The sequence below is a fragment of the Haliotis cracherodii genome, unplaced genomic scaffold (genome assembly GCF_022045235.1).
Source record: "Haliotis cracherodii isolate W230 unplaced genomic scaffold, xgHalCrac1.p SCAF_17, whole genome shotgun sequence".
Taxonomy (NCBI): Eukaryota; Metazoa; Mollusca; class Gastropoda; order Lepetellida; family Haliotidae; genus Haliotis; species Haliotis cracherodii.
The window spans coordinates 4,486,607-4,618,957 of NW_027266272.1; the positions used below are offsets into that span (position 1 = coordinate 4,486,607).

The 132,351-nt window shown below is 41.3% G+C and overlaps 2 protein-coding genes across 6 annotated transcripts in view; both read right to left on the reverse strand.

The window, feature by feature from the left end:
* The window catches only part of LOC139465124 (uncharacterized), a 25,225-nt gene extending 744 nt beyond the window's left edge, over positions 1-24,481 (reverse strand). The window contains exons 1-4 of the mRNA XM_071246812.1: positions 24,415-24,481; positions 22,889-22,957; positions 3,307-3,429; positions 1-1,177 (exon numbers count right to left, since the gene is read on the reverse strand). The exon at positions 1-1,177 is cut by the window's left edge and continues 99 nt beyond it. Of these exons, the coding sequence (XP_071102913.1) occupies positions 1-1,177; positions 3,307-3,429; positions 22,889-22,957; positions 24,415-24,481 (1,436 nt within the window). The remainder of the gene's footprint in view (positions 1,178-3,306; positions 3,430-22,888; positions 22,958-24,414) is intronic.
* Positions 24,482-39,486: 15,005 nt separating this feature from the next.
* On the reverse strand, positions 39,487-102,346 carry LOC139464847 (ATP-dependent translocase ABCB1-like). 5 transcript variants are annotated; one of them, XM_071246382.1, is made up of 31 exons: positions 101,983-102,346; positions 95,842-95,938; positions 90,266-90,316; positions 78,992-79,116; positions 77,418-77,641; positions 76,981-77,099; positions 76,398-76,569; positions 74,694-74,865; positions 73,875-73,999; positions 73,049-73,226; positions 72,363-72,476; positions 71,829-71,939; positions 70,668-70,793; positions 69,800-70,003; positions 68,312-68,482; positions 67,214-67,375; positions 66,292-66,303; positions 62,194-62,218; positions 60,942-60,956; positions 60,470-60,618; positions 59,619-59,774; positions 58,760-58,861; positions 56,549-56,626; positions 55,558-55,641; positions 54,159-54,362; positions 52,920-53,161; positions 52,599-52,758; positions 52,195-52,392; positions 50,490-50,696; positions 45,440-45,586; positions 39,487-45,104 (listed from the first exon to the last, which is right to left on the reverse strand). In XM_071246382.1, exons 2-31 carry the CDS (start codon positions 95,903-95,905, stop codon positions 44,904-44,906), a joined length of 4,098 nt encoding a protein of 1,365 aa, XP_071102483.1. In that variant the 5' UTR covers positions 95,906-95,938; positions 101,983-102,346; the 3' UTR covers positions 39,487-44,903. The 5 variants fall into 5 exon arrangements, with proteins under 5 accessions (XP_071102483.1, XP_071102487.1, XP_071102484.1 ...); XM_071246386.1 differs by lacking the exon at positions 90,266-90,316; XM_071246383.1 differs by lacking the exon at positions 66,292-66,303.
* Between the last annotated feature and the right edge of the window lie 30,005 nt (positions 102,347-132,351).

The following is a 132,351-nucleotide window of genomic DNA, read 5'->3' on the forward strand; positions in this document are numbered from 1 at the left end:
TGCGAGAATGGTACTTGGTATTGGCTCATAGACTGCGATACTATCGGTACGTCGGATGAAGCCATTGGTACTGACTGGGGGTTCATTTGAATTTTTGAAGGTGGAGTTCCTGTATTGATGTCAAGAGTCGGGTATGAATAGAAATAAGGTGAGTTATTTGGTGGCTGGGTGTATTCGGGGGAGAGGGGCATGTTTGGCACTTGCTCAGCACCAGGAATAGGGTTAGGCGGAGCAACTAAAACTTCACCTGTGTTCGGATTAGGACCGTAATTAACTGGAAATTGTTGCTGGGGATCAGAGTTCCAAAGGACATGTTCCTGCGTAGGAACAGACACAGGGTAACCCATGGCATCAGTTGGAACAAGACCTTGATCGCCTCTCATTGGAGGGCCCTGTTGATAGAACTGCCCTGTAGGGTCGTTTACCTGATGAGGTGGTTGTGTTAGTGGTTGATCCAGGAAGGCTGGTCTCTGAGGGCCAAGAGCTTCGATCCACGATTGTTGATTTTGAGACGTTGGAAAATCGGTAATCTGGTTTGTAAATGAAGGAACTTGATTTGGAAATGCCATAGGAGCATTGGACTCCGGCAGTGGTGGTGATTGCGGATTGGGAGCTTGATTTGAAGGTGGTGGTAGACTTCTTGGAACATTCGGTGGAACAGGGGATCTGTCCAAAAACACTGGGCGCTGAGGTCCATAGGGATCCTCCCACATCATCTGTAGGTTTTGGTCAATTCTTTGATTTACTGGAGTTGGTTCTTGTGCTTCTATTGGGGGAGCATCAGTTGGATCCGCATCTACTGGCATTGGCGTTGTTGTAGATGGTTGAGGATTGCGTTGGCTGGGGTTTTGCTGTGGATTGTATTCGCTGGGGTTGGACCTTGGGTTGTATTGGCTGGGGTTTTGCTGTGAGCCGTAATGAATGGGAGTTGGCTGTGGGTTGTAGTGGATTTCTGGAGGTTGCGGTGCGTAGATTTCTGGAGATTGCGGTGCGTAGATTTCTGGAGGTTGCGGAGCGTGGAATCCTGGAGACTGCGGTGCGTAGATTTCTGGAGGTTGCGGATGTTGCTGAGGTTTTGCAGGTGTTGGTGCCAGGTACATATCTGGATTCGTGTATCCAATCGACGTCAGGAAATTTCTAAATGCATACGTGTTCGTAAATGGAGTGCTGCTGTCATCTGAAAATAAACAATTAATGTGGGATGAATAGTGCACATCAGTGAATGAGGCGCCTGTAAATAAGCATGTTGGATTCAGGAAGTCTGTGACTGTAAGCGTGAGCAGTCAACCTCAGTCAACAAATATCATATTCAATTAATGCTATCCCGCCACACAAATTGCAAATATATGTCCAACATTAAAGATATACCTATGTGAATAAATGTATTAACTGTCGGGCCAAAGAAAGTATACACTTACAAATTGTATCTGACAGGCTGAAAACAGTCCCCGAAACACTGCAAATGTGATGTCCAATCCACAACTATGATCCACGTTCATTACCATCGAATACAAGGAACCATTTCTTGTTTGTTTCATTGTAGCCGCCATCAAACATAGGTATATACTTCCTTTTGCCCAGCAGTTTAATAAAATAACAGGAAACGAGAAGACAGTAGGAATCATTCCTTAAATCATAATAAATTATAAAGATCGATATTGATGAAAAAAATACATCTGCAAACTTACATGCACACCCTTTCCTGTCGGGAGTTTGTTTGAATCCATAGTTACATTTACACTCATACGATCCGTCGTAGTTTACGCACCAACCATCAGGACACATCGTATTGAACCTGCATTCATCGTAATCTGTAAAGGAAAGGTTCGTTTGTTTGTTTATTTGTTGCCTAAGGCCACACCCAACAATATTCCAGCTATATGACGGCGGTGTGTAACAAATCGAGTCTGGACCAGACAATCTAGTGATTGACACCATGGGCATCGGCCCACGCAATAGCGACACGATGACATGCATCAACTAAGTCAGCGAGCCTGACCACTCGATCCCGTTAGTCGCCTCTTATGACAAGTATAGTCGCCTTTTAGGGCAAGCATGGGTTGCTGAAGACCTATTCTACCCCGGATCTTCACGGGTGAAAAGGAAAGTTAAATGTATTTGCCTATGATGCATGTGTGTTGCGACAGGTGCAACCGGAAGAGCAGGATACGCTAACCTTTTCGTGGTCACCTTGTCTCATATCTGTAATATATATAATTACAGTTTTTTTATGCTTTTATTTTAATGAGAACTGCCTTTTAAATATAAGTTATATAAGTTGTTGTCCATCAGACCATGAATGTTTCATTCGTCTTAGGAGACGCAGTTCGCTGTACAGAGTTGCGTCCCTTATGTGTGCCAGTATCCTATGACCGTAGGTCATTGTTCTCTAACATTAAGCTGACATGCCGCGATATAACTGATATACTTTTCAAAGAGACATCCAACCCACTTCCTTATAAAGGACATTGCATAGGCGTGCCAGGAACACATGATTATTTGTTTGAATCCCAGTTCGCCTTGATTATGTTTTCATGTTTGTCCACATGTACCCGTGCTTGTGGGTTTCACCAAAATGACAAACGGCCAAAATCTGCTTCGGGTTTTCCTCCCACATAAAACTTACACACCGTGATATAACTGAAATATTGTTCAAAGCGGGTTTAAATTCAACTCGCTCACTCATGCGTATATGTCTCTGCAACACAACAGACCAACAGTCCATCGACGATTCAGATATCTTCATTTACAATTCGTCGAGGCAGCCTAATCCCTGAATAAAATACTCGTGATGTTGACTTCGGAGCACATAGGGTAGTCCAGGGTCCAACTGCACAAAGCGATTTTAGCAACGACTCTGATAGTGTAACATAGACTACCGATAGTCGTGGTTCTAAGATCGCTTAGAGCAAAGTGGGCTCTGAACCCCATTTCACAAAGCGATATGAGCCACGGCTATCGTAACTGCCATATTCTCACATAAACTTACGATACTCGTTGTTCGAAAATCGCTTTGAGCAAGTATGCTATGAGCCCCGTTTCACAAAGTGATCTTTGCTACGGCGATCATGTTCTAACATAGACTTACGACAGTCGTAGCGCTAAGATTGCTTTGGGCAAGTGAGCGTTTGACAAAGAGATCGTAGCGCTACGACTACACGAAGTCCCATACTTTACATAAGTATGTGCAGGTGACTATCACGCGTTAGTCGGTGGGTCTGTTTCACGCCCCAGGTAAGATTTTTCGGATGCTTATTACCAAACATCAAATAAAGGCTTAAAAACAGGGAATTTGAAGTAACTCACCGACGCATACAGATTGATTGCCATAGAGATTCTGATAGCCGACGTCACACTCGCACACGTAGCCTGTGTACCCCCACTTGCAGTTACCGTTGGCGCATGTCCCGGATGTACATTGACTCGACGCTGAAAACAACATAAAACAGTGCACATGTAGGTGTGTTTTCAGTCTGAACAGAACTTCATCGGAGCAAAAGCAGTGAGTGATATTAAGAGCATCCTGAAGCCATCGGGGTGCCGTGACATGTATCAACCAAGTCAGCGATCCTGACCACCCGATTCACTATCAACACAAAACGTCAACGCCAGGGAGTAACCAGTCTCGAATATCTGATGAAACAGATTCCATTGGTCGTAAAATGCAGTGAAACTTATGTGAATGGATCACTGGAAATCGGTGATGGCACCAGGTGTTGGCGAAAATAGTAAGCATGTCTTTCACTAGGAAACCCCCAAGTTATAGTCTGGAAGGTAATTTAAGGTACCGACGTTTACTACAATATCTGAAAAACTATCGGACCTACTCCAGTCAAAGTTGGTATGAGATTATTAAACAGTCATACATAACTGGATATTACATTTAAAGACAATCGGTGCATGAATAAAAAATCTGTCTATTTAGCTATCACTATATTTCATCAACAACCAGACCTGTTCCTCACGGGTGGAACGAGCATTCATTGAAACAGCCATCTGCATAATGCTGCCGCTGCGTAACAGGGCCATATGACACAGTTGAACCAATCAACTCAACTCGAAAGGGTGCACGGAAATCACGCACGCACGAATACGGTGTTAGCGTTAGGCGTCTCAACGTGCGTGATTCCCGTGCACCCGATAGTTTTTCAGATATTGTAGGTAACGCCGGTACCTTAAATTAAGTTCCAGACTTTTTATATGCAGGACGTACACGAGTACCACACTGAAATTAAAGAGCATTGGCATTGTTCTGACAGCCCAAGAATTAGGATTCGAACCCACGATCAGCGGATCCGTCCACCTAATTCTGAACAGCAAGTTGTCATTCTTAAACTTTAAAATTGGTCTTGTACCAATACATGTGCATATAATTCATTGTGCGTGAACATGGACTGGTTCTTTTCGAGCCGATAGGTAACGTTCTACTACTAGTATGAATAATAACAAAAGCGTCAAAACCCTTTGCAAAATCATAATATATATGGTTGAAAGCAGATTCTTCCATTGTACGATTCCGAATATATCATAAACATGTGTTCATAAATGACTATAAAATAGTGTTCGCGTATGTGGGCGTCTCCTGCATCACCGGTGGCACCCGTCACAAACACATGAAACAAATGAAACGTCAAGGCCAGAGAATAACCAGTCTCGATTATCCGCCGACACAGATTCCATTGGGCGTAAAGGCTAATTAGCGATGAAAATTATAGGACTAGGACCCGTTCCACAAAGCGATCTTAGCGCTACGATTGTCGTAAGTCAGGGTTAAAGAATGGGTGCTACGATCGACTTAGCGCTAAGATCACTTTGTGGAACGGGGTCCTGGATCACTGAAAATAATGGATGACACCAGATGTTCCCGAAAATGGAAAGCATGTCCTGCCCTACCGGTAGTACATGCCACTCACACAATTTGCATACAAATGTAAGTGTCTGTTTGTTCGTTTGTTTGTTTGTTTGTTTCCTGACCCCGCACTGCAGCACTACTGCCATACGACGGTAGTCTGTAAACAACCCGGACAGGGATACGACAGCGCATTTCTTGATAACATGCTTGCCTCTTCTGGGGACCGGGGAACGTTCACATAGTTATAACCTTCATGAAAACATTGATGCTATCAGTGAGTGAGTGAGTGAGTGAGTTGGGTTTAACGCCGCTTTTAACAGTATTACAGTTATATCATGGCGGGTCAGCTTAACGTAGGAGGAAAGCCCGAAGTGATGCAGGTCTCAGACGTTTACCACTTCGGTGAAACCCACGAGCACGGTGATGGTGCTGACAAACCTAGAAACATAATCGGGGCAAACCGGGATTCGAGCCCACAATCATGGGTTTCTGGCGTGACCAAGGGAAGCAGCACAGCGAATTGCAGCGCCTTAGACGACTGGGCCACCCGTGCCCACTGTTATCAAGTAACTGGCGTTAATCTGTTTCGGCGGATAAACTCGGGCGTTGGCTTTTTGTATTTATATTGACATGAAAACGTTCTGTGTGTGCTCTTATTGATCTTCATCTGTAGACAGTTGATAATAACCCCGTACGTGAGGTAATACAGTGAGACCTCGTTACCCGGAAGGTCCCGTACAGACTTTAATCATCCGGACGAATAAAATGTCGTATTAGCGAATCTAGGGCCGCTTCCTTGGTCTAGTGGATAGAGCATCTGCCCCGAGAGCGGAAGGTCGATGATTTGATCCCAAGCTGCGATACATCAAAAGACGGTAACAGATGGTACTTGTTGTTACCCTGCCCGGTGCTCGGCAAGGACTGGTCGGCTCGGGGTCAGTATAATGTGCCTGAGGTGGCTAAGCATGTTAAAACTGTGGCATGGTATCTCAGTGGGCTAGCACTATAAAAACAGCATTTGCCCGGACTAGTGCGAACAGCCAAACACACACACACACACACACTCACACGTGCAATGTGTGTGCAGTAATCCTGAAAGCGACGTTAAACCCCATTTCACCTCACCTCGACATTCCAAACAAGATCGATCGGAAAGACAAGTGTCCGGATAAACGAGGTTTGCACGAACGAGGTTCCATTATATTTTATTCGAGTAAAATTTATATTTTAAATTTCATACAGACATAGTGCTTCAATAAGAAATAATAATACGTAGGTCTTACCTTGAGCTATCAATACTCCAAAAATTAAGCCAATTGTCCAGCCAGCGTTTCTCCTGGCCATTGTCGTGACAACACCAACCCAGCAACTAGCGTCAACTGATGTTCTGCGTTATATTTACCCAGAACTCTAACCTCTGATTAATCTTATTTGACTTCCTTGACGCAGTGGAGAAAGTGACCCCTACCCACAAGTTCAGATGACCCTATTATTAATTAGACAGTCTCTGCAGGCTGAGCATGGGCGACAGGACAATGTAAGGTAGAATGCTGGTGATACATTGCCAGAAACAAGTTGCATAACCCAAGACCTATTGACGTGGATCTGTCACTCAAGCAGTCATACATCGTGTCCGAATACTCGTACCTCTGCATTCCTATGATATTCCTGTATGGTCAGGTATTAAACAGCTTGTTGAATGGAAGGATATAGTTTTGAAGACGTCATAAACGTCAATGTGGAATTTGTCACAATGAGAGCAAAGAAATATAATAAAGTCAGGATACAAGAACTTTGTATGTTGGTATGAATTAGATTTTTTTGGCGATAGGGGCACGGGTGGCCCAGTCGTCTAAGGCGCCGCAATTCACTCTACAGAGTTGCGTCCCTTGGGCACGCCAGAAACCTATGATTGTGGGCTCACTTCATCACTTGGGGCTTTCCTCCCACATTAAGCTGACACGCCGTGATATAACTGTAATACTGTTAAAAGTGGCGTTAAGCCCAACTCACTCACTCATTTGGCGATACTAACAACAAACGACATCAGCTTGCATCACAAGTACCAAATTGTCCTACTCCCGATTGTACTCTGTGCTTTAGTTTGTTTGTTCGTTGTTTAACGCCGCACTCAGCAATATTCCAGCTATATGACGGCGGTCTGTAACAAATCGAGTCTGAACCAGACAATCCCGTGATTGACATCATGAGCATCGATCCACGCAATTGGGACACGATGACATTCATCAAACAAGTCTGCCATCTTGACCACCCGATCCTGTTAGTCGCCTCTTACGACAAGCATAGTCGCCTTTTAGGGCAATCATGGGTTGCTGAAGACCTATTCTACCCCGGATCTTCACGGGCCTCTCGGTGCTTTAGATTAAGTACCTCCCATACAGTTGACTGATATGGACATTGGGAGAGTACCCGGGCTTTCTGCCAGGGATACAGCATTTCTGACACGCTGGATAATGGTCATGATGATAATAATAATTTGATATTTTAAGAGCGCGGAATCAACCCACTGATGCATACACACAGCGCTACATTAAAGATATAATAAAAGAATAAGATGAAAATAGTTCGATTGTGCTTTCATTTGCCCTTTTGCCTTTATCATTGCCTTATTAGAAACATGTAAATGTATAAAAACAAAGAACGAAAGCGAGCTGATAACTCTCAAAATAATAATGGGTCCCGTGAAGATCCGGGGTAGAATAGGTCCTCAACTCTCCATGCTTGCCGAAACAGGCGACTAACGGCATCGGGTGGCCAGGCTCGCTGACTTGGTTGAAGCATGTCATCGTATCCCACTTAGTTGACATTTGCTCATGAAGTTATGATCAGTCACTGGATTGTCTGGTCCAGACTCGATTTATTTACCGACCGCCGTAATATAGCTGTGCAGCGTTAAACAACAAACAAAGAAAAATGAATGATCGAATTATATTGTCCATGGCCTCCTGATGCTAAATTAATTTATCTTTTTTAGAAACATATTTTAAACAAATTTATTTGTATACTTATCTCGACCTACCAATGCTAATTAATTAACACCATATGCGTTAACAATAAATTCTGTTTGTTTGTTGTTTAACGATCTACTGAACAGTTGAATTTGGACCAAACAATCCAGTGATTGACATCATGAACATCGGCCCTCGTAATTAGGATACAATAAGTGCTGGAAAACCTTCCGGTATTCCAGGGTAAACTGAACCAACTCGAAAAACGCGTAGGCGATGCACAGAAGATTGACAAACATGTTTGGTTTGTTGCAGGTAGAGAAAGGTGCACGCATGTTGTGCACGTGCAGGTCATGACGATGAAATCGACTACGCTCCCATGGAAACACGTGTCGCTCATAATACGACTAAGAGGTCGGTGTGACAAGAACTACCTGAATTCGTCCAGACGCACATGTCCTTCGTACTTCTTGTCGCGGACCACCCCTCACCCCTTTCTTAACAGTGGTACGCGCCAGTGGGCGGACCTCATACATAGTCATACAGGGTTAGTTGCCAGGTCGGAAGGCAACTGCTTCACCAGTCGGAACATGATCAGGGCAAACTGGGTTTACAACCCACGATGATAGGTTTCAGATACGCACGCATACAATCATATAATTAGTGATGTATTTCTGATCAGTGGTCCGTCAATACGACGGGAAACATCAAGATTGATCGATTCTTCTACGTGACGAATGAACTTGTTGACCCCGAGGCCACACGACCACATCTCGAGACAAGGGTTAATCTACCATGACATTTGGGAATCCTGCAATGTGATTGGTCGGTATCAAATCTACGTAAGTCCATGATTTTGGTGATGACATCCTCTTGAAAGAAAAAAGTGAAAGCTCTACATTTTTATCGAACTCGACCGGTAGGCACTTTAGCAGGGATATATATCAAGTTGTGAAAATCGTTTAAATACCTATTCTTTGTCTGGTACTCTAATTTAATGATGGACCGCCTCCGTGGTCTTGTGGAAGAGCGACCTCCCGGGGTTCGATCCCCGGCCGCGTCATACCAAAACAGATGGTACCACTTGTTCCCCTGCCTGGCGCTCGGCATAAGGGGCTAAAACAAGGACTGGTCGGCTCGGAGTCAGTATACTATGTCTGAGTGGGGTATTCGTGTTAAACTGCGGCATAGCATCTCAGTGGGCTAGCTAGCACTATAAAATCGGCATTAGACGGACTTGTACAAGCAGCCACACACAACACACACACACGAGTGCCTGCACGTCGCTATTCAAATGCAATAATCTTGGACGCGACGTTAAACCACATAATACCTCACCAAATTTGATTACGTCGTATGTCAATCTTACAGTTATTGATTACTCATTACATACACACAAAATCTCAGCTCTATACAGGAAAGTAACTGCAATGTGTCCATGTAGGTTTACACCGCATCTGTGAGTGAGTGAGTTGGGTTTAACGCCGCTTTTAACAGTATTCCAGTAATATCGCGGCGTGTCAGCTTAATGTGGGAGGAAAGCAGGTCTCAGACGTTTACCACTTCGGTGAAACCCACGAGCACGGATATGATGCTGACAAACCTAGAAACATAATCGGAGCGAAGCGGGATTCGAACCCACGATCACAGGTTTCTGGCCAGCCCAAGGGAGGCAACTCTGCACAGCGAAACGCGACGCCTCAGACGACTGGGCCACCCTCGCCCCTCGCACGCCCCACACATCTGTGATCTAGTGGATAGAGCATCTTCCCGACGATGTATTCAGAAAACGACGACGTGCAATCCAGACCTGATTACTCATCATTTCCAAATAAACTGTCGACTCGTACCCTGCCCAGCCAATTTTTTCAATCTCCAACGCCTACTTATATTTCTACTGGTCCATACTTAAGTGTTACAGAAAGCAAGAAAGTATAAAATATATATTTTATCGAAGTGTTCAGCGGTGTAAGCGAAAAATACACAGACAGCTTATCACATCACAATAAAATAGTATACATATGCATCGTCAGGCCAACTTGGGCCTATTGACACAAAGGACCGTTTTACGATGAAATATACTAGAAGCACTCTTTAGTGCTAAAATACCCAGGACATAATGTGTTACCTGTAACATCATATACATTACATATTCATCTATCTGTAACCATGATTCGTTGCTCCGGAACTAGGTTAATCGGGAAAAGTTCACAGGAAACAAAATCGTCCAGATTAAAGGGGTTTCGCTATTAAAGAGGTGCGGTCAAGATTGTTGCATTTATATAGCGACGTGCATGCGTGCATGTGTGTGTGTGCGTGAGTGCGGCGTGCTTCAGTGCGTGCGTGCGTGCGTGTGAGTGGAGGTGATATGGGGTTTACCGTCACGTTCCAGATTATTGTGAGCTGACTGAGATACCACGCCGCAGTTTAACATGAATACCCCAACCAGACAAATTATACTGACTCCGAGCCAACCAATCCTTGTTTTAGCCACGTAATGCTGAGTGCCAGGCAGGATAACAACAAGTACCACTATTACAAAAGTGAGTGAGTGAGTTGGGTTTAACGCCGCTTTTAACAATATTCCAGTTATATCACGGCGTGTCAGCTTAATGTGGGAGGAAAGCCCGAAGTGATGCAGGTCTCAGACGTTTACCACTTCGGTGAAACCCACGAGCACGGGTATGGTGCTGACAAACCTAGAAACATAATCGGGGCGAACCGGGATTCGAACCCACAATCATAGGTTTCTGGCGTGCCCAAGGGACGCAACTCTGCACAGCGAATCGCGGCGCGTTAGACGACTGGGCCACCCGTGCCCCCACTATTACAAAAGGACATACCTGCGTGCCAATAATTCCAAAACAGGAGAGGTTTTTTTAAGCCGAAGAGTCCAAGCCCGGATATACGGAACTGCAATGTACCTAATAACAAAACATATGAATAATGACGAGGGACGACCTCTAATGGACAGACGGACATAATAAATATTAGTAGTCCAGCTGTCGCCGTTGATCAGGTCAGATTATATTAACAAGACATACAGGCCCGACTTATGTTGTTATTTATGTAACTGCGATATATTACCACAGGGGTCAACTGGCGCTACAATGACCAGCCTGTGTTACAAGCCACGTAACAACTCGCTCCGTCGCCGAGACAGTGACACATGTCGCGCGGCAATGTCAGAAGAGCCCGGATTGAGAGACAGGTACAGGTAGACAGGTCCCCTGCCTCTGTTGCGCACGCTCTGTGCAGCCACCCAAACAGAGGCGAAACAAAAGGGCGTACCCAGTTAGTTAGTTATTCAGTCTCAAGGCTTTGACGATCTAGACCAAATATTCTACACAGATAGTTTAGTTAATAAGTTGTTTCTTTATTAAATAAGAGTGAAAGATAGACCTTGACTCCCTGATTTAGTAGATTGTAAATTTTACTGCAAACATTGCAAATTATCCTAGTTTAGTAGGTAAAGCAGATGTCAATTTTTAAAAGAGTCCATCTATCCAGTAAATTCCTACAATATTTTAAGTTGTCATCAACGTACTTCTATCGCATGGCGTATCAACGTAGCCCGACGGCGAGAATCGTTGCTCATAATATCAATCTCTTGGTTGCAGGATTATTTACAGACCGCCGTCATATAGCTGGAATATAGTGTGGCCTTAAACAACAACAAACAACACACACTGGCTTCAGTCGTATCGGAATTAGTTGAATATATGTGTAATGTCTCGCACAATGTTTAAAGGGACACCTGCGAGTTTCGAAGTTGTGACGAGTCACTACTATTGCACGTGCGAAATTAGGCATCCGTCCAACACGTGCAAATAATGGCGAAGCCGGTTATGCCGAAAGTCTTTGATTTGACATATTCTAAACAATTTGAAATATTATTTTTTTAGTTTATATTTATTGTTTTTGTTATGTAATATGGATACCCTCCTCGAGTAGACACATACGCGCGCAGACTTGATTAGGTATGTTGATATGAATGGTCGGTAAGGGTTACCTTCAAGAGCTACTTTGTACATCTCATTTGATCTACATGAGTTTTGTAATTACAACCGACTCGCCCCTTTATAAAAACCAATAACTAAACTCCCATCAGGACTAGTTTGTTTGTAAGCTTGTTTGTTGTTGCGCGCCGCTGTCAGCAATATCCCAGAGTTATACCCCACTTCTGGGCACGTTGCCATGGTTACCTATGTTAAAAGTATATGTACCAGGATTCGATACATCCAATAAATGCAGTACCGCGGACAAGTTTAAAAGCCGCGTCCAGGAATATTGAAAACAAAGACGTAAGTCTTGCAGGGATGGAACGTTTGGATGTAAAAAAAAGTCATTGAGATTAACTCTACCGACGGTAGTCTGTGCCCGTACCAAGGAAAGAGAGGGTGTAAACTATACTAAACAAAAAAAGTTAGGGATCACAAATATTTAAGGATATATTTTGTGTAGTGAAGACTTAGAACACAATTTCATAAAAATATCTCCAAAAATAGTAATGATCTCTTACTTCTTTTTGTGTAGTATAAATCGAACCATTGAATTAAATTACAAATGAAAACAACAAATTCAAGATATTTTGAAGAAAATATCGTGTGTTAGGCCACAAATTCCATTTCAGAAAGGAATGATCAAAACTCAATTATGATTTTTATCGCAAGCAAAAGGATATTTCTTGACAAGCGCAGTTTGCAATTTTTGTCATTACTGTAAGTATTATTCATTATCGCCGGAATGGCTTGTTTTCGCTTTACAAGTGTCAGCACACACGTAGCTGTTTTCGTTAATTAATCATCGCTATAGGTCGTGATTCTATTACAGTGGCGAGGGCTATAATATAGGATTTCCCCTCTACATGTAGCAGTGCGTCAACTGTCACCCGTGTCCAGGTAACGTGCCCTGAGGGCCGTATGTACAAATAGAAATATACTAAATCTCAAGTGCCCTGGGTAAGCTCTTCACTGTTGTATATATAATATTACCGGTTGGATTGACAAGCTAATCCGTATAACTAGTTTATACGATGTTGTCGTTCATTATGTGTCGCACTCGAGTTATCACGGAGATTTGTGCAGAGTTGTGGTAAATGTGGGGGGGGGGGGGGGGGGGGGGGGGGGGGGGGGGGGGGGGGGGGGGCGGGCGTGGGGGGTGCCCATAGATACACGCGTTATGTAATTGGTAATTCAATAAAATTAGTGAGCACTCACATATTGGCATCTTGTGATATACTGACAGAAAAAAATAAATGCGCTTCATATAGAGTTCAATAAAAATAATTTATTCTGAAATGAAATAATGCAATTTATATTCATGAAGATATCACCTCGACTTAAAGGTTGTGATTCACAATTTGCATGTGCATGTTAATGCACGGCGCACAATTTTGGATGTTTGCGTGTTTGTTGGGACGATACTGACAGGCGTGGTTCGTATATTGTGATAGCATCATGCTCGTGGGTTTCACCGAAGTGGTAAACGTCTGAGACCTGCGTCACTTCGGGCTTTCCTCCCACATTAAGGTGACACGCCGTGATATAACTGGAATAATGTTAAAGGCGGCGTTAAACCCAACTCACTCACTCACTTATTTTGTTAACGGCACACATGGATTGTTCACTAGTATCAGGTGCTCATGAATACACTTTTGTTTATCCGTAAATAACGCTTTCGCAATGCCACCACTTGCTGAATAAAATAACTTCTACGCGCCGTCGGTATGCTGCAAACAGGAATGGCGCAGAACGATGTTGCCAGACATCATAATGTTCATCGAAACACAATATTTTCTCTCTGGAAACGTTATCTGCAGTAGCGAAACACTCACGACATACCATGGGCAGGTCACGGTGACGTCACGTCAGCAAGGCAACCATATTCGGTTGGTGCATGTACGGCATCGATGCCAGGGTGGAGGCCAATTGGTAGCAGAACTGTACGCAATCGTTTAAGGGAGCATAACGTCCGGCACCGAAGCTCTCATGAAGAAATATTTTGCACATTTATTCCTGATAGAAAACTACACATTGCGATGTAAAAATTCCCTGATGTTTTCAATCATACCAAGGTTAAGACCAAATTTATACATTTTCGTGAACTTGCATAAATTACGCAATTGAAGGTGGCTTACGTTTTATGTTAGGAACCTTTTTAAATCGTTATATTTGTGCAAATTGATTTCAATAACCATATCTCCGATATCTTATTTTTAACTGAGTATAAATTCGATGTTTTTTTATTGGTAAACAACAGCCTGATGGTAAATTATGAAAAAGAAACTTAATTTCCGAGGTTGAAGAAATACGAACATTCGGGTTAATCTAACGTGTCACGTTGTAAATTTGCAGGAAACAATTAATGACTCATAATTATTCACCAATCCTAATTTCAAGTGTTTTGGTTGAATATTTACGATATACGAAAACACAAATACCGTGTCATGATGCTAGCAGACGTTCGAAAATCAAACATGGCGCGCTGCGCCCGACCACGTGATAACTTGGCGAAGGTTGACGATCTTTTCAATCGAAGAATGTTTCATTTGTCATTTGTTTAATATGACGAGAGAAAAACGAAAATAAAGACCGTGAATTCTGACAGCAACATTTCAGTAAGTGCAAAGGTCACCGGATGTGATGTCAGAGACAGGGGTAGTCTGCGGATAATCTTTCGTTAAAAAAACAATAACAGTCAATTTTGAAATATTTCGCCTGTCACATACGGAATAAACACAAATCACTACTAGTATCAGTAATCACCACTAATATGAAATAACAAAGTGATTTTCACGATATAAGTGGCGTATTTTTTAATCCGTTTGACTTTGCAAGCTCCTGTGCAAATGCACCATGCAAGTTTCTTGGTATCTTTTTTAACCTTTTGTTGAAATATAAGGTTGGTTGGTTTGTTGTTTAACAGCGCACTCAACAATATTCCAGCTAAATAATCGAGTCTGGACCAGACAATCCAGTGATCAATATCATGAGCATCGATCCACGCAATCCTTCAATGTTGCGTTGAATATAAACGAATATGATTCACTTATCTGCGATGTACACGCTAATGATTGTGTTTTCACTGTAATAATTGTGCCCCAGACAATACGTCTTTCGATATCGTCGATCGGAAATGGTCACGCTCCACAACAGGTGCGCGTAAATAGGCGTGACAAAACGTGTTTCAAAATAGCATGCCGAATATGATAGGATATATGTAAGTGCGTGATGTATATATCAATAAAATACATATTTTCAGTGTTAGTTTCTAATTAATTGTGGGATAGTATGATTTTACAGAACATTTTAAAATTTATTCCACCAACAGAGACCGCCATGACTGATATGATAGATTTGATGATAGATTTGTTAATGTTTAATTATTTACAGCTGTTCACAGATTCTAAAATATTAGGTTATATTTTTTTAGTAGCTATTTTCTCCACAATGATTATTTGTATGGACATTGAATATTGGTCAATGCATCAGCACAGAGTAACTGATCAAACTTCAATTATTATCTTTAGTTTAATCATTTTAATTCAACAATTATTATCTTTCACCTGAACATCAGTTATGTGAATAAGTATTTGATTTCATCATTTAAGTTAAGTATTCCATAAAAAATAAAGAAATAGATAAGATCCTTACTAACAATCATATACATACACAACTCATATAGACATTAATCTTGTGTATGAAGTGGTTTGTTTCCAAACAAAACAAATCTTAAATCTAATTGTTATATGAATCCAATACATTAATTTCTTATAACAGTACATGGGATTTTTGTTTGTTTAATCACAAGAACCAGTGTGACGCGACCTGAGTTTGGTTACGTAAACAAATGCTTGTTCTAAAATGTGAAAAGGAATTCCACGAAATTCAATGTGATTTTTGTAGGTAAAATTTCTAGAGAGTTTGTACCCAAACCGGTATTTGCTTTTGTACCCAGAATAATTTTGTATAACAGTTTTGTAGTTTCAAGGATACACATTACTTTTTCTATGAAAAGTTAATTTATTATCACTTTTCTGTCAAAACACTACAATTAACTTACGGTTTACCAATTTATTGGCCTCTTCTTCAGTGACAAGATTGTATTACTTTCTTACAATCAATCAATTGGAGTTGTGCCAATGTGGACTGACTTCATTCAAGGACAACGTACATTCAGGTTAGTCATATTGTGAAGTTGATGAAATGTTTCATCACAATGTTCAGCTAATTGTTTGCGATAAACATGCAAAAATAAATATAATCATACAGATTTAGTTTAGTTTTCATGGGTACAAAATCACCAAGTACTTTGGGTACAATTTTGTTTTGGGTACAAAATCACCTGCGAACAAACGAGTCAAATTTCTCATTCCATAGCATATATCATTAATATAAATCAAAAATACTATTGGACCAAGGAGTGACTGACCCCCGAGGGACGCCAGCGTGAAGGATTTGTTCACTGGAGAGACAACCGTTAACATTTACTTTTTGGCGTCTGTTTGTGAGATTGCTCTGGAACCATTTAAGCTGGTTATCACTAAAACCACGTTGTCTTAACTGTGTTATAAACCCTTATGCCACACTCGGTCAAATGCTTTAGAAATATCACAAGTGAGGTGGTGAGGTGAAATGGGGTTTAACGTCGCGTCAAAGATTATTGCACTTATATTGCGACGTGCATGCACGTGTGTGTGTTTGTGTGGCTGCTTGTACTAGTCCGGACTGATGCCGATTTATAGTGCTAGCACACTGAGATACCATACCGCAGTTTAACATGAATACCCCAGTCAGACACAGTATACTGACTCCGAGCCGACCAGTCCTTGTTTTAGGCGTTTATTGCCGAGCGCCAGACAGGGTAACAACAAGTACCATCTTTTAACGTCTTTTGGTATGACGCGGCCGGGGATCGAACCGCGGACCTTCCGCTCTCCGGACGGACGCTCTACCACTAGACCACGGAGGCGGTAGAAATGTCATAGAAAACCATGCAAAATTATTCATGCTGATCTCAAGACTTACACATTTGATGATATATCTCAGGTAGTTGAAAAGTAGTTGAGTGTCCTGGTACAAATCCAGATTGGTATTTACACAGCAGGTTATGATCTATAAGATGATTATACAACCTCTTGAAAACGATTCGCTCAAAAATCTTACTGATACATGATAGTAGTGATACAGGTCTATAATTGGAAGGTGAAGATTTAACCCCTTTCTTATATATAGGAATGGCATGTGCCCATTTCCACTGGTGACGGAATTCGTGCAGTTCAAGAAAAAGTGAACATTAAATACAATGGCGTGGCTATTGAATGGTCAATATGTTTCAATAAGCGATGGTTAATGTTATCTGGACCACTCGCCTTGTTTACTGGAAGTGACTTTAACAAATCAATTATTTCGTTATGTTCAACATGTAAATCATTGAGTTCAGCATCACAATTGTTATAAGTATCAGGTAACATATGGTTACAATTATCGATATGTGTGACTGAACTGAAATATATATTTAACGCTTCAGACTTTTCGGTATCTGAAAAAGCGGTTGGCATACTTGAAACATCAGTGGCCAAAGGCGGCATAGTTGTTATACAGAATCCTTTAGTTAACGTCTTTTAGTGCTACGTCTAACCATCGCACGTAGGCCACACATTCATCCAGTCGACGTGTACCTACTTTCATCCATTCTGAAGGGGAGTAAACGTTCTAAAAAACAATCCTTAATATTCTAAATTGTCCTTTCGTGCAATGACAGACCAAGAACAATATTATGTTGTATAATTATTATGGCATATCAATATGTTATATTGCTCTCCGCTAGACACAATCCCCACATAGAAGCCCATTCCTGGTGTCCCCTGCAGTGATATTGGGAAATATTGCTAAACGCGGCGTAAAATCATACTCACTCACTCCCACATGTCCAGTGTATACTTGCAAATGTTTTCAGCCAAAACCTGTTTTTCTATTTTAGAAGTCGTGTAAACCTCTTGTATTGCTAATGTTACACAGTTCGTATAGCATGGTACATATGGCCTATTGATAATAGTCTCTCATAAGGGGGGGCACGGGTGGCCCAGTCGTCTGAGGTGCCACGATTCGCTGTACAGAGTTGCGTCCCCTGGACACGCCAGAAACCTATGATTGTCAGTTCGAATCCCGGTTCACCCCGATTTTGTTTCTAGGTTAGTCAGCACCATACCCGTGCTCGTGGGTTTCACAGAAGTGGTAAACGTCTAAGACCTGCATCACTTCCGGCTTTCCTCCCACATTAAGCTGACACGCCGTGATATAACTGGAATAATGTTAAAAGCGGCGTTAAACCCAACTCACTCACTCACTCACTCTCATAAGGAATGGCTTATGTATTACAACATGATATGTTAAATGTACTATAGATACAAATGTATGCGTAAAGTGAGACTCTGGCCGTTGTCTGTCTGTCTGGTATTATAAATTGAGTTGTTGCACCAGCCCTCTTTCCGAGCGTGTCGCTGGCTCCTGCTGCAAGGTATAGGTTCTGTCCATGAATGTGTTGTGACAAAACATTGATGAGACGAGTGACCAAATATTATGCTTCGATAACATTTACACCACTTCATATATGGACCCGTGAAGATTCCGGGGTAGAATAGGTCTTCAGCAACCCATGCTTGCCGTAAAAGGTGACTATGCTTGTGGTAAAAGGCGACTAACGGGATCGGGTGGTCAGGCTCGCTGACTTGTTTGTTACATGTCATCGATCCCAATTGCGTGGATCGATGCTCATGATATCAATCACTGAATTGTCTGGACCAGACTCGATTATTTACAGACCGCCGTCATATAGCTGGAATATTGCTGAGTGCGGCGTTAAACAACAAACCAACCAACCAACTTCATATATGAAGGACAGCTACTATTTTGTGCTAGTGTATATTGTTATAGAAGTCCAATTTAAACAGTAATTGTAATCAGAGTACATTTAGAAAACCTTATCCATCATTAGTGTCACCTATTTTCGTTACATCACGATCTATCTGCAAATGTCCATTCACAATTTTCACATTAAAGCAAATAATAAGATTATAGTATCATAGATAGTTACCTGGAAATGAACTTCTATCGGATTCAACTTTGTGGGTCATGTTCACTGCTGATAGCTATGTTTATCTATCACTGAACGTTCGCGCGAGCAGCACTTGTCAGGCATGACCTGATTACCACTGTGTGTCACTACGCTATTTACATCCATGAATAATATACCTATTGTTATTATCATGCACTATCACTGTACAGGTTGATGCATTCCATGTTACCTTGTTATTATATTTGTTCACTGTTTAGATTCATGATGTATTTTCTGTGATAAGAATAATGTTTGTCAGGGACTATTTCTTGTATACACTCTTGCATCGTGGCTATTTTTAGACAGTAAGTTGACATTTGATCTAGATAAACAATGACCTAATACACTGGTTATTGAAGATTTTCCGATAACTTTCTTGCTCTAAAATGTTTCAAAGTATATTTCACTTTGGATATTAATGATAATTACACTTGATTGCAGTAAATAACTAATTTGATCAGTTTGACATTTCTGAGGTTACGGTGACCTGTCAATTATGTCTACGCTTGGCATAGTGACTGTTTATAACTTGGATGTCCGTTTTCACATCAAAGTCATAGATTCATGATAAAGTATTTTTCTGCAGTCTAATCTAGATTTGAAATATTCAGACACATAGAGGGCAGCATATACGTTCCCATATTTCTTGCATTTGTACCTGCAATATGACAGTCGTTCTGTATTATGACATTTCATTGCCGACAGTTCAAGGCAATATTGACTTTCTGTTTGTCCGTTTCTCTGTTAATATTTGCCAAGTATTTTAATGAATCGTGTTACTGTCCGAATTATTAAAGGACTTATAGGACAACACCAATACTTGGAATGAGGGCATATTTTGTCCTATAGGCCTATATTTGTCAATAGTCTTAGAGTACGTTTGACGTCTGTCAAACTGTCCTCCCAGTCGCTTGGTCTGAATCTATCCTTGTCCTAAATATCATTGTATCAGATATAAGCACAAATTCTGTTTGTTCAACATGTTCAATCTATTCGGACACTTTGTACATTATAAGGACAATACCAATTGATAAAAGAAACTGATTGTTTTGTAAATTTCACTTGTAACGGAGATGACCACCAACCAAGATGGCGGCCGCTGACGCTACGTTGGCGTAAAGATATTGTCCATTTAATTATAACAAATTGTCTCGATGTCCTGATTATTTCTACTGTGTCCTAATTGTATTCGGACAAATAGGACAAAACAAGGACATTTTGTAATCACTTACTTGTGTTGGAAATGACATTACCTATGCCATGCTTGGGATATGAAAGCCATCCAACTTGTGTTCTGATTGGCTAAGAAAACTCACATGACCTGTTAATGATGCCTATAAATACGATCACGGGTCAAGGTCTAGGACACTTCTACTTATCATTCACTACCACTAGGTACATATTTTGATACATTTTTAGGCCAAATTTAGAAGAAATCTCTTGACATTTTATTACTTAAAATAACATTTTCTCAAAACAATAAAGCTAATATAACTTAATATTATTACTTCTTTGGAGACTGAGCCCTGTTAGTAAAATCGTTTAGACTTAATAGTAGTTGGTCGAAACTGGGGGTATTTATTGGCATCATTTTTCATCACATTGTTAATAATTTATGTCCACATTGTTGACATTTAAAACCAAAATTAAACCTAAAGTTTGTAAACGCCATTACAAACTTGGACTGCTAAATTTCATCTTTGCTTGTGTTATTTGTGTTTTCACTAGCACCCTAAGGGTGTTACAATATTCAGTTCTCGCGAACTATTGTATAAATTTGATACATTGAAGATACAATCCTGGTTTAGCGTCACTTCCAAGATTTGAGTGAGTGAGTGCGCTCGTGTGTGGGTGCGCGCGCGTGTGTGTGCGTACACGTGTGTGTGCGTGCACGTGTGTGTATAGTATACTGACTCCGAGCTGACCAGCCCTTGTTTTATTCCAATAACCAGGCAGGGTAACAGCAAGTACAATCTTTTAACGTATTTTGGTATGGTGCGGCAAGGTAATTGTCCACCGACCTTCCGCTGTCCGGAACGCTCTATCCACAAGACCACGGAGGTTGTCTCCGGACAGTCGCACTATTCACTAGACCACGGAGGTTGTCTCCGGACAGACGCTCTATCCACTAGACCACGGAGGTTGTCTCCGGACAGACGCTCTAATCACTAGACCACGGAGGTTGTCTCCGGACAGACGCTCTATTCACTAGACCACGGAGGTTGTCTCCGGACAGACGCTCTATCCACAAGACCACGGAGGTTGTCTCCGGAAATGCGCTCTATCCACTAGACCACGGAGGTTGTCTCCGGAAATGCGCTCTATTCACTAGACCACGGAGGTTGTCTCCTGGCAGACGCTCTATCCACTAGACCACGGGAGTGGTCTCCGGGCAGACGCTCTATCCACCAGACCACGGAGTTTGTCTCCGGACAGACGCTCTATCCACTAGACCACAGAAGTGGTCTCCTGGCAGACGCTCTATTCACTAGACCACGGAGGCGGTCTCCGGGCAGACGCTCTGTCCACTAGACCACAGAAGTGGTCTCCTGGCAGACGCTCTATTCACTAGACCACGAAGGCGGTCTCCGGGCAGACGCTCAGAAAGGCGGTCCGAGGCGGCCCTCAAAAAGATGTAGTTTTGAGTTTCCTTTTTTTCTGTTGACGGCCGATCCCTCTGAAGCAGATCCCTCTGATCACCGAGATGGGAAACCCACAAAGTAATATAGATGGCCTCAAAAAAAGACTAATGTACGGATTCCGGGTAAGAGAGAGCATCAACAGACGCCGGGAAAACAAACACGTCACTTTCAGAAAAATATAAAAGCAACCGATTTCTTTGTTTTAAGGTATTGTATTATAAAGGCGAACAAAGGTAGGAACATGTTACAAAGAATTCGAAACTTCTTTCTTTCAAGCATCTGGCACATGTAGTTGTCTCGTATCTTCATCCGCATCTTGCTGTTCATCCGTACATTGACAGGAGGACTCGACAGGTGACCAGGTCCGTGATGGAGGGGGACTGTGATGGGGCCGGCCGGGGTGGTGCACCTGATGATGATAAAATATATATAATTATTTATTATATACTTTAAAATGAAAGACTGAGTTTCCAGAAGTTGAGAAAAGTTCACCGCAGTGAACATAACACCTTGACGGAACTATTGTCATACAAGAGTTAACCCCCCTTAAATTGTCTCCCTTTATTGTAAGTGCCAAGCCCGTACATAAACTGTTGACGTCCTGTTTACTTTTTTAGTTCCACAATGACAAGGTAAAATAAAGACAGATTGCCATTTATGGAGTTAATATCACTTCTTGTCATTTTGTTTTTTTCTCGAAAACGGTTCGTTATAAACTGTTAATTTCTCATTGAACTCGCCATTTTTGGTACTTGACCAGCGTGTATTCTTTCGCTTCCAACAGCGGTCTCCTAGTTTTCGAGGATGTTTTTTTGTTAAAGTTGATTTTGTTTTTAATCATATCGAAATGTATGACAAAGAATTTTCTTGACCCTAAATATGTTTTAGATTTTGCAAAAACGAAACTACTTTTTTCGTCGCAATTACAAGGAGCTCGAGTGTTGAACCGTTCATGTGTGTTAGGTAGGGAGTGTCTACGCCGCTCGTAACAATATCCCCTCATCCTATCCCGACCCTCCTCTCCCCCACCCCCTTCTATCCCCCTCCCCCTCCCTCCGTCACTCGAGGATAGAAACATGATATTTCACGCGACACATGAAATATCCTCTATCGGTTAATGTTTGTGTAACGTCACTCGGATATATAAATTGTTGGATAGAGAGAGGAGTGACGAAAGATGTGTGGGGGACGGATGTGTGGAGGCCGGGGGTGGGTTATTTAACAGAGACACGGGAGAGAGAGGATTAGAGAGAGACATTATTATAATTATCATAAGAAGAAGAAGAAGAAAGAACACAAGCACGTACCTCCAGGCCCATAGTAAGGCGTACCGTACGGGTCTCCATACACAGCGAGCAGGGCCTGGTCAGGAACCACTGCAACAACGATTCATACACAGTGTAATCTCGTTAATACAGCCGCCGTTAATCGCTGCATTCCGGACGATCATGCATGAAAGAACATAAGCCTACATCTGTGCTTCTGAATGTAAGGCGGTTTCGAGTGACCCAGTCGCCTAAGGTGCCGCAATTCGTTAGACAGAGTTACGTCCCTTAGGCGTTCCAGGAATCTATGCCTGTGGGTTCGAATCGCATAGTCGGCTTGATTATGTTACCAGGTTTGTCAGTCGCGTCAGGCACAGCTCGAATCGGAATCGAGTATTCAATTAAGAATTACCTTTTACGATCAACAAACATGTTTCAATCAGTATTGTTTGAAACAACCGCAGGTTTAAGCTGAAAATGAAATTTGTGTGCACACTGACCAAAAATATGATTAGTAATATTTGAATGATTAGTATAATAATAATTTAGCAGGGGTAAGTGTATTCGTCCTCACGACAGTCGTCACTTCTTTGTAAACATAACAGTCATTCGGGAGAGAGTTAAACTCCAAGCATGGTTGTGGTCATCTATCACTGTTTGGAGTTTTGACTGGTAGCACACATACCGGTTTTGACTGGAACGGGATATCGCTGTGAGGAGCTTGATACTGGCCCATGTTATGATGCGATAAACCTCCCCGATACTCTAAATATAGTATGAACTACTTTTACGGCCCATTCATCAATGCAATATCTGATTCATAAAAAAATCTTGTCAGACTTCCCAAATAAGTGCAAGGGTTTCCGACAGGTGTTTCTTCAGACATGCGTGCAAACATTCGGACTATATTATAAAAAGGGCGGTTAACTCAATTAGTGTCTTCATACGCGGTTTTTAAAATTAAGCAATGCACGTCTTAAACATTGATTATTTAAAGAATTACGGTATATGATAAGGAGATTAGTGCCATCGTATGTTTCCACATCATAAATATCGCACGTTAGGAATAAAACAGTGTGAATCCAATGACAAATACAAGTGAGTGAGTGAGTGAGTATTGTTTTACGCCACTTTTAGCAATATTCCAGCAATATCACGGCGGGGGGCAAATACAAGAAGCAAACAAACTTGCAAGGTCAGCCAACTGACCGCGTCAAGACCATCCTTTGAAGACCATTAACCCAATATAAGTATTCAATTAGATTCTTCTCTGATATGCGTGGGGCGGTGGGGTAGCCTAGTGGTTAAAGCATTCGCTCGCCACGCCGAAAACCCTGGTTCAATTCCCAACATGGGTACAATGTGTGAAGCCCATTTCTGGTGTCCCCCGCCGTGATATTGCTGGAATATTGCTAAAAGTGGTGTAAACCATACTCACTTGCTTAGACGGGTTATTATGATATTGAACATTCACCCACACCAAACAAATGTCACATTGTTCAAGACTAAGTTCATTATGTTAAATGCCAGACGACTAGAGCAATGGCAGTTTCTGTATTAAGTCTTACCTTGTTGGGCTTCTGAAAACAGGGCCCCGAAGCAGCCAAACACCAGGAATATCAGCGAGAAAGTCATGGCGAACGTGTAACCTTAACAGACGGAAGAAACTGTGGATAAATACAGAACATCTAGCACTATTTATACACTATCTCCAAGAATATATTGTCTATTTACAAAAGTATGGACCATTTATGATTCGTTGACCTTTGTTAGCTTTGTTGATGACATTGACCCTGAGTGGTCCTGCGCTCTTACAATGACCATCAATCACATCTATTGTTTTAACCTTGAACAGCCGTTTCATGCTAATGTCCTCTGAAAACTGGGAGGCTATATATAGTGTTTCTAGTCACAACGGGACAGGGCCATTTTACCCTGAGCATATATGTATTATATATATGTATAAGGTTGTTCTTGAACTTATTGTGAGTCGTATATTTTCTTACGGCTGTGAAAATACATTTCGTAGGTTCTCTGTATATTTTTATTTTCTTTTGATTTTTTGTGGTTATCATCTTTATTTTGGGGTGTTTCAATATTCACTTTTCTGTGGCTCGTGTTTGTCAGTTGTTTTCATCAATATTTAGGGTTTTCTTGCTGTTTCTAGTTTCATGCTTCAAACTTTAGACGGATAAGATAATGACACTTCTTAGCAAAATAGAAATGTCATATTTTTAATTTACCAACAGCTTTGAAATATTGGCATGTAAATTATCAAATATATTCAAATATCTTATTTAAACTTGCTTGTTTTTTACTTCTAACATGATCATGGGGAGTTAGGGTTTGGGATTTGTGGTTTGAGTGAGTGAGTGAGTGAGTAGGGATTTACATGTAGTATTTTTTATCCATACTGTAACACTATTTTGTCGGGCGGCCTAGGAAGTGTCGTTGGCTTAACACATTGTATACCCATGTGCTGAAACCTGTCCTCGGTTATCCAGGGCATTATAACGCTAGACTATGTCATACCGCATACATATTTATTTGTTTGTTTGTTTGTTTGTTTATTTGTTTGTTTGTTTGTTTATTTGTTTGTCACAAAGAGACTGGTATTATGGGCAATGTCCCTCTCCGTCGGGATACGATGACAAGAAGTCAACCCAGCCACTGAGTATGACCACCCGATCAATTTATTATTAGTTGTCTCTAAACTGGGGATATTTTCTAACCCAGAATCCCCCGTAGATGCATATATTAACCATAACAGAAGTGCAGTATGATAAAGACATTCTCAATACTAAACAACTTCGTGTAAAATTATTATACTTATTTAAAGATTACACATGGCATAACTTACTTTATGGTCGTTTATAAGGCCAGAAAACATATATTATTGCCTCTCTGCATTCTCGGTTCTTAAAAATCATATTACATATTTTTGAAAATTATAAACATATTTTTGGTGCGGGCTGATTAAAGTACAATTTAACATTAACAAAGTGCGCTGTATATAGTTAGTATATATACAAATATAAGGACAATGCTACCGTTGGGCTGCTCTATGATATATTGCTACCTTTGGACGACTTTACCATATATTACAAGCATACATAACCATACTGTTGTTTTACAGTTATACACTGTGTACTTCGACCATGATAGATCTTATCCTTATCCCGCGCACTTGTCAGTGTCAATGATTCGTGAGAAGGTGAATCGTCACATAACCATCTCCTACCGGGTACCGCTTCACGGCTGGGTGAGCAGAGGCATACTTCGAACAAAGTCAGAGGACACCACATGTGTTACATGTGATTGTGTGTGTCTGGCAGGTAAACCCAGTCGGAGTCATGCAGCCGAACATGGTCACATATAACGTCGTAACGTCGTAACGTCGTCAAGCTGAGTCCTTGGATGGGGGACCACGTTTCGGCAGCTTGGCTCCTGAGAGTTTCTTGGGCTTGCCCTACACTGAAGGACATGTAACACATGTGGCGTCTCCTTGGACCTTGTTCGAAATGTGCATCTGTTCACCCAGCAGTAAAATGGGTACCCGGTAGGCTGAGATGTTAGCCTTCTAGCGCATAACAGGCAGCTTTGGTTGTATACTCCCCAGGGAGCTGAGAATGATTCTTGAGTACACAATGACCTAGTGACCGAGGTAATAATAGCGCTTTGAGCAAGCCCCTGAGAAGTGTGGAAATGTTCTCAATATATATAGCCTGTTATTATTATTATATTTATCATTACTCTACGCGATCGACGTTGCTTAACTTCTGATTTGTGACCTGTGCTCTCTACACTATACTACGTTCCGTCACACGTTTCATGAGAACATCGACGCACATCACCCATAAAGAAACTCGCTGAATTTCAACATGTACATGATGTAGAGAAAGGTGACCGACGTGTGACCTTAGTGTAGTGTCATAGGTGAAATATACACGCACGCTGTCATACTAAGTGTCACGTTTCCCCTGTCAGCTGTGACGAATGCCTCGTTCCCAGGCCTGGCAGAGCTCGAGGCACAGAAAGCAAGCTGATTTTATGAATGCTTCTCATCCTTCATCACGCGCATCATATGTGATGTCATCCACGATGAGTTAGTTACAAGGAAATGTTTTTGTTTTTACAAAATCATGTAATAATTCTGAAAGTTCCAGAAATAAGGCGATAGTAAGGTGACGTTTGGTAAAAGTGATCGTTGGTGGTGAAATTAAGTGAAAGTAATGGTCGTGGTGACATTAGGTGAAAGTGATGGTGGTGGTGACATTAGGTGAAAGTAATGGTTGTGGTGACATTAGGTGAAAGTGATGGTGGTAGGTGACATTAGGTGAAAGTAATGGTGGTAGTGACATTAGGTGAAAGTAATGGTTGTGGTGACATTAGGTGAAAGTGATGGTGGTAGGTGACATTAGGTGAAAGTAATGGTGGTAGTGACATTAGGTGAAAGTAATGGTGGTAGGTGACATTAGGTGAAAGTGATGGTGGTAGGTGACATTAGGTGAAAGTGATGGTGGTAGTGACATTAGGTGAAAGTGATGGTGGTAGGTGACATTAGGTGAAAGTGATGGTGGTAGGTGACATTAGGTGAAAGTGATGGTGGTAGGTGACATTAGGTGAAAGTAATGGTTGTGGTGACATTAGGTGAAAGTGATGGTGGTAGGTGACATTAGGTGAAAGTAATGGTGGTAGTGACATTAGGTGAAAGTAATGGTGGTAGGTGACATTAGGTGAAAGTGATGGTGGTAGGTGACATTAGGTGAAAGTGATGGTGGTGGTGACATTAGGTGAAAGTGATGGTGGTAGTGACATTAGGTGAAAGTGATGGTGGTAGGTGACATTAGGTGAAAGGGATGGTGGTAGTGACATTAGGTGAAAGTGATGGTGGTGGTGAAATTAAGTGAAAGTAATGGTCGTGGTGACATTAGGTGAAAGTAATGGTGGTAGGTGACATTAGGTGAAAGTAATGGTCGTGGTGACATTAGGTGAAAGTAATGGTTGTGATGACATTAGGTGAAAGTAATGGTTGTGGTGACATTAGGTGAAAGTAATGGTCGTGATGACATTAGGTGAAAGTAATGGTTGTGGTGACATTAGGTGAAAGTAATGGTTGTGATGACATTAGGTGAAAGTAATGGTCGTGGTGACATTAGGTGAAAGTAATGGTTGTGATGATATTAGGTGAAAGTAATGGTTGTGATGACATTAGGTGAAAGTAATGGTCGTGATGATATTAGGTGAAAGTGATGGTTGTGATGATATTAGGTGAAAGTAATGGTCATAGTGACATTAGGTGAAAGTAATGGTCGTGATGACATTAGGTGAAAGTAATGGTTGTGGTGACATTAGGTGAAAGTAATGGTGGTGGTGACATTAGGTGAAAGTAATGGTTGTGATGACATTAGGTGAAAGTGATGGTTGTGATGACATTAGGTGAAAGTAATGGTCATAGTGACATTAGGTGAAAGTAATGGTCGTGGTGACATTAGGTGAAAGTAATGGTCGTGGTGACATTAGGTGAAAGTAATGGTCGTGATGACATTAGGTGAAAGTAATGGTCGTGGTGACAGGTGAAAGTGATGCTCGTGGTGACATTAGGTGAAAGTAATGGTTGTGGTGACATTAGGTGAAAGTAATGGTCGTGGTGACAGGTGAAAGTAATGGTCGTGGTGACATTAGGTGAAAGTAATGGTCGTGGTGACATTAGGTGAAAGTAATGGTTGTGGTGACATTAGGTGAAAGTAATGGTCGTGGTGACATTAGGTGAAAGTGATGGTCGTGATGACATTAGGTGAAAGTGATGGTCGTGATGACATTAGGTGAAAGTGATGGTCGTGGTGACATTAGGTGAAAGTGATGGTCGTGATGACATTAGGTGAAAGTGATGGTCGTGATGACATTAGGTGAAAGTAATGGTCGTGGTGACAGGTGAAAGTGATGCTCGTGGTGACATTAGGTGAAAGTAATGGTTGTGGTGACATTAGGTGAAAGTAATGGTCGTGGTGACAGGTGAAAGTAATGGTTGTGATGACATTAGGTGAAAGTAATGGTCGTGGTGACATTAGGTGAAAGTAATGGTGGTGGTGACAGGTGAAAGTAATGGTTGTGATGACATTAGGTGAAAGTGATGGTCGTGATGACATTAGGTGAAAGTAATGGTGGTGGTGACAGGTGAAAGTAATGGTTGTGATGACATTAGGTGAAAGTAATGGTCGTGGTGACATTAGGTGAAAGTAATGGTCGTGGTGACATTAGGTGAAAGTAATGGTCGTGGTGACATTAGGTGAAAGTAATGGTTGTGGTGACATTAGGTGAAAGTAATGGTTGTGATGACATTAGGTGAAAGTAATGGTTGTGGTGACAGGTGAAAGTAATGGTTGTGGTGACATTAGGTGAAAGTAATGGTCGTGGTGATATTAGGTGAAAGTAATGGTTGTGGTGACAGGTGAAAGTAATGTTCGTGGTGACATTAGGTGAAAGTAATGGCCGTGGTGACATTAGGTGAAAGTAATGGTCGTGGTAGGTGACATTAGGTGAAAGTAATGGTCCTGGTGACATTAGGTGAAAGTAATGGTTGTGATGACATTAGGTGAAAGTAATGGTCGTGGTGACATTAGGTGAAAGTAATGGTTGTGATGACATTAGGTGAAAGTAATGGTCGTGGTGACATTAGGTGAAAGTAATGGTTGTGATGACATTAAGTGAAAGTAATGGTTGTGATGATATTAGGTGAAAGTAATGGTTGTGATGACATTAGGTGAAAGTAATGGTCGTGATGATATTAGGTGAATGTGATGGTTGTGATGATATTAGGTGAAAGTAATGGTCATAGTGACATTAGGTGAAAGTAATGGTCGTGATGACATTAGGTGAAAGTAATGGTTGTGGTGACATTAGCTGAAAGTAATGGTTGTGGTGACATTAGGTGAAAGTAATGGTCGCGGTGACATTAGGTGAAAGTAATGGTCGTGGTGACATTAGGTGAAAGTAATGGTCGCGGTGACATTAGGTGAAAGTAATGGTTGTGATGACATTAGGTGAAAGTAATGGTTGTGGTGACATTAGGTGAAAGTAATGTTCGTGGTGACATTAGGTGAAAGTAATGGTTGTGGTGACATTAGGTGAAAGTAATGGTCGTGGTGACATTAGGTGAAAGTAATGGCCGTGGTGACATTAGGTGAAAGTAATGGTCGTGGTAGGTGACATTAGGTGAAAGTAATGGTCCTGGTGACATTAGGTGAAAGTAATGGTTGTGATGACATTAGGTGAAAGTAATGGTCGTGGTGACATTAGGTGAAAGTAATGGTTGTGATGACATTAGGTGAAAGTAATGGTCGTGGTGACATTAGGTGAAAGTAATGGTTGTGATGACATTAAGTGAAAGTAATGGTTGTGATGATATTAGGTGAAAGTAATGGTTGTGATGACATTAGGTGAAAGTAATGGTCGTGATGATATTAGGTGAATGTGATGGTTGTGATGATATTAGGTGAAAGTAATGGTCATAGTGACATTAGGTGAAAGTAATGGTCGTGATGACATTAGGTGAAAGTAATGGTTGTGGTGACATTAGCTGAAAGTAATGGTTGTGGTGACATTAGGTGAAAGTAATGGTCGCGGTGACATTAGGTGAAAGTAATGGTCGTGGTGACATTAGGTGAAAGTAATGGTCGCGGTGACATTAGGTGAAAGTAATGGTTGTGATGACATTAGGTGAAAGTAATGGTTGTGGTGACATTAGGTGAAAGTAATGTTCGTGGTGACATTAGGTGAAAGTAATGGTTGTGGTGACATTAGGTGAAAGTAATGGTCGTGGTGACATTAGGTGAAAGTGATGGTCGTGGTGACATTAGGTGAAAGTAATGGTCGTGGTGACATTAGGTGAAAGTAATGTTCGTGGTGACATTAGGTGAAAGTAATGGTCGTGGTGACATTAGGTGAAAGTAATGGTTGTGATGACATTAGGTGAAAGTAATGGTTGTGGTGACATTAGGTGAAAGTAATGTTCGTGGTGACATTAGGTGAAAGTAATGGTTGTGGTGACAGGTGAAAGTAATGGTCGTGGTGACATTAGGTGAAAGTGATGGTCGTGATGACATTAGGTTAAAGTAATGGTCGTGGTGACATTAGGTGAAAGTAATGGTCGTGATGACATTAGGTGAAAGTGATGGTGGTAGTGACATTAGGTGAAAGTAATGGTCGTGATGACATTAGGTGAAAGTAATGGTCGTGATGACATTAGGTGAAAGTAATGGTCGTGGTGACATTAGGTGAAAGTGATGGTCGTGGTGACATTAGGTGAAAGTGATGGTCGTGGTGACATTAGGTGAAAGTAATGGTGGTAGTGACATTAGGTGAAAGTAATGGTCGTGATGACATTAGGAGAAAGTAATGGTTGTGATGACATTAGGTGAAAGTGATGGTCGTGGTGACATTAGGTGAAAGTAGTGGTCGTGGTGACATTAGGTGAAAGTGATGGTCGTGGTGACATTAGGTGAAAGTAATGGTGGTGGTGACATTAGGTGAAAGTGATGGTGGTAGGTGACATTAGGTGACATTAGGTGAAAGTGATGGTCGTGGTGACATTAGGTGAAAGTGATGGTCGTGGTGACATTAGGTGAAAGTAATGGTCGTGATGACATTAGGTGAAAGTAATGGTCGTGGTGACATTAGGTGAAAGTGATGGTGGTAGGTGACATTAGGTGAAAGTGATGGTGGTAGGTGACATTAGGTGACATTAGGTGAAAGTGATGGTCGTGGTGACATTAGGTGAAAGTGATGGTCGTGGTGACATTAGGTGAAAGTAATGGTCGTGATGACATTAGGTGAAAGTAATGGTCGTGGTGACATTAGGTGAAAGTGATGGTCGTGGTGACATTAGGTGAAAGTGATGGTCGTGGTGACATTAGGTGAAAGTAATGGTCGTGATGACATTAGGTGAAAGTAATGGTCGTGATGACATTAGGTGAAAGTAATGGTTGTGGTGACAGGTGAAAGTAATGGTCGTGGTGACATTAGGTGAAAGTGATGGTCGTGGTGACATTAGGTGAAAGTAGTGGTCGTGGTGACATTAGGTGAAAGTAATGGTCGTGGTGACATTAGGTGAAAGTGATGGTCGTGGTGACATTAGGTGAAAGTAATGGTCGTGATGACATTAGGTGAAAGTAATGGTCGTGATGACATTAGGTGAAAGTGATGGTCGTGGTGACATTAGGTGAAAGTAATGGTCGTGATGACATTAGGTGAAAGTAATGGTCGTGGTGACATTAGGTGAAAGTAATGGTCGTGATGACATTAGGTGAAAGTAATGGTCGTGGTGACATTAGGTGAAAGTAATGGTCGTGATGACATTAGGTGAAAGTGATGGTCGTGGTGACATTAGGTGAAAGTAATGGTCGTGATGACATTAGGTGAAAGTAATGGTCGTGGTGACATTAGGTGAAAGTAATGGTCGTGATGACATTAGGTGAAACTGATGGTCGTGGTGACATTAGGTGAAAGTAATGGTCGTGATGACATTAGGTGAAAGTGATGGTTGTGGTGACATTAGGTGAAAGTGATGGTTGTGGTGACATTAGGTGAAAGTAGTGGTTGTGGTGACATTAGGTGAAAGTAATGGTGGTGGTGACATTAGGTGAAAGTAATGGTGGTGGTGACATTAGGTGAAAGTAATGGTTGTGATGACATTAGGTGAAAGTGATGGTCGTGGTGACATTAGGTGAAAGTGATGGTCGTGGTGACATTAGGTGAAAGTAGTGGTCGTGGTGACATTAGGTGAAAGTAATGGTCGTGGTGACATTAGGTGAAAGTAATGGTCGTGATGACATTAGGTGAAGGTAATGGTCGTAGTGACATTAGGTGAAAGTGATGGTTGTGATGACATTAGGTGAAAGTGATGGTCGTGATGACATTAGGTGAAGGTAATGGTCGTAGTGACATTAGGTGAAGGTAATGGTCGTAGTGACATTAGGTGAAAGTGATGGTTGTGATGACATTAGGTGAAAGTGATGGTCGTGGTGACATTAGGTGAAAGTAATGGTCGTGATGACATTAGGTGAAAGTGATGGTCGTGGTGACATTAGGTGAAAGTGATGGTCGTGGTGACATTAGGTGAAAGTAGTGGTCGTGATGACATTAGGTGAAAGTGATGGTCGTGGTGACATTAGGTGAAAGTGATGGTCGTGGTGACATTAGGTGAAAGTGATGGTCGTGGTGACATTAGGTGAAAGTGATGGTTGTGATGACATTAGGTGAAAGTAATGGTCGTGGTGACATTAGGTGAAAGTAGTGGTCGTGGTGACATTAGGTGAAAGTAGTGGTCGTGATGACATTAGGTGAAAGTGATGGTCGTGGTGACATTAGGTGAAAGTGATGGTCGTGGTGACATTAGGTGAAAGTAATGGTCGTGATGACATTAGGTGACATTAGGTGAAAGTGATGGTCGTGGTGACATTAGGTGAAAGTAATGGTGGTGGTGACATTAGGTGAAAGTGATGGTCGTGGTGACATTAGGTGAAAGTAATGGTGGTGGTGACATTAGGTGAAAGTGATGGTCGTGGTGACATTAGGTGAAAGTGATGGTCGTGGTGACATTAGGTGAAAGTAATGGTCGTGATGACATTAGGTGAAAGTGATGGTCGTGGTGACATTAGGTGAAAGTAGTGGTCGTGGTGACATTAGGTGAAAGTAGTGGTCGTGGTGACATTAGGTGAAAGTAGTGGTTGTGGTGACATTAGGTGAAAGTGATGGTCGTGGTGACATTAGGTGAAAGTGATGGTCGTGGTGACATTAGGTGAAAGTAATGGTCGTGATGACATTAGGTGAAAGTGATGGTCGTGGTGACATTAGGTGAAAGTAGTGGTCGTGGTGACATTAGGTGAAAGTGATGGTCGTGGTGACATTAGGTGAAAGTGATGGTGGTAGGTGACATTAGGTGACATTAGGTGAAAGTGATGGTCGTGGTGACATTAGGTGAAAGTGATGGTCGTGGTGACATTAGGTGAAAGTAATGGTCGTGATGACATTAGGTGAAAGTAATGGTCGTGGTGACATTAGGTGAAAGTGATGGTCGTGGTGACATTAGGTGAAAGTGATGGTCGTGGTGACATTAGGTGAAAGTAATGGTCGTGGTGACATTAGGTGAAAGTGATGGTGGTAGGTGACATTAGGTGACATTAGGTGAAAGTGATGGTCGTGGTGACATTAGGTGAAAGTGATGGTCGTGGTGACATTAGGTGAAAGTAATGGTCGTGATGACATTAGGTGAAAGTAATGGTCGTGGTGACATTAGGTGAAAGTGATGGTCGTGGTGACATTAGGTGAAAGTAATGGTCGTGATGACATTAGGTGAAAGTGATGGTCGTGGTGACATTAGGTGAAAGTAGTGGTCGTGGTGACATTAGGTGAAAGTAATGGTCGTGATGACATTAGGTGAAAGTGATGGTCGTGGTGACATTAGGTGAAAGTGATGGTCGTGGTGACATTAGGTGAAAGTAGTGGTCGTGATGACATTAGGTGAAAGTGATGGTCGTGGTGACATTAGGTGAAAGTGATGGTCGTGGTGACATTAGGTGAAAGTGATGGTCGTGGTGACATTAGGTGAAAGTAGTGGTCGTGATGACATTAGGTGAAAGTGATGGTCGTGGTGACATTAGGTGAAAGTGATGGTCGTGGTGACATTAGGTGAAAGTAATGGTCGTGATGACATTAGGTGACATTAGGTGAAAGTGATGGTCGTGGTGACATTAGGTGAAAGTAATGGTGGTGGTGACATTAGGTGAAAGTGATGGTCGTGGTGACATTAGGTGAAAGTAGTGGTCGTGGTGACATTAGGTGAAAGTAATGGTCGTGGTGACATTAGGTGAAAGTGATGGTCGTGGTGACATTAGGTGAAAGTAATGGTCGTGATGACATTAGGTGACATTAGGTGAAAGTGATGGTCGTGGTGACATTAGGTGAAAGTAATGGTCGTGGTGACATTAGGTGAAAGTAGTGGTCGTGGTGACATTAGGTGAAAGTAATGGTCGTGATGACATTAGGTGAAAGTGATGGTTGTGGTGACATTAGGTGAAAGTGATGGTCGTGGTGACATTAGGTGAAAGTGATGGTCGTGGTGACATTAGGTGAAAGTAATGGTGGTGGTGACATTAGGTGAAAGTAATGGTTGTGATGACATTAGGTGAAAGTAGTGGTCGTGGTGACATTAGGTGAAAGTAATGGTTGTGATGACATTAGGTGAAAGTAATGGTCGTGGTGACATTAGGTGAAAGTGATGGTCGTGATGACATTAGGTGAAAGTGATGGTCGTGGTGACATTAGGTGAAAGTGATGGTCATAGTGACATTAGGTGAAAGTGATGGTCGTGGTGACATTAGGTGAAAGTAATGGTCGTGGTGACATTAGGTGAAAGTAATGGTCGTGGTGACATTAGGTGAAAGTAGTGGTCGTGGTGACATTAGGTGAAAGTAGTGGTTGTGGTGACATTAGGTGAAAGTAATGGTCGTGATGACATTAGGTGAAAGTGATGGTCGTGGTGACATTAGGTGAAAGTGATGGTCGTGGTGACATTAGGTGAAAGTAATGGTCGTGATGACATTAGGTGAAAGTGATGGTCGTGGTGACATTAGGTGAAAGTGATGGTTGTGATGACATTAGGTGAAAGTAGTGGTCGTGGTGACATTAGGTGAAAGTAGTGGTTGTGGTGACATTAGGTGAAAGTAATGGTCGTGATGACATTAGGTGAAAGTGATGGTCGTGATGACATTAGGTGAAAGTGATGGTCGTGGTGACATTAGGTGAAAGTGATGGTCGTGGTGACATTAAGTGAAAGTAATGGTCGTGATGACATTAGGTGAAAGTAATGGTCGTGGTGACATTAGGTGAAAGTAATGGTCGTGGTGACATTAGGTGAAAGTAATGGTCGTGGTGACATTAGGTGAAAGTAATGGTTGTGATGACATTAGGTGAAAGTAATGGTCGTGATGACATTAGGTGAAAGTAATGGTCGTGGTGACAGGTGAAAGTGATGCTCGTGGTGACATTAGGTGAAAGTAATGGTTGTGGTGACATTAGGTGAAAGTAATGGTCGTGGTGACAGGTGAAAGTAATGGTTGTGATGACATTAGGTGAAAGTAATGGTCGTGGTGACATTAGGTGAAAGTAATGGTCGTGGTGATATTAGGTGAAAGTAATGGTCGTGGTGACATTAGGTGAAAGTAATGGTCGTGGTGACATTAGGTGAAAGTAATGGTCGTGGTGACATTAGGTGAAAGTGATGGTCGTGGTGACATTAGGTGAAAGTAATGGTCGTGATGACATTAGGTGACATTAGGTGAAAGTGATGGTCGTGGTGACATTAGGTGAAAGTAATGGTCGTGGTGACATTAGGTGAAAGTAGTGGTCGTGGTGACATTAGGTGAAAGTAATGGTCGTGATGACATTAGGTGAAAGTGATGGTTGTGGTGACATTAGGTGAAAGTGATGGTCGTGGTGACATTAGGTGAAAGTGATGGTCGTGGTGACATTAGGTGAAAGTAATGGTGGTGGTGACATTAGGTGAAAGTAATGGTTGTGGTGACATTAGGTGAAAGTAATGGTTGTGATGACATTAGGTGAAAGTAGTGGTCGTGGTGACATTAGGTGAAAGTAATGGTTGTGATGACATTAGGTGAAAGTAATGGTCGTGGTGACATTAGGTGAAAGTGATGGTCGTGATGACATTAGGTGAAAGTGATGGTCGTGGTGACATTAGGTGAAAGTGATGGTCATAGTGACATTAGGTGAAAGTGATGGTCGTGGTGACATTAGGTGAAAGTAATGGTCGTGGTGACATTAGGTGAAAGTAATGGTCGTGGTGACATTAGGTGAAAGTAGTGGTCGTGGTGACATTAGGTGAAAGTAGTGGTTGTGGTGACATTAGGTGAAAGTAATGGTCGTGATGACATTAGGTGAAAGTGATGGTCGTGGTGACATTAGGTGAAAGTGATGGTCGTGGTGACATTAGGTGAAAGTAATGGTCGTGATGACATTAGGTGAAAGTGATGGTCGTGGTGACATTAGGTGAAAGTGATGGTTGTGATGACATTAGGTGAAAGTAGTGGTCGTGGTGACATTAGGTGAAAGTAGTGGTTGTGGTGACATTAGGTGAAAGTAATGGTCGTGATGACATTAGGTGAAAGTGATGGTCGTGATGACATTAGGTGAAAGTGATGGTCGTGGTGACATTAGGTGAAAGTGATGGTCGTGGTGACATTAAGTGAAAGTAATGGTCGTGATGACATTAGGTGAAAGTAATGGTCGTGGTGACATTAGGTGAAAGTAATGGTCGTGGTGACATTAGGTGAAAGTAATGGTCGTGGTGACATTAGGTGAAAGTAATGGTTGTGATGACATTAGGTGAAAGTAATGGTCGTGATGACATTAGGTGAAAGTAATGGTCGTGGTGACAGGTGAAAGTGATGCTCGTGGTGACATTAGGTGAAAGTAATGGTTGTGGTGACATTAGGTGAAAGTAATGGTCGTGGTGACAGGTGAAAGTAATGGTTGTGATGACATTAGGTGAAAGTAATGGTTGTGGTGACAGGTGAAAGTAATGGTTGTGGTGACATTAGGTGAAAGTAATGGTCGTGATGACATTAGGTGACATTAGGTGAAAGTGATGGTCGTGGTGACATTAGGTGAAAGTAATGGTCGTGGTGACATTAGGTGAAAGTAATGTTCGTGGTGACATTAGGTGAAAGTAATGGTCGTGGTGACATTAGGTGAAAGTAATGGTTGTGATGACATTAGGTGAAAGTAATGGTTGTGGTGACATTAGGTGAAAGTAATGGTCGTGGTGACATTAGGTGAAAGTAATGGTTGTGGTGACAGGTGAAAGTAATGGTCGTGGTGACATTAGGTGAAAGTGATGGTCGTGATGACATTAGGTGAAAGTAATGGTCGTGGTGACATTAGGTGAAAGTAATGGTTGTGATGACATTAGGTGAAAGTAATGGTCGTGGTGACATTAGGTGAAAGTAATGGTTGTGATGACATTAGGTGAAAGTAATGGTTGTGGTGACATTAGGTGAAAGTAATGGTCGTGATGACATTAGGTGAAAGTGATGGTGGTAGTGACATTAGGTGAAAGTAATGGTCGTGATGACATTAGGTGAAAGTAATGGTCGTGATGACATTAGGTGAAAGTAATGGTCGTGATGACATTAGGTGAAGGTAATGGTCGTAGTGACATTAGGTGAAAGTAATGGTGGTGGTGACATTAGGTGAAAGTAATGGTGGTGGTGACAGGTGAAAGTAATGGTCGTGATGACATTAGGTGAAAGTAATGGTCGTGGTGACATTAGGTGAAAGTAATGGTCGTGATGACATTAGGTGAAAGTAATGGTTGTGGTGACAATAGGTGAAAGTAATGGTTGTGATGACATTAGGTGAAAGTAATGGTTGTGATGACATTAGGTGAAAGTAATGGCTGAGAAATGGTCACCAACACATTTAGAGTAAAGTTGAAAATAGTGAGTGCGTGCCAGCTGTTTGGTGTGTCAACAAGGTCAATTGGGGTCTGTGGTTGGCGTGCTGGAAACTATCGCTGGTCATCCTTGCCCTCAGTCCCGCACTGGTCATCTCTGCTGGGCTTTAAACAGGGAACACGAGTGACTCACAGCACCGGTTAAACAATAGTTTGTTGATCAACATCACAATCAGCAACATTCCAACATTCTGCAATTGACATGCATCATCTAAGTCAGTGAGCTTGACCACCCGATCCGTTAGTCACCTCTTACGAAAAGCGTGAATTGCTGAAGACCAATTCCACCTGGGATCGTCACAGGCCCCGCCGAGCTTGACCAACCGATCCATTTGGTCGCCTCATACGACCAGCAGAGGTTACTGGCGATCTATTATAACCGGCAATATCTATCTCTGTATAATTGCGACTTGATACTTGAGTCTGTCAGTGGATATTGATGTAAGTCACAGTCAGCACTATTCCTTTGTGAGCAACCATCCACGCTATTGGGTTTGATGACAGGCAATCAACCAAGTCGCCGAGCCTGTTGTCTGTTTTGTAACGCCACACAGCTATGAAACAGCAGTGGACATACAGATTACCCTACGAGTCCCAGTTAGATAGTTATATTGCGATTGTACATGGTTTTTTTAAACATATGTAAATGAGCGGTAAAGATACCATTCCGCAATTTAACATAAATATCCCACTCAGACACAGTATACTGATTCCGAGATGGCCAGTCCTTGTTTTAGCCCCTTATGACGAGCGCCAGGCGATAACATCAAGTACCATCTTTTAACGTCTTATGGTATGATGAGGCCAGGGATTGGCTCTCCGGGCGGATGCTCTGCCACCAGACCACAAGGGCGGTGTAATTGAGCAAGTTTTTCACCGAATTTATCCATATCACAGTGTACGTGTGTGTGGGTGTGCGTGCATCGGTGCACATGCCTGTTCGTACTCGTCTATACTTATACCAGTTTAAGAGTATTAGCCAACTCATTACATGGATACTCCAATTAAAGACGCATAATACTGACTTTGAACCAACCAGTCTTTGTTTAATCCCTTCATAGCCGACCACCAGGCAGGGTAACAACAAGTACCAATAACATATTGTGTTTTGGATTGGTTTTCATTTCACCCGACTGTATGACAGTTACCAAAAATATTCTTTTGTCAACTCTTTTACTTTCTTTCTAATTTCAATTGTCTGTTTTTTCAGTGTGACCTCATGGAAACAAAAACAAGAGATTGTTGAATATAGAGATCTAGTTTATTTTTTTATAAACAAATACCAATATAAGTAACTGACAAAACAACAACTATGATTTGTTTTTGTTATATCAACACTTCAAAATTCTTAAGGATCACTGTACAAAAATTACAAAAATATTACTTGATTAAAGATAAATAACCAGTTTTCACTGTGTGCATGTCTTCATTACAGGATTTAGGAACCCAATTTACCAAAACAGATACTGGGTAAGGCAAAAGGTGTTTTTAAATCACGCCAAACTAAACAGACAAACAGATGTGGCCATGGCCTCTGAATAATTACATAAACAGAGACAAAATATATATGAAACTCCATGTCACCTCATACATTCCTTCTGACTAAAGATATTCATGGTTTAAAACAAAACTTCACTGAAAAAGATATTTGTAATTGGTACAAGTTTCGGGCAATATTCTTGCATTAAAATACTGAAAACCTACAAATCTAAACACATTTAAAAAAATGCATTTCCAAGAGAACTCTGGGTTAACCTTACCTTCGTCTAAATTATTTAAAAGAAATGGTGGGTAATGCATGGAGCAATACATTCTGGCATGTTTAATGTTACATATATGTACTGGTATTCAATAAGATTTTCAATACAATTTCAGTGTTGGCTGCTAAATATGGTTAGTCACATAGACACCTCCTCAACGCCGAGTCTCAATAAAGTCCTCTAATTTCAAAGCTGCATTGTAAACGTCCCTGTATTGACATATTAGTAGTGAGCATGACAACATACCTGTTCCCCACAGACAGATCACTGGAGCTGAGATTCTTGTACTGGTTATCTCCCCTGAATACATTCAACACTTGTCTTGGTTCCCAGACAACAAAACTATTGCGTTGGACAGAAGAAACATTTGGGACACAGATTTACATCAAAATTTGAAGTTCAAATAAATACTGAAATTGTATGCCTGCTTACTATAAATCACCTCTCTACACTTACTACAAATGAGATTTTGTTTTGTTACTTGATTAACGCTGTACACAGCAATATTCCAGCTATATAACCGCGGTCTGTAAATAATCAAGTCTGGACCAGACAATCCAGTGATTGACATCATGAGCATCAATGCATGCAATTGGGATACGATGACATGCATCAACCAAGTCAGCGAGCTCGACCACCAAAATCCTGTTAGTCTCCTTTAAACATTCAAAATAAATCACTATCATGTACAATAGTTGACATCTAATTTGCATCCAAACATTTGATTATGAAATATTATGCGATTTCAATATGCATGCTGATTTGTTCACAATATTATTTGTTTGTTTGTTTGTTGTTTAATGCTGCACTCAGCAATATTCCAGCTATATGACAGCGGTCTGTAAATAATCGAGTCTAAGCCATACAATCCAGTGATTAACATCATGAGCGTCGATCCACGTAATTGGGATATGAACAAAAATAACAAATAAAATGTTTGTCAAGAACTTGTATCCTAAAAGAATATGTAAACTGAGCCCTGATCCCAGCAGGCAGATTTGGGGGGGGGGGGGGGGGGGGGAGCCAAAAAATATACTACTCATAGGAGTCAAAGAAAACCTGATTTTCTCATATGACTACGTAATCTGTCTGTGTTCTTAACTTCTTTTGAGCAGTATACATCTGAAGTCTCTAATGTAAATATTTTATCCAAAGTGGTCGACCGCACACTTCCCTCAACTTTTCTTTGGATAAATTTAATCTCGGCTACTTAATGAATTGGCATTGGTTGGTTGATTATTATGGAAAACTATTGTCAATACTTCCCAGGCTTCCACACACACCTTTATCCACATGTCTACTGCTACCTCCATGTCAGGGTCTACAATAGGCCTGGAAGATGGGCCAAAACCAATAATGCTTCTTTTGGCGAAAACATGCTTGGTGGGAAAAAAATGACTTTCCACATTTATGCAATTTAGAGTCAGCAGGTCCGTAAACCAAGGAGTAATAAAACAAATACCTCACGTGTACAGGACACGAGACCAGGTCAAATTACTTCTTGTCTTACAGTTTCTTGACAACAAGGGGTGGTCAGTTAGCCTAGTGGTTAATGCATTCGCTTGTCACACCGAAATCCTGGGTTCGTTTCCCCACATGGGTGCAGTGTGTGACGCCCATTTCTGGTGTTCCCCTCCGTGGTATTACTGGAATATTGCTTAAAGCGAATAAAACTCACTCACATATTCACTCACTCTTGACAATAAAACAAACTTTATAAGGGCTGATCGGCTAAAACACATTTTTCTCAATCAACCACACAATTTCAATATTACTATGTTTACCTTATCCTTGATACAGTAAAAACAAGAACACCCCCAAAACAACTGGTCTGGCCTCAATTAGTTATGTAACGTCACATTCTGCAATGTGTATTCAAAACTTCCTGTATTCTATTTTGATTCTCTGCACATCAACTTAAACTGCTCTGCAACAAAAACACAGCAACCCATTTTAAATGCATAAAACACGCAGATTCAATGAGGTATTAAGTAACTAATGCAAGAATCACATTCATTTTTCCCTTCAACTCATCCCAAATCTGTTTGCTTCAACTTGAAGGGTTTCAGTTCAATAAACTTTCTAGGAGATGGACTGATTGTCATGAGATATTGTTCAAATTTGCTTCAAATGTTACATGAATATTTCCTATTGCAATTTGTCTCCAGCAAAATCACTGACCTTGCAATATTATCCTCATCCAGGGATGCCACCATTACAAGAAAAATAAAATATATATAAAACAAGATGAGGTCCAAAGTTGTTGAACTTAAGATCACTTGGAAGTTAAGTTAAATAAAGCGTGTGAGAGAATCTGATGATAGAAGACGTTACGACAATGGTGATGCTGGCATGGACAAGGGACGCAACTCTGCACAGGGACTAGCAGTGTAATGAACCATATAAATTTAGATGTTTGTCACCTGCTTTCTGCCTTATCTAAAACAGCATGTGAAACCCATAAGCAAGGCAGTGCTGGCAATCTAAAGATACGATCAAGGCAAAACCGTTTTTAGTACTATCAGCAGATGTTGGTACCAAGGGACACAACTGTTCCCAAATTTGGCATTAGGCCACTGAGATGAAGCAGTTTGTGTGAAGAACAAATAATAGATTTATTGCATTGCCAGTAAGTTGATGGACCCATGCAAACTGTGTCCATACCAGAGAAGTAAATAAAAATATGCCTAAAAAATTATCTGTGCAGATTTGTCCAGTCAGGCATAAGTCCTTTTCTCATTCTGGACATGAAGAATTTGGGCAAGGTCACAAAGGAAACATAACCAGTTCAAAGGTCAGGGAAAAAACACATTTACTGTTAAAATATTAATATTTGTGAGATTTTCACAACAGCTTTTTATCTGGGAGGTTTCTGACTTATTTGCTAAAAGTATTTGAGATGGTTTGCTCCAAATGACACAATAAGGCAGGGGCAGGGTATTGGATGCTCAAAACTTCTGGCCCAATAACAAATTACTGTTCCCTAGATCAATGTGCAAAATAGCTGCCTGCCCGGTAGCCCGTGGCTAGCAAGGTATTCTGAAATATCCCTCGTCTGACTGGCAACTGCCCTCAAACACAGATGTCACACAATCATATACACCACTGCCATTTCTCCCTGAACGTATCCTAGAAAAACAACATCATTTGTCTCACTTCATACCACATTGGATTATCAGGATCAACTACAGATTGTGATCAACTACAGAATTGTGATCAACTTCAGAATTGTGATCAACTACAGAATTGTGATCATCTACAGAATTGTGATCAACTACAGAATTGTGATCAACTACAGAATTGTGATCAATTACAGAATTGTGATCAAACTACAGAATTGTGATCAACTACAGAATTGTGATCAATTATCACAACTGAAATAATGAAATCCTTAAATAGCGACAGAATGCGACACATGTCACAGGACAACTGTCTCAGGGAAACTGTCACGAATGAGTATCAATCTTGAGGACATCACATTTAACAAAGTAGTCCTGAACAAATCCGTGCCTTAAATTGGCAAAGAACGACTGGCAATTGAGTAAGTATGATAAATACACCTTTAAAAGCTAACCTAATTCTACAGACATGTTGCTATGTCTTGAGCCAAACAGCATGACCTGTGTCACGTCACAACAGCGGCGGGAATAACGAAGACCTCGCAGATTGGAATATGGACTATAACTTGTGGACCTACAAAACCGTGAGATTCAGCACATGGATATATACAATGATGCCATGTGATTTCACCCAATCATACAAATATACTTTCAGTCCAAATTAACACATTCCTTGTTAATAATTGAATAATGTGAGTACTTGTATATCCTTGATATGTGATTGTCTGACCAATGGTCAAGTTGTATATTACAATTAACATTTCACCCTTTCAGTCCAGTAACACCTGTAGTCTCAGACAACAAGCCATTTGCCGAACCAGGCTGGAATTTCTTGGCTCAATCGTAGCGCCACCAGTGGCTATTACGAGTGATATCACTTGCATTTGCTTCAAACAAAATGGCGGCGCCCAATCAAGACGATTTGATCGATAATCAAGATCTTTATTGTAATAAAACAGAAGTGCATCAAATCACTTGAGCACCTTGACTTAAAACATGAAAAGATTTGGAAAATATGAGTCGACACCCAGTTGACGGTGCACATGCTCTGCAAATCTTGCAATCAAACAAATTCGGCACGGCAGTTTATGAACCAGATGTCAATATCGTTATGAGATTTGGATTGGAGTATGCATAGACTCGTTTAAACCAGTCAAAATATAACTCCATAATTCCAGCCTCGTTCGGCAAGGGTGGAAACTGAACTTTTAAAGTGAGTAAACCCTCTTGCCATGGTATAATGGTCTCCTGTAACACATTGAAAACAATAATGACAAACTTGGGGCTAGTGGTCCACGGACAGTGTAGAATATGCTAAATTCTAACAGGTATTACACAGCAATTGCAAAAAGTCGTTAATCAATGCACTGACAACATCTTCTTAAAGCTGCAATGCTATTTCAAAATTGGGAAAAAATATATCCTCACTTTACTATTGGAGGAGAGATAACAAAACAACAGCTTGACAAATGCAGTCACAGAATCAACGTGGCAAAGGCTGGCCTCACACTCACTCTGAAACACACTGAGCGCCATCAACAAAGGCAGTTACCTCCCTTGCTGAGGAGACGGCACCACTGATAGCTTTGTTCAAGTGTCACTGACGCTTAAAGTACATATGCATCATGAAAGCTTTGGTTCCATATGGTCTACTTCTGTTTTATCTGGGCCATATTCAGCTTGTAGTAGAAACCTTGCTTGGCCATAAGGTCAGTGTGACGCCCCTGCTCTGCCACCTTGCCGTTTCGGATGACGACGATCTTGTCTGCGTTCTGTATCGTTGATAGTCTGTGTGCTATCACAATGCTGGTGCGTCCCTCCCGAGCCTTGTCCAGGGCTTCCTGTACCACCTGTGATGCATATGTGAGACCATTAGGTGAGGTGAGGTGAAATGGGGTTTAACGTCGCGTCCAAGATTTTTGCCTTTATACAGCGTGTATACATTGTGTGAGTGCGTGCGTGCGTGCGCCTGCTTGTACCAGTCCGTACTGATGCCGATTTATATATCACTTCATATTTGTTAGAGGTAGCATGACGCGGTTTAACAAATAATCCAGGCTGGACCAGACAATTCAGTGATCGATATTGCAATGAACGATCCAATACTTTACATACTTTAAATCCCAAATTTTAAGACACTTGAATAATTTCAGGTCCTGAACAAACACAGGAGCAGGATTCTCACCTTTTCACTCTCCGTGTCCAGGGCAGATGTGGCCTCGTCAAGCAGCAAGATCTTGGGGTTACGGACTAAAGCACGGGCGATGGCCACCCTCTGTTTCTGCCCCCCACTCAGCTGGGCTCCCTTGTCTCCGACGTTCGTCTCATAGCCCTGTCAACATGAGGTACATGTCACACACCACGTCAACGTTAGTCTCATAGCCCTGTCAACATGAGGTACACATCTCACACCACGTCAACGTTAGTCTCATAGCCCTGTCAACATGAGGTACATGTCACACACCACGTCAACGTTAGTCTCATAGCCCTGTCAACATGAGGTACACATCTCACACCATGTCAACCTTAGTCTCATAGCCCTGTCAACATGAGGTACACGTCTCACACCACGTCAACGTTAGTCTCATAGCCCTGTCAACATGAGGTACATGTCTCACACCACGTCAACGTTAGTCTCATAGCCCTGTCAACATGAGGTACATGTCTCACACCACGTCAACGTTAGTCTCATAGCCCTGTCAACATGAGGTACACGTCTCACACCACGTCAACGCTAGTCTCATAGCCCTGTCAACATGAGGTACACGTCTCACACCACGTCAACGTTAGTCTCATAGCCCTGTCAACATGAGGTACATGTCACACACCACGTCAACGTTAGTCTCATAGCCCTGTCAACATGAGGTACACATCACACACCACGTCAACGTTAGTCTCATAGCCCTGTCAACATGAGGTACATGTCACACCACGTCAACGTTAGTCTCATAGCCCTGTCAACATGAGGTACATGTCACACACCACGTCAACGTTAGTCTCATAGCCCTGTCAACATGAGGTACATGTCACACACCACGTCAACGTTAGTCTCATAGCCCTGTCAACATGAGGTACACATATCACACCACGTCAACGTTCGTCTCATAGCCCTGTCAACATGAGGTACATGTCACACACCACGTCAACGTTAGTCTCATAGCCCTGTCAACATGAGGTACATGTCACACCACGTCAACGTTAGTCTCATAGCCCTGTCAACATGAGGTACATGTCACACACCACGTCAACGTTAGTCTCATAGCCCTGTCAACATGAGGTACATGTCACACACCACGTCAACGTTAGTCTCATAGCCCTGTCAACATGAGGTACACATATCACACCACGTCAACGTTAGTCTCATAGCCCTGTCAACATGAGGTACATGTCACACACCACGTCAACGTTAGTCTCATAGCCCTGTCAACATGAGGTACACATCTCACACCACGTCAACGTTAGTCTCATAGCCCTGTCAACATGAGGTACATGTCACACACCATGTCAACGTTCGTCTCATAGCCCTGTCAACATGAGGTACACATCTCACACCACGTCAACGTAAGTCTCATAGCCCTGTCAACATGAGGTACATGTCACACACCACGTCAACGTTCGTCTCATAGCCCTGTCAACATGAGGTACATGTCACACACCATGTCAACGATAGTCTCATAGCCCTGTCAACATGAGGTACACATATCACACCACGTCAACGTTCGTCTCATAGCCCTGTCAACATGAGGTACATGTCACACACCACGTCAACGTTAGTCTCATAGCCCTGTCAACATGAGGTACATGTCACACACCACGTCAACGTTAGTCTCATAGCCCTGTCAACATGAGGTACACATCTCACACCACGTCAACATTCGTCTCATAGCCCTGTCAACATGAGGTACATGTCACACACCACGTCAACGTTAGTCTCATAGCCCTGTCAACATGAGGTACATGTCTCACACCACGTCAACGTTAGTCTCATAGCCCTGTCAACATGAGGTACATGTCACACACCATGTCAACGTTAGTCTCATAGCCCTGTCAACATGAGGTACATGTCACACCACGTCAACGTTCGTCTCATAGCCCTGTCAACATGAGGTACATGTGACACACCACGTCAACGTTAGTCTCATAGCCCTGTCAACATGAGGTACATGTCACACACCACGTCAACGTTAGTCTCATAGCCCTGTCAACATGAGGTACACATCTCACACCACGTCAACATTTGTCTCATAGCCCTGTCAACATGAGGTACATGTCACACACCACGTCAACGTTAGTCTCATAGCCCTGTCAACATGAGGTACATGTCTCACACCACGTCAACGTTAGTCTCATAGCCCTGTCAACATGAGGTACACATATCACACCACGTCAACGTTAGTCTCATAGCCCTGTCAACATGAGGTACATGTCACACACCACGTCAACGTTAGTCTCATAGCCCTGTCAACATGAGGTACATGTCTCACACCATGTCAACGTTAGTCTCATAGCCCTGTCAACATGAGGTACACATATCACACCACGTCAACGTTCATCTCATAGCCCTGTCAACATGAGGTACATGTCACACACCACGTCAACGTTAGTCTCATAGCCCTGTCAACATGAGGTACACGTCTCACACCACGTCAACGTTAGTCTCATAGCCCTGTCAACATGAGGTACACATCTCACACCACGTCAACGTTAGTCTCATAGCCCTGTCAACATGAGGTACACATATCACACCACATCAACGTTAGTCTCACAGCCCTGTCAACATGAGGTACACATCTCACACCACATCAACGCTAGTCTCATAGCCCTGTCAACATGAGGTACACATCTCACACCACGTCAACGTAAGTCTCATAGCCCTGTCAACATGAGGTACACATCTCACACCACATCAACGTTAGTCTCATCGCCCTGTCAACATGAGGTACACATCTCACACCACGTCAATGTTAGTCTCATAGCCCTGTCAACATGAGGTACACGTCTCACACCACGTCAACGTTAGTCTCATAGCCCTGTCAACATGAGGTACACATCTCACACCACGTCAACGTTAGTCTCACAGCCCTGTCAACATGAGGTACACATCTCACACCACGTCAACGTAAGTCTCATAGCCCTGTCAACATGAGGTACACATCTCACACCACATCAACGTTAGTCTCATCGCCCTGTCAACATGAGGTACACATCTCACACCACGTCAATGTTAGTCTCATAGCCCTGTCAACATGAGGTACACATCTCACACCACGTCAACATTAGAGAGGAACATCAATATTCCACGTTGCCAAAATGTACGGCGAATCAAAAAGTGTAATTTCTTGACAGGTGGGGTGGAAATGCAGGCAGGGTCATGTTTTTTGGACACTCATCATTCCTTCAAGTTGTATGGCTATAACTCAAATATGATGATGTTCAGACATAAGGGGGTAGTTTATAAAGGTAGAATAGGTAATAAAACACATACTACAATGGGGATCGTACATAGACTTCCCTGGGACGAGCATGTTTCTAGGAAGACATGAACAAGTCTGAAAACACTTCTATCGGACTGATATATATACTAACTTACACATGGAATACTCTTGGTGTGGGTGGGCAAGTTGACACATGACAACAAGGTTAGGTTGTGTGGAACAACCATATTAGAGATAAACATTTAGCTGACTGTTATGTTATGGTTTTGAACTACCGTATTCGACATAAATAGCGCCCCGCTCTCTAATAAGCGCCCACGGCGATATTTGCTAATATATTGGCTAGTGAACAATCCCAATTAGCACCCCTTCAGATTGATAAATGTACACAAGACTTATTTATTCGTGTATAATATGCACTCGTGTGTGATATGCACCCTTAATTATGGGCAATTAAAATCTTGAAAAATATACCTGTCATATATATATATACACATTTCAGGCTGTCAGCATAAACCACGAAATTAACGATCTTTCAAAATAATATTCTAATAAGAGTCCCCTGTTTCTAATTTTGAGAGCGCCCTGGGCGCTTATTACGTCGAATACGGAATTATTTTCGGAAACCTTCGGTATCCTTTGACATTTGAAACTAACCAGTTAGCAAGTCAAAGTAGACACAACTTATGCATAACAACTTCTTTAATACTGTAAAGGTGATGTTTCGGTATAGTTCCTTATACCGTCAAGCTTGACAACGGTATAAGGAACTATACAGAAACATCGCCTTTACAGTATTCAAGAATTTGTTATCCATAAATTGTTTCTACTTTGTCGCCCATCAAGTTCTAAGTCATGCCTATCAAACAGTATGCAAGTGATATCAATTGTTATAGATGAATATTGCAGGGTATTGAATACATGTGTAGAAGACATTCAATTCTTTAGCAAGGGTAATAGCTTCATTTTGGGCTCAAAATCGTAACCATGATGCCAGAATCATACATGTTGGCACCCCTGTGTGAGTGATATTCTTCTTTAACATCATAGTCAGCAATACTCCAGGTATATCAAGGCAAGCTGTTACTATTGTTTGTTCGTTGTTTTACGCTGCATTCAGCTATATGACGGGTGTCTGTAAATAATCAAATCTGGACCAGACAACCCAGTGAATGACATAAGCATCGATCCACGCAATTGGGATCGATGACATACATCAACCAAGTCAGCAAGCCTGACCACACGATCCCGTTAGTCGCCTCTTACGACAAGGATAGACAAGACTAGCAAGCTATTAATAATCAAGTGTGGGCCAAGCCGACCAGTGACTTTTAGCTCAAGAATCAATCAGCACCATTGTTGTTGTTGCTGGTTTGTTGTTTTACACCGCACTCAGCAATATTCCAGCTAAATGACGGCGGTCAGTAAATATTTGAGTCTGGACCAGATCTTCCAATGATTGATATCATAAGCATCGATCCACGCAATTGGGATCGATGACATGCATCAACCAAGTCAGCAAGCCTGACCACCTGATCCCGTTAGTCACCTCTTACGACAAGCATAGTCACCTTTTACGGCAAGCATGGGTTGCTGAAGACCTATTCTACCCCGGAATCTTCACAGGTCCAATTAGCACCATCAATGGAATTCATATACTGATGCAGGGGATCATTTCTGTTCCAGAATCCCCATTCAGTTTACCAGTAGGGAAAGTGATGGGAACAAGTCAAATTTTTAAGGTACAAAATATTTTCTCAGACTGAAAACAGACTTCATGATATGACAAATGCAGCTCACCGCGGGTAATGAGCTGATGAAGGAGTGGATGTTGGCAGCTCTTGCTGCTTCGATGATTTCGGCCATGGTTACCTCCCTTGAGTTATCACCATATGCAATATTTTCGGCAATGCTGGAGTCAAAGAGAACCGGTTCCTGGGATACTATACCGATCTGAGATCTCAGCCACTGGAGATTCAACTTCTTAATGTCGTACCTGTCCAGGCTCTGAAAAATAGACGTCAGACTCGATGAGAGAGATGGCAGCAATCCCAACAATGAGCAAAATGGGGGAAAATTTAGCTAAAATGTTCAAAATTGGGATTTTTAAAAGTTCTTATTTTCCTAAAATCAGATGCAAATTAATTTTATCAGGGCATTCAATCCAATATAAACTAAACAATAAAGCATCTTCCTCTATATTGGTCCTGTTATCAATGAAATAGTAGTCACTTTGATAAAGACAAAGCAATAGTTCTATAACTGCATGAATTGGGGAATGCTAAATTCCGAATTGGTAACTTTCACTGACATTTGCCGCAGACTTGGGCCGAAAATCAGCCTCTGAGCAGGTCTGGAATAATCCCTACTGGAGCACCATACACAAGGGACCAGCCACGGCATTCCGATAAACCCCGCGGTTATGACATGGACCCCCTACTATACTTACCACAACACCGGCTTCAGGATCGTAGAAGCGTTCAATGAGCTGTACCTCACAGTTATGACATGGACCCCCAACAATACGTACCACAACACTGGCTCCAGGATCGTAGAAGCGTTCAATGAGTTGTACCTCACAGTTATGACATGGACCCCCTACTATACTTACCGTAACACCGGCTTCGGGATAGAAGGAAGCACTCAATAAGCTGTACCTCAGCAGTTATGACATGGACCCCCAACAATACGTACCACAAAACCGGCTTCAGGATCATAGAAGCCTTCAATGAGCTGTACCTCACAGTTATGTCATGGACCCCCAACAATACGTACCACAACACTGGCTTCAGGATCATAGAAGCACTCAATGAGTTGTACCTCACAGTTATGTCATGGACCCCCAACAATACGTACCACAACACCGGCTTCAGGATCGTAGAAGCCTTCAATGAGCTGTACCTCACAGTTATGACATGGACCCCCAACAATACGTACCACAACACTGGCTCCAGGACCGTAGAAGCGCTCAATGAGTTGTACCTCACAGTTATGACATGGACCCCCAACAATACGTACCACAACACCGGCTTCAGGATCGTAGAAGCCTTCAATGAGCTGTACCTCACAGTTATGACATGGACCCCCAACAATACGTACCACAACACTGGCTTCAGGATCGTAGAAGCGCTCAATGAGCTGTACCTCACAGTTATGACATGGACCCCCAACAATACGTACCACAACACCGGCTCCAGGATCATAGAAGCGATCAATGAGTTGTACCTCACAGTTATGTCATGGACCCTCAACAATACGTACCACAACACCGGCTTCGGGATAGAAGGAAGCGCTCAATGAGTTGTACCTCACAGTTATGACATGGACCCCCAACAAAACGTACCACAACACCGGCTCCAGGATTGTAGAAGCGATTAATGAGTTGTACCTCACAGTTATGACATGGACCCCCAACAATACGTACCACAACACCGGCTTCAGGATCGTAGAAGCGCTCAATGAGCGGTACCTCACAGTTATGACATGGACCCCCAACAATACGTACCACAACACCGGCTTCAGGATCGTAGAAGCGCTCAATGAGCGCAACAGAGGTACTTTTGCCACACCCACTGCTTCCTACAAAGGCCAGAGTCTGACCCGGTTCTATGTCCACCGTCAGACCCTGCAGAACCGTCACGTCTGGGCGGGTCGGGTAGCGGAACCTCACGTCATTCAACGCCACCTTACTTGAATAGTTATCCTGAAATTGAAGCCAAGAATCAAACACCAAAAGTCAAATCTTCAAACTCATTGAAAGTTAAGTGTTAACACAGTTAAAGTTTGTAGACGTTTACCAGTTTGGAGAAACCTACAAGGACTAAGATTCATACTGGGGGAGAATCTGGGATAAGAACCCATGACCAGCAGATCCTGCCCAGCAAAGGGAGGCAACTGCCTACCACTTACCCTGAGCTTCTCTCCTTCTGTGGACTCACTGTCAATAGTGGGTTCACTCTTAAGTAGAAAGACAATCCTCTGTGCAGACACCTTGGCCTTGGCAGCGTCTGGGGCGAAGGCACTGGCCTGTCCAATGGCCATGGCACCAAATACAATAGCACCAAATACTCTGTGTGGAAGATGAGAAGGACTCAGTGAGGAATGACAACAAAGTAGAATCAAACGTCTAAATGGTCTTGTTATTACGTCGAACATATTTGGTGGCGGGGCTTACTAAAATCACAGACAATGAGTTGCATTTGTTGTGGCTGTATATTGAGAAGGACTCACTTGAAGACATCTACATAATCTGCCTCTCCGTTCTTGATAAGGTAGGCGCCAAAGTAAAAAGCAGCTGAATGAGCAAAGAAGACAATAGCTTGGGACACCCCGAAGGATATTCCAACCATGTGAGCTTTCCTGAGGGCTGCGTTGTAAGGGATAGTCAGCTTCTGCTGGTACAATGTGTAGAACGTGGGCTCTCGACTCAATGATGCAACTGTGCGGATATTCTCAACAGATTCAATAGCCACCTGTAAAAGAAGAATATCAGGGACAGGTGTAACGGTTGAGTATGTATGATGCCACTTTTAGCAATATTCCACCAGCATCATGGCAGACGGCACCAACAATTGGCTTCACATATTGTAACTAGGGGTGTCACGATAAATCGAAATATCGATATATCGTTATTGGTAAGCACTTAAAGTCAATAAATCGATTGTTAAATCAGTTTCCGATCAATAGTATCAATTTCAATTAGGAATATTGATAGTTTCGATTGTTTTACAGTTTCAATGAAATACATGCAATGCTGTTCAAATGTGTTTTCCATTTGATCATGAGTGGTAGCAATTTACACATGCTAATGTGGAAGTTTCTTTTTCTTAAATTATTAGGGTAAAGAAAAAGCAAATCAGTCATATCTCAAACTTTACTTTTTATTTGTTGTTACGGTTATCACATTCAAAGAAAACTTCAGTTCAAAGGTTTAATTCAACTCTAAAATCCATCTAAAACGATACACTGAAAACTATTGATATTTATCGCAATAGTTGCTTGCAATATCAATAGTTATCGCAATAATTTCTTTCAATATCAATAGTTATTGCAATAGTGATTTCCAGACCAATAGTCACCCCTAATTGTAACCTAGCGGGGACTTGAACCCACGCCTTTAGCATGGAGAGTGAACACATAACCCGTGAGGCTCCCACAAGGCCCTGTTGTACTGGGGCCAGTCAGTGTACTTGTTTGTTTGTTGTTTAATGCCTCACCCAGCTGTATGACGTGGGTCTGTAAATAATCACGTGTGGACCAGACAATCCAGTGATCGATATCATGAGCATCAATCGATGTAATTGCTAAATGATGACATGCATCAACCAAGTTGCCTAAACATGGTTCAAAGCACCATTTTCAGTAGGGTATAGTGTCTTATATGGACCTCTAAGCTGAGCTTACTAGACCAAACAGAATTGTACTGGCTCAGTCGGGCCTTACTCGTGGACAAAAGTAACAGGGCATCACCTTGCCAGCATCCTCAAGAGCTTCTTTGTTCTTGCCAGCAACTCCAGCCAGGACCTTCATCTCGATGAAGCCGGACGCCATGATGAAGGGTACAAAAGCCAGGATGACCAGGGTCAGTTTCCAGCTGAAGATGAAGGCGATGACAATAGCACTGCCCATGTTAGCCAAGTTCATGACGACCATGCCGAGTTGGACACCGGTAGCCTGCAGAGGAAATCAGTGGATATCAAATAATTATTTTCAATTATAAATTAAATGAGGTAGGTCGAACGCTGCTCTCAGATTGGAACTCACAATCAGTGGATCCTGCATGGGTCCAGTGTGACAGACCAAGGATCCTAATCAGGGTAAATCTCAGATTGGAACTCACAATCAGCGGATCCTGCATGGGTCCAGTGTGACAGACCAAGGATCCTAATCAGGGTAAATCTCAGATTGGAACTCACAATCAGCGGATCCTGCATGGGTCCGGTGGGACAGACCAAGGATCTTAATCAGGGTAAATCTCAGAATGGAGCTTACAATCAGTGGGTCCTGCCTTGGTATGGTGGGACAGACCAAGGGTCCTAATAAGGGTAAATCTCAGAATGGAGCTTACAATCAGCGGATCCTGCATGGGTCCGGTGGGACAGACCAAGGGTCCTAATCAGGGTAAATCTCAGATTGGAACTCACAATCAGTGGATCCTGCATTGGTCCGGTGGGACAGCCCAAGGATCCTAATCAGGGTAAATCTCAGATTGGAACTCACAATCAGCAGATCCTGCATGGGTCCGATGGGACAGCCCAAGGATCCTAATCAGGGTAAATCTCAGATTGGAACTCACAATCAGTGGATCCTGCATGGGTCTGGTGGGACAGACCAAGGTTCCTAGTCAGGATAAATCTCAGATTGGAACTCACAATCAGCGGATCCTGCCTTGGTCCGGTAGGACAGACCAAGGGTCCTAATCAGGGTAAATCTCAGATTGGAACTCACAATCAGTGGATCCTGCATGGGTCCGGTGTGACAGACCAAGGTTCCTAGTCAGGGTAAATCTCAGATTGGAACTCACAATCAGCGGATCCTGCCTTGGTCCGGTGGGACAGACCAAGGGTCCTAATCAGGGTAAATCTCAGAATGGAACTCGCAATCAGCGGATCCTGCCTTGGTATGGGGTGGGACAGACCAAGGGTCCTAATCAGGGTATATCTCAGATTGGAACTCGCAATCAGCGGATCCTGCCTTGGTATGGTGGGACAGACCAAGGGTCCTAATCAGGGTAAATCTCAGAATGGAACTCACAATCCTAATCAGGTAATCTGAGCTCAGCATCCAATGATCAGCGGATCTTGCATTGGTATGGGTGCTGAAAGACCAAGGATCATATATATATATAAGAAGTCCATCATCCACTTACCCCCTGCACTCGTGAAGCATCTGTGGCCAGTCTGGTGGTCAAGGCTCCCAGGTTATTCCTATGGTCATCAAACCAGGAGATCTCCTACAAGGCATCAGTGTACAATGAAGAACAGTTCCATACAGTGCTTAAAGACAGACTACGCCAATATTGCCAGTCCCAAGTAAATTGTGTAGTAAACTAGAAGCTGAAAAATTCACTAATTACACAGAGACAATGTGTCAGCAAAAACAAAAAAGCAGCAGATTCTGATACATCACACTTGTTCTCCAATTTTCTGGGGAAATATTAACAGTTATATCGTCAGGATTGATTTAGGGTTAACTCCCTACAAAAGAAAAAAACTATATCTTTCATTTATCCAAATTGTGCACCACTTAAGATAGGCTTAGTAGTAAGACAGTTGAATAATTTGAGCTGTCCTTATTTCAAAATACATCAACATATTCATTCATGGACATACTGAAATGAAATAACCGAAAATTTTGGAAGGATAAATTCATCGGCATTTTCTTTCATGGATATAATGACAAGAGTCATCACAAATCCCCCACACACACCCCCACCCCAACTTCAGCCCTTGGTTGATATATGTACCAAGTTTGGATGAAAATGTTTCACTGAATTCAAGTTATGATCCAGAAACGAATAATGGATGGACAGAGGGATGTATGGACATACAGACCAGATGATGACCACATAAAAAGTTACAATAGACTGACAGCCTTCACGAGTCAGCATGCTTGTTTTAAAAGGCGACTATGCTTGTTGTAAGAGGCGACTGACAGGATCAGGTGGTCAGACTCGCTGACTTGGTTGATGCATGTCCTTGATCCTAATTGCGTGGATCGATGCTCATGATATTAATCACTGGATTGTCTGGTCCAGACTTGATTATTTACAGGCCGCCTCATATAGCTGAAATATTGCTGAGTGCGGCGTTAAACAACAAACCAACCAACCAACCAATCACGAGGCGGCCTATTCTTACCTGTCTCAACATGGCCTTGAAGACATTCCTCCGAATTCTCACGGTCATGTTCTCACCAGAGATACCAAAGAAGGCAGACTGAAACAAAGATGGATTCCCCATGACACTTGGATTATTTACATACTGATTGTTGTCAACAGAAACTCTCTTCACATGAATCTTATGTTGTCTTTATACTGCGACTACAGTATTGTTTCACTATAAGACATACCAATGTTTTTATATTTTTCTGGTATTTCTTGCAATTCATAAGTTCGTTAAACCACTGGGTTGAAAATGTAAAATCTCAAGCTCGCAGTTGCACATTTTCAACCAAGACCTTAGAGTGATTTAACCATAACTCAAAGTGAGTGAGTGAGTCGGGTTTAACGCTGCTTTTAACAGTATTCCAGTTATATCGTGGCGTGTCAGCTTAATGTGGGAGGAAAGCCCAAAGCGATGCAGGTCTCAAACGTTTACCACTTCGGTGAAACCCACAAGCACGGGTATGGTACTGACAAACCTAGAAACATAATCGGGGCGAACCGGGATTCGAACCAACAATCATAGGTTTCTGGTGTGCCCAAGAGACGCAACTCTGAACAGCGAATCGCTGCGCCTTAGACTGGGTGACCCGTGTGCACGGGTCTACAGGCAGGTGATTAGTGTGTCTATTCTATAGGCTGTGCTCACCTGTGCACGGGTCTACAGGCAGGTGATTAGTGTGTCTACTCTATATGCTGTGCTCACCTGTGCACGGATCTACAGGCAGGTGATCAGTGTGTCTACTCTATAGGCTGTGCTCACCTGTGCATGGGTCTACAGGCAGGTGATCAGTGTGTCTACTCTATAGGCTGTGCTCACCTGTGCACAGGTCTACAGGCAGGTGATCAGTGTGTCTACGCTATAGGCTGTGCTCACCTGTGCACGGGTCTACAGGCAGGTGATCAGTGTGTCTACTCTATAGGCTGTGCTCACCTGTGCACGGGTCTACAGGCAGATGATCAGTGTGTCTACTCTATAGGCTGTGCTCACCTGTGCACAGGTCTACAGGCAGGTGATCAGTGTGTCTACTCTATAGGCTGTGCTCACCTGTGCACGGGTCTACAGGCAGGTGATCAGTGTGTCTACTCTATAGGCTGTGCTCACCTGTGCACGGGTCTACAGGCAGGTGATTAGGGTGTCTACTCTATAGGCTGTGCTCACCTGTGCACGGGTCTACAGGCAGGTGATCAGTGTGTCTATTCTATAGGCTGTGCTCACCTGTGCACAGGTCTACAGGCAGGTGATTAGTGTGTCTACTCTATAGGCTGTGCTCACCTGTGCACAGGTCTACAGGCAGGTGATCAGTGTGTCTATTCTATAGGCTGTGCTCACCTGTGCACAGGTCTACAGGCAGGTGATTAGTGTGTCTACTCTATAGGCTGTGCTCACCTGTGCACGGGTCTACAGGCAGGTGATTAGTGTGTCTACTCTATAGGCTGTGCTCACCTGTGCACAGGTCTACAGGCAGGTGATCAGTGTGTCTACTCTATAGGCTGTGCTCACCTGTGCACGGGTCTACAGGCAGGTGATCAGTGTGTCTACGCTATAGGCTGTGCTCACCTGTGCACGGGTCTACAGGCAGGTGATCAGTGTGTCTACTCTATAGGCTGTGCTCACCTGTGCACGGGTCTACAGGCAGGTGATTAGTGTGTCTACTCTACAGGCTGTGCTCACCTGTGCACGGGTCTACAGGCAGGTGATCAGTGTGTCTACTCTATAGGCTGTGCTCACCTGTGCACGGGTCTACAGGCAGGTGATCAGTGTGTCTACTCTATAGGCTGTGCTCACCTGTGCACGGGTCTACAGGCAGATGATTAGTGTGTCTACTCTATAGGCTGTGCTCACCTGTGCACGGGTCTACAGGCAGGTGATCATTGTGTCTACTCTATAGGCTGTGCTCACCTGTGCACGGGTCTACAGGCAGGTGATCATTGTGTCTACTCTATAGGCTGTGCTCACCTGTGCACGGGTCTACAGGCAGGTGATCAGTGTGTCTACTCTATAGGCTGTGCTCACCTGTGCACGGGTCTACAGGCAGGTGATCAGTGTGTCTACCTTATAGGCTGTGCTCACCTGTGCACGGGTCTACAGGCAGATGATCAGTGTGTCTACTCTATAGGCTGTGCTCACCTGTGCACGGGTCTACAGGCAGGTGATCAGTGTGTCTACTCTATAGGCTGTGCTCACCTGTGCAAAGTTGGTAAATAAGGACAGGACTCCAAGTCCCAAGAGGATAAGGGCATACATTCTCACATCCCTGTCTTGTTCCTCGACAGATTTCTGGTAGACCTGCAACAGGAAATGGCATCCTAGTTTTTTATCCTCATCCACGTGATGTTTCTACACTCTTCCTTACAACAACTCAATCGTCACTTGTCGCACTAATCAGATAGGCTAGACTCGGATCATAATTGCAGAGAAAAAACGAGAGAGCGCCACCTTTTTAATAACGGTTTTTTGGCGACTTGGTTCAGTCTAATTGCAAACAGGCATAACTAAAAGAATTGTCAACTCGTTGCGTAATGATTCACGTATATTTCCCACATGTCATATATATTCCAGATGCTATTTAAAACACATCGGGACTTAAGGTATTATACAGTATGATTGATCACATTTAACTGTGTCTTGGGTATATGTTTAGATACAAGACATATGTAAAATCAAACTTTATTCCTGAGGGATTCTTTGGCGGAAGTACTTGAAGTCACACGCTCATTTTGATTGGTTTGTCGTATTTTCGCAAATAACATTCATTGACAGGGAGACAAATTTTCTTGCAGGTTATGGAGAGGGGCGAGTGGTGACGAATGAACCAGAAAGGGAGAGTTCCGTTTAACCAGAGGGGGCTGTATTCAACAAGTCATAGATGTAGTTCCATATACATGTTATATTAAATAATCAAGTCTGGACCAGACAATCCAGTGATTAACATCATGAGCATTGATCAATACAAGCCTTAACCACCACATCCCATTCGTCACCTCTTACAACAAGCATGGGTTGCTGAAGACCAGTTCCAACACAGATCTTTGTGGTGGCTTACCCCAAGAATATCTGCAAATATGACGGAGAAAGCAGGCTGGATCCCGCCATTGATGACAGCAGCAAAACAGCCGAACAAGATGTAAAGAGCTTCTGGCGAGTTCAACCTCAGGATCTCTATGAAGGACACTTTGGGCAAATCCTCAGCCTCTTCTTCCTGGTGAAATAAAATCAGATTGATGAAAAGATCTCGTTAGTTCAAGAGTTTCTGTGATGTAAAGTTTTGATTTCAAAGAACAATGGTGGAAGTGATCCCTATTGGCAACTTGACACTTGATGTGGCTTCTGAGAAAAAGATTCTTAATAATTGATAAGATTTTCAATTAAAAAAAAGATCATTCTTGATTGCAATGTTCCCTGGCAACATCCACATAATCTCAACACACGTAAAGAAATCCTGTTAGTTTAGGACTAAAATAAGCAAAAAATTGAAAATATAGTGAGGATGGGCCGTCTTATCTTTTTATTTTTTTTGCTTGTTCAAACTAGTATGTACATGTACCCAAATAAACAGTTGTGTACTATCAACCTTGGAAAGGGCCTCCCTATGTAAACACGATAACAAATTCCTATTGCCGCCATGACCACAACAAGAGATGCGCAGTAAAGCAGTGTGCATGCAAAAGGAAATAACTTTGTGCCATATTGGATCGCATTGTATTAGGATTTTTATATTTTTTTGAAAATGGAAATAAAAACAAAACGTGCGGCAGACTTTATGATGATGTGGGCGGTGCCTGAGAACCAAGACTACTACATTTTTTAGCCTTATGAGAAAAACAAACAATGACGTAATTCAGTGATCTGTACTTGACCACAACGTTTTTTTGTGTTTTTGGAACAAAAACATACCTCTTCCTTCTTGTCCTTGGACTCTGAAGTCAGTCTCTGACGTGATTTCTTCGGTGTCTTCTCTTCCACAGATACCGCATGTTTCAGATCCAACTTGTGATCTCGCCCGGATCCCACTCGAACCATCATCTCGATCTCCTCATCCTCATCTGGAACAACAACCAAGGGCATCATGCTGCATGCTTCAGACTGGATTGCCACTATACTGCTGAGATATTCGGAGATATTCGGAGATATTTGGTGAGGTGAAAATGCTCTCCGGGCGGACGCTCTACCACTAGACCACTGAGGAGGTGCAGAGATATTCGGAGCTACCAAGCAGAACATGTGACATCTTCACATCTTTGAGCTGTATATGTTTATTTCAACATACCAAAACAAAACAGTTACCAGAAAATCTTTAAACCATAAAGTACACAAACAGTAGGATTTCCCGAACCCAGGAAGCTGTGATCAATGATGGTTATATTACCTGGAGTTGCCGCCTCTTCAGAGAGCATGATAAACACAAATATGAGAGATGAACTCAACATAGACGACGCAAGCAGAAACACTTGGAAAAGTCGTAAAGTAATAAGATTTTCATTTAACTTCGTTCTTCAATCATTGGTTTATTTCATAAAAACACATATTGTTGAAAGCTAGGCATCTGTGGCCAGTGCTTATGCACACATAGGATGAATATTTAGTAATGGAATATTACAACAAGTGAAGGATGAGGTGAAATGGGGTTTAATGTTGCGATTAAGATTATTGCAATTATATAGTGACGCGTGTGTGTGAGTGCATGGCTGTTTGTACTAGCCCGAATTATTGCCAAATTTAAAGTGCTAGCTCTCCGGGCAGACGGTCTGCCACTAGACCCTGGAGACATCTCAGGGCAGATGCTCTACCACTAGACCACGGAGACATCTCTGGGCAGACGCTCTACCACTAGACCACGGAGACATCTCTGAGCAGGCACTCTACCACTAGACCACGGAGACATCTCCGGGCAGGCACTCTACAACTAGACCACGGAGACATCTCTGAGCAGGCACTCTACCACTAGACCACGGAGACATCTCCGGGCAGGCGCTCTACCACTAGACCACGGAGACATCTCCGGGCAGGCACTCTACAACTAGACCATGGAGACATCTCCGTGCAGGCACTCTACCACTGGACCACGGAGACATCTCCTGGCAGGCACTCTACCACTAGACCATGGAGATATCTCCGGGCAGGCACTCTACCACTAGACCACGGAGACATCTCTGGGCAAACGCTCTACCACTAGACCACGGAGACATCTCCGGGCAGACGCTCTACCATTAGACCACGGAGACATCTCAGGGCAGACGCTCTACCATTAGACCACGGAGACATCTCAGGGCAGACGCTCTACCATTAGACCACGGAGACATCTCCGGGCAGACGCTCTACCACTAGACCACGGAGACATCTCCGGGCAGGCGCTCTATCACTAGACCACGGTGACATCTCTGGGCAGGCGCTCTACCACTAGACCACGGAGACATCTCAGGGCAGGCACTCTACCACTAGACCACAGAGACATCTCAGGGCAGGCACTCTACCACTAGACCACAGAGACATCTCCAGGCAGGCGCTCTACCACTGGAACACGGAGACATCTCTGGGCAGGCGCTCTACCACTAGACCACGGAGACATGCCTGAGCGGGCGCTCTACCACTAGACCATGGAGTAAACAGACAATACATACCATCTTCTGGTTTCTTTTCTCTGGTCTGAAAGTAAGAGCGTAAATTTTCAGTTCTACAAATCTAGGCATTATCAAGGAACATCGTTACAATCATTTCTCCATGAAACATTAGAATGACTGATGTACAAGTTAACAGAAAAGAGTTGCATGAAACATGTAGTAAAAGCCAGGACATATCAGTTAACAGAAACTAGGACCAGGTTAAATGAAAGGTAAACAATGAAACGAAAAGATTGACGCGAAAGGAGAAAAAGGATCTGGGTTGATACATGAATTCTTTGTACTTGTACATGTAATTGATTGGATGACTTCATTTGACTTTTTCCAGTTATTACTGTTAAATTTGGTTGAGTAGAGGGGTTGAGTTGAGGAGTTGAGGGGTTGAGTGGAGTGGTTGAGTTAAGGGGTTGAGTGGTTGAGTTGAGTGGTTCAGTTGAGGGGTTGAGTTAAGGGGTTGAGTTAGGTGGTTGAGTTCAGTGACTGTTCCCATTATGCTTATGAGAAAGTGTGAAGATGGTTTAAAATGCTGAAAATATATGGTTTTGACATGACATATATTTATCACTTGACATGATATTGCACAAGAAGCAGCAGCATTTTTTTAAGCATGAAAACAACAAAAGCAAATGAACACAAACATTGGAATTTATCCAAAAACAAATATTTCCAATTTCTTTAAATTATTCAATTATCATATTATATAAAATAATTAATTTATCTATTTATAAAATTAAACAAAATGTGTTGTATATTCCTCCAAACTGGGCAAAGCTCAGTGCCGGGGGCAGGTGAAGGCCACAATATGGTAATTGAAGCAAAAAAGAAAATAGTGGAAATTGAAAGGGACAAAATGCAATTCAAGAATTTTGAAAAAAAATGTGAAATATTCCAAACAGGAGCAGTAACCATAGTAACAGATCGACAAACCACCGACAGTATGAAATATTTGTTTCATGACACAAACAAACTCAGCTGAATCTCTTTGCCACAGTATTCCTTGGTGTAAAGAAACAGCTTCGCTTGCCCAACTCACCAGGCAAGATACATGCTACATTCATCCACAGCTGAACCTTGTGGTGTTGAACTCTGATTTATCAAATTCTCAGCTGCGTGGAACTGATTGTCCAGCACTGGCCAATCCTTCAATCTTATCGGTACTCTGATATGTCAAATCTGATGGGTGAAATTTTCAGTTGTCTCAAACTTAACCTGTTGTCTGTGCCAAACAATTAATTCCAACAACCCAAACTTGGCTCTTTGCATAATTTTCAGTACATTTCTGCTTCATCAGCATTTATTAGATCTTACAATACCAAACAGAATTGTACTAGGGCTTCTGGTTAGTGGCTGAAGTCTCAGACTGATACCCTCTGTCTCAACTGAGAAATTACAAAGTCATTTATTATCTGGAGTCAAAACCTGAATTCACTGCATGTTTAACATTAACTTTTTCCTTCCATGTGACTCAAACACCCAGAGAGTCAAACTGTTTCTCAGGTTCCTCAGAGTTTGACACAACAATGTTCAACCATGTGATATTTTTTTCACAATTTATATTTTGTCTGGTTTGATGAATATGAATGGGATATGATTTGTGTGGTGACTTGAGCGGAATGACAGCAGAACTTGATGATTGAAAATTGATAACTTCATTAAGAAGCATAAATAATTCTTCTTGTTCATAGTCACGTTAAAACTCGTTAAAAAAATAGAAAATGAAGACATGTCTGCAAGGAAAAGGTTGAATTACAGAGAAACTGATGAATAGAAGAAAGTTGAATTACAGAGAAACTGATGAATAGAAGAAAGTTGAATTACAGAGAAACTGATGAATAGAAGAAAGTTGAATTACAGAGAAACTGATGAATAGAAGAAAGTTGAATTACAGAGAAACTGATGAATAGAAGAAATTTGAATTACAGAGAAACTGATGAATAGAAGAAAGTTGAATTACAGAGAAACTGATGAATAGAAGAAAGTTGAATTACAGAGAAACTGAGTGATAACAGTAAGTTGAATTACAGAACAGGTCGATCCGGGGTAGATTAGGTCTTCAGCAACCCATGCTTGCCGTAAAAGGCAACTTGGCTTGTCGTAAGAGGCAACTAATGGGATCGGGTGGTCAGACTCGCTGACTTGGTTGATGCATGTCATTGATCCCAATTCCATAGATTGATGCTCATGATATCACTGGATTGTCTGGTCCAGACTCGATTATTTACAGACCGCCGTCATATAGCTGGAATATTGCTGGGTGCGGTGTTTAACAACAAGCAAAACAAACAGAACAAATGTGAGTAATAGAAGAAAGCGGATTTACAGAACAAAGCTGATTGTTAATAGAACAAAGGAACATGTCAATGCGGAAAGAGAATCAATGAACCAGGAAACATGGCAATGCGAAAAGAGTATTAATGAACCAGGAAGCATGACAAACAACATCAGGGAACATGGCATTATCGATGTACCAGTGTATTAGCTCTCCAGTCTATTGGAATACATATCCTCAACCCATTCACCACCACAGCTTCATATAGGAAGCAATGCCACTAAGTCCATCTCTCCAAAGTCATTGCCTAAGAACCTATTTTTTTAAGCCTTAACAGTTTCTGATTTTTTCAGCAAAGGGTGTCCCCAATTTAGGTAAGAAAGCATTAGCTGCCGAAATAGAGCTTAATTTCAGGTAACATTTTAAATGAGAAATTTTTTTTTCTTTTCTTTTTTCTGTAATTAGGCCCGGGGCTTAAATCAAGGAAGTCCTGGTATGACAGTGAAGGAGGCAATGGAGCATAACACACTGGATGATCGAGTCCGGTTATCATCATCAACATGGATACAGTTGAACCACTTCAAAATTCTTCATCAAAATTTAGACTGATCGTGGTGATTCGAATATATATGAAACTCCAGACAATAAGAATTGTTCATTAGAAATTACATTTTGTATCACTTACTGATGATGGCAACCAATGAAAGCATGCAATGGAGATGGCGACGCTACAGATTGTATCTAGCATGAAACTAATGTCTAATGGACACAACAAACATTAACAATAACTGATACCCACAAACAATAAAACCTGTATATTGATAAATAGGTCTGTTTTTTTAATAATACCAAATTACTATTTCATGTCTTTGATTAAGACATTGAGATTCATGTGTGATTTTTCCCCATCCTTTTGATCCGCTGCTGGATCACATGCAAGAAAAACTTTCAAAAACAAAACCTTCAACAAAAAAAGGGGGAAATTCCTTCATGGAACATTACAGTGCTGAGGACCACTGTTTCCTGCTTAACGCCGCTGGGAACAGTATTCCAGTTATATCACGGCGTGTCAGCTTCATGTGGGAGGAAAGCCCGAAGCGATGCAGGTCTGAGACTTTACCACTTTGGTGAAACCCACGAGCACGGGTGTGGTGCTGACAAACATGGAACGATATTCTGGGCAAACCCATATACATATAGATGGTTGTAGGGACCAAATAAAAAAAGACAAAACTCCTTTAGATCAGCCACCATTCTAAATATGTGCAAAAAATAATCACACAAAAATGTCATCTACCTCATTATACCAAAAAAGGTAAATCCTAAAGTTTGTAACTACGACTGACATTACCCATTGTGAGTCGGATTTCCACAGCTGTGAACAGCATTGCAGTTATATCAACGTCTGTCAGCTTGATGCACATTATATGAAGGTGTACCGTTTTCCACGTTTTGACTAACCCGAACAACTCCCTCTTTTCCTTAAATGCTTCAAATACCTTCCAAGGATGTGAACAAGTAATGGTACTTCTTAAATAGACAGAGCTTTTCATTCAATAACAAGGTTTCTTAATATAACATATAACAACATATAACAACATATAATATAATATAATATAATATAATATAATATAATATAATATAATATAATATAATATAATATAATATAATATAATATAATATAATATAATAACAAGCAGGACCTTAACCTGGGATATCTACCATTATGTAATACAACCAATCCATTAATTCTCTAATTGTGTTCTATACCATTCTTCACGGGTTACAAACATAACAAAACCATGGAAACATGGAAACAGAATGCTTACATCGTCTTTGGTCTGAAAATACAATGACAGTTACACATTAGCAGCTGGGTAGGAGTGTTGAGATATACAGAGTTCGAGAAGTTAGGAAAGTGAGGTCTTGCTCTACTAGCACCATCTTATAAAGTGAGTGAGTGAGTGAGTATGGTTTTACGCCGCTTTTAGCAATATTCCAGCAATATCACGGCAGGGGACACCAGAAATGGGCTTCACACATTGTACCCATGTCGGGAATCGAACCTGGGTCTTCGGCGTGACGAGCGAACGCTTTCACCACTAGGCTACACAACTGCCCCCTGAATTACAGAGAAACTGAGTGATAGCAGTAAGTTGAATTACAGAACAAATCGATCCGGGGTAGAATAGGTCTTCAGCAACCCATGCTTGCCGTAAAAGGCGACTAGGCTTGTCGTAAGAGGCGACTAACAGGATCGGGAGGTCAGGCTCGCTGACATGGTTGATGCATGCCATTGATTCCAATTCCATAGGATGATGCTCATGATATCAACCACTGGATTGTCTGGTCCAGACTCGAAAGCTTTAACCACTAGGCTACCCGACCACCCCTATCTTTCAAATGGGGTTAGAGGAAGTGAGTTAGTGCGGACTTTTCCGGGGTTTCAAATTGACAAGTTCCAGATGTAGCGTGAGTGAGAGTGTTAGGGACAGCACACTTTGAACAGTATTTCAGCTCTATCACTGTGTATTAGCTCAAATTACTGTTGTGCAAATACTTGTCATTAGGTTGTGAAACCCAACACTGTTATGGTGTTGACAAACCCAGTATCATATTCAGGGCAAACCTGGCATTCAAACTGACAAACATCAGAATCCTGCTTGACAAAGGGAGTGTACTCTGGAATATTGAGCAGAGTGACAGACATATTGCCAGACATATTTATAACAAGTTGATCTTGAAGCTCACCTGGTTCATAACAAGCTGATAATAGATGCCCTTCTTGGCCATCAGGTCGTCGTGAGTGCCCTGTTCGGTAATCACACCCTCATTGAACCCAGCGATAATGTCTGCAGTCCTGATCGTCGAGAGACGGTGAGCAATAACAATGGTCGTCCTTCCTTCTCGAGCCTGCAACACAAGTAGAGTGAGTGAGTGAGTTTGGTTTGAAGCCGCTTTTAGCAATATTCCAGTAATATCACAGTGGGGGACACCAGAAATAGGCTTCACACATTGCCCCCATGTTGGGAATTGAACCCGGATCTTCGGCGTGACGAGCAAACGTCTTAACCACCAGGCTACGCGACTGCCCGCAACACAAGTAGAAAACAGTCTAAGAACAAACAACAAAATATCTGTGTTTCTGATTACATGGGCCAATCAGGTGTAGGTCGATAAAAAAAGTCGTAAAAAATTAAGTTTTTTTCTGACAATGTTTAACACAAATGGCTCCTATGGAGGTGTCTTACTGATAACTAGCAATCTTCTATGGAGTTGCCCTTAAATCTTAACCATGAGTCCCATCAGTTCCGGGGACTAGACTTCCTCCGTGGTTAAGTAACAGAGTGTCCACTCGGAGGTCCCCACAGTTCCGGGGATTAGACTGCCTCCGTGGTTTAGTGAAAGAGTGTCCACTCAGAGAGCAGAAGTTACAGGGTCCCCGGCCGTGTCTGACGTTTGGCATTAAGGGGCTAAAATAAAGACTGGTTGGTTCAGAGTCAGTATATCTGAGTGGGGTATTCATGTTAAACTGCGGCATGGTATCTCAGTGGACTAGCACTATAACTGGCATTAGTCCTATTGTGCAAGCAGCCACACACACACACACACGTGCATGCACGTCGCAATTGCGTGAATCGATGCTCACGACGTCAATCACTGGATTGTCTGGTCCAGACTCTATTATTTACAGACCGTCGTCAAATAGCTGGAATATTGCTGAGTGCGGCATTAAACAACCAACCAGCCAACAAATTTAAGTGCAATAATCATAGACGCGACTTTAAACCCCATTTCACTTCACCTCCACTGGAGTGTAATAAATCTGAAATATACACAAACACTCACATGATCTAGGGCATCCTGCACAATAGATTCACTCTCAGTGTCTAGAGCTGACGTGGCTTCATCCAACAGTAAGATGCGGGGGTCTCGCACCAGAGCTCGGGCGATAGCGACTCTCTGTTTCTGACCTCCACTCAACTGGGCACCTCGATCACCAACCATAGTGTCGTACCTCTGAAAACAAATACAGGGTCATTTGTACACAATATGTGGCACTGAAATACCAGATCGGCTCTCTTGGAAATATTGGCAACTCTTGCTGCAGTGTCCTGCGGACGGATTAATAGTGACCAAGAGTTCCTGTCTGAATACAGGAAGCAGACAGCTACAGGACAGGGGAGTTATCAACTGAAGACAAGCACTACAACTCACAGCACTAGTATTGCTGAATATCAAAAAGGGACAGTCAAGATACATTGAACACAAAAATTCAAGTATAGTTCCACCACTATATACAATCTTTATGAAATAGTAAGCCTACGGCTATGCATTGGCCAAATTTCTTTATTGCAATATACATGTATTGTGATACAGTTATCTGTATTACGATACATATTACGATATATTGGGAGCTGAAGTGTTTCCCATTTTTATCATACTAGAGTAAATATTACAATGTCCCAATTTTTCAGGTTATCATCCAACTTTACAGGCCTTACAAAGCTTACAAGGGGGCACGGGTGGCCCAGTTGTCTAAGGCGCCGCGATTCGCATCCCTTGGGCACGCCAGAAACCTATGTTTGTGGGTTCGAATCCCGGTTTGCCCCGATTATGTTTCTAGGTTTGTCAGCACCATACCTGTGCTCGTGGGTTTCACTGAAGTGGTAAACGTCTGAGACCTGCATCATTTCGGGCTTTCCTCCCACATTAAGCTGACACGCCACGATATAACTGGAATACTGTTAAAAGCAGCGTAAAACCCAACTCACTCACTCACCTTACAAAGCTGGATCCAAATTCAAAGCCTCTTTTTGAAAACTTTACTGTGAGTCAGCTTACCTCAGGGAGGCCCATGATAAAGTCGTGAGTCAGCTTACCTTGAGGAGGCCCAAGATAAAGTCATGAGTCAGCTTGCCTCAGGAGTCCATGATTAAGTTGTGAGTCACCTTACCTCGGGGAGGCCAATGATAAAGTCGTGAGTCACCTTACCTCGGGGAGGCCCATGATAAAGTTGTAAGTCAGCTTACCTCGGGGAGGCCCATGATAAAGACGTGAGTCACCTTACCTCGGGGAGGCCCATGATAAAGACGTGAGTCACCTTACCTCAGGGAGGCCCATGATAAAGTCGTGAGTCACCTTACCTCGGGGAGGCCAATGATAAAGTTGTGAGTCACCTTACCTCGGGGAGTCCCATGATAAAGACGTGAGTCACTTCACCTCGGGGAGTCCCATGATAAAAACGTGAGTCACCTTACCTCGGGGAGGCCCATGATAAAGTCGTGAGTCACCTTACCTTGGGGAGGCATATGATAAAGTCGTGAGTCAGCTTACCTCAGGGAGGCCCATGATAAAGTCATGAGCATTGGCGTTTCTGGCAGCAGCCTCTATTTCACTCTGTGAGACGCCCTCACGGCCATAGCGGATGTTTTCAGAGATGGAGGTGCCAAACAAGATAGGTTCCTGACTGACGATGCCAATGTGTTCACGCAGCCAACAAATATTGAGATCTTTAATGTCGATGCCATCAAGCATTACCTGAAAGTTCACACAAATTTAGTGGTATCATGGAAATGTACTATCTAGATATCCTTAATGTATATTTTTCTCTTTACAGAAATATCCTTACTTGACCTGGGACCCGTTTCACAAAGTGATTTTAGCGCTACAACTATCGTAAGTCAATGTTACAGTATAGGAGTTAAGATAGTTGTAGTGCTACGATCACATTGCAAAATGGGATCCCCCCTCTTGACTTGTCGTGCCTTAGTTTATTCGGTCACAAAACCTGTGAATTGTCAGGCCTTAGATTATTCAGTCACAAAACTTGTGAATTGTCGGGCCTTAGATTATTCAGTCACGAAACTTGTGAATTGTCGTGCCTTAGATTATTCGGTCACGAAACTTGTGAATTGTCGGGCCTTAGATTATTCAGTCACGAAACCTGTGAATTGTCAGGCCTTAGATTATTCGGTCACGAAACTTGTGAATTGTCAGGCCTTAGATTCATCGGTCACGAAACCTGTGAATTGTCGGGCCTTAGATTATTCGGTCACGAAACGTGTGAATTGTCGGGCCTTAGATTATTCGGTCACGAAACTTGTGAATTGTCGGGCCTAAGATTATTCGGTCACGAAACTTGTGAATTGTCGTACTTCAAATGACTGTCACCCCATACCCCGGGGCAAAACTGTTTACTCACAGATCCACTGGATGGGTCATAGAATCTCTGGATGAGCTGGACAGTGGTGCTCTTACCGCAACCACTAGCTCCCACCAGAGCCACTGTCTGACCTTGACGAACCTCCAGGTTCAAGCCATTCAGCACCTGAAATAGTGTGTGGTATACATTGTCATTACAGTTATCTTGAAAAGTTTCCCTGTAACCCCAAATGTTTGTTTGTTTGTTTGTTTGTTGTTTAACACGAACTCAGCAATATTTTAACCCCAAATGTAGAGACATTTATATGTTCAGGTGTGTCTTTCGGAACGTCCCTATCATGATAACCGTATTCGACGTAATAAGCGCCCCGCACTAATAAGCGCCCACGGCGATATTTGATAATATATGGCTAGTGAACAAGACCAGTTAGCACCCTTCCTGAATGATCAATGTACACAAGAATTATTGATTCGTGTATAATACTCACTCATGTGTTATATGCACCCTAACTATGGGCAATTAAATTCTGGAAAAATATATCTGTCGTTTATAAACATTTCAGGCTGTCTGCATAAACTGTAAAATTTATCTTTCAACTGTTTTTTCACCAAAATAATATTCTAATAAGAGCCCCCTATGTCAAATTTTTAGAGCGCCCTGGGCGCTTATTACCTCAAAGACGGTGTAGTGAAATGGGAAGAATTTACAACTTACTATTTCCCAGATGAATTTGTGTGTGTTTGATCAGAGTGGTTCGAGATTGCAGATGAATGGAAAAGCATTTCCCCCTGTATTACATTCTCACTAACTAACGGGGGACACCAGAAATGAGCTTCACACATTGTACCCATGTCGGGAATCGAACCTGGGTCTTCAGCGTGATGAGCGAACGCTTTAACCACTAGGCTACTTGACCGCCCCCTAATTACATGACAGTTGAAATGAAATAAAAACCCAGTTAGGCAGGGGGAAGAGTATTCAGCATCACGACAGTCATGACAACAGGCAGTTGCGAGGTCAACTCCATGCATGGTTGTAGGCCGCCTAGCACAGCGGGGAGCTATGACTGGAGGCATGATAGTGTAAGAGCTCCATGAATGGGCTGTCGTTGTGAGGAGCTTCAGGTCAGTGACTTATTTCAGAATAGGGGACGTATTTGTCCCCAGAAATGCAGCGCGACATAACCTGAGGACTACGCACCTTGACATCTGGACGGGAGGGGTAGCTGAAGTGGACGTTGTTGAACTGTATTGTTCCACTCAGAGACTGTGGCTTCTTCCCTGCAGGGGAGCTGCTGTCTATCGTCGGTTGCTACAACACACAATAGGGGGAACTAAGTAATTGTTCCTTAATGTCGTAGTCAGCAATAGTCACTAGGAACTGACTTTCACTGTCTATCGTCGGTTGCTACAAAACACAACAGGGGGAACTAAGTAACTGTTCCTTAATGTCGCAGTCAGCAATAGTCACTAGGAACTGAATTTCACTGCCTGTCTATCATCGGTTGCTAACACACAATAGGGGGAAGTAAGTAACTGTTCCTTAATGTCGCAGTCAGCAATAGTCACTAAGAACTGAATTTCAAATTGTACGAGTTCACTGGAGTAGGAACCTTCATAGACAGAGGGCCAAACTGTAGTTTGAACAAGCAACAAAAAAAACCTGCCCGCACTATGTTTGCAAAAGTCATTGCCTGAGAACCAATTCCTTTATTTTTTTAAACCTTATGCCTACCAGATCTATGAGCTTGAAGATCGTGTATGCTGCTCCTCGTGCTGTGGCTAGAGCTTGAAGACTTGGAGCTGCATTTCCCAGGGAGAACGCCCCAATCAACACGGAGAAGAACACCTGTAAGTACACACTGATGCATCTCAGGCGACATCTATGGCTTCCATATTGTTCCAAGGCTGTTGTGGTGTCTAGTTGCAAATTTCACTTCAAAATTTGTCTTGTTCCTGATTGGTATCTGATATTGATCTTGAGAAAGTTAGTTTACCTCAACTCCCAATGTGTAACATGCCTGGTCTTAGAAATGCCTCATGGCGCCAAGTTTCGAAGTACATGTTTTTAAAAGGTCATGTAGCCATGTTAAGAAACAAACCTGGTCTTTGGTCATACTATACTGGGCACCCTCACGACCCTTGTCTCGAAGAACTTACTATGATGACGTAACCTTGTCTTGAATTTACAATCATAATGTACCCTTGTCTTGAAGAACTTACAATGATCATGAACCCGTGTCTCGAAGAACTTACAATGATCATGTACCCTTGTCTTGAAGAACTGACAATGATCATGAACCCGTGTCTTGAAAAACTTACAATGATCATATACCCGTGTCTTGAAGAACTTACAATGATCATATACCCGTGTCTTGAAGAACTTACAATGATCATGTACCCTTGTCTTGTAGAACTTACAATGATCATTTTTCCGGCCTGGTAGTTCTCTGGCTCGTCCCTCACCAGCTTGGTGCCATACCAGAATCCAAGAGCGTAAGCCGAGAACATCACCAGCCACACCAAACCCAGGGACAGCCCGTTGGTGTAGCCCTTCCGAACCCCAAATGCTTTGGCCTCATGAAGGTTAGAGGAATATCTGAAGAAAGCAGTATCATATCACTATAATGTTAGGCTAATCTACCAGACATTGTGTCTTTGCCAAACATGGTGTCTTTGGTAAACATTGTGTCTTTGCCAGACATTGTGTCTTTGGTAAACATTGTGTCTTTCCTGAACATTGTGTCTTTGCTAAACATTGCCTTTGCCAAACATTGTGTCTTTCCTTAACACTGTCTTTGCCAAACATTGTGTCCTTGCCAAACATGAGTCTGGTATCATTCTGAGTGGACGTCACATAAAAACTGGTGACACAATCATGATACGCTAGTCGGACGTAACAGTTGGTTGGCTGGTTTGTTATTTTACGTCTCACTCAGTAATTTTCCAGCTCTATGACAGCGGTTTGTAATAAATCGAGTATAGACCAGTCAATCCATTGATTGATATCATGAGCATCGATCCACGCAATTGGGATCGATGGGAGGCTTCAACCAAGTCAGTGAGTCTGACCACCCACGACAAGCAGAGTCGCCTTTTACACAATCATGGGTTGCTCAAGACCTATTCTCTACCCAGATCTTCACGGGTCAGTAATTCATTTAATGGTCCCTCAAACCATCATACTTGCATCAACTTACAACTGCAGACAGGCTTTTATTGACCGATTGACCACTGACTGACTTACCGGTTACATTCCTTCTCCTGGCCACCGAATGCTACAACGGTTCTGACAGCGCCCAGGACTTCCTCTGCTACGGCTCCTGCCTTTGCATACGCTGCTAACTCCTTACTGGTCATGGACGCCATCAACTACAAGACAAAACCAGGAATTGTAAATGGGGTTAACGTAGCGCTTAGGATTATTGCACATATACAATGATGAATCTGTTGGTATGACACATATCAATTTGCACAAGTGGGGGCCGGTGGCCCTGTCGTCTAAGGTGCTGCAATCGGCTGTGCAGAGTTGCATCCCCTGGGCACGCCAGAAACCTATGAGTGTGGTTCGAATCCAGGTTTGCCCTGTTTATGTTTCTAGGTTTGTCAGCACCATACCCGTGCTCATGGGTTTCACCGAAGTGGTAAAGGTCTAACACCTGCATCACTTAGGGCTTTCCTCCCGCATCAAGCTGACATGTCGCAATATAACTGGAATACTGTTAAAAGTGTCCTCCTGCTCACCAATAAAATAACTGGGTCAACGTTAGAAAGTAGCACAAGTCCTGCAGTCCTTGCCAAACTGCCCAGTAGTTCAGGTATCATAAGGACTAGTTGAAGTTTGCCCTTTTGCTATAAGGTATCATCATATGGACTAGTGGACTAAATACTGTTGAGTGTGATGGTTTACCACCACGTTGAACAGTGCAATACTGTGTATTTTACATTATGCAAGCATACTGACCGAGGGTGAAGACTCATGATGATACTGTGTTTCTCAAGTATCACATATGTAGTGTATAATTGTTTTGTTGTATGATAACTAGACAAACGACTGTCCACCCACCCTACTCATGAGTGTAGCAGAGATGACCAGTGCGGGGCTGATGGCAAGGATCACCAGCGTCAGCTTCCAGCCGTAGTAGAAGCCGATGATGAACCCTGCGAGGGAGCATGACAACCATTGCAGGAAGTTACCCATCTTGTCCCCGATGCCATCATGGATCTTGTTGATGTCACTAAAAAGAGAAAACGAACCATCCCACATATTTGATGATAAATATCAGTGATTTTGTTTGTTGTTTAATGCCGCTCTCTGCAATATCCCAGCGATTTGATGACCGCCTGTACATAATCAAGTCCGGTCAACACAATCCAGTGATTAATATTGCGAGCAACGTTCCTCACTATCAAGGTACGATGACATGTTATGAACCAAATGCATGAAGTCGCCTTTGACATTCAGCGAAATCAGGTTGAGGAGGAATATCAATGATTATAATTAAGCTCTTAGTTTTCAAGAGACTTCATCTTCTCGAGGCAAGGGAGTTAAATGACTATGAAAGTCCAGTTTCCACCTTGCTGAACTAGTTATGTATTGGCTGGACTAAATGAGTCAAAATAGCAGAACAAAATCAACATCCTGTTCGTAAAGCTGTGCAGATTTGAGTCAATTGCAGGATTTGCAAAGCATGTGTACCGCCAACTCAGTGTCTACAGATATTTTTCAAATCTTTTCATGTTTTAAATCGAGGTGCTCAAGTAATTTCATGCATTTCACGAGGAAAGATCCGTTTTATAATACTATAGATCTTTATTATCGATCTGACTGCCTTGACTAGGCGCCGTCATTTTTTTTAAGCAAAGGGACATAACTTGTAATATTGTAATAGCCATTGGTGGTGCTACAATTGAGCCACGGAATTCCAACCTAGTTGGGCAAACTGGACTTTGATGGTAAGTTAACTCCCTTGCCTTGGGAACATGAGAGACCTGGACCCTGGTCCTCGCCACAACACAGTTGCATCCTTGATGTTATCAATTAATTTCTGAGGTTTCTTATTATTTGGGGGTTCAAACACGTGTGATGTTAAAAATTACCCAATCTTTATTTTCATGTATATCTTGAACTATTTCATTTTGCTTGTTGTTTAACGCCGCACTCAGCAATATTTCAGCTATATGATGGCGGTCTGTAAATATTCGAGTCTGGACCAGACAATCCGGTGATTGATATCATGAGCATCGACCCATGCAATTTTGGATATGATGACATGCATCAACCAAGTCAGCGAGCCTGACCACCCGATTCCGTTTACAACTATTTCATTATCTGACTAAAAATAGACTCACTTCATTACGACACCTCAAAGCCGTCTCATGGATTCACAGGTGCACTGCATACAAACTAGCATTCAAACCAGAAGATCCGGGGTAGAATAGTCTTCAGCAACCCATGCTTGCCATAAACGGCGACTAAGCTTGTCGTAAGAGGCGGCTAACGGGATGGCCTGGTCAGGCTCGCTGACTGGGTTCATGCATGTCATCATATCCAAAATTGCATGGGTCGATGCTCATGATATCAATCACCAGATTGTCTGGTCCAGACTCGAATATTTACAGACCGCCATCATATAGCTGAAATATTGCTGAGTGTGGCGTTAAACAACAAACCATCAAACAAACAGGCGAAGTATTATCAATGACCACATCCATCTTCTCCATCAATGTCTACCAACAATTGGAATATCCAGATGAAAACAAGACTCACTCAGACAACCTGGTGTTCAGCTCCCCGACCTCATTCACATCATACCAGCTGATGTCTTGGCGGAGGATGTTCTTGAGGAACGCCAGTCTAATACGATGTGATTGTCTTTCGGCGGCAGTCATCCAGAACGCAACATGGCCGTATCCCATCACGATCACCCCCAGAGCAATATCTGAAGATCATAGAATCACAGCACGACATGTTCATCAATGTTCCAGTCTGTGTAGAGCCATTTCAACAAAGTCAGGGTTAGAAATTGGCACTAGTCCTGTAGTCCTGACCAAACTGCCCAATAGTAAAGGTATCCTAAGGACTAGTAGAAATTTGCCATTTTTAAGGGTTTTGCTATATATGTTATCATTATAAGGACTAGCGGACTGAAACTGTTAGTTTCTACTGCGGAAAATGATGACACTTTGCAAGGCTGTAAGACCAGAATTACAGACAATTTCACACGGAAAGCTGTCTTTAAGATTATTAAAATTCACCGGTAGACAGTTAGATCTATGGCCATGATGGCTGTTGAATCTAAAAATCCATCTGGCCGATATCATCACTCCATATAACCCATATTATTACTCACAGACATAGTAGAGAGAATATTCCTCCATCTTGCTCATAAACACGGAAGATAAATCTCCCTGGAGAGAATCACAGGTGAGAGTGTTGTTGTAGAAGGCCGCCAAATCGGCACATTTACTCCTGAAACAGTTGGCAGAGGTATGAAGGACACTCGATTACTTCTCAAGCCGACAAGTGTCATTGTCAAACCTGGCAAGGAACAGTGTTAATCAAGGAAGAATGTTAAGTCACCCTTAAAGCTTAAGAGTGAGTGAGAGAGTGAGTTGGGTTTAACGCCACTTTTAACAGTATTCAAGTTATATCGCGGCATGTCAGCTTAATGTGGGAGGAAAGCCTGAAGTGATGCAGGTCTCAGACGTTTACCACTTCGGTGAAACTCTGAACAGACAATTATCATGTGTCGGGCAACTGGTACCTCAGACAAAATATCTCCCTTACTGTATTATTGTGGGGTCTGCTATCACCATGCCCGTTGTGAGGTTCACGGAGGTAAGGAAGTCCTTTATCAAATCCACTTTGCCTGTTATCTGGGCGTTGTTTACAAAGATGTCGATCATTTCGCCGAAGATGATGATCATAGCTGGAAGTGCTATTCCGTGAATAGCAGCCATTATTGAGCCCAAGACCATGAATAGCCGATCCATGCAGTCTGCGAACCTGAACTGTAATGAAACAAGACATTGACTGAATGAATGTTGATTTCCGCTGCAATCAACACTGAGCGGTACTCCAGCTTGAATACAACCCAGTCAGGACAGGGCAAAACATTGTTTGGTAGTGTCAGCCTTAGAAATGATTGTTTTTAAGACTAGCCAGAAGACTAGTGAAAGCTTTATTTCAGTCGTCATCAGAGTCCAGTGTTCGTCATCTTTGAACAAACAGGAATTTTTACTATGTTTACATTTTCTGTCAGTTTTATTCATCTCCAATTTGTTTGTTTGTTTGTTGTTTAACGCCGCACTCAGCACTTTTCCAGCTATATGACGGCGGTCTGTAAATAATCGAGTCTGGACCAGACAATCAAGTGATTCACATCATGAACATCGATCCACGCAATTGGAATCGATGACATGAATCAACCAAGTCAGCGAGCCTGACCACCCGATCCCGTTAGTCACCTTTTACGACAAACATAGTCACCTTTTACGGCAAGCATGGCTTGCTGAAGACCTATTCTACCCCGAATCTTCATGGGTCACCATGTGTCAAGTCATTGATTTTACCATGTGGCAAAGGCACATGCCTGTGACAACAATCACTCTTTCTTAGAAAAAAGGGACCCATTGTAATCAGAAATAATATTTCTTCACTACAACTTAGGGGCAAAGTTAACCATAATACAACCATGATTCAAAACCCTTTTTTTGTTTTGCATTCCCTGCCTCTTGGCTTTTATTACTGGTCTGGCTATTTTGGTTTGTTGTTTAACTCGGCACTCAGCAATATTCCAGCTATATGACAGCGGTCTGTAAATAATTGAGTTTGGACAAGACAATCCAGTGATAGTTTTTGTGAACAACGATCCCTTCTGTCTGGGTACGATGCCACGCACACTACCAAGTCACTGAACCTGACCACCAGATCCGTTTCGTTGCCTCTTACAACCAGTAAAGGTTACTGGGGGCCAATTCTAACCTAGAATCCCTATGGGGACAGCAAGTGAGTGAATAGTGTTTTACCCCACTTTCAGCACCATCCCAGTAACATCCCTGTGGGGGACACCAGAGTGAGGGAGTATGGTTTTACGCCGCTTTTAGCAATATTCCAGCAATATCACGGCGGGGGACACCAGAAATGGGTTTCACATATTGTACCCATGTCAGGAATCGAACCCGGGTCCTTGGCGCGTGACGAGCGGACGCTTTAACCACAAGGCTACCCGACCGCCCTGGGACACCAGACACTGACTTCACACGTTGTACATATGAGGGGAATCAAACCCAGGTCGACGTGACAAGTGAACTTTTCAACCAACTGGCTAAACTAGCAATCATCCTTAAAAAGAAACTTACAACTTCGAAGACTCCCACTTGTTTCCCTGCATCAGGGTTTTCTTCTTTCCCATCGATCAGCTTGCTGCTGTCGCCGCTACCCTTGCGTGCACCATCCGCAACCTTTCCATTCTTCATTTCGGTTGCTGCATCAAGAATTGTAGTAAGATAAATCTCACGGAACAAACAAAACAAACTGACAAAATAAATAAATAACGTCTTTCTTCAACAAAACATACCAGGGATTTACAGGAATCCCGCATCCCACACAAAAAACAATTGAAAACAAATACAAACTGCATCCTAATAGATTAAATTTGGGGCCCTTGGGATCCATATGCAATGTGAAAGATACAATACACCGTCACTTGCTTCACCATCTTACAGCACCAACACTTGTAGACCTGTTTTAATCTCATTAAAATCAGATCTTAGTTCTCGCTACCGCTAAACAAAGATCTGAAGACATCCCATTAGAGGTCACGTCAGAACGACCTTTCTTCCGAAACCAATCAGAGCGTTGTTTACCAGATCATGAAAGTGAGAGTCGGAATGTGATAACCATAACAATTTGAAATGCTGATGCAATTTTTTTGTATGTTACTGAATGTCTGAACATGCTGAAAGGGTGACAGAATTAAAAATAATGAAATTTGTTAAATAGAGGATATTTAATGTGTTTTCTCAAATACCACTTTTATCTCATCGAGTGAAGAGGGGAGTCTAATATTTTCACGAGTGACGCAGTCACGAGTGAAAATATTAGACTCTCCCCACTTCACGTGATGAGATAAAAGTGGTATTTGAGAAAACACATTGAATTTTCTATTGATTATATACATGTTTTATTTTTATTACCTGCAATTTATATATTTTTTCGAAAACAGTGTCTGATAAATTACTAAGTTCTCCCTGTCGCCCCTTTACAACCCCCGTATAAAGGGTTTTGCGAAAAGAATATAGTTCTTGAACTAGCCCTGGTAATATATGTTATGCGAAATATATGATTTCATATCGAGTATTAAGTTCCGTGGACATTTTTGTTTGTCATAATTAAACATTCCTGTTTAAAATGGATAACTCTTTAATGTTTTGATTCAGGAGAAAGTAGTTCCGGTACCTTGTATATATCAGTCACTAGTGACTGATAACTTGATCTATCGTCACTGATAAATTCCAGTATTTCCTTCATATGTTTATAATAATGTGTTTTATTTGTGTAGGTATTTGTCCACAATAACCTGAAGGGCCATATCACTTTACTTCAAGGTCGAACGCAGCAGGTGAGAGTCACTGATGCATAACGATGTTTATATAACACTGTATAGTCTGGAAGGTAATTTAAAGTGACTCGAAAGGGTGCACGGGAATCACGCATGTTGAGACACCCAACGCTAACACCGTTTTTGTGCGTGCATGATTCCTGTGCACCCTTTCGAGTTGAGTTGATTGGTTCAACTGTGTCATATGGCCCTGTGACGCAGGGGTAGCATTATGCAGATGGCTGTTTCAATGAATGCTCGTTCCACCCATGACGAACAGGTATGGTTGTTGATGAAATATAGTGATAGCTAAATAGACAGATTTTTTATTCATGCACCGATTGTCTTTAAATGTAATATCCAGTTATGTATGACTGTTTAATAATCTCATACCAACTTTGACTGGAGTAGGTCCGATAGTTTTTCAGATATTGTAGTAATTGTCGGTACCTTAAATTACCTTCCAGACTATATAGACTCCACCGTCTAACGGTAGTGAATGGTGTAGGGTAATGAGATCTCACTAAGTGGGTAATTACAGCCCTATCTTGAGGTCCTTTCAATTGAAATAGTGAGCTGCACTTTCTCAGCCTCGCACACAGACCATGGTGGAAAAATCTGTATTGGCTCATGAGAATTAAGTATGGCGTCCTAAAAGAACATAGTAAAAAACCTATTTTTTCTGAAAGTTGCTGTGGTTTAAGAATCAAATATATGACACACCTAGGGTACAGAAATAAAATGATATCAAATTTGATTAGAGTAATTATTTTGACAGCTGTATCATTAAAACACATGTTGTGTTGTTGATAATTTATTAGATTTTGTTGAAGTTTCGTGGCTGCAAATATACAAGGCACAACAAGAAACTGTGCACTTGATAAAATCATGCTGTCTCTTTTACAGTGCAGCATATGATGAAATAAATTGTTTGATAGGCATTACTTAGAAGTTGACGGATGACAAGATAGACACAATCTTATGGATAACAACTTCTTTAATACTGTGAAAAGCGACGTTTCGGTATAGCTACCAATGTTACCCCACTCATGTATGCAATTGTTATTACTGTTAATCCTCCACCTACTACATATATTCTGCACTATGTCCCTCATTCAGTCTTGCTTGACAACGGTATAAGGATCTATACCGAAACGTCGCTTTTCACAGTATTAAAGAAGTTGTTATCCATAAAATTGTGTCAATCTTATGATGAAATAATCAAGAATTACAGATTTTTAATTCAATATTTCATTTACACGTATGTTGACAAAAATGTGCCATTAACTTACACCACAAGATCATTAACATACCATAGGTCTACACTGACTATTAAACAAAGGCTATGACCGTGGCTTGTACACTGAATTGTTTTTTTTTCATCATTCCTCAAAACATAATGACAACAGAAAGCTAACCAAAATTAAAGGAATCGGACATTCAGAATGAAAATTACTCATGATTATCACATTGGAAAACCATAAAATATCTAAAATATCAAATTGACAAAAGAAAGTGTGGGCAAAGTGGCCTTTATTTAACTAGCTATCATGGACCAAATGAAAAAGGTTTAAACCCAAAATTTAAAAGGGACAAAAATAGCTAACACTCACTTTATTACCAAAACATACTTGTATATATACAGAACATTGATGCCGATCCACATTCCTGTCAGAAATCATCCTGGAAACAATAGCCGTACTTACCATAATACTGGCGATGTCGCGTTTTGCTCGCCATAGTGATACCGGATTAATATTAATTTCCTCTTGATAACAGATGCCACAAATACTATAACGTCATCACAATCTGTTTCTTTCCAGTGGTAAAACACCTACGACACTATCCACATTGTGTATTCACTATCCACTCGTTACCAGAACAGAACAGCGGACATGTGACAATATCACTGCATTTGATTCACATGGAATAACACATTCTGTTGCTATGACACATGGTCAGACATACATTTGACAGCTGGCAAAATGCATGGCACATACACGGAAAGTGATGATGTCATCACTATGTGAGCACAGGTATGACAAAGCCTGCTCTATGAGGAAGAAAAGTACATCAGTTATTCACGGCTAATAGGATGATTATTGATTGGAGAGCCGGTCACGAACGCCATGAGCAAAACTATTGATTGATTCCTGGAGTACCTACAGTAAAGTTTATCCAGTTTATACTGCTTTTACTTTAAACACAAAGAGCAGTAAACAGTTAGTTACAGGTAGATTATAAAGATGTCACCACACTCAATACAAGCACTTGTTCAAATTTAGAGATTGTATGACAAATGGAAATGAAAGATTTAGAGCTTACCAATTGTCATTATTGTTATTTACATCGAGTGGTAATTCCATGTTCATACTGAGAAACCACATGTCAAGTTAAACATAATCTTTAATCTTTTGTTTGGGATCAATACTTGTAAACTATTACAAATATGCCAAAAGAAAATTCTGATACGCTAAAATGTAGACAAATGCTGAGAAACCAAAGGATATTTACAAAATATTTCCTTTTTTTCCATTTTAACACAAATTCTGAGAAATGATGAACATGTGATGAAAGCTGTTTACACAAAATACTGGCATTAATTTTTCATCTGAATAACATAAAATCAATATTTATATTTTTTCATTAATCATGATAATTTTATGTCTACAATTTTACAGAATTGATGAGGCTTGTATACTCTCTTGAAGTCCTGAGCTACCAGTCCGGCTAAAGATGCATGCAGTTACTGAAAATATTTCATCATTCACGATTAACCTGACTTTTGACCTGTTGATGGTGGCAGGCTAATGGCTAACTACATGTAGTAAAAAAACAGGTGAGAAGGCTGTTCTTATCTTAGCCTTGCTTCCACTTCCAGCTACTTAAGTCTGTTCTGTCAGTTTATCCATTGGAATTTCCACACAGTGACAAACACAAACAATCCTCAAATGTGAATTACTGTTGAAGCAATGCACAAAGAAGTTCAGGAAATAATCCCAAATCCCAATTTTTCCCTATATTTATTGTTTCTTGCAATAAGGGAGGTAACTCTAATCTTGAAGTGCTGGGGCCTCTTTAAGGTTGGATCTTCTCAAGGTTGTTTCTAAATAATCTTCATAATAAAGAATGAATGAGCAAGTTTTTATCAATAATGTCATGTAGGTTCTCATAATACCATAGCTTTATCAAGTAAGTAAAAATAGATAATAAAACTCATGATATCAAAAAACCGTTGGAGCCTGAAGAAGCATGGTTAACAATGTTAACAAATATAAACCCGATTGTGACCTTATTATTTAGGGTGGAAGAGCCATAATTTTTGTCAAAAATAGATGGAAAACAAAGAATTAAGAATTGATTTCAATATTGTTTCAGAGTTTAAGGAGGTAAACATCAACAAAAGTGGGCACACCAACTTTCATGTTAATAATTCCATAAACGCAAAAACATTCTGAAGTCAATTCTTATCAATAAATACGTCAAAAAGCTCCCAGAGCGCTAATTAATCAACACAAAAACACTGTAGACAAAATAGACAACAATACTAAATCACTGACATCGTTCAGCGCAATAACGGAATGCAAGCCACGCCCATTCTATAATCAGCCAATTTGGCAAAGAAGGGTGGGGTTCCCGGACACCAGGGTCTGGCCAAGCAAGCTCGAACTGTTCTAAATTCACTTTCGTAAAATATCAGCATTAATACGGGACAAAATAGTTTTTTAAAGGACAAATAAAATCAACAGTGTACAAAGAAGAAAAGAAAAAAGATAACTTTCAGCTAGAAATATAACATGCTGTTGCAAGTTACAACATAATGCATTAGTGCATGAGACAGGAATTAGAAAGATACATTTTGCATACAAATTGCAATCATTAAGAATACTTCTGTCTTGGGCAACAAGACCCTGCTGTTTGAAGCCAGGTAAGCGAGGAGGGAGGCGTATTTTTAGTGTTCAAAATTAAGAAGAGTCCAGGGGTCCTTGATGATTTTCCCTTGATTATTTGAATTTCGGAGATATTGCTAGTGAAAAAGAATCATAAGGACATTTAATGATTTTAGCAAATTTTCTGTATTTTTCTTTTTCATTACATCATGTAGAGTACATAATTGAAAAACATCTTCAGGACATTTTGGTTGACAATAGGTCAGTTGTTTAACACCGCACGCAGCAATATTCCGGCTATGTGACGGCCGTCTGTAAACAATCGAGTCTGGACCAGACAACCCAGTGATTGACATCATGAGCATTGGTCCACGCATTTGGGATACGTCGACATGCATTATGAACATCATGACTACCCAATCCTGTTAGTCGCCTTTTACAACAACCACGGGTTGCTGAAGACCCATTCTAACCAGGATCTTCATGGGTTCAATGACCTAGGAAATTAACCAACCTATAACACTGGAATCTTAGGAGGCCTTAATTTGTAACTTTTAACATAGGGGTATTGACAAGGAATCCTGGACTTCCATGCTTAATTTCGAACACTGGGTGCATATATCATGTATATATAATAACATATTCATAAAATAACAAAACACATTTTCAGTCACAGCTTTTTCGCAAGGTCTGACTGAATGCATGGGCGGATACAGAGGGTGTGTGTGGGGGTGCGCACCCCCTCTTTTTATTTTGAAAAAAATCTTTATTTCTGTATAAAAAATACAATAAATAGATGTACAACAGATAGATCTTAATTGTGCACCCCCCCCCCCCCCCCCCCCCCTTTTCAAAAAAGCTGTCTCCGCCCATGGAATGGCTGTAACCATGGTAACAGTGAGAGTGAGTATGCCGCTTTTAGCTATATTCCAGCAATATCACAGTGGGGGGCACCAGAAATGGGCTTCACACATTGTACCCATGTCGGGAATTGAACCGGGTCTTCGGCGTGACAAGCAAACGCTTTAACCACTAGGCTACCCGACAGCCCCAACCATGGTAACAAAGTGTTTTTTAACTGAATATGCATAATAAATAACCATAGCCAATAAGACTACATTCAACTCAAATTGGAACAAAGTGTTATGAGAGAAATAATAAAAAATATATTTGCAAGTAGCAAACCCTTACAGATACAGAAGGAGAGTGAATGATGTTTTTGTCAGCCATCTTCAGCTGATGGTCAGTCATAGTTTCTGGTGGTGGTGTTGCCTTACCACACCAAATACTTCTAAAAATATTTCATAAATCATATAGTCGAATTAAATTAATCTCTAACAATCCCGAATGACTGACTTTGAAGGCTAGTGGTTGAACACTGCTTCCATCCCTCTCTGTGACTAACACTGTGTTCCAGTTGAGTTTGTTGCATGTTAACATCAAGCACAGCAAGCTGAGCGGCAATCACACACTGATCATATTTTTTCTTTTGTTTTTTCTTGTAAGAGTAGCCTTTTCACTGACGCCTGCTGTGGCAAAACACCCCACTATGTATGAATTCCACATAACTTTAAATTTGTTTCTAGGCAACTTCAAACAAAGCCTTCAATACCATAGTGTTACCAGATGTCAATTTTACTCCCCTACCACGGATTTGGGGAAAATGGAAAAAAAATTGTGCTATTGTTAAACAATAAATTAATGTTCTTATTTTGGTACATTCTGAGGAATTTTAATTTTTTTACTTAAAACTGAAGTTTTGGTGTCATTTGCTGCATATTTGGAGCCATATTTTTTCCTCTGAACAGATAAATCCCTGCATATACATGATAAATGAGAATAGATGCAAATTATTTGCACTGAGAGTCCCATGCAATGCACAAAGGTATATCTGTGTGAATCACTTTAACAAATTCAAATTTAGCCATCCTAGCATTCACATATATTTTCCTGTCCATGTCTGAATGTCTTCACGCAATCACAAAGCCTTGTTTCAAGCAAGGAAAACGCCATCCATGGTTTATGTTCCATGTTGATTGAAGGTGTAGTAGAGGACACTGAGGGTGACAAGGTGACAAGGTGACAAGGTGACAAGAGGGACTAGGAAGTCCCACGATTCACATATGTAAAGGCCCGGGTCAGTACTTGCTCCAATCACAAGATTATAAAATCTGAACATGTAAAAGGATGTGACTGAGAAGTAGGTGAAACTATCCTGATGATACTGTTTGTTTGTTTGTTTGTTTGTTTGTTGTTTAACGCCACACTCAGCAATATTCCAGCTATATGACGGCAGTTTGTAAATAATCAAGTCAGGACCAGACAATCCAGTGACTGATGTCATGAGCATCGATCCACGCATTTGGGATCGATGACATGCATCAACCAAGTCAGCAAGCCTGACCACCCAATCCAGTTGGTTGCCTTTAAAGCCAAGCATGGGTTGTTGAAGACCTATTCTACCCCGGATGTTCACGGATCAGTGAAGATGTAACAGGGTGAGACTGGGAAGTAGGTGAAACTATCCTGATGTAGCCTTGTTGGGTGAGGTGAGGTGAGGTGAGGTGAGGTGAGGCTTCACTACAGAGACATCGTGCACGCATGCTTGTACTGGTCCAGACCAATGCCGGTTTTATAGTTCTAGCCCACTGAGATACAATACCACACCACCACATTGATACCGACTCTGAGCAAGCCAATCCTTGTTTTATCTCTTAATGCCGAGCACCAGGCAGGGTAACAACCATCTTCCCGAGGCAAGGGAGTTAATTTACTGTAAACGATCAGTCTCCACCCTTACCAAATTAGGCTGGAATTTTGTGGCTCAATCGTAGCGCCACCAGTGGCTATTACGAGTCAATCAGATCCCCCCTCTCATACCACATGCATTTATTTCAAACAAAATAACCTTCATAAAAAAAACAACATCTACAGATTTGGAAATTATCTGTCAACACCCAGATGGTGGTACACACGCTTTGCAATTCTGCAATCGACCAATATCTGCAAGGCAGTCACCATGTTGTTTACTGATCATGCTGATGGATGTCGATTTCGCTACACCATTTTTGACTGGACTGTGCATGGACAAGCTAGTCCAGCTAAAATATAACTAAAAAATTCCAGCCTAGTTCAGCAAAGGTGGAAACTGGAGTGGACTCAGTAAATTCCCTTGGCTAGGGAAGATGGGCATGACACCTAGGGGATCAAACCACCAACCTTCCGCTCTCCGGGCAGACGCTCTATCCACTATAGGAAAAAGGCGATTATATTGGAGGAAACCCTGATCACATGGTTAATCTGACTGATAACGATATTGATCAGGTTGTGCAAAATTTATTGCTGAATGTCTGACACTCACACTTGGCTGAGTCACTAAAGCTAAAGGTCACAGGTGAGGGTGTAACAATTGATCGAATTGTTACTGGGGTACCAGGTATTATTGGGGTACGGAAAGACAACAAACAAATACAAACTATGTCTCATGCTTCTTTTAGAAAGGGATGCTCTTGTTTGATTTGAAACTTTGTGATTGAGTAGAGAAACTATGACAAATCTGAAAATGGACTATTTCTTATTAAAAGATTTAATTATTTTAACTTTATTTGTTTCTTTTTGCGTCCAATGAGACTATCGGTGATTCATATTTGCATCTTTTCTAAATCTCTTGGGATGCAATATTGTGCATCTGGTAAAACCCTGTTGTCATAGCAACAAGTCATTTCCTTGTTCCCATGTCCTTAAAATCATGAGTCATTTGTATATAATATTTGTATGTCATTATCTCCAGTCATAACATACATGTACCAGTATGATCCATGTTATAAATAGCACGGGCAGATTTGCATGTCTTGACATTAATACACACAATAAATAAACACTCAACCAATGAGCAATACATTCTTGTTTTAACTTTAATAGACAGTCCTACTCTAAATCAGCAAAAGTAAATAAACATTAAATGTCAAAACAGTGTTATTGATTTCAACATACATTAAAAATAAATTTTTGTTCATTTTTATAAAATATTCTTTTGAAAGATTTTTTATAAATCTTAAATTGAACTAAGAAAAAAATTACATAATAATTACTTTCTATCAATTGCCTCTTGGTACATTGACCAAGGAAATATGTAAACTAAAAATGTTTGACATAATTGAACATTGTTGAATATTTCTGTTGTCAAAAAGATAAGTTCAGATTTTCTTTTAAAAATTCTGGTTGGCATGTGGGAAGTAAGTCATGATGATAAGAATTTGTTTTAAATATATAAACATTCCAATGATGTTTTGTGTTTTTCAAAAGTTATCCGAAGTTATTTCAGATTGTATCAGTGTATAACCTATTGTAACCTATTGTCTGAGGGGCCTCGCCCCTGGATTCCTTGAGGTGTGTGTGGTATTTGAATCTGGGCACCCCCAAAATGGTTTAGTTTAAGGGCAATGGGAGGAGTTTCACCACAAGGAGTCAACATGAATTTGGGAAATATTTAATTCCAATACTGACATTTGTTGCAGACTTGGGGCAAAAAATCAGCATCTGAGCAGGTCTAGATATGCCCCCCACCCCCCACCCCAATAGTTCACTAGTTCCACGAAATAAAACTGTTTGTTACTGTTAGATTGGCATTCTAGAAGTTGATAAGAAAATAACAAAACACAACTTTATGGATAACAACTTCTGGTTTATCAAATGTTATTTTTTCGATATCAATTTTTTTTAGTAAAGTACAGATTCTAGTAGGGTTGAGTCCCATCTGAGATTCGAACCCACAAGAGTGAGGCATCTAATCGCCAGCTCACAAAGTCAAATTCCGACGGGTAGTCCATATCACATACTTTGTGTACACCCCTGACAACTTCTGGTTTATTGCAATTAGCGGCGTCATGAAATGCAAAAAAACAGCAGTTGCTATCCATAAAGTTGTAGTTCTTCTCAGAGTTGATTCTAGCTTTCTATGCAGCAAGCATGATCCTGGCACAATCTCATTAAAACCAGGTCTTAGTTCTCTCTATCGCAAAACAATGATCTGAGGACATTCCATTATTGGTCATGTCAGACCGACCTTTCATCAGACCAATCAAAGCGTGTCTTGCCAGATAATGAAAGTGACAGACGGAATGTGTTTTCTAATCATGAAGCCTGGAAAATTTAACACGGGGTATTTCAAACGACTGATCCCGTAAAAATTATCGTCAATCTCTCGCTTCCGCGGGATAGACATTTGAACGGAGGAAGCGTTGCACAGTACGTGTGAAGCACTGCCATACAATTAGACATTCCTGAACGTTTGTTTGTTTTAACATTAATCGAGAACTGTGTCAACATATTTTTCAAGTGTAGTCTGAAATGGAAGTCACAAGGTTGAAACGAGTGCCGTAAAGCTCAATAAAGCTTAAAAGTCAATGAATCGATTGTTAAATCAGTTTCCGATCAATAGTATCGATTTTAGTTAGGAATATTAATAGTTTCGATTGCATTTACTATATCTCGCGATTGAGTAGCAAAACACGCTCGTGAATACAGCCGAGTGAGATTAGAGTTAAACTGCATTTGATGCTTAGCAACCGGTCTTTCTTTCAGTAAAATCGCGGAGGTTGACAGTCAAGTAGAGTTTGTGACAAACTTGGGTGGAAAATTAAGTGTTTGGAAGTGTGTTATCACATTCAAAGGAAACTTCATTTCCAAAGTTTAATTCAACTCTAAAATCCATCTAAAATGATACACTGAAAACTATCAATATTTATCTCAATAGCTGCTTGCAATATTGATAGTTATCGCAATAGTTTCATTCAGCATGTTCAGTATCAATAGTTATCGCAATAGTTATTTCCAGACAAATAGTCACCCCTACTTTCTAACTGGCTGATGTCGACTTCTTGTTAGTCGTTTCAGTGGTCGGTCAAAGTTTGTGAAAGGTCGTTCTGACGTGACCCGTAATGGGATGTCGTCAGATCTTTGTTTAGGGGCAGCGAGAACTTAGGTCTGATTTTAATGAGACTGGACCCTGGAAAGGCATCTGTGTGTCTAGAGAAACTAGTGCATCAGTGTGTGACTGCCGCTCTGTGCAAAGCGTGGCAAGCTGTTACCTGGAAGAGTGTGTGAGGTGTCTATTTGTTCAACAGGTGTTAATCCATTCTCACCTGACTTCTCAATAACATCCACCTGATTGATGTATGTCGGAGTTGATTTACCTGAAAAAAGTCACAATGTTGAAAGTATATAACACAAGCATTGTTTGTAAATGTCACAAGCATTGTTTGTAAACGTCACATTGTTTGTAAATGTCACAAGCATTGTTTGTAAATGTCACAAGCATTGTTTGTAGATATCACATTGTTTGTAAATGTCACAAGCATTGTTTGTAAATGTCACAAGCATTGTTTGTAGATATCACATTGTTTGTAAATGTCACAAGCATTGTTTGTAAACGTCACAAGCATTGTTTGTAAATGTCACAAGCATTGTTTGTAAACATCACATTGTTTGTAAATGTCACAAGCATTGTTTGTAAACGTCACAAGCATTGTTTGTAAACATCACAAGCATTGTTTGTAAATGTCACAAGCATTGTTTGTAAACATAAAAAATATTGTTTGTATACGTCACAAGCATTATTTGTAAATGTCACAAGCATTATTTGTAAATGTCACAAGCATTGTTTGTAAATGTCACAAACATTGTTTGTAAACATCACAAATATTGGTTGTAAATGTCACAAGCATTGTTTGTAAACATCACAAATATTGTTTGTAAACGTCACAAGCATTATTTGTAAACGTCACAAGCATTGTTTTTAAATGTCACAAATATTGTTTATAAACATGGTAAATGTCACAAGCATTGTTTGTAAATGTCACAAACATTGTAAATTGGGGGTCAAACAAAGGTCACGATACAGGTCACATTACAATACATATCGTAATACTCATGTTCACGTCAAATGGCTTGGAAACTTCTGGAATATATATATTTCAGAGCAAGTTAATGAATCGTCATCCGAGTTACATATTGCCCAATACTTAAGGCATCATAACCACATAACCAGTTTTAAGGGTTTTTCTATGTTATCATTATCAGGACTAGTCGCTTAAAAATGTGAGTTTCTACTGCTGTTCATTGACATTCTAAAAATTGGTGAGTAAATAAGAAAACACAACCCCATGGATAATAACTTCTGCTTCTTTATCTTAGAAAGTGTATCATCTTGTATCGATAAAGAAGAAAATGTATTGTGTATCGTATAATTTATGATGGCATGTAACTCGCGATGCATCGTGTACGGGTGTATCGTTTCCCCCTTACTTTTAAATGTCACAAGCAGTGTTTGCAAATGTCACAAACAATTTAGAGGTGGGCCGATTCCCACACAATGCAATTCAATTCGATTATCGATTTTACATGACCGATTCAATTCGATTCAATCGATTCATGATTTGACTACTTCAGTTGGTATCACTTGTTTTATAACAATTTTTTTCAAACATTTGAGTATTTATAAATTTGAATTAAAAGAATGGTGCATCTTTTGTCTTACAGAATCATGTTGAACGAAAATAATTTAAAAAAAACCCCTTTGTTTTCTGTTTTATTGTTTCAGCATAACATGGCATAATGCAAGTGAATAGTAACGGCCAAAATAATGCCTAAAACACTAATTCAAAACCAACAAATTTGTGCGACCAACCAGCAAGCTTTTTTTTACACTCATAACACTTCAGGTATGACGAGGCGGAACAGCACTTTTGACATGACTTCAGGTACTACTTAACTCTTTCAACACCAGTCAACCAGAAGCGTTTACTGCTGTGACACCCAGTTCCCAAAGACTCTTGTGTGATAGATGAAGCCAACATTTATCAAAGAAAATATCTGCTTGTAAAACATCTTTGCTACTATAAGGGTAATGCTATTTTTCAGGGCATTATCATTTGCAGAAGCCCGAGGTCTTCCATTAACTGCCCGACGAAGGAGGGCAGTTGAAAAGACCGAGGGCTTCTGCAAATGATAATGCCCAGAAAAATAGCGTTACCGTTATTATAGCTAAAATGGATGGAATTTTTTATCAAATAAAAAGAAACAACAATATCGTGTTTGAGACATTTACTGCAATCAACACGAATGTCACTTACCCACTTTTACTATATGGAAACGTCATAGAACTAATTAGATGACGTCACTATTGAACGTGACGTCACCGATCCTATCCTTTGACGTCACCTAACAACGGGCGTGATAATGGCCTGTGGTCAAGCAATATGAAGGCATTATCAAGTTACAGTGGCCCGCTCATTTCTGATAACATGCGGGCGGTTTAATGATAATTCTATCCATTTTAGCTATAATATATGTTATACACCATTTTAAAGGTCTGATCCCATTGTTTATAAATTTGAAATGTTTATCATATCATTTAAATAATGAATTTACAACTTAATTAAGTATGTTGTAAATAAAAACATGTAAGCTAACACATTTATGATGTTCACATTAAGGGCCAAGGAAGCAAAAATCCACTTACCTATTTCTTTTTTACTTTAATTTTTAACGTAATTGAAAAAGCATATGAAAAAGAATTATAAAGAGTATCTGTCATCACCCATTTCCCGATAACAGCGGCTGTCCGCTCAGTAACCTGAAGAAATACCCCTGTTTTCAAGGCTTCGTATGAACAACACATATGCATGGCATATGACACATCACTAGAAAGCTTTTTCTTTCATCTACAAGCTCGTAATAACACCTGGATTCTTTCCGTAGTTAAAAAAAAAATTCATTCGATAAAAATTGGTTTCTAATGACATTTTCTTACTGAAATCTGCTACAAGGTTTGTGATTGGTCAAATTTATGCACGGGACCTAAGGCAGCCAATCAAATTACAGCTAAGGTACCGTCCTCATGTATGATTGACTTCAGATTTTAACAAAAGATTTTTGTTAAATTGTGCTATTTTGAATGTTTTAAGCAGAAAATCGCGATCTATATTATAAATATGGAGCTTCGTGGATGTATCAAGCTGGGTTACGAGCTGTGATTAAGATTGTTAATGCATGTATTTTGGCATTAAACATTGTGTCCGAGGCGAGAACTCGATGCGAGATGTCATTTGATTTACATTACACGAGATCGTACAAAAAGATGGAAATAATAACTAAGCTGTAAGTTTGACAAATTTAAGATATATTTTTGTTGATTTATTACTTTGTATACTATATTTAAATTTTTGCTTTTTGCTTGAAACGTTTAATTTCGCTCTTTGACATGTTGACATGTGGACCCGTTGTGAAAGTGTGTTCGAGAATTTTATTTTCAATAACATTGTGGGAAATATTGAATAGTTTTTTAATCTATTGATCAAAAATGATAAATTGGAATCGAATATGTAAAAAGTAAAATACTAATATCATTAACATAGAAATATTTTAAGCATGTTAAACTTGATAAGAATAATTTGTTTTACCGAATCGCTATGTAAGGAAATTAAAAAAGATTGATGTATTCGGGGATCGATTAATCGTCCCGCCTCTAACAAACCTGGTCACATTTGTGAAACATGCCATTACAATTCCACAGATTTTAGTTGATGCACGTCATCAATCACAATTGTGTAGATTGATGCTGATGATGTCAATCACTGGATTATCTGGTCCAGACTTGATTATTTACCAACCGCCGTCATATAGCTGGAATATCGCTGAGTGTGGCGTTAAACAACAAACAAACAAAAGTTACGCCAAGGTAAACACATGTATCACAAATCGACCCTTGACATAACAAAATCTGCAGAATGCTACGGATACATGAAACGTTCGGATCCCTGATGATAACAAGTTATTTTCATGATAGATACGTCCATACAAATTACAACCATTCTTTTAAATATTATGTTACAGTTTACATGGTTCAACTGTATAAGGGTGCCGTAGCAATTTGTAAAACTTACCTTACAATCTGACACACAACAAAACAATCAACTTTTCTTGGTATTAAACTACTCAAACACTGCCTCAGTTCTTTGTGCCGAGTACCTGAGTGACCCAGGCTCGGGTTATCATATGGTTTGAGTAATAGCCATATTGATTGGTTGATGGTTGCCTAGCAACCAGACAGTGGTGCCTATGTTTGTTCTGCCTATCTAAATGGAGAACCAGGATATGGAAAGAACATGTCAAGTGCTGTGTAAGCACAAACATGCACATTATTGACAATGCTGATCATTCAAATTTCCTCAACATTTTGACTGTCATTACCATTAAGAAAATGATACCTTATTCAGAGTTGCTAACAATCCACAAAACCATGGCAACACCCTAATCAATCTCATTCAAATCGGACGTTTTACTGGAGAGATCTAAGAACACCTATATTATGTCTATAGATGACTTTGTCAATTGACAAACTCAGCAAATTTTGACCAACCAATTTAAATGAGGATTGTTTTACGTTCCTTTTAGCAATATTCCAGCAATATCATGCTAGGGGACACCAGAAATGGGCTCCACACATGTACCCATGTGGGGAATCAAAACCCGGCCTTTGGTGCATCAAGCAATCGCTTTAACCACTAGGCTACCCCACCGCCCAAATTCAAATAAAGGAAGCATGGCTTCTTTTTCATTTTTTTATGACCTCAACTCGGATATTTCAGTTATAAATGAAAACGCAGAAAACACAAATAATCCTTCGCTATTATGCCATGTTGGGTGTAGATGCCAAGCCACTCAGAAAAGGCAGGATGTACTTAGTACATACACAACATAATGATCCAGCCCTTTTTTTCTACTTTCGGAACTGTCTTTTCAGTTCGTTTCCGAGATACAGACATCAGACATGCTTGTCTGAATGGAGATCTATGCCAAAAAGTCTTCTTAACTAGTTAGTTGATAAATTTCAAGCTCACGAGCAAAAGAAATTACCATGTCAGGTCAGTGGTAAGAGATGGAGGCGGTCACTTCCGGTGACTTTGCTGGACACAAGTAGTGTTAAGACATTGTCATGAGAAAAAATGTTTAGGACAATCAGACAATGGACTATAGGGCGAGTGCCAATTTCTAAGTCTGATTATGGTGATGAATGTGTCCAGGGTAGTTATTACAAGAGAATGGATATAATGGTAAATACCCTGGATAAAAGAGGATGAGATGACTCAGATGCACCACCATCATCTTCCCGAGGTAAGAGAGTTAACTGACTATAAAAGTCCAGTTTCCACCCTTGCCGAACTAGGCTGGTATTATGGAGTTACATTTTGGCTGGACTAACAAGTCTATGCATAGTCCAATCAAAATCGCGCACCGAAATCGAAATCCAGTTCATACTGCCGTACAGATTTCAGTCGATTGCAGGATTTGCAAAGCATGTGCACCGCCAACTCGTTGTCAGCAGATATTTTCCAAAGCTTTTCATGTTTTTAATCAAGGCGCTCACGTGATTCGATCCATTTCACGATGTAAGACCCGTTTTATCACAATATAGATCTTGCTTATCGATCAGATCGTTTTGACTGGACGCCACCATTTTGTGTGAGGCAAACGCATGTGATACGAGAGGTGGAATCTGATTGGTCCATAGGAGAGGCTGTGTAGGGACATACCTGGTAATAACCACTGTTGGCGCTACAGTCGAGCCCAGAAATTCCAGCCTAGTTTGGCAAGGGTGGAAACTGGACTTTTAAAGTCAGTTAACTCTCTTGCCATGGGAAGATGCACCACCACCTACCTGATACAACTCCATTTTGATTTTCATTGACTTCTTTTGGTGTGTAGGACTTCAGTTCTGCCATTTTGTTTCAGTTTTCTCACGTCACCATAAATATCTGAAATGAAATCATACAAACACATTAGAGGTAATTATTAAATGCAATCTTACCTTTGTAATAGTCTTGTGGTATAGTTTCAAAATAACCCTCCAGTCAAACAACTGGTGCTGAAGTCACTGATCAAATAACCATTCAATAATTTGATCCTATTTGTGTATTTGTTTGTTTGTTGTTTAACACCACACTCAGTAATATTTCAGCTGAATGATGGCAGCTGTAAATGATCAAGTCTGGACCAGACAATCCAGTGACTGACATCATGAGCATCAATGTAGGTAATTGGGATACTATGACAAGCATCAACCAGGTCAGGGAGCCTGACCCTCTGAGTACAATAATTGATAATTTATTTATCATAATTTCTTATTAGTAATGTACATTTACCTACACATTTTCAACTTTCATTCAAGAAACATCTAGATATGATGATGACAAATGAAATTTGAACATTAAAACAGATCGATAATCATGATAATGTTACTTTTATGTGTTTTTTCATGTTAATTCGTAGCATATGATGATTTTTTATTTTTTCCTATTTTAATCGACCTATCATTTTAATGAAAATAATTGCGAGAGCGCAGTTTGCGAAGGTTACAAAGTATGTGTATTTTGTGAAACACTAACTTTAAGGGGCTCTCTGCTAGTGAAATACTAGTAAGTATAGTTATTTGAAATTGTCATATAACTATACTTACTAGTATTTCTCCTAATTATTTCCTAAAGGTTTCGAGATGAACTTAAAATACAACAAATGTTTCTTTGCATTTTTTTAATTCAACTTTGAAAGCAACACTGAACACACCTTTGACCTTGAAAAAGGAATCGATAGTTCTATAATGCACCCGATTCAGGGGTAGAAACTAACATATTTAGTCCACAAGTCCTTATAATGATAACATATAGCAAAACCCTTGAATGTGGCAAATTTCTACTAGTCCTTCTGATACCTTAACTATTGGCCAGTTTGCCAAGGACTACAGGACGAGTGCCAATTTCTAACGCTGCTGATTTCAATTTTAGATACTGCAGTTGAGAGTATCATATCAAACAGACAAAAGTTGCTAGTAGACTACTAATGGGCCATTATTTCGTCCTAAGTCTGCACGGGGATGTCATGATCTAAAACAGCCTTTCAATCTTTGTCCACGGTCTATCTTAACTATGTGCATCGTGTCAAAAAAGGGACATCACTCTTACAACTTGATAAACCATCTACCACTATAATCCTAAAGTGCTTAAGATTCCGATTTCCAAGTTAGACATTAAATGCCATGTCCTACTGTGTCGAGTTTGAATTAATAATTTACTGTAAGATTGTAAATGTGTTAGGCGTAAAAAAAATTGCTTTAATAAGGTGTAAACAATTTTTTTCTGCTACAATGGCAGTTTCACCCCTGATAAACATGGGGACAAGAAGTGTTCGCATTAATGCACTTAAGTGTATTTCATGAATAAAAACAACAAAATATGCATGAGACATTTTAGATGCATTTTGGATGTTTTCTTATATATACTCAGCAACTTCTAGAATGACAATCAAACAAACATTTAAAAAGTTCTCCTTTCTTATGAAATTACAAGAATGGTGTGCCTGTCCTTCAGGGTGGCAAATATTACATGCATCATGAAAGAGTAACGGTAAATGATGCCAAAAGCTGAGGATGACTCCAACAAACAGCATGACACACATAGTAGCCCAACTGTCAAAGTGACTATAGATTAAACTGTAAATGTCACTGTAGACTGTGTATTGTCAAAGATAGAAAGCCAAAGTCAGTATTTTTACTAGGACTGTTACGATTCACTCGGTGAATCGAACCGTATCCTTTCATGAATTGAAGCAGAGCATCAGATAAGCTCTTGGTGTTGTGGGTATTTTACCCATGCATTTTAAAATCAGTATCAGTAATTCTATCTGGGTATTCAAATTTCTGTTACCCACTAATTTTTACACATGTGGGTATTTAAGTTAAATATCTAAAAACACTATTCATCTAGTCCCTGCAAACTGGTGTCGTGTAGGTTCGAGAGCTTTATAGGACTCAAAAATACAATGATACTTCCACAAGAAATTGTGATGGCAAATGATCATGACGTAACTGTCATCGTGGATTTTGGCAAGGTTGACGGAATGCCAGTTTATAATTTCAAAATAAGTTGCTGATTTGCTAATCAAATACGCAGGGTTACTTCACAATATTTTTATAATACGCATAAGTTTGATTTTTGTAGCGTATCTGTGATGTTCGCTGTGTATTTGATACGCCTGGATTTTTTTTACTGCGTATTTCTGCATTTCTTATGCGTATTTTACGCAGATACGCAGCTTATCTGGAGCTCTGTGAAAGCGTAATGGTAAATGATGCCAAAAGCTGAGGGTGACTCCAACAAACAGCATGACACACATAGTAGCCCAACTGTCGAAGTGACTATAGATTAAACTGTAAATGTCTCTGTAGACTGTGTATTGTCAAAGATAGAAAGCCAAAGTCAGTATTTTTAGTAGGGCTGTTACGCTTCACTCGGTGAATCGAACCGTATCCTTTCATGAATTGAGGTCAGTATTCGTGGCCACTAGGATCGAATATTTAGTAACACATAGTCATGTACATTTACATACTCTATACCTAAAACTATCCATAAGAACATATTATATGCATAGATTTCTTCAAAGACAACACTCTTATAATATTTAATTTGACAGTACTGTGGCCACTGGTCAGTCGCATTTGAGCAGATAGTAGTACCTGGATAAGTGTATAAATGCATAATATATTAATTGTTAACAAACCATGTCAAATAATTTATGTGGTTATTGTTTTACTGAATATAACAAATAATACATCAACTGCAAACATGTTATTGTATTCATGAATAAATATTCGTATTCGTTACCCTATATCGGTGATATGTATTCGCACCATAGTGTATTCCTTGCACCCCTAATATGGATTAATGTTACCAGACTAATTTTTACTGAAAATTGTCGCAGCAGGAGATGCTGAAACCGTCACAAAAGCATTGCTGGATGTCTTTGGCCCTAAATTCAGCAAGGTCGTCGGATTTGGGTCAGACGAGGGCCTATGATAACACTGTGTCTGAACAAGGTTGGGGTTAAAATGAAACTCTTAAACGTGTTTCTTGTCCGCACAGGGAGCCACTGTCAACAAGTGATCCTGCTAAAAATGTCAACAATGAACCTTGTTACAAGCTAGTCAACATCTACAACTGTTTTGAATATTCTTTTCAGCTGCTAGATATGGGTGTCTTTAGGGCTGGGACGGGTAACTCGGGTCGGGTGGTTACTGAGTAGGACCTGGGTACCCACAGGACTACCCGCACCCATGGTTAGTCATGTTTATATATTGTTTAATGACAAAAATATTTAGAACTCTATGGTTACACTAAAGTCACTAATGATCGCATTTCTTTCTGACTATGCACCCATCCCTTGATATAACTGAATTCAACTTCAGTGTATGGATGACTAGATTGTTAAATACATGTATCTAAATATGTTTGCCAGGGCTGTGCTAAAAATGTTCCCAATCGACATTTTGAGACATCTTCTGAGACCTACAGTGGGTAACCGGGTAGGGTCGGGTAATAGGGCGGTGGGTACCCGGGTACTAAATTTGAACTCATCCCAGCCCTAGGCGTCTTACAGAAGTAAACAAAGCTCTACACAATGACATCATTGAAAAACGTAAGTCCATTGAGGGTATTCACCAAAACTGGCCATATCTGTGTGTCCAGCTGGATGAGTAAGTGAGTGAGTGAGTATGGTTTTACGCCGCTTTAAGCAATATTCCAGCAATATCACAGCGGAGGACACGAGAAATGGGCTTCACACATTGTACCCAAGTCAGGCATCGAACCCAGGTCTTCAGCCTGACGAGCGAATGATTGAACCATTAGGCTACCCAACCGCCCCCCAGCTGGATGATTTTGGTTGGTTGGTTTGTTGTTTAAAGCCACACTCAGCAATATTCCAGCTATATGACGGCGGTCTGTAAATAATCGAGTCTGGACCAGACAATCCAGTGATTAATATCATGAGCATCGATCTACGCAATTGGGATCGATGACATGTATCAACCAAGTCAGCGAGCCTGATCACCTGATCCCATTAGTCGCCTTTTACGACAAGCATAGTGGCCTTTTACGAAGACCTTTTCTACCCCGGAATCTTCACGGGTCCCCCAGCTGGATGAAGATTCTGTACATGGAAACAGCACAGCTGATTGGCTTGGTAACCAGTCACAGCTTATAGCAATGACCCGTTTCCTTGGAGATGTTCTACCAATCATCTTACGTCTATGCTTGTCGTAAGAGGCGACCAACGGGAATGGGTGCATGTCATCGTATCCCAATTGCGTGGATCAATGCTCATGTTGTCAATCACTGGATTGACCGGTCCAGACTCGATTATTTACAGACCACCGTCATATAGCGGGAATATTGCTGAGTGCGGAGTTAAACAGCAAACAAACAAACCTACAGCGCATTACTCGACATAATGACTAAGCCTAACAGGTCTGCCAGGTGCTAATGAGTGAGTCAGTCAGTGTCAATCCACTATAAGCAATATTCCAGCAATATCACAGCAAGGGACACCAGAAATACCCAAATTGAGAATCAAACCCGGGCCTACACCGAAATGAGCAAATGCTTTAACCACGAGGCCAAGTCCAAGATTCAGCAGATTGCTGGGAAGATGCTATGAAATATGGGCATTTATAACCTCGATTATTGTCCAACATAGAATTATGAATTTTATTCATTAATTGTGTGTCTCTTCAAGCTGCTTTTTGTACAAAGATGGATCATGGTGTTTAGCCATTAGAAGTGTTTCTTTACAAAGCATTCAAATAATTTTCAACTTAACATACCCTTCATTTATATTACAAAAATTAATTCAGGGTTTGAAATTAACATATGATACATACACCTGCCTGAGTCAGGAATCAGGAAGGACTGATAGCATTTCCTTGTGGACTACCACTTTTACCATCAGATGGCAACTCTGTAGCAGAGAATTATTGCAGAATAGTCAATCAGTCAAAAACTCATGGGTCTACTACACCAAACATGGGTCTTAACATGCTTAACATCATTATAATTAGAGTTTAGTGTTATTATATGGATTATTATTAACTGAGCTTACTAGACTAAAACATAGTGTTACAAGACTTGGGATTTGGACTAGTGGTTCAAGTTGGATAATGGTGAAATTAAGTAGTACTTTCTGCTAGGGCTGGGACGGGAAACTCAGGGCGAACACAGGCGTACCCGGACCCATGGTGCATGAAAAAAATAGCCTAGTGCATGTATTTGGGGCAAACATGAACACATCTTACATTGGCCTAATAGGCCTATATCAAAGGAATGGGTGCATAGTCAGAATGAAATGTGAACATAAGTGACTTGTATTATAACCAGAGTTCTAGAGATTTTTTGTCATTAGACAATATATCACATGACTATAACAACGGTCCGGGTGGTCAGTCCTGTGGATACCGAGGCCTAACTCAGCACCCAACCGACCCGGGTTACCCGTCCAGCCTTATGCCTAATACTGTCCCTAAGAAAATGCCTGACCTACCTCCACACAGCACCACGACTCCTAGGCCTTAACTAAATTACCAGTTGCTAACTATAACGTGTTTCGAACTGTCAAAAACATTCCAGTTGGGTTATCTCAAGCCACTTTGGTTTTGCTGTACAGACACGCTTACCCATCAATGCGAAGCTCCGCGTTCTAACCAGTTATCTTCGGGTGTGCACACATTCACGACAGTACAACAAACAAAACGATCACAGATATAATTCCTACTGCAAACACAACAAATGACTACACTGACAGACAGAACTTGATCAGATTATACAATTACGGCGTTGTAGAGAATGCTGTAAACTGTCATAAGACATTGAGTCTATCAACAACACAGGTGCGAAATTCTTGGAGGGAATCTTGCATTGTCATTGTCAATCGGACAGAATTTCGAGCGACGTTCTAGAACTTGCCCAAAGCTTACCTTTTCACAATGTAGAACTAGCTGGTGAAACTGTTTAACTCAATTTAATGGGGTATCCAAGAGAAGAACATTTCACCATGACTTCCATCCGTGACGTCACATGAACACTCTCAGCGCCACTGTAGATCTATAGTTTGTTTCGAGATAGTCAAATAACTCGCGATATATAGTGTCAAGCACACGTGACCAATCGGATTGGATTAAGCCAGGGCAAGTTCTGGGGACGAAACAAAAGTTCTCTAACAACCGACAGCCGCGGCCTTCCACATTCAATACTCTTCTGGTGATTACAACATACTATTATATATAACACATATGAATTCACAAAGGATCTTCTGGATTTTTCACGGAGGATTTGACCATGATGAAATTTCAACGTAAATGGCATGTGACTAACTCGCGAGTTGAAACTGGTGCGCACAAATAAAGCACGGTTTCAGAATGACTCATAGCATAGATAGATAATTATTAATCAGGACATATCCATGTGAGTATGTATAACTGCACAGACGTAACACACATAGTCTCTGAAATGAAAATATTTTATGTAAAATGTTTAATTATCTTATGATCTAATAAAATATGCCGAGAAAATCTCATCATTTTAAGATTGTGATAATCTACACTTGCCAACTATTATATATACTTGCATTGGCTTTATTGGATATAATATATTTGTTTCAGTTATTTATGACTGAAGGCTAACGCCATCAGCATCATTTGAAATGCTTGAATTGACTGAAAACATGTTCCTTACACAGTGCGGTACCCTTGATAACGTAAGATATATGTTTCACAAAGGTTGTTCTTACCTAATTATTTATCTATAATTTATCACATTCTGAAATCATACGTCATCACTGTAAGAACGGTATAAGGTACTTACTTAATATTGTCCCCGTTATTGGACACGGTGTAATTGAATGGTACTACTTGAAACTGCATGCTTAGTTAATTCTTTTATATCGTTTATCCTTTTGCATTAATCACGACTATGATTAGTCTACAATATCATTAGCAAGGTAATGTACCCGTGAAGACCCAGGGTAGAATAGGTCTTCAGCAACCCATGCTTGCCGTAAGAGGCGACTAACAGGATCGGGTGGTCAGGCTCGCCGACTTGATTGATGCATGTCATCGTATCCCATTTTCGTGGATCGATGCTCAAGCTGTTAATCACTGGATTGTCTGGTCCAGACTCGATTATTTACAGACCGCCCCCATCATAGCTGGGATATTGCTGAGAGCGGCGTTAATCAACAAACAAACAGCAAGGTGATGAATTCGAAAATATAAGTCTTAAAAAAATAAAAACAAGAAACATTTCATGAGGATAACGCAGAATGATAAATGGGTTTTACTTATGATGAGGGCAAAATAAGTTTATATATCCCCGTGTTATTGGTTTTCGGACGCTTACGAAACATTCGTAGTTTTCTCAGATTATAACAACTTTAAAACATCTCACTCACTTTCGCAAGACAACTTAATCTTAAAGACAAGCCATCATCTGAGAATTTACAATGTCACACGCCCCGTTATAGCGCGAGTTATCGCGATAAACGTGGCCGTCCAAAAATGGATGATATCCGAAAACCTATGATCCGTCGACAATATATAATAAGCTAACGCGTGAGAATGAAAAATGGCTCGCCTCCAACGAATATCTAACCCCGACCCGCTCAAGCGTACATATATGTATCAATTTCGGTTGGATAAAGCTATTGCTGTGACTATATAGGGCAACTAGACTTGACTCAAGGCATGGAATAGCACAAATGCTCCAAGCAGTCGTACCCTCAAGTGCAGACATACTCAAGTTCGACCTTGACAAGATCACGTTCCAGTTGGTTTATCATCTGTTAAGATATATAACGACCGTAGTGTAATGGATGAACTCTACATGTCTACATGTGTGAAACGCCATTGCGTGTGCTCGCTTGTCCTATTTGTTAATCATTGATCGATTTATATATGCTGTTGTTGGAAAAGGCCTTGACAGCATTGGCAAGTATGTTTGTTTGTTAAGTAAGGATAAGAATTTATATGGATGAACAACTTCTTTATTACAATTAAGAGCGACGTTTCGGTGTAGGTTCTAACACAGGGCCACGGATAGCCATACTATACTGACTGTACTGATTACATTTTTTTAATGTAATCAGTACAGTCAGTATAGTATGGCTATCCGTGGCCCTGTGGGTTCTAACATCGTTATCAAGCATGTGATATACAGAGTGTGGTTGGCAAGTATCTATACAAGTAGGAGGCAATGTTTATACAGTAGATATTGTTATACTGGAGTAGAGAAGCCTGTTGTGTACACACAAGGGTAGTGATGACAATCATCGGTGAAGTCAGTGACATAAACAAAGGATGAAGCCAGTGATATAAACAACGGGATTATGGCTGATTGGGGTACGCCGGGGGTATGTAATAGCCTTGAGCACGGTAGACTGACGGCTGGAGTCTTTTGATGTTGATGGCTTCTTGTAGTTTCCTGATCTTGAAGTCTTTGAGGTTGGTGATGAGGGTTGTGACTCTCTCCCACTGGATGTTGTGGCTTGGGTTGTCATGCATGTGGTCTGATAGAGCTGATTTAGAGTCATCTTTGGAGACTGAGCTTTGATGTTCTTTTTTTCGGGTTTTGAGGGGCCTAGATGTTTCTCCTATGTAAGCTTGTCCACAATTGCACGGAATGTGGTACACTGCTCCTGATGGTTCTAGCTTGTGGTTGGATGGTGTTTTTTCCCCGTGGCTTTAATTGTGTTCTGATCTGAATGGTATGACTTCTCTTGAGAACTTACAAATGCCTATCAAAGAAGTTAATGTTTGTTTGTTGTTTAACGCCGCACCCAGCAATATTCCAGCATTAGAAAGTAACCCCCATACACGCACACACACACGCACACACACACACACACACACACACACACACACACACACACACACACACACACACTTTAATCTCGACTTCTGCCCCTAAGAAAAATAACCAACAGTCCCTCAATGAATTGGGATGATATTGATACCGATAATATCATTGGCATATTACACCCAAACTTACACTGACGGTCACCTTAAAATAAAGACAATAGCTGTGTGGATCCACTGTTTTCATTCAAGTCCATGCACGGTTATAAAACATCACCACGCCCATACGGAAGTTTTCAACCGAGGTGTCTCGCCGCGAATAGATGGAAAATTGCTGCTGTGGCGTAAAACTATATTCATTCATTCAACCGAGGTGTACAGCACATTCCGTCGTTTAGAAACTCCGAGGCGTCCCCCCGGTGTCGCGAAAAGGATTTGGTTTATTAAAAAATCCAGAACGGGTCGTTATGTATACTAGCGTCATGGTCAGGTAAGTCGGCCCGGCCGCCATACCTTGTATGGTATTCGCTGGTGAAGGCGAGCAATTAATTCCTTCAACCTTCGCTTGTTTTGAATAGACCGAATGAAATACTATAGCCTGTTTCAGAAGCACACCCGCTTTGAGTCAGACACAAACACACCAGTTTTTGACCTTGAAACTAATCGATGCGCTATCTTTTGCTATTTATATCCTGTGACCAAAACGGGTGTTTTTCTGTTTCCAGCGATATAGTAGTTTAAGGATTGCTTTGACGAAAGTCGTTTAATGAGGTTTCAATTGGACGGGTGTATATTACATTTAGAGTTAAACCTGGCATTTCCGGACGGTACCGTCCCAAATGGACTTGTCCGGATTAACATATCTCCGTTAAAAGAATCCTTGTTAGTGATCAAAATCCTGTACGTTCTTGTCGGCATCGTCCGGAAAGCAGAATATCCCGACTAACGGGGTACGATCGTCAAACCTCGCCCATTTCCGTGACCGCAGAAATAACCGATCGTTAACAAGGTTACACTTTCGCTTCGCACATTGTACCCATGTCGGGAATCGAACCCGGGTCTTCGGCGTGACAAGCGAACGCTTGAAGCACTAGGCTACCCGACCGCCCCTCACAATGTGGAGACAGTGAGAGCTTCTTTATCACATAATGTAAACCATGCATGTTCAACGGGAATAAGAAAATGGATATTCATCTCGTTAAGACAGTGGGAAATGTTTGTTTATCTCGATAAGACGGTGGGAGATGGATATTTGTTGATGTTGCTGGTGCTGTTTAGGCGAGCCTTCATACACACACTCCCATTCACAAAAGTCGGTTAGCCTGTCTCATGGACTGATCAATGGTATTTTTTCATACACCCACCCCTTCCAGTAATATGCCATAGCGCCAAATAAAGCAAGTCTAGATTTTCCACAGGTTCTGGACGTCTCTGATCTATATTATTTCCCCTTTTGCCCAGCGCTGACTGTAAAGCCATGGCTCTAAATGAAGCAAGACGTCTAGATTAACCATCTCCACTCTCAGTGGGGCTTCTTTTCAATTTAAATGTAGTTGCTTGTTTCTGTCAAAAATTATATATTTTCAGAGACTAAGCGTCAGTCCAAAAAGTCAGCATTTTATGCATCATGTTTTCATCCCACCCCAACCCAATATCCACCCCACCCCCTCCCAAATACATGTTACCTGCGACCCTACCATAACCCTTTAGTTGAAAAAATCGAACTGTGTCATATTTTCATCATTGTGGAAAAAATATAACTTTTGTTTTCTAATTTCAATAGTTATGACCACTTCAAAATGGGTTAGTGGGAAACTGAGGCAAGCTCTCGGCCTTTTATTAAAAGCTAAGTGTTTTGTTTCATAATTCAAATAGTGAGTGAGTGAGTATGGTTTTACGCCGCTTTTAGCAATATTCCAGCAATATCACGGCTGGGGACACCAGAAATTGGCTTCACACATTGTATCCATGTCGGGAATCGAACCTGGGTCTACGGCGTGACAAGCGAACGCTTTAACCACTAGGCTACCCGACCGCCCCAATAATTCAAATAGCTTTACACGTGAGTCTGGAACATACGATATACGGACCCGAGTGCAAATGCAAATGGTGGACGAAATACTCCACAGCGACAAGAGCCACGCCATAACTGTTACAAGAACGCTGTGTGGAGTTTAAAATCTTTAAACCATAACCGTGTTCCCCGATTCACATCAGTGTTGAAACCAATGGATGCATGCAGGTATGCGAGATGTAAACTCTGAAACACCACCATTGCAGGGAATGTTTACATGCAACCCCACTCGATGTACACCAGACGCCTAGTCTGCCTCACAGTCCTTGAACCAATTATTTTCGCTTCCACCAGCCCTTACTGTAATACGAAAGCCCTAAATGAAGCAATTCTAGATTTTTATCCAGTTCAGAATCTCCCATCTCAATAGGACTCCTTTTCAATTCAAACGGAGTTACCTTTTTCCATCAAACACGCTTTTCTCCGAACACGCTTATCTCCGCCGAATGTTTAAAATTTATGTCTGCGTCCGTCAAGTGCCAGACTTGGATCCTGTCTATATATGGCTTAGAAGTGTGATAGGTCTCTCAGCCTTCAAACTGGTTAACCGACAATGAAAGGTATCAAACAACCACATCTGTGGTGTTTTGCGTTTATAACAAAAACAAATCGTTTGAAGATTCTTGGTCTGAATCATTCACCGAAATACCGATTACGTAACCAATTCTTTGAGTTAGTGACTGACTATTATTTTGTGTCACGGTCAGTAATGTTACAGCTTTTTCACAGACGTTTGTAAACATTCGAGTCTATAGGTCAAATAAACAAATGGTTACTAGTGTGAGCAACAACCCTCTCAGCGGGATACGATGGCAGACAATCACTCAGGTCAGACATTACAACCACCCAGTACCCTTAATAGTCTTCTCATCCGACAAGAATAGACCACTGGGGATTTGCCCCGGGTCTCATAATTGTTGTGTTGGCTTTGTTTTGTTTCAAGCCGCAATCGCCAATATTCCAGCTATATATGACGACGGTCTGTAAATAATTGAGTCTGGACCAGACAATCATGCATCGATCCACGCAATTGGGAAATGAGCAAGTGTAGATACTATGTTTCAAATAAGATGCCCAGAAACTATAGATCGGCACTAGCCAAGTTTAGATGTGGTGTGGCTCCTATTCGAGTGGAAACCGGTCGATACGAAGGTGTACCTGTCAATAATAGAAAATGTTTTCACTGTAATGACAGCGTAGAAGACGAGGTCCATGTTTTGTTTCACTGCGCATTATATGATGATATCAGGGCAACTCTTTTTAATGAATGTATTGCTAAATCTTATAATGTTTTAGATATTCCTGATATCGACAAACTTTGTTTAATTTTCAGTGACTCCAGTGTGTGTTTTATACTTGCCAAAGTCTGCTTTTTAATTCTTAATCGTAGAAAACATCTTTTATATGGATAACTTTTTACTATATCATCTTTATATCATTTATGTATAAATTCTGTGATAATTCGTCTCTCATAATTCTATTGAATGGTTCTGTACATTTTATCTATGTCAGGTTGTATAAAGCTGTTTTATGTATGTACAGGAGTGAGACGTTAATAAACTATTGTCTGTCTGTCTGTGACCTTCCACTTTTATATACGTACTCTGAACTCGACCGCAAGGAAGCAGGCGACACAAAGCCTACATCGGAGCCCTGTTATCACTTGTGGTCGCCATCACGTGGTTGTATTTACAGACAGAACAAGGTTTGTTCTGTTGTAATCAGGTTTTGTTTGTTCAGAGGTGGGATAGGTAGCCCGGACTTCCAGAATAGACTTGATTACCCCACCCCCAACCAGGTGGAGCGTTCGTCTTGGCTAAAGTTGCACATTGTTCGATACAATTCCATGTCGGAAAGTATTCACAGAGGTCAGCTGTCAATGTCTAAACACGTTGGTTTAACAAGGGGTAGATTGACACAATCTCAACAGTACGGCGTTTGAAAACAACTTAAAGCCTTTATCAATGTAAGTCGCAATGTGAATCCAGAGTGTCCGTTGCTGTCTTTTGATTTGGGGGAGGGGAGGGGAGGGGAGGGGAGGGGTTGGGTGGTGTGGGGTGATGCTGGGGACAACCGTTTTTTTCGGTCACTGTCCCAAGTCTGCATTTCAAGTTTCTCCGGACGTAAAAGTTGAAACATTTTGGGGAACCACCATTTTTTTAAGGACACAGTGAAATGTGTTTTTTTTCCTTGTACATCCGAAATACCACCACCACCACTACCCCAGACTCTATTTGACATTGAAATTTCGGCTTTCTGGAGCGAACGCGCACTTGTGACCTAGTCTTCGTTGCAATCTCAACTGACACATATATAGGATATTTACACTGCGGCAGACCTCGGGGGCCGGGCTGTACATATACCAAGCACTGTTTACACATGTACATACACACGATACAACGACGTCGGTACCTCTCGAGCCGTCACGGCAGTACACTATCGATGATTAATAATACTACATTGTGACTATCCGCAACAAATGATGTGTAACCGTGTATATTTAGTAGGGATGTGAAAACAACTTTATATGTTTCTCTCGAAATAGCCCCCAGAAAAATTCAATCTCTTGACATTTATAAGAAAGCATGGCCACGCCAGAATCCTATGATTGTGGGTTCGAATCTCGGTTCGCCCTGATTATGTTTCTAGGTTTGTCAGCACCATACCCGTGCTCATGGGTTTCACCGAAGTGGTAAACGTCTGAGACCTGCATCACTTCGGGCTTTCCTCCCACATTAAGCTGACACGCCGTGATATAACTGGAATACTGTTAAAAGCGGCGTTAAACCAAACTCACTCACTCACTCACTCACTATAAGAAAGCATGTCAACCAGATTATGTGTTTTATTATAAACTTTTGGGCAAAAGAAAGTATACACCTATGTTCGTAATATTTCGTTTCTAATTTTGCCTTAACATCGGTCTGATATCGACACTATTTAAGGCCGTGATATAACTGGAATACTCTTCATTTAACCCAACTCACGCACCCACCCAATTAGTTCAGATGGGGGCTAACCTATGTGTGAGAGTTTTCGCAAATCCTTTGGGACTATATGATAAATGGGACGGTTCACTCAAATATTGTGTTATAAAGATACTTCGTTGAGTGAAAATAGTTTTTTTTAACTTGATGACTGTAAGAATGACATTGTATGAAATCTTTGATAGGCATTTAGAAGTTGGAAGAACAAAAAGAAACGAAACTTCTTATGGCTAGAAGCTTCGACATTATGATGAAGAAATCGCTACCTCGTGCGTTTTCGTATCGTAAATACCAAACGTAAAATATATTAAGAATAAAAAATATTTTATTCCTACATAATTACGATACGGAAACATACTAATATAACAATTAATGTATTTTCGATTATGTCAAGGACTTGAAATGAACAAAGTTTCATTATCGTACTACACATTTTCGGGCTGAACCATTCGTCTCTTTCCGTGAATATCACGAAGATGCACGAATGAACCAAACGGGCAAAGCAAAGCAACGTGGCCCATTGTCACCCTAAACGCTGAGGATACCATGTTCCTGATACAATACCTGATACGCATTCACCAGACACCTTCATATACTTGACCTATTTAACCTGTTTGCTTGGCCTATTTTCTTATAATACGAGTGAAATGGGCCATTCTGCGAATTCCTTGATTGAACAAGCCCCTCGTGGCATGTGTAATATCTATGTGTACATACTGACACTCTTAAGTGGTGAACAGTGACACGGTAGGATAGCAGTATGTGCGATATGTACGTTATTATATTCATTACAGGCCCGCGCCATTCACAACTTTTTGTCATATACAGAGTAACGTCGAGGCACGACAGTGGTTACAGTGTTCGCAATCACGCAGAAGGCCTGGTTCGAATCCCCACATGGGTACAATGTGTGAGTCCGTTTCTGGCAATATTGCTTAAATCTTACTAAAGGTTGCGTAAAACCATACTACTCACTTGGGGGCACGGTCGACCCAAAGGTTTCGGGGGGACGGGTGGCCCAGTCTAAGGCGCCGCGATTCGCTGGGCAGAGTTGCGTCGCTTGGTCCCGCTAGAAACCTATGATTGTGGGTTCGAATCCCGCTTCGCCCCGATTATGTTTCTAGATTTGTCAGCACCATACCCTTGCTCGTGGGTTTCACCGAAAGTGGTAAACGTCTGAGACCTGCATCACTTCGGGCTTTCCTCCCACATTAAGCTGACACGCTGTGATATAACTGGAATAGAGTTAAAAGCGGCGTTAAACCCAACTCACTCACCCAAAGGTTTCAGGCAATTCTCTGTACAGAGTTGCGTCCATTAGACGTGCCAGGATCCGCAGGTCTCAGATTCGTCCTGATTATGATCCTTCATTTGTCGGCATCATACCCGTGCTCATGGGGTTTGATCAAAGTGGTAAACGTCTAAGACCGGCACCACTTTCCTTTAACGAAGCTGAAAGCCGTGATAACAAAGCGGCGTTAAGCTAAATTCATTCATAACTGGTTTAGACCGGGTTAGAATAGGTCTTCAGCAACCCATGCTTGCCTTAAAAGGCGACTACGCTTGTTGAAAGAGGCGACTAACGGGACTTGGTTGATGCATGTCATCATATTCAAACTGCGTGGATCGATGCTCATGATCAACCACTGGATTGTCTGACCGCCGTCATATAGCTGGAATGGTGGGACTACATAACACAGCCGTCATATAGCAGAGATATTTTTTAACGCGGCGTTAAGCACAACTCACTCGCTCACTAAACATATATGCACTGATTAATCAAATTGTGTATGTTTGATGCATAGAGATTATTAATGTTTTTGAGCACAAGGTTCTCTACACAGAGACCAGTTGTTATTTTATAAATGCATCAATATTCAAAATGGCATTGGCATATCGTCAGTGGTGTCATGTTACACTTATGAAGAATGTGTTTACAACATTGACAATTGAATAGTTATATAAGTATTATGTTACTGATAAAATAGTTCAATTATAGTTTGATAAACGTTTGATTCATTTCAAATATGATCAATTCCTGAAAGGAAATTGAAAAAAATTAAACATTCAGCAATTTTGTAACTTACTTTGATTGATTTGGTTATACCATTGACAAAATTCATGTCGCCACTGACACTTTAGCGATATTTCATAATGTGGTCGTTCTAATAAAACAAATCTATGTGTTTATTGTCACGGTAAAGCTTTAACAAACTGAAATAAATTATTTGATAAAATCATCATAATCATTTTTGCAAAAGAGAATTTATGATTACTTGACAAAACTATTGTTATTCCAATGACTTAATTTGTTACGCCACTGATATTATGAAATGTCTAACATACTCTTTTATGAAATGTAAAAGGTACATTGCGTTTTAAGGTATCACAGAAAGTGAATATTAATTATTTTTTGTGTGTGAGAACATCATTAAGATCATTAAGATTGTCTTAAATTAGTGTTACAACAGTATTATATTTTGCTGCACCAATGATAATTGAACGTCAATTTGATATTTTACATTAATTCCATTGTTCTGATAATCTAGTAACGGGTCTTATGGCAATATATCATTCCAGGTTTTTTCGAAAATGTATTACTTTATTTGTAGAAATTTACAAATTCTAATTTTCAGTGTTGTCTTTTTTTAACATAACTTCACTAATCGCTAACTTCTTTGAGAGGCATTTAGAAGTTGGAGTACTAAGTAAGGATAAGATATATGGATGCACAACTTCTTTGTTACAATAAGGAACAACGTTTCGATGTAGGTTCTAACACCATTATCAAGGTGCACCTATCATAACCTATTGAAGTGAACAATAATCTGAAAAATGAATGTGAATGTGAACTATATATATTGTTATTTGAACTTACCAAGCAGAAACGTACATGTTCTCCAAAACAATGTTGTATTTCACAAATATATTGCTGTAGTGGAGAAGGCAACCCCAAACAGCCCGCCTGTGCATGACACCTTCAATTAACTGTATCAGCCAACGTATGCAAACAGGTACATTGTGGAAATTTCATTAAACAACAGTATAATTGAAGCTTTGCCTGCGACAGGGTTCCATAAACTGCATGGGGCGTCACCTCGAACAGCACGCGGATCTTATATATCCACTTAATAATTACTTTATACCAGCTGTGTTTTCGACAAACGCACATCGATGCAATATATCCATATTAGGCGATGCACAGCTACGTATTGACCTTATATGGATACTCGTGAACCGACTGTTAAGCGACTGCTCTCAAAGTGACTTTACTACGGATTAACTCCCATTTACGGTTGTATACAGGTGAGTGCACGGGAACTCGACGCCCGCAGTGATTACTAGCGTATTGACCGCTGAAGGTGTTTGTATTGTGGGGCGATGGTTTGCAAACGACATGCTTCGGGTTAAATTCAGATTAGTGTAAATATCGTGTCCTATATTTATTAATCGATTTTTCTTATCAACGTTCAATGGAATTCCACAATTAGACTATACTGCATTATCGCTATCTGTATTTCCTTCTAGCTATGCAGCGCCACTCCCTTTTTTCGATAGTATGGTTTTCGTATTGTTTGCCAATCAGTTAGCGTAAGTAGGTTGAAATACAAATAAATTTAGTTCAATACTTTTATTGATTATGTTTCATTGTTTTCATTGGTACTGCTTTTCATTATCTTTTTTTTTGTTTTCGCACTTCAATGTTTTGTAGTCGGCGGATTCGTAAAAAAATCTGCCCTCAGCTGACCTGATAGATTGCACCATAGGCATTATACCCGTAAATATCTGGGTCAGAATTGTGAAAAGCTGGATGTACTAGAAGTGTGTCATGAAACCACCGAACAAGGATTGGACTGAAACCAGTCTGTCTTCTAACAAACAAATGAATTAAAAAATACGAAATATATTTTTAGCCTCTTTAATGGCATTTTCTGAAAGCATTAAACTCATCTGAAAAAAATCTGAAGTATTTGTATTTGCATTGTGTTTGTTTAAGAAAATGGAAGACTTTAATTGCTTTATTTATAATAAGACGGAGACTGGTCCAGTCTAGGTTTGCTCAGTGGGGCATTACGTATTGGTGTGTGCGACAAAATGTACAGGAATGTTTACTTAGGTGATCGTTGAGGGTATAGACACTCGGTAATAACACACCCGGCAGAGGAAACTATTTCAACGATCTAATTATAGTATATTTCTATTTTGTTTAACCAGGACTTCTTTCGTGTTTGTGTTTAACTGTGTGTGAAGCACGGAAATGTGACCTTTAGCTTGCTTTATGGTCTAAGGGGACGGTGGGGTGGCCTAGTGGTTAAAGGACTTGCACGTCACGCCGAAAACCCGGGTTGGTTCCCGCGACATGGGAACATGGCGTTAAGTCCACTGGATTGTCATGTGTGTGGTATTCTACTCAACGCTACGTAACACCTACCCCTTGCTCTTCAACTTGACATGCGAATTTAGTCGATATCTATCAATTTATTTATGTTATGGCCGGGCGGTCGTGTGGCCTTGTGATTAATCCTTTCGCACGCCACGCATAAAATGGGTTCAGGTTCTATACACCTCGTGGGTACAATGTGTGGATCCAATTGCTGGTGTCCACCGCCGTGATATTGCTGGTGTCCCTCGCCGTGATATTACTGGTGTCCCTCGCTGTGATATTGCTGGTGTCCCTCGCCGTGATATTGCTGGTGTCCCCCGCCGTGTCCCCCGCTGTGATATTGCTGGTGTCCCCCGCTGTGATATTGCTGGTGTCCCCCGCTGTGATATTGCTGGTGTCCCCCGCCGTGATATTGCTGGTGTCCCTCGCCGTGATATTGCTGGTGTCCCCCGCTGTGATATTGCTGGTGTCCCCCGCCGTGATATTGCTGGTGTCCCTCGCCGTGATATTGCTGGTGTCCCCCGCTGTGATATTGCTGGTGTCCCCCGCCGTGATATTTTTCTAGATTATTATCAAATGGGGCGTGACCAGACTCACTCACTCAAGTTATGTTCTAGGAAACAGGTCAGTTTAAGTCATATGTCATTTAACATCGATGTTTGTTTTAGACTTGTTGATTTGCTTACAACAACTGGACAAGTTAACTCACTAATACCCGGAAACCATTGGGTCGGTCGTAACTCAAGTGAGTGAGTATATTTTTCACCGCTTTTAGCAATATTCCAGCAATATCATGGCGAGGGTCACCAGGAATTGGATTCACACATTTTACCCATGTGAGGGATTTGAACCTGGGTCTACGGCGTGACGAGCGAACGCTTTAACCACTAGGCTACCCCGCCGCCCCTGTGTGTGCCCATGAATTCCTGAATGTAAATAATAATGCGATAATTTCTTAGACGTTTATGGTCAGTTAACACCCTTGTCTCGGTAAGATGCTTTTAGTAATATCCCAGCAATATCACGGCGGGGGACACCAGACATGGGCTTCAAACATTGTACCCATGCATGGAATCAAACTCGGGCCTTCGGCGAAATGAGCGAACGCTTTAACCAATTGGCTACCCCACCGGGAAAAACCGTTCAAGTTCTCTAATTTCACCTAAACCACTCGCAGTGATACCCGGTACAATTCAGTAATTGTATGTGTACCTCTCAACATTTATCAAGGGTCACATATTTGACTAAATACGGCTATTTTGGTCCTTAGAAAAATATAGGAGTTATTGAGACAATGAGTTGAAACTGTCAAATGAAAATTCACAAAAATCGTGTTTCCTAAAATTCGCCCCTTGATTTTAGTTCGTGTTATCTAGCATGTGATTGAAATGCTGTTCTAAGATTCTTACACAAACATTCCCATGATGCAGCAGTCCGGTAATCCCCTACCACACCAGAGTACACGAGCACCCCACACGGTGCCAGCTTCTGGGGCGTTGATTAGTCATCGATACAACAGCGGTTTATAATGCATGGGGTAGAATCGATTATTACCAGGGGTGACCTTGATGAGTAAGATATTAACACTTCAGCAAGCGGGGATTGAACCACACGGACATAATACAAATCTTGCAACAGTCCATAAACCTGCCACAGTTATACAATAGCCTTCATGACATGCAAATATACCACGGCTTGGGATGATCGATTGTTTCCAAGTCGTCGTCGTTCGGCAGAAGTATTTTTGTTTGCGGAGTTAGACAACAAGCAAACACTTACCTTTTTGGGGTAATTATATGAGGGACTGGTGTTTCCAGTAGAGCAGGTTTTTGGCATCGATCCATTCATATCATTTTCATCACTACTTTTGCGCCCAATGGATTCTATCTCGGCAGATCATCGATACTGATTATTCTGTGTCCTTACCGTTTTGAATTAAATATATGCATTCAGGCAAGGCAGTAGGGACAAGGCACACGGGTGTCTAATACCCCGTTCACATGCGCCTCATATACATGTGTGTATATGTGCATACGTGTGTAGAAATACATACGTGAGTATACTTGTCTTGTGAACGCGTTTTCTCATGTGTGTATATTTACACCAGGAGCAAATTTGCATTACGTCTGGAGCAGGTGCAAATGTAAAATTTGCACTGTGTGTATATGTTGCAATGTGAACGTTTATGTTAACGTAAGAGGATGATCTAATTATTATCTGTTCGTTTGCCAACACCAAACAAATTGTCAACAGTTGCCAACTTTTATGCGTATATACAGAGTTGAGCGGACGGTGTTTTCTTTTGGTTACAAGGAGTCAAAACTTTGTGTACAAATTACAGCAAACACATGTTGCTTCACGCGAAAATTTTCAGTGAAGTAACTCTCTTCTCATTCAACTTTGATTGGAAAACAACCTGTTTTGTGTTGAAAGTCGTAAACATACTGACGAATATGTGTGCTTTACACAATTTACATTTGCTTTTCATGTGAACGCATAGTAAATTTACATATACACACGTATGTGTAGTTACACACGTACAAAAGTACTTACGTTAGTAAATGTTGCGCATGTGAACGGGGTATAAGTCCTCTACGGCATCGCAGCTGTGCAGAGTTGCGTCCCTTAGGCGTACCAGAATCCTATTATAGTGGACCGCCTCCGTGGTCTAGTGGTAGCGCGGCCGCCCTGAGCGCGGAGTGTCCGGGGTTCGATCCACAGGCGCGTCATACCAAAAGACGTAATTTGTTGTTACCCTGCCTGGCGCTCGGCATTACGGGGCTAAAGTCGGCTCTGAGTCAGTATACTGAGTCTGAGTAGGGTATTCATGTTAAACTGCGGCATGGTGTCTTAGTGTGCTAGTTCTATTAAATCGACATAATCCGGACTAGCACAAGCAGACACACACATGTGCATGCACGCCGCTATGGAAGTGTTATAAGAGCGTGCGTGCGTGCGTGCGTGCGTGCGTGCGTGCGTGATGCCACGAAAACAGTCGCACACTTTAGGGTCCAAAACATAACTATAATCAAATACATCACCATCGAATAACCATTTCTTGTTTGTTTTATTTTCTAGACACGATCATAGGTGTATACGTTCTTTTGCCCTTAGTTTATATCCTCTCCTCCAAAGCTAATAACATTAAAGGTCTCATAAATGTTTATGCTTTAAGCAAGCAATAAATTGTTTTGATGTCTTGTATAGTGTAAGTCGTATATAACTTTTTTTTTAAATTTTATACCTCATTCTCTCATAAAAACTGTAGGGTAGCCCTGTGGTTTAAGCGTTGGTCCATCACGTTAAAACCAGGGTTCGATTCCCCACATGTGTACGGGCACTGTGGGAGAAGTATACATTTTTTTAGCCTCAACCTGGCGTAGCTGGACTAACTCACTTTCCCGTAATCGTTTGATCGTGTTTTATGATCCCAAACTGACTTCCACAGGCGATGTAGCTTGGGTGAGATCATGTGATCCTAGGTGATATCGTATAACGACATTGCATCACACTGCTTTGCAAACCAATGTGACGCCATCGTACCATCTTGCATGTCATCGTACCCCGAAGACGTGAGACGTTGCTCATGATATCCATCACTTGGTTGTCTGGTCTAGATTCGATTATTTACAATCCGCCGTCTCATATCTGGAATATCCTAGTTCAGTATGCGCGTCCTAATCGAACAAATATTAACATACATAGAGTGAAATCAATATTAGATCTGTAAAAGTACACAGTTGCCAAGGGGTTTCCTATCTTTTAATGACGTTTTATCAATTGATATCACAGACGTTAAGTCGCCGTGTTTAACGACAGGACCCTCCCTTCCCATCAGTGAGGCTTGGCCCACTGTACCGCGCCTCCGCAACCTACTGCAGAGTCAAGGACGCTTGGGACGGAGCGGGGCGCTGCGATATCGACAAACTTTGTTTAATTTTGCCAAAGTCTGCTTTTTAATTCTTAATCGTAGAAAACATCTTTTATATGGATAACTTTTTACTATATAATCTTTATATCATTTATTTATACATTTTATGATAATTTGTCTCTCATAATTCTATTGAAGGGTTCTGTACATTCTGTCTGTGTCAAGTTGTACAAAGCTGTTTTATGTATGTACAGACGTTAGACGTTAATAAACTATTGTCTGTCTGTCTGTCTGTCTGTCTGTCTGCTACTGTCAACGAGAATAAATGTGGTTAGAGAAAAGAGTGCAGATGCCCCTACAGAAACACAGACAGATGGATATATATTGAGTATAAGATACCTAATACAGTGCCGCAAGGTACTAATAATTACAATCGATTAATAACATTAACTTTGTTGAAGTTTAGAGATACATTAACTACTGTACAACTAGGTCATGTGATATAGAAACTTGTTTACGGAGAAAGCATTTCAAGTGTATCATAATATCATTTAAGAGTGAGTGAGTGAGTGAGTATGGTTTTACGCCGCTTTTAGCAATATTCCAGCAATATCACTGCGGGGGACACCAGAAATGGGCTTCACACATTGTACCCATTTCGGGAATCGAGCCCGGGTCTTCAGCGTGACGAGGGAACGCTTTAACCACTAGGCTACCCGACCGCCCATTTCATTTAAGAAATTACTTTCACTTGTTTGGGTTCATTGGTGTATGAACCTTCATAGAGTGAGGGTCAAACTGTATGAACATCGGTTCCTACAATGTTTAGCCCTCATTCTGTGTTCAGCGGTTCTGAATTCATTCATTCCAGGGAATTCCATTGGGGTTTTCCCAGGAATGTGGAAACAGTCTGCCAGTGTTTACGTCCTTTCAAGAATAAATAGTCTCGTGAAAATAGCATGAACATCAACATGTGTCGTCCATACGCTTATGAACGTCAGTTTCGCAGTGTTTACATTTAATCATATTGACAATATGAATATAAACATGGCACTTTCTTAGTAAAGTACATATTATTTTGATATTTTTTTTTTTGATTTTTGTTTTTTTTTAGTATTTTTTTTTTTGGGGGGGGGTGGGGGGTGGGGGGGTGGGGGGGGTGGGGGTCCCAATATGTAATATGATACGCATTTTATTCTTAAGCTGTGTAGTACCTTCACACACAAAACATTCATGGAACACCTGGGCCCACTTGCATAAAGCGATCTTAGCGCTGCGACTATTGTAAGCCTGTGTTAAAGCATGGGAGTTACGATCATCTTAGCGACAAGATCGCTTTGTGCAAGTGGGCCCAGATACACAAACGATAGAAGTAGCGGGAACAAAATGTCGGGCAAAAGAAAAGTTATACTTGACAATTGAATTTGACCAAAGAATGACACACGTTATCAAAGCTGAAACACAGTCGCCAAACACTGCAAACTTAATGTCTAAAATTCAACTATCACATTTTAAGTCAACATCAAACAGGGGGTATAGTTTCTTTTGCCCGGCATTTTAGCTTTAACATCTTTTGTTTTATGGAGAATATCAACATTAAAATTATGAAGTGATATCGTAAATTTACAACACAAACATGTAAATGATTTATCTGAAAGGTGAACTGATACCATTTTCATGAATTGCTTTGACATATTATAACATTGACAGGGGTGCCTCTATTTTCGGAGGCACGGTTGGCCCAGTCTAATGCCCCCTTTCACAACGACCACGAATATCTCGAATCACCCCGAATCGGAAACTTTCGAAATTCGTGATGATTCGGCCAATGATGCAAACTTTCGTGGCTCATCGGGTTGAAAAATATTAAGAATGCCAAGAATGGGTTAAGAAACATGTACGAATTACAAGATTCATGTACGGATCATGCACGAAGTGTGAGAATCACCTACGACTAAGTTACGAATATGCCACATGTTGTTCTTACTTAATTCTTACATGATTTGTAGTTGACTCGGGACATTCGTGGCTGTTTCGGGATGTCGATTACCAAGCTGTTACGGAACACAAGAATTAATTACGAATAAATTACGATACAGCCACGAAATTGCAATTCGGGGACCCTTCCACGAAAGTTTTGGATAAATAAAAACTTTCTCGCCGATTCGACGAACTCCCACGAACTGTACGAATGTTTGGGAATCAAATAAGATTCATTAAAGAACTTCAAGAAATGTTTGAGATTTATCCACGAACCAGAAAAATTTCCTGTTCGTGGTGATTCGGGATATTTGTGGTCGTAGGGAAATGGGGCATTAGACGTCGCAATTCGCCGTGCAGATTTGCGTCCTTGGACACGCCAGAAACCTATGATTGTGGGTTCGAATCCCGATTCGCCCAGATTATGTTTCTAGTTTTTTCCAGCACCATACCCGCGCTCGTGGGTTTCATCAAAGCGGTCTCAGATCTGCATCACTTCAGTCTTTCCTCCCACATCAAGCTTACCGTGATATAATACTGTTATAACCCAAAGGCGTTGAGAGCCATCTCACTCACTAACTCACTTCATTTTCCGTAGTTTCAACCGATATTTATTTCAACAATCGGGCCAAGTCAGGCTGACTATCGCCGGTATTCGTACGATTGCAATCGCTGTAATAGTTAAACTCATTATAAGGATAGTATTGCAATGGGCACGACCAATGGAACAGTGGTATCGAGTCGTCTGAGGCGCCGCAATTCGACGGCAGAGTTGCATGCCAGAAAGCTTTGATCGTTGGTTCCAATCACAGTCCGTCCTGATTATGTTTCTTTGTTTGTCATCTCTACACCCGTGCTTGTTGGCTTCACCAAAGGATCATACGTCAAAGACGTGCATTACTTCGGGCTTTCCTCCCACATTAAGCGGACACACCGTGATATAAATTGTATAATGTTCAAAGCGGCGTTCAAGCAACTCCATCCCAAATGTACTCGTATGCGGTATGAGTCCGGGTCTTTCAGTGACGGAGACTTGCGACGGCAAAGTCTTACAAGTAATCATGTCCTAGATGCAGCTATGAACATACTGTCGGACTGAAGCATGTATACATCCATGTTTGATGTTGGCTGAAAATGAACCAAAACAATGGTGATGTATTTGATGTATACTGGTTTCATAGTTGTGTTTTGGACTGTAATTTGGCAGCGACTGTTTTAAACTTGTGACGATTTGATAACGTGTGTAATTGCTTGGGGAATCCAGTGTTCAAGACTATACTTTCTTTTGCCCGGCAGTATATATAAATATGTAAAATGTGCCTCTGTGGATACTCTGACAATGAAAATAATTTTCTATTGATATGTGCTGCCTATGTTTACGAAATATCTATATTCCTGACAGGATGAAGATCTACTCGGTCGTACAGCACATGGGTCATACTGAAGATCTACTCGGTCCTACAACACATGGGTCATACTGAAGATCTACTCTGTCCTACAACACATGGGTCATACTGAAGATCTGCTCTGTCCTACAACACATGGGTCATACTGAAGATCTACTCTGTCCTACAACACATGCGTCATACTGAAGATCTACTCTGTCCTACAACACATGGGTCATACTGAAGATCTACTCTGTCCTACAACACATGGGTCATACTGAAGATCTTCTGTGTCCTACAACACATGGGTCATACTGAAGATCTACTCTGTCCTACAACACATGGGTCATACTGAAGATCTGCTGTCTTACAACACATGGGTCATACTGAAGATCTACTCTGTCCTACAACACATGGGTCATACTAAAGATCTGCTTTGTCCTACAACACATGGGTCATACTGAAGATCTGCCCTGTCCTACAACACATGGGTCATACTGAAGATCTACTCTGTCCTACAACACATGGGTCATACTGAAGATCTACTGTCCTACAACACATGGGTCATACTGAAGATCTGCTGTCTTACAACACATGGGTCATACTGAAGATCTGCTTTGTCCTACAACACATGGGTCATACTGAAGATCTGCTCAGTCCTACAACACATGGGTCATACTGAAGATCTGCTGTGTCCTACAACACATGGGTCATACTGAAGATCTACTGTCCTACAACACATGGGTCATACGGAAGATCTACTGTCTTACAACACATGGGTCATACTGAAGATCTACTCTGTCCTACAACACATGGGTCATACGGAAGATCTACTGTCCTACAACACATGGGTCATACAGAAGATCTGCTGTCCTACAACACATGGGTCATACTGAAGATCTACTCTGTCCTACAACACATGGGTCATACTGAAGATCTACTCTGTCCTACAACACATGGGTCATACTGAACTGTGTGTTTCCAAAGAACCTTTTATGAAATCACGTGTTTGTCCTCACATTGTACAAATATAAACGGACGCACTATAAACCCACGATGTCACCATACCTTCAATCTCCTTACAGAAACTTAGCAACGACTACGGGTTAATTGGTGTACAGCGTTTAACGATCATAAAAGCTAAACGTGGTGCTGTGACGTTTCAGTTAGGAATGAATATTGCCATTTAACGCCTCAGCCAGCAGCACCCAAGCTATATGATGGTGGGATGAAAATACTCGAGCTCTACGAGATAAATCAGTAGTGAGTGAGTGAGTTGGGTTTAACGCCGCTTTTAACAGTATTACAGTTATATTGCGGCGTGTCAGCTTTATGTGGGAGGAAAGCCTGAAGTGATGCAGGTCTCAGACGTTTACCTCTTCGGTGAAACCCACGAGCACGGGTATGGTGCTGACAAACCTAGAAACATAATCTGGGCGAACAGGGATTCGAACCCACAATAATAGGTTTCTGGCGTGTCCAAGGGACGCAACTCTGCACAGCGAATCGCGGCGCCTTAGACGACTGGGCCACCCGTGCCCCTAGATACATCAGTAACCGAAGTCAGATGAAAAGATCACAAAATCGGGATACTATGACAAACAGTCACCCAGGTAGCGGAGCTTTATCACAAGATATTAATTTTCGTTGGCTCTTACAAGAATGGTCTACTAGGGCATCCATTCTGATGCAGATTCTCCACTTAAGTACGAAAGGTATTTGTTTTAACGCCGCATGTCAGCCGTTAAGCGAAACTGATCGTAAATGTTTACCCTGCATTTTTGTTCAATCTACTAGCATGGGCATGGAGCTGAGCGACAATTGTTGATAATCTGCTATTCAAACCCAGCAGCTCCTTGTTCTGTTAAGGGACGTAACTCTGCAATGAGTTCTAGCATCTTACAGACCAAGGGGCTATGTGTATCCGGGGTGTCTCAGTAAAATGCAGGCACATGCAACCACGCATGGTCGGGTGCTGAAGGGGGTCCAGATGTTACATGTGTCATCGATCGTATCAGACGCATTTGTGGTGACACGAGTCGGTCTGTGAGTGAGGGAAGATGTCAGCACAGTGACACTGTTTTCTCCAGTGAATAGTTTACGTCGTTATAGATGTGTAACTCGTCAGCCAGACTGGTGCCGCAGTTGAAAAACACTTGTTTAGACTTTCCCTTACAAAATAATAATTCTTTTGAAATATGCGTGCGCGCTTAACAGAGTGACGTTATTACGTTACGTGAATTTTTTTTTTTTTTAAACGTTAATGATTATCTAACCAATAAGGGAGGTAGTTAATGAGTAACCAAGGCAGTGAGTGACAGTGTGCGTGAGTAACATTGTGTGTAGGTGTGACTGTGTGTGAGTGAGTGAGTGAGTGACAATGTGTGAGTGAGTGAGTGACATTGTGTGTGGGTGTGACTGTGTGTGAGTGAGTGGGTCAGTGACATTGTGTGTGGGTGTGACTGTGTGTGAGTGAGTGGGTCAGTGACATTGTGTGTGAGTGTGACTGAGTGAGTCAGTGTGTGAGTGACATTGTGTGTGAGTGTGAGTGTATGTGTGTGCGTACGTGCGTGCGTGTGTAGTCGGGTGGGGGGATCGTTGAGAGAGGACGCGATGCACACCTTGCCATTGTGTTACACGCACGAACACTGTTCTAGATGTAATGAACCATCTGGCAAAATAAGTATGTACATGTAGCCATGTTGAAAATTGTAGGGAAAGAGCAACAAACCTACCTGTTACTCATTTGTTGACATACATTTACCTGAATATTTATATTCTCATTGTATGAACTATATTGCAGCTGCAATAAAATTAGTGATTTAAATGAATAATGTATATAGAGCTGTGTGTGTGTGTGTGTGTGTGTGTGTGTGTGTGTGTGTGTGTGTACGTGCGTACGTAATGGAGAGTGTGTATGTGTGTGTCTGTGCGTACGTGCGTGCGTAATGGGGGGGGGGGGGGGGGGGGGGGGGGAGTTGAGAGAGGACGCGCTACAAACCCGGTCATTGTACATGTGTTTTATGCACGAACACGGATCTAGGTCTAATAAACCATCATCTGGCAGAATTATACTGTACGTGTAGTCATGTTGATATTGCAGGGAGAGAACAACAAGCACATCTGTTACCCATGTGTAAATTTACATTAATATTTAAATAGATTTCATCTCATTGTACAAATCATATTGCAACTACAATAAAACGAATGATTAAATGAAGCATGATGTTAGGACTATGTTTACTGTGCATATGACACTGAATAAACAGGGCTATGCGTGGTACGGAAAAATGGCTAGTACAAACATAGGCTGCATCGGAGTGATGTCGAATAGGAGGAGAAGAGCCTTCTTTAATTGGATACGGAAAGATGCGAGCGGTGCTGAATGGATCAGATTGTGTATACCTAATGTCGAAACGGACTATAGAGCGACAGGCGTGCTCATTGTTGCAATGGTATCTGGAGATGTCAATTGTGAGCGCATGAGCAAGGTTCAAGGGATAGCTGGTATTGTCAGTGAACACGTTTTCCTTGCCCCGTCCTCTGTGGCCGCACACACACTTGTTGTCGTGTACAGCTTGTAAATAGTCGTCGCTGAAGCCGCATGCAGTTGAAAACGTGTCCTCAGTGCAGCCACGTACATTCTGTACGTGTTAATTTGTTGTTGCGAACATCCATGCTAGTCTGTCATTTAGTCCCAGAAATAAAGTTATCTTGTTTAAACATCTACATCCCTTAAATATAAAGACCCGTGAAGCTCCGGGTTAGAATACGTCTTCAGCAACCAATGTGTGTCACAAAAGGCAACAATGCTCGTCGTAAGAGGCGACTATAACCGGATCGTGGGCTCAGGCTCTCCGACTTAGTTGATGGGATTCATCGTACCCAAATTGCCTAGATCGATAAACATTCACGGCAATGTCTGGTTACAGACCGCGGCGATAGAGCTCATATCAATAAGTGCGGCGTTAACCAGCCAACCAACAAACAAAAACTAAATGTTAAATCAAATCCAAAATGAGCCCAGAACAGAGATGATGTCTAGACTTGCCAAATCATTCTAGACTTGAGTTGGACTCCTTTTTGAATATATTCTCTAGGGTCTGGGAGACCGACTTCATTCATGCTCTGTCACGGCGGCCTGCATGTAACCGACTATGGGCATGGCAGACCAGTGGTCGATGGCATGAGCAACGATCCATACCGTCAAGACACGCAATCAGTTACATCACCGAGCCTGACCACCCGATACACTTGGTCGCATCGTTCAAGCATTGGCTGCTGGATACCAATTCTAAACCGCCTTATTCTATGCCGTCAGGTTAAAACAGTGAATGAGTGAGTGAGTTGGGTTTAATGCCACTTTGAATAGTATTCCAGTTATATCACGGCGTGTCAGCTTGATGTGGGAGGAAAGCCTGAAGTGATGCAAGTCTTACACGTTGAAAACTTTGGCGAAACACACAAGTACTAGCATGGTGCTGACAAAGCTACAACCATAATCGGGACGAACCGGGATTCGAACACCCGATCATGTTTCTGGCTTGTCCATGGGACGCAACTCAGCACAGTGAATGGCGGCGCCTAAGACAACTTGGCCACCTGCGTCCCTGTCAGCTTAGAATAACAAACAATACGTTTGGACTTCAGTTATACAGATCCACGCGTGTCCATTGAACCCTTCTAAACCGGACGGTCATGATGCTGATTGTCAGGTATCCGGGACAACACACATAGTAAAACACCAAGTAAATAAGACACGTGAAGATCCGGGGTAGAAGAGGTCTTCAGCAACCCATTCTTGCCGTAAAAGGCGACTATGCTTCTCGCAAGAGGTGACTAACGGGATCGGGTGGTCAGGCTCGCTGACTTGGTTGATGCATGTCATCGTTTTTCAATTGCATAGATCGATGCTCATGATATCAATCACTGGATTGTCTGTCCCGACTCGATTATGTACAGTCCGCCGTCATATATTTAATATTCTGAACCGCAAAAGAAACGTCACCCCAAGTAAAAATGAAAAGTTGCATGAAAAGTTGTTATTTAAATATCTGGGTCAAGGTTTCAAAAATTTGACATTTTACGGAAAAATGAAATTTGATGATAAAAAAACAAAAGCAGATGGCAGAGAGAGAGTGAGTGAGTGAGTGAGTGAGTGAGTGAGTGAGTGACTCCATTGTCTCAGAGACTTATGTTGTGTTTCACTTTAAGAACATTTGACACTGTAATTTCAACCTTGATGATCAGTTTTGACAAGTTTCATCATTTTAATATGTCTCAAAGTATGTTTACAGTGTTTGGACAAATAAGGTTTCTCATATATCTATCCATGGTGACGTTTCTTTTGCGGTTCAGTATATATTGCTGTGTGCGGCGTTTAACAACAAACAAACAAACTAAGTAAATAATATGCTATGAAGTGAAGTAACTCAGGGTTTTTTGAAAAAAAGAAGGGTGCACTAAATCACGAAGGAACTTGGCCGCCGCCGCAGTTAACATGTCAAGTGTCTGAAAGTAGGGGATACCGCTACCCCCCTCTGGACCAGCCAGTGTCGTGTGTGATCCTGCTTGGGATATGCAGTATTGTAGGACTAGTATGTGCTACTTTACATGGCAATAGTAACACAACACTATCTTTGGGCAAGGCTGTACACACGGGCTTTATTTACTTAAGGATATTACACCAAACACAGTAAATTACTTGTACCTATGTCGGTACATGTACTTCGCCGAATATGGAGTTACTTTTCGCTGATAGAAAACACAGTGAAACTATTGGACCGGATATATGTGATCATTCTTGTAAAGACTCCAAAAAACGACGGTAACTGATATGCAGGTTAGCCATGCATCAGCGTACTCAATTAGCTCTTCTCTCACGTTATCGCAACGAAGGAGTGGCGATGCATTTGATGTTGACTATACTACACCAACCAAACACCCCCCCCCCCCCCCCCCCCCCCCCCCGCCCCATGTCCTCAAGGTTACAGGTGCGGACACAGATTTTTGCGTTAGTAATATGATTGTTTGTTGTCTAACGCTGCAATATTTCAGCTATGTGACGGCGGTCTGTAAATAATCGAGTCGGGACCAGACATCTCATGCATGTGCTACATATAATTTTTGTTGAATGCAGTAACCAGAGGCGCAACTAGGCTAATTTATGTGTAAGCAAAACCAACCCCCCAACCACTACCCTCCAAAAAAAATTAAAAAATCATATGCTCTTAAATTCTATTTCCTGGATATGGGACCGTGTATGTTACATTTTATTTGCAACAAATATCAGTAATTTCATATATATATTTTATTAGAATTACATATGTACGTGTTTCACTAACACATTTTCGACTTTCATTCAATCATTAAAACGAATAGATAATGTATGTGATGGTTATTTATTTGTTCATATTTTAACGCGAGCCGACCTATCATTATAATGAAAATAACTGTGATCGCGAATTGCTCACGTCACAAACCATCTACCTCTAAAATCCTAGTGTGTTGTGAAGATTCCGATGTTCAAGTTAGACAATAAATATCACGTTCGACCATGTAGAGTTTAAATCAATAATTTACTGCTTAGATGGTAACTTGAGGTTTACTTGTGTTTTTTTGTGTGTAATAAGATTGTTTCTTTTAGGGTGAAGCAATTGCTTTTCTGCTACAATGGTAGTTTCGCCCCTTGTATCCTCATAGACATTTCTGTAATGCAATTCTAAATCTACAAAATACTCGTATTAATGATATTGTGTTGTGTTCTGGTTGTAATTGAGAGCCTAAAATTAGGACGATATAGGAAAAGGGATGTATATTAAAACGATGCTTTTTGATGACGCCATGTTGGAAGAGTAAGTCCTTCATTCTTGCTTGGCAACGTTTCTAAACCCGACTGTCAGCTGAACAGCTTGTGCACGGAGCCATTGGAGAGGGTGGCCAACAGAGACTACTAGGGACCTATTCTGCCCCGGAATGTCCACGGTGAGATACGCTTTTGGAAATAGGGACCGCTGATGTAGATACATTAGATTCAAACGTTATAATGCTGAATTTAACGAAGATCCTATTTATTTCAAATAAGGAGGCTTTAGGTTAAAATAGAACTGTATCATTTAATAAGCTGTGACTCGTGAGATCATATATACTGAGCGACTCACTCAGCCACGTCAACATGACTGTCGTTTCTAATTATAGTACTGAATCATACTCCTGGTGCCACATTCATTACATTGCACTGAACACACTCGCACTGAACAAGATAGCGAATCTAACTAACAAACAAACAAACTACAACATGAAACTACATGTACTTCGATTTTTACTCTGGGGGCGGTGGGGTAGCCTAGTGGTTAAAGCGTTCGCTCGTCACTCCGAAGACCTGGGTTCGATTCTCCATATGTTACAATGTGTGAAGCCCATTTCTGGTGTCCCCCGCCGTGGTATTGCTGGAATATTGGTTTGTTGGTTGTCCAACGCCGCACTCGGCAATATTCCAGCCATATGACGGCGGTCTGTAAATAATCGAGTCTGGACCAGACAGTCCAGTGATTATTATCATGAGCATCGATCCACGCAATTGGGATACGATGACATGAAATCAACCAAGTCAGCAAGCCTGACCACCAGATCCCGGTAATATTGGAATAAGTGTCGTAAGATACAACTCACTCGCTCTTGATCTTTGGGATAAATCAGTTCCCCAATTTATTTGTCTAGGACTAATCCTTTTGGCTGACAATCGCTATTGTTATGCACTTTTATCCAGCCGCAGCCCTGTAAAACGAGATCAGGCCTATTGCGTAAAATGGCAGTTGATTATTTGCCGGAATTGTAATATATCTGGATCGGTAGTCAGGCTAGGTGATTTTGTTGATTTCATGCCATCTTGGATCGATGCTCATGATGTCTGTCACTGGATTGACTGTTCCAGAGTCAATCATTTACACACCGCCATCGTACAGTTTGGCTTTAAACAACGAACAAGCAAGCTTTCTACAAAAATAATTAGGAACGCAAAATATTTCGTCTTGCAAATAACTCGACACTTTTGATTCGTGCACATCCTTTACAAGTTTCAACCACAGGAGTTTCTGACATGAAAAGTTGGTAAATTCTTTTCACAAGATATCGTTTCCTAACTGCATAGAGTATATTTGTCTGTTATTGTCAAATAAGTTCATCTCATCGCGAGTGACCTGCAAAGTTGATATTTTCATGAGTGGCACATGAGAAAATCTACTGGTATATTTGAATCTTAGACGTATATTTGGCAATGAGGAAAAATAAATTGACAACTAAGCATCTTTAATTTACACATATACCTCTAATTCATCGAGAAATCGACCCGTGAAGATCCGGGTTAGAATAGGTCTTCAGCAACCCATACTTGCCGTAAAAGGTGACTGCTTGTCGTAAAAGGCGACTAACGGGATCGGGTGGTCAGGCTCGCTGACTTGGTTGATGCATGTCATCGATCCCATTTGCGTGGATCGATGCTCATAATATTAATCACTGGTTTGTGTGGTCGACTAGATTATTTACAGACCGCCGTCATATAGCTGGAATATTGCTGAGTGCGGCGTTAAACAAACCAACCAAAAAACATTGAGAAATCAACATCCACAATTTCAAGCGTAAAGCTTTGCCGCGTGTAGATCTGATGATAGTAAAGTGAACTTTAAAAGCAAAGTGCTGAGTCTGCGTTACTATTATTATAACACCGTCACTCTAACCTCCTGTGGCCAGAGCCCACACCTCTTTTCTCGACCGGTAACACTCCCACCCCCAAACACTGTATGACTGTTTTCTAATTTTAGGAATTGTGCAACACCTTATTGTGCAGGCCCGTCTCTTTTTATGCGCAACACGTGGTGTCTACGAGATAAACTGACACAGGCTCCCCTGCCGCGGTATTCAATGACATTTGTCATAAATTATTACCAGCACATTACCATAAAAGTCTTCGATGTGCCGTGGTGATATGGTTTTGTTTACAAGCCAAGAAACTATCAAATAATACCCTCCACATTCTCAAGAGGCCAAGGATTTTGGGAAGGAGTGGTAAGGTGAAATATGATTTTACGTAGAGATCAATATTATTGTATTGTGTTTTACCCAGTATCTAACCCTCGGAGCAAAACTGAATACTTCTATAAATTCCCATTCCAACCTGTCGTAAAATGATAAATTTCGCGATCTATTAATGTCAAAATTGTGAATCCTGTATTTCTTCCCACGAAATATATAGTGTCTATGACAGTGTAATATTTATAGCGGTACTCAGCTCAAGATCATAGTGGTGGACATAGGGATCCAGTCGTCTCAGGCAATATTCGCTGTACAGAGTTGTGTCCCTTGGGCACGCCAGAAACCTATGGCTGTGGGTTCGAATCCCGGATCGCCCAGATTATATTTCTAGATTTGTCAGCACCATACCCGTGCTCGTTGGTTTCACCAAAGTGGAAAACGTCTGATACCTGCATCACTTCGGGCTTTCCTCCCACATTAAGGTGACACGCCGTGATACAACTGGCATACCTTTCAACGCGGCGTTAAACCCAACTCACTCACGATCTTAGTAATGACGTCCACGTGACAATGAACAGCTTCACCGGCAGCGTGCGAGCGTATCATGTATTTCAGTGTGCTCCTGTTGATTCGTCTCCACTCAGGGCCGAATCGACCGCCGCCGTGACCTAGTGGATAGGGCGCCTGCCGCGTTATAACCAAATATGGTACTTGTATACATAATATGGACTGGTCGGCTCGGACTCAGTATAGTGTCTTAGCGGGGTATCCATGTTAAACTGCGGCATGCATGGTATTTCAGCGGGCTAGCACTGATGAACGTCGCTATTTAAGTGCAATAATCTTTAACGCAACGTTAAACCCCATTTCACGTCACCAGGGTCGATTCCGTGAATGAATGATTTTCAACGCTGCAGTCAGTAATATTCCAGTCATTTGACGGCGGCAAGTAAATATACAATTTTGACCAAACAAATCAATCACTGAACACATCATGGGAGCACGATGACACGCAGGCATGTCAACTCACTCACACACAACATTTTCAGACACCATGTATGTTAACTACTCTCTTAAGCCCTTGGGCATGGTACTTAAAACAATAGATAGCTTGCCCGTTTCGAAAGTGCTGTTAAAAACGTATTTCACATACTGGACCTGAGTAGTTAAAGGTAAAAATAAAACATTCTTTTTAAAACCTTTTTTGTTGTCAGAGGAATGGAACTGAACAAACGGAGTTGCCTTGTATGACATCTAGGGAAGTTTGACCCTAGATGAGAGTGACGTGTTTATGCAGCTTTTAGCTGTTCCTGCTATCAGGACGTGGGTCATCAGAAATGGGCTTCACACTTTGTACCCAGGATGGGAATGAAACTCGATCTTCCCTGTGGCAAGCCGACACCATAACCAATAACCAACCCAACCCTCTAGTCTGTCATACAGACCCTTTAAGTATTTATATCCAATACAGTCCATGCCAGTCTAAACTATTTAGCAAGCCTAGATTACTGCAGATTATGAAAATGAAGAAAGTCTCTTGGCTTCCTTTTATTATGTTTTTTTAAAGATAATTTAACAACTGTTTTTTCTTCTGTGAAATATGTTCATTGCAGAGAACAGATGTCACCAACCGCCACCAGTTCCAAGTTATTTGTTGTTTGATGCTTCACTCAGCAATATTCTATCTGTATAACAGCAGTCTGTAAATAATCGAGTCTGGACCAGAAAATCCAGTGATTGACACCATGAGCATCCATCCATGAAATTGAGAAACAATGGCAGCA

Coding starts and splice junctions, on each gene's coding strand:
- LOC139464847 (XM_071246382.1), bottom strand. CDS start 95,905: ATGGCAGAACTGAAGTCCTACACACCAAAAGAAGTCAATGAAAATCAA. Junction 71,940..72,362: donor TCTTCAAGCTCATAGATCTG/GTAGGCATAAGG, acceptor TGTGTGTTGTAG/CAACCGACGATAGACAGCAG. Junction 58,862..59,618: donor TATTTGCAGATATTCTTGGG/GTAAGCCACCAC, acceptor TTCCTGTTGCAG/GTCTACCAGAAATCTGTCGA.